We start from the raw sequence: 139208 nt of genomic DNA, 5'->3' as shown, positions 1-139208 counted from the left end.
CTTGAATGATATATATTTTTATTCACTTTATGCTTTACTGTACCAGCCATACAGCAGCAATTGCTGCTGGAAATAATGGAATCCCTGTGAGAATGCATGGCTATGAATTTGGTAAAGCAAGTGGGATGGCTCCCCGTGCTAGGTGAGGGAGATAGAAATGGCTCAATTTAAAGTAGCTGTATCGTTCTCCTTCTAAATGTTTCACTTGAATTTTCTATGCATAGAATTGCTGTATATAAAGCTCTCTACAGGATTTTTGGGGGATTTGTTGCTGATGTAGTTGCAGCTATTGATCAGGTGTGTACATCCAACTACTTCTGAAAATTTAGATACTGTATAAAATTAAGAGATTACACCTTTAATCGCAGCTTTCTTATTTGGTGTTCCGGGAGTCAACTTGTTGCTTATTAAAAAATTGTTTTATATTTCTCCTTATTTCACTGTCCAGCTCCTTCCTCAGGAAATGAACAGCTTGGTACATGAATATCTGCACTATTCACATCAGTATTGCTAAAATATGTGAACATTTTTACTGTAGTCACATTCCTTCGTTCTTTGTTTGTTTCATAGGATAACATAGCTGATAAAGAAAATTGTTTGTGTAATGAACACTAGGTTCAATCCCCTTCCCCAACTGTTTTTATTAATAAAGAAATTCTTCCTTTTCTATTAATGTGATTTGAGATAATTTCCCGTAATCGTAAAATTCTGTTCGGATGATTTAAAACAATGAACTCATGTGAACAGGCTGTACATGATGGGGTCGATATTCTCAGTCTTTCGGTGGGGCCAAATAGTCCTCCTGCAACTACCAAGATCACATATTTAAACCCTTTTGATGCGACCCTTCTTTCAGCTGTGAAGGCTGGTGTATTTGTCGCACAGGCTGCTGGAAATGGAGGTCCATTTCCGAAAACTTTGGTGTCATATAGTCCATGGATAGCAACTGTGGCAGCTGCAATTGACGACAGAAGATACAAAAACCATCTGACACTTGGTAATGGAAAAATTTTGGCTGGACTTGGTTTATCACGTAAGTTTCATCAACTTGACCTGGTATTGCAGCTTTCCAAAGAATCGTAGTTGTCTCACATATGCTAATTTTTCAATATTGGGCGCTCATGCTCACGGTTTTGCTGCTTTATTGAAATTATGATCAGGGAGAGTTTTTGTGTGACAGATTAGTGATGATACTATCCCGTTAACATCCCAAAACTTATTTTGCTTGTTTGTTCAGTGAATTTAAACCCCTAGCACTGTTGCTTAACCTAAAAATATTTAGCATTTAAGAAATTTTTAGGATGTTCAATATCTTTCATATAGATGACCTCATTAAATTTTGAATTCATGTTTCTTGGTTGAATCCAAAAGTTTTCTTACCACTATTCTCGACCCTTCAATTGACAAATGGTGGTATTATTCATTCATGTGCAATCACTGATAAACTCTGTTGGAAATATTTTGAATTGACAAAAATTCGTTGCTTTGTGCAGCTGCTACACATTTAAATCGGACATACACATTGGTCGCAGCTAATGACGTTCTGTTAGATTCTTCAGTATCGAAGTACAGTCCTTCAGACTGCCAAAGGCCTGACGTTCTAAACAAACGTTTGGTTGAAGGAAAAGTTCTTCTTTGTGGATATTCATTCAGTTTTGTTGTTGGTACCGCTTCAATCAAGAAGGTTTCTCAAACAGCAAGAGCCCTTGGGGCAGCTGGCTTTGTTCTTGCTGTTGAAAACATCTCTCCTGGATCTAAATTTGACCCTGTTCCTGTTGGCATTCCTGGAATTCTTATAACTGATGTCAGCAAGTCGATGGTAATTTTTAATGTATCTTGCTCTTCGAAAATACTTAGATTTGGTCTGCACATCATAATATCCATAGTAAAGAACACTGGAGCTACTCTTGAATTTGGATTTTTCCTTGTGCTTTCATGTTTCTTCTCTACCATTGTCCACTTACTATTTGGTGATTTCGCACTCTGGAATTTACTTTTAGGATCTTATAGACTACTACAACACCTCTACTCCCAGAGACTGGACCGGTCGTGTCAAGAGCTTTGATGCTGTGGGTAGCATTGGGGATGGTTTGATGCCTTTATTATACAAATCAGCTCCTGAGGTAGCATTGTTTTCCGCTCGTGGGCCGAATATTAGAGATTTTAGCTTTCAGGATGCAGACCTTCTCAAACCAGATATTCTAGCTCCTGGGTCTTTGATTTGGGCTGCTTGGTCTCCAAATGGAACCGACGAGCCGAACTATGTTGGTTAGTATTATCAAATCCATTTATCTCACTATTAATGTTCCTTTATATTGTAACCACCATGCTTATATCAAAGTTCAAAACTACGTGAAAAGTATCTCTTCGAAACTAAATAAATAAAAACAGAGAAAAGCAGAGTAACAAAGTCAAAACGTTTAATAGAGTGTGTTGTAATTTTTGCCCCATTTTTTATGAACAAAGGATTCCAAAAGAGTAGAAACTGTTTTAATTCTTACTCATCTTCTCCAGTATTATAGGAGCGCCAAACTTCAGTTTTGTGAGTTCTTGATTTTATTTTTGAAATTAAATACTTTATACTAACAGTTTAATTCTTCCAGGAGAGGGATTCGCTATGATTTCTGGAACCAGCATGGCAGCACCGCATATAGCTGGTATATCAGCTCTTGTAAAACAGAAGCATCCTAACTGGAGTCCTGCAGCCATCAAATCGGCTTTGATGACAACTTCAACAACAATGGACAGAGCAGGAAGACCTCTTAAAGCGCAACAGTTTTCTGAAACAGAAGCCATGAAACTGGTATCTGCAACACCTTTTGATTATGGGAGTGGTCATGTTAACCCAAGAGCTGCACTGGATCCGGGACTCATCTTTGATGCAGGTTCATTTTGCTTCCCCTATCTAAATTTGATGTTTGAATCATACATTTGCTTCTTATCTTATCATATCAATCATGTTGGTTAACTTTGAGCACCGATCTCTACCGGATCGAAGCCACTAAAAGGAGACTCAATTCATCCAAAAAGTAGGGAAAAAGAAAAAAAAGGAACTAAAAGGAGACAGCTTAATCCATCCTCTCTTGGGATAATCTAATTATTGGTTCATGGGTTATCCTCTCTTGAGATATAAATGATGCAAAAGAACAATGAGCATGATGAGAATGAACAGGTCCATATGAGAGTAAAAAGTTTCATGTCTTTTCCTCTGAATTTTTCTGCTGATGGCACTTAAAAGTCGTTTCCATGTCGAATTATTTACTGTACTTGAGTAGTTTTACGAATCTGTATGCAATGGCTCAGCTCATATAGAATCTTGTTTATTCTCAGGTTATGAAGATTACTTGGGATTTTTGTGCACGACAGCGGGTATCAATGTTCACGAGATACACAACTTCACAAACTCACCTTGCAACTTCACCATGGGCCATCCCTGGAACCTCAACACCCCATCAATTACCATCGCCCATCTTGTGGGAACTAAGACTGTTACTCGCACAGTAACAAATGTTGCCGAGGAAGAAACCTATACAATTACTGCAAGAATGGACCCTGCTGTTGCCATAGAAACAAGTCCTCCAGCAATGACGTTACGATCCGGTTCATCGAGAAAATTCTCAGTAACTCTAACAGCTCGATCACTGACCGGAACCTATAGTTTTGGCGAGGTTCTATTGAAGGGCAGTCGAGGACACAAGGTTAGAATACCTGTAGTAGCCATGGGATACCAACGATGAGTTGGGTTTTGGTTAATAATAATTCAGAAGAAAAGGTAAAAGTTTATGGGGCTGTAATATTCTTTGTATGTGTCGGAATAAGCTAAATAGGATGTCAGATGTAATTTGTCTGAAATATGTATGTGGGTGTAAAGATGATCAACTCAGAACAAGGGGGGAGGCTGCTGATTTCTTCCACTTAAGTTTTGATTACTAATTTGTTTAGTATTACAGTTAGATTTTGCATAATGAGGTTTCTTATCCCTTTACAGATATGCCTCATTCTCTGTTGGCTTTGTTGCAAACATTATATTTCAAGGAGCATTAGGGATGTAAAAATGGCATTGTGGCTTTTGACATAGATCCTTGAATGCAATCACCGGCGATTTTGCACCTGTTTTGATATGTAGTAGAGGCCATTTTGAAGCTTATAAATATAAATCAAGTTTTTCTTATAGGATGCGAGCGTTATCCTAGGCTATCAAGGTATAGAAATTATCGGTATGCAATTTAGAACATCGTACAAGATCATCACTAAAGTTTTTCTATTTGGAGTCACATAGGGTCTAATTCATATTACTTTCGTTGAATTATTTGTAATTGTATCTAAACATGGAGATCAGCTGAACTTTTGAAATGTCTTACGAGTAAATACTAGACGTAGCTGTTTAAAATGGTGAACCCCGCTAATTGAGGCGTGACCCACAACAAACAAAGGAGGAAAGGTGTGACTCATATAGTTTCAATTTAAATAATTAGATTGCAATTCTCATGCAAAATAGCTTGGTTCGCAGGTAGGGTTTGAATGAGAGAAAGAAATGAGGAATCTCATTTTTCATTTACTCTCCACTCCAATTGTTGCTTATGTTACTTGTTTCAGTTTCAACTACTCGAATATTTCTTTTTGTTTCTAATAAAGAGAATGACACATTCTTATGAAAATCCTAGCTCTTATTCGGATAATGTCGAGGAACCTCATTGCTACTACCAAAATAAGCATGAAACAGTGGAAGAATTCTTCACGGAACAAGAACAAGTTCTTGCCCCCATTTTTGGACTTTCGTGATCAAACCTATCACGATCCTGATGCAGTCTTTACTGATGATAACAACTTTGTAAGAAACATTTTTTTTTTTTTTTTTTTGCAAAACTGCTAATTGTACTGTTAAGTTTCGTTGCAAGTCTTTCAAAAACAAGCCAAAAGGTTAATCATAGGTTGAATGCCAACGTATTAAGCAAAACAAAGAAATATTTAATTGAGTTTTTCTAGTAGAGCTAAACACCCTACAATTTGAAGAATAAATTTTTTAACATACTTAACTTCCAATTAGATTGTTTTTCCACGTCCTCTCAATATTGCATGTGGGTCGTGTTGTCTTGAGATGACCATCTTCTATCTCTCTATCGATGAGAATCATATTGTAATTTAAGAGCGACATTTGGATAGATGGTGGCATTTGCTCGAGTGTCATCGTGTCCATAGAATGATAATATGGTAATTTATTATTGATTCAACATAGGAACTTTTTCTATCTTTTAATTATGTTTTATATACTTTATACAACCATGACAAAATTAAATAAATATTTGACCAACTATAAAAGTTTGATCAATTGGGATTTTTGGCTTTTATTCATCATCCCATCCCACCATGGTAGGCATCCTCATCCTCATCCTCATCCTCATCCTCTTAGGGTTTCATTGTATCTAAAACCGAACAAACTTTTATATATTCGAGTTCAAGAATTATGGAAGTGGAGAATCGAAGCTATAGATGTTCACATGTGGAGCGGGAACAGAGCAACGGGACTTTTCCATCTTGGTCCCCATCTCTTGAGAATATATATATATATATCTTTATAAAAGTGAGGCAAGACAAGAACTTGGATGGGTCGAGGACAAAGACTAAAATCTCTATCCTTGACACTGTTTAACTTAATTCATCTCTCATTCTTTGTTTAAACAGGAATTTCCCGCCCTTTCAAGTTGGAGTCCCATGGACCTCTCTAGATCGAACAATGAAGTTTAAGATAACAATTGACGTTTTATTTAAGCGGTAAATAAAGGTATAAATATAAATGTGTGTATATATTTAATAGAGTGGGTGTTAGGTGAGAGAGATGAAATAAGAGAGAGAAGAAGAATGGGATGAAAAGACAAAGAAGGGTTTGTTTAGATCATAGATAGCATTCATATCTTAATGTCTCCAAATTGTCCTTACTCCAACTCTTCAATGCATTTTGACCATCAACTCTTAACCTTTGCCCTATAAATTCTTTCATTCATTCATTCATTTCTTTCACTCATTCATTCCAACTTTCTTCTCAAAAAATGGTGATATCTCTCTCTCTTTCTATAACTTCATGGCTTTCTTTCCTAGCTTTCGCCTTTTCTTTCTCTTTTACTGTCTTTCTAGTTGATTAAATGGAGGAAGCTCGGAGTTTTTCTTCACTTACTCAAGAATTTTTTTGAAACTTTTACTGTTTATCATCTGATTATCTCCATCTCCTAACGAGCGTTGCAAAAAAGAAAATACGACAATTGGATAAAAACGTTATAATAGATTTTTAGGTCAATAAGAGAAACCTTCCTCAAATTCGGAAGAAGTTGCCCGAGTTTTCGACTCTTCTTCTTTTAATTTAGAATAAAATCTTTTAATTACTATATGCTAGGTAAGTTTATCATATATATAAAATATGATTTTTTTTTTTAATTTTATTATTGTAAATGTTAAATTGTTAGCATTTAAAAAGATTATTATAGAATAAGGTAATATTCTAAGGGGGTGAGAAATTATAGGATCCGGAAGGGAGCATTGGAACCAGACGCAACCCAATTGTAATAGCGAAGCCAATGTCTTTAGAGGAGGAATCAGATGCGGACAGAGTTTCAAATTTTCTACATCAGGCTATGACCATCATCAAAGATCTACGCCCAGGATTGGATCTCATTTCACTCAAATACAAGGTTTTCTTCATTTTAATATTTCATTTATTCCAACCTTTCGTAATCGTTCAAGCCTACCGTTAACCGATATTATCCTCTTTTATGGACTTTCCCTTCGTGACTTCCCTTTAAGATTTTTAAACGCATACATGTGTAGTGTATGCTAGTGAAAATGGTGAACCTCTAAAGGGTGGTTTGTGAGACCTCACATCGAGAAAAGAATGAACTATTGTTTATAAATGTGTGAAAATCTCACTCTAGTAAATACATTTTCTTTGTTGAGGATGGTTCGGAGTGAGTCCTACATTAGCTAATTTAGGAAATGATCATGGATTTATAGGTAAAGGAATACATCTACATTGGTACGAGGTATTTTGGGGAAGTCCAAAGCAAAGATACGAGAGCTTATGCTCAAAGTGGACAATATCATACCATTGTGGAGAGTCATAATTTCTAACATTGTATCAAAGTCATACCCTAAACTTAGCCATGACAATAGAATTCTCAAATATCGAACAAAAGGTGTACTTTGTTCGAGGGCTCCAAAGAAAGGAGTCGAGCGAGTGAGTCCCACATTAGCTAATTTAGGGAATGATCATACCATTGTGGAGAGTCGTGTTCATTTAACATGGTATCAGAGCCATGCCCTAAACTTAGTCGTGCTAATAAATTGGTAAATCCTCAAATGTCGAACAAAAGACTCCAAAAGAAAAGAAGTCAGGACTCCTCGAAGGCAGTAAAAAATGACTAAGACTCCAAAGGAGTCAAGCCTCGATTAAGGGGAGGCGTACTTTGTTCGAGGGGAGGTGTTGGATGATGTAAGTTCCACATCGGCTAATTTAGGGAATGATCATGGGTTTATAAACAAAGAATACTCTCTCCATTGGTATGAAACCTTTTGGGGAAGCCCAAAGCAAAACCATGAGAGCTTATACTCAAAATGGACAATATCATACCATTGTGGAGAGTCGTGTTCGTCTAACAAGCCTGAGTTGTAGATTTTAAATTTTGATATATATATATTTTTTGTTAGGCTCCACCAAACTTCAACATTCCAAAATCCCAACTCCAATGTTTTGGGGAATCAGTGTATTGTTGGGGTGAGGATATGCTGGAGAAGTGCAATCGTGGGGGAAGTGCTATGGAAAGATTAGCAGCCGTTGTGGGATGGAGCATTTCCACTACTCGCCCTCTCATCTTTGGTGCTTTCCCTTACAACCCTATTCTTGGGGAGACCCATCATGTTTCCAAGGGTACCCTTAATGTCCTACTCGAACAGGTACCCTTCTTACTCGTGTCATCTTTCGATCTTAGTTTTGTATCTATTTAGTCTCTATACATTATGAACGATCTAGCTTTAAAATGTAGGTTTCACATTACCCACCTGTATCTGCCCTTCATGCCACCGATGAAAAACATAACATCGAAATGATATGGTGTCATAATCTCTCTCCTAAATTCCGTGGTACGTATTTAACGTCACCCATTGCTTACCATTTTGTCTCGAACAAAGAAAAGATTATCGTAATGATGTTACTATTTTCTCTCGTTTTGAAATAGGTACAAGCGTGGAAACCGAGATATGTGGGAAGAGGCAGCTAAAGCTTCTAAACCATGGGGAAACTTATGTAATGAACTGTCCAAGTTTGGTGTTCAAATTCATTCCAACAAAGGCGTTTGAATGGAGTGGCAAAGTGAAGATCCAATGCCAAGAAAGTGGCCTCGCAGCTGAAATCTCTTACAAAGGCCTTAGCTTTTTAGGTCGCAAATCAAACAGCCGATCCATCAATGGCAAGATTTTTTCTCAATCTTTGTCCATCAAGAACTTATGTGACATTGATGGCCAATGGGACAGGTAAAAGTTCGACTTTGATTTGATAATCGAATAATGTTTTATTACTCGTTTGTTTGAGCTAACTTTTTTGTTGTCTCAGATCCGTTACACTGAAGTATCAAAATGGGAACGTTAGAACTATATACAATGCAAGTGAAGTGATTTCCAACTTAAGAACTCCGATTGTTCTTGACCTTAAGGTAAACAAATTTCTTTCATTAGCCAATTTGAGCATAGCTGAGTAGATAAGATATCAACACGAGATTATGGTTATGTATCAGGGTGTTAGGGCAACAGAATCAGCGAAGGTGTGGGGGGAAGTGAGCCAAGGGATATTGAGCAAAGATTGGAAGAAAGCAAAGAAAGCAAAGATGGCAGTGGAAGAAAGGCAAAGGGAGCTTGCAAAAGAGAGAGAGTCAAGAAAGGAGAGTTGGGTTCCTAAGCATTTCAAGCTCTCTTACTCCAAAGAAAATGGTTGGGATTGCTATCCAATTCAACCCACTGTCCCACCTGCCCCCATTGTTGTCCCAATTTGATACCTTTGGTCGTCCAAACTTCATATATATATATATATATATATATATATATATATATATATATATGTATATAGCTTTCATGGTGGAAAGAATAAAGCTTAAGGAATGATGGGTAAGTGTAGTAAATCCCAATTGTAAAATGTGAAGAACCCTTGTATGATTTCTCTTTAAATAATGAAGCTAGCTATCATAGACTTATATATATATATACATATCTCAAGAACTGAACTTTGTTAATTAGGGTTTGGAGGTGCATCAAATATATGAGTGCATATGTGAGATTGGAACAAAAAAATGTTGACTTAAACGTGGGTGATGTGCAAAAACTCACTAATCAAGTATACGACTTGGAGAATCGGTCGATGTTGAGGTGTTGGACGACTATGCTTGGGTCGATCACGAGCATATCCTCATAGCACAATGCAAAGATGTCTATTTTTTGTTAAAGGAAAGAAATTCGTGAAGTCTTTAGGTTGGTGCCCTTTCACTTATTCGAGGAAAGGGTGGTAAGCTCTGACTCTTCTTTTGTGGTTAGGTGGAGGCGTTTTAAGTCATCATGGAGTTATATTATGTTATGATATGATTATGTCATGTTATGGAGTTATATTATGTTATCAATGATGCATGATGCATGACACTTAAAAGATGTGATAAGAATAATGCATGCGTAATTCATATGCACGTTATGTCATAAATGAAAAGAAGTACGATTTGTATCTTAAAACATATGTCATGATTTAAATTTATGAGTATTTCATGCCTTTATATATCTCATGTGCATTGAGATACTTTCTTGTTATAATTAGTACAAACACGTACTTTACGATATTTATGTTCGCCATGATATCATGTGAGTCTTTTCCCTCTATAGTGTCTGGCAACGCAAGAGCGCACAAGCCCAACGAGTCAAGCCTAGGGGGTACGTATACGAATCCTCATGGTGGGTCCATGTGCGCATTCATTGTAATCTCAAATAATTCAATAGGTTTGATTTTTGATACTCCTTTAACTAATGATAGATGAAGAAACATTTGGGTACCTTTAATCTTAGAATAGTGATGGAATTGGGTAAGCCTTAATTAAGTGATAAATAAGTCAATAGAACTTAGGTATCACACTAAAAGCATTTATTAGTTCTAATCCTATTCGGGTTTTCGGGTTCTCGTGAATTGACTAAAAGATCAGATTTTAAAACCGATCTTGATTCACAAATATATATCATCGTTATGTTTTTTCTTTAATTAATAATAAAAAGCTTATAATAAATTATTTCTCCATTAAATTTTGACAAATGATACCCAATATTAATTAGTTTAGGAGAGGAGAAGCTTTCAAGGCACGTGCTTATGGAAACTTTGAGATATAATTGTCAAAATGTATCTAGAATGGTCTAATCAACCATGCAATCGCTTTCTTAGACATTAATAATTTTATGGCTTTTCAAACAAAATAAATAGTTTTAAAATCATATTTTCAATTATTATAATATTGCGTATCATATAGATTTAGGTACCATCTCAAAAGAAAAGAGTAGCACGAGTGAGTATAAAAATACCCGGTAACTGACTTCACTTATAAGCCTGCAATTATTTAAAGAGTTGCACGAGTGAGCCATGAACGCGCCTATTCATTACTTATCTTGGAACATAAACGCCATATTAATAGGATTAACTAATCTACGTCCCATCATAGTAACTTGATAACAACATAAACATGAGGGCAAAGACCACGTGCTTGAACCAACTAAAATAGACATGTGAACTAGTTATAATAAACGTGTAGCTACTAGAGGTTAGTTGACAACGCTTTAGTAACTTTACCATCATTAATTAGGGAGGAGCGAGGACGCTGGGCCCCGAAGGAGGGTGGATTGTGCGATCATACATCTATTAGGGGAGAACGAATCATTTTTTATAAAGGTGTAGAAACCTCTGCCCAGCAGACATGTTTATTCAAAATTCTTAGTCCCATATACAAACACGATTATTATTATGTTTATCTTGCAAATCCGACTCGCTCTTATTCACCGCCTTCTCTTGTATTGTGTCCAAGAACGGCTTCCACTGTCGTGATTTCGCAGCCGCCGGAGTTTTCCAATCATTGCCACCACCGACCGCAACACACGTCGGCCGAGGGGCGGACTTAGCGGCGGCGGTGAGCTTTCTGGCTATGGACGACAAGTCGGAGGGAGAAACGTCGGGATGAAGAGTAGAGAACGGGAGCAAAAAATAGACCTTGCCCGGCTGAAGTATGGCGTCGGGGTTAAGCGCTGGGCTGACGGCGACGGAGACCAGCTGCGCTGCCGTGCTGATGAAGTACTCCGCCGGCCGGGGTGAATTTCCAGTGACTTGGCGGGCAGTTATGGGGATGTGGAAGTGTTGGACGTGGCCATTCAAGTGGACGAGTTGGATTGTGTCGGCGGCAGCGACGGCGGAGGATGATCGGCGGGAGATACAGCCACCCATATCTGTTCCCTTTCTAGAAATTCAGAATCCCCTTTTGTTTTGGAGATGATAAGGAAGAAGAGTATAAGTAATGGAAGAAGCTTAAAGAAGTGGACTTTGGGAGACATAGATAGAGACATATAATTAAATTTAGGAACTTTTGTGGGAAATTTTGGAAGAGTCAATGGTTTTGCTTCTAATGGCGTAATCGAGGGGTAACGTATTAAAAAAATAAACTAAAACAAAAGAAACGCTCGTACAATTATAGCGGTGAAGTATCTCGATGCACGTGAACATATAATATGCATCAGATACCCATAGTCAAAGATCATGACATGTATCTGCGATGCTAGTTGTATATTCGTTCATTTCATACGTAACTTAATTATTTCATATCTTCTCATAACGTAGTGTATAACATGGTATAACACTAATTTCTTTTGGGTGATTCAATCATAAAAACTTTATAGTTAAGCATGCGCATGCTTTGGAGTCATGCAAGTGAGGACAAAGTATGCTGGAAGAACTCGTGTTGGTTTATGAGTATAGTTTTCACATTTTGTGACACTGGGTAAGGGAGGGGTACATGAATTAATTGAGACCACATCTGAATGAGAGTGATCCTAAGAATAGAATGCCTAAAAAGGCTTAAAAGAACAAAAAGTCAGTACTTATAGCAACAAGGTGAGTGGAACCTTCCTTCGGCTCCCCTAGAATGCATGTGAGTGAAGATAAAGCATATTGAAAGGACTCGTGTTAGTTTGTGGGGATAGTTTTCGCTCTTATGAGCAAAAGAGTAACATGACTATGTCACAAAAGATGCAGAGTCGGGGCCATCTAGATTCGAATCCTGATCCGAATCTTAAACAATTAAGACCGCCTAAACAAAATTAAGAAATATAAATTTAATAGAATAATATTAAAAAAATTAAATATACATGTAATGATAAAGTAATATATTACTATTTAATAGTCATTATTATTTTTTTAGAGATAATAATAAAAAGGAAGCTTACTATTTTAAATACGACTTAGAAGGGACGTTGATTTGATGTGATATTAATGTATAAATAATAAGTCAAGTTTGCAAATGACCGTAAGTCTTTATTCTAAATTAAATTTATTTTATCTATGGCTTAGGAATTCAATGAACAATTATTGTTCTCAAAATAACTCTTTTTTAATATATAGTTTTATTTTTAAAATTATCGAACAACGTTACAATCTAGTTCTCTAAACCTTTCAAAAGAACTTATCGACCATATAATATTTAGTTCCTATAAGTTTCCATGCCCTATTAAAGAAGCTTCGTAGAGGGAGAGGTTTCCACACCCTTATAAACAATGTTTCGTTTCCCTCTCAGTGTGGCATCTCACAATTCACCCCCTTCGAGACCACACCCTTATAAACAATGTTTCGTTTCTCTCTCAGTGTGGGATCTCACAATTCACCCCCTTCGAAACCCAACATCCTCGCTGGCACTCGTTCCCTTCTCTAGTCGATGTGGGATCTCACAACCACCCCCATTTGAAGCCCAATCGGGAACGAAGTATTCTTAATAAAGGGTGTGAAAACTTCCCTAACAAACATGTTTTAAAAACACTGACGGAAAACTGAGGAAAAAAAAAGCTAAAAAAAGACAATATCAGCTACCGATAGTCTAGGGTGATAAACTTTTTACTTTTAATTTAGCTATCAATCTTAATCATTATACAAGTGACCAAATTCCTAAGGCAATCCTAACGTGCGTGTAACCCACCCATCTCCTTCCACGAACATATAGAAACGTCGTGTCCTCTGATTCGAAAGCCTAACACGAAAGGAGGTTTGCGTACCTACCTGACCCTTCTAAAACCTTCAAAACTGGTCTAAAAGTGTGTAATAAGGCAAGAAAGTTCGGTAAACGACACGATGAGATTCAAGTTGGTGCTACACTCTATAATAATAATGCCTATTTTCTACTATAATACTGTCATATTGTACACAGTGGTGACCCACAAAATCCCCCAAAATGGATTAAATAAGAAACAAAATCACATCAATTCACTAACCTTAAAGGAACCAAACTCCACCCAGTTAGCCTATATCTTCACTGTCATCAAACAATGTCTGCTCTGTTTTACTATTCAAGATGTGGCGTTTTTCGTTCTAAGCTTTCGTCGTAAGAGCAGAGATGGGTGCGGTGTTCCGAGCAACGACTGATACGATCAAAGAATATCAGGTCAAAACTTTTAGTCTGAAATTGATGTGTAGTTGGAGAAGAGATTCAGAAGGTTATTTAGAGCCTCTGGATAGAACTTCCTTGCAAACAAGTAACATGGCCTGTGTACACCGTTCCATAAGCATGGCCATCTTTGCACTTCCTTCTGCATAACCTCAAATACAAAACGTTTCAATATTTGTCGTCGTAGATTTCATATAAAAACATATAACGAATCGAGATTAGTTTGGAATGAGCATACCCTCTCGTCGCTCGTAACGTGCACGCTGACATCGATTGACTGCAAACAGAAACATCCAACATCGTTATAGCTAAAGTGTTTAGGTGGCATCGATGTGTGCACGGATTAGATGGCGTTGGGAATCGTACCGTGATATTTTGTAGAAGTTCGTAGGTAACATCTTGAGCCCCGTACGACTTTGGATGCCACTTTCTTTCAGACCAATCAACATGAGTAATTGACCAGTTTGCAATGCCTCCGGGATCTGTCATCTAGACAACGAAAAACCCGAGATTCAGCTCGATATGCGCAAAATACACAAGACTGAGATATGATATTTAGGTATATTCTTACATGGAAAAAGGTGGGCAAGTAATGCTCATCTGCAATGCAATTGTGCCCCTCCAGACCTGGCTGAAATGACCAAGACAGGCTCATTACTATACACTCATCTCACTATCCTAGTTCTATTAATCAAAGATTTCCGAGCATAAAAATACAAATTCCATGCATATTTATTGTAACAGCCAAGCCCACCGCTAACAGATATTGTCCTATTTGATCATGAGATCCCACATCGGTTGGGGAGGAGAACAAAACATTCTTTACAAGGGTGTGGAAACCTCTCCCTAGCAGACGCGTTTTAAAAACCTTGAGGGGAAGCCCGAAAGGGAAAGCCCAAAGATGACAATATCTGATTGTGAGATTCTACGTCGGTTGGGGAGTAGAACAAAACATTTTTTTATAAGGGTGTGGACTGAATCCATAGCTCCCAACAATGATATGTAATCACTGAACTAAACGTACAATTTACCTTGCAATAATCTCGAAATTTTGAATAGTAAAGATTGTCAGCCACGACAATCAAAGCGTGTTGTCGCTTCATCGAGAACCACTGTATAGAAGATTCCAAATATTGAAATTATGAAGCCACAAGAAGAAGATCAGACTTACAAGGATATGCACTATGCCTCAGAAAAACATTAAATAGCTAGAAGTATTCCAGAAAGTGATGATGTTATTGGGATACCTGAGCACCCTTTCTGAAGTCTTTCATCTCAATTTCGGGTAACATGTGCTCCGAATACCTCCCGTTTCCGTGCGGACCAGGATCGTTAAAGCTGAAACAAGAACAATTATATATGTGTCATCCATATCTCTAAATCAATATTTGTGTAAAAAATACAACCGAGTTGGTATTACTCACCAATCTACATAGCTGACATTTGTATTAATCAAATACTGGTAGATATAATCAAAATTATGCAACGGTACACAACTGCGATTCCAGATATAACAAATCAGTATTGTAACTCGAAAAAATAATCATGGGTTCGAATGGAGATGTCGAACTGATTCACCTGTCAGAAAGTAAAATGAAGTGCTGATTATCAGGATCATGGAGAGCATTTGCTAACAATCGTCTCTCTGCATCAACCATGGAGATTTTACCCCAAACGACCTGAACATTCAGCAAGTTCACCAAACCAGTTACAGGGTATTTAGATCAGTGATTGATAGCAGTATAGTTAGAGTCCCACATTAGCGAATTTATAAGAAACACATCTCCATCGGTATGAGGCCTTTCGGGAAAACCAAAAGCAAAATCATGAGAGCTAGTGTTCAAAGTTGACAATATCATACCATTGTGGAGGTTCGTGATTCATAACATGGTATCAGAGCCATGCCTTTAACTTAGTCATGTCAATAGAATCCTCAGTTGAACAAAGAAGTTTTGAGCCTCGAAGGTGTAGTCAAAAGTGACTCAAGTGTCGTATAAAGGGTGTACTTTGTTTGAGGGCTCCAAGGAGCCGTGCCTCGATTAAGGAGAGGTTGTTCGAGGGCTCCATAGACCTCAGGGAAGGCTCTATGGTATACTTTGTTCGAGGGGAGGATTGTTGGGAGGTAGTCCCACATTGGCTAATTAAGGGAATGATCATGGGGTTTATAAGGAATAAATCTCCATTAGTATGAGGCCTTTTGGGAAAACCAAAAGCAAAGCCATGAGAGCTATACTCAAAGTGGACAATACCATATCATTGTGGAGGTTCGTGATTCAAAACCGTGACTACTGCTATACTCAAAGTGGACAATACCATATCATTGTGGAGGTTCGTGATTCAAAACCGTGACTACTTTGATAAACAAAACTGTAACTATAAGAAGAACAGTTCATGCAAATAAGGATACCAATCAAGGAGAAAGTTAAATATCGACCTCATTGCTATGAGTTTCACGACCAGCGAAGTAACGGCTAACGTGCACCGGCTTTTCCTTAGATGCATGGACATAAACAGAGAATTTCCCTTCATGGCCCTGACACAAGATTGGAGTAGTTTCAGCTGAAAACATAATAATATAGGCTTCGCTAGCATAGCATCATTAGACATTAGAGATTGATATATGAGATTCAGATATTCACTTCAACAGATTGCTCAGCCATGATTACCTAGAGGCTATAGCGACAACGAATGGAAATCATAGGCTAAACCCTCACGAGCATTCGAGAACAAGAGATCTCGACATATACCATCCAACAAAACTAGAGGCATTATAGTTTCAAACAACTCAACCCAACTTGCTATCAAACAGTAAACGAAACACGTGAGATTTTCCCACATTATCTAGGTTGTCTGTAATCTCGATTGCTTTGATTATGTTGTTTGCTAACTTATGCCCGGTTCAGGTATTAGAAACTAACGCAAGGCATATTTTTCATCATAAAACGAGTCAACTTTCGACGAAATATAAACATTGCTTGAAAATCTAAGAAAAGATAATGAAACCAAGTAACAGTATGCAAATACAGAAACTTACATGGAAAAACTTATCCCATAGCTTCTCAAAAGGCAGGGAACCAGGAGTCATGAACATGAATGCAATTTTAGGAGTTTTTAACGCGACGAATGGCATGTTCAAGATTTCTCTAATAACAATACGTGATGCGATCTCAGCATCAGTACATTCCCTTGCAGGTGCAGGTGGGAGCCAGTCAGTAATAACCTTGCAGCCCTTAGAAGAAAATATGTAACAGGCACCTGTGCCATTGGGTGGATAGATATAGGCACATATTAGGAACACACTAACCATAGAAACCAAGATAATAATCCATAACGGTCTCTTCGTGGTACGAGATCGAGGACCGGGCAGAATTTTCATATCGCCCATTTCTAATTGCCACTTTTGACCTGTCTTCATCTAGAGCAAATGCATCACTACTTCACATATAAACGGTGTCGATTGTGTTCACCATAAGGCAATGACCAATACTTTCTAGTGATGACTTGGACTCAAAACCTCCAATCAAATTTTCAATTTCAGTGATGATAAAGAACCTGCAAATGGAATACACACATTGATCCGTTAAGAGTTGAAGAAACCATTGAAATGGTCAAAACTCGAATCACACATGCTTCGATTAGATGATAAAAAATGACCCGAACTCTTTTCGAGGCGTATCTTTTATTCTCAATAGTATTACCACAATAACTTGTTTCTTACGAAAACAAAAGGCGAGGGTAAAAGAAAGTATTCGAAGAATCCTTTAGAACACACACACGCATATAAGAAACAATCATATCATGAAGGAATGAAATTTACAAAACCAGCTCACCGAAGGAGACGATAAAAAACTCTTTAGAGCGAGAACCTCGAAGAGAGGCTACAAAAACAACAGAATCTCAGATATAAGAAAGACTATTATAAACATTTGGGAAATTCTTTCAGCTTTGTTCCAACCAAACACTCCCAGGAAGAGCTGTAATAGCATTTAACCATATGACCCGATGTGGACACCAAAAATATATGTGATAGGTTACAAGGGCTTCTTCCGACAAGCTCGGGAAGACAAAACATTGTTTGTCAAAGTTCGAAAAAGTTTCCATCAAACGTTTCTGGAATGGATCTGATAATTTTAGCTGCAAACCACGGATTCCTACTTCATAGTTTACGAAGACCGGGCATATATAGGATTGATTTTGAACTCATTAAAATCACTTACGTCTTGTTCAAAATCACTTCAAAACACATCTATAAGTATTCCAAATTAATTTTTAATGGCATGAAAAATGGTTAAAAGTAAATGATATCTTTGAAAGTGATTTTGAACATGACTAAAGTGATTTTAACCATATAAAAATCACTCCCAACCATGTCCTAAACTTATATTGACAAGAAAACAAACAAAGACGATAACGAAAACCCTATTTATTTTCTTAACTCAAAGAACATATAAATGCAAGTCAACTTTCAAGAATTGAAATCACTAACTTAGAAAAACAATTGCATCATTAACAACCATGTAACATCAACACTTCATTGTAATCAATAAATCAAAACCTTCATTCATAATTGTGCTTTAATGTTGACATTCTCTCACAAGGGATGATATGAGAAACGCCTTTATCCTAAAAGCTGGCTCTAGACATTAAAATGCTACCAACACTTCTTTTTCTTAATGAAGTAACAACAAGATAGCTAGCCAATGATTCCCATCTCTTTCATATTGACACAAAACCTTGGATTTGAGTTTCAATCAACACTAGCTCACAGTGTCCTAAACCATTAGACAAAGAACTCAAACTACTCCAAAAAGTCAAAACCATTAAATTCAACAACGACCCTTCTAGGTTAAAAAATTAGGCCTAATCTAAATAGCCGATCAAAATCTCCGTCGATACCCACTAAATACAAATACAATGCGATAAACCCCAAAACCTTAATCCCGTGAGTTCATCCTCCATTAACTCGAAGCAGAACAGAGAGACCCAAAATAAGTAATTGAAGATTGGATTCAAAAGGGGACAGAAAATTACCTGAGTTACTGAGCTGACTGATCGGAATCCGACCGTCGAATCGAAGATCTGAAAACCCCTCAGCTCTAAAGAATTGGTAAATTCCGAGATCTAAGTTGAAGAAGACGACCATTCCATAAAGAACCCACAAAATCTAAGTCGGATTAAAGAAAATGAAGGCTCAAATTTGAAAAATCGAGACGACCCTTTTGCGTTCCTTGGTTCACAAATCGAAAGAAACTGATATCTCGAGCTCCTTCGATTTTAGTTTCTCCACTCTCTCTCTAAAACTTGTGTTTATAAAAACGGTGCTGCGAGAGAGAGAGAGAGACACAGAGAGAGAGAGTGGTGGACGCAGTCCTCGTTTTGGAGGGCCTGTGACACCTTCCAATTACAAACATTTCGGGGCCGGCGTTTCTCGTTAAATTTTGACTAAAAAGTTTTTTGGGTCTTTCTTCTTATGTCTAATTGGACAGAGTTGGTCGGAGCGTGTAATCCACGCGCTATATGAGCGAGTGGTGGGTGATTTATTATTCTAAATCGTTTGCTGAGTTCTTACGTTGACTTTTAACGATTATTTGAACGGAACGCGGCGGAATTAGCTTTCTATCTCCACGAGTTGCCTCATGGTCGCCGCCGTCGGCAGCCAGATTGTTTTTATCAATTTTCATTTTCTTAAAGAAGATAAACTTGTTTTTAGTAAAAGAAAAAATGAAGCCTATATATATATATATATATCCAATTATCTCTATTTATTTGGTAATTTTTAAATTTATCTTTTTAAACATTTTAATTTTATTTATTTTTTTATTATCTACCTGCGTAGTCTTTAGTCCTCTTTCAAAACTGGTTTACAGCATCGCGTGCGTCAATCCGAACCTGTTCTCACACTCAATAGAAGTACTCTCCTTTTCAACTATGTGTATAGTCCCTAGTCTCTGATCTTGACTCGTTTCTACACTCAATAAAAATATTTACTCTAAATCACCCACCCATAGAGTTCTTAAATGCAATATTAGCCTTGACTCATCTCTACACTCAATAAAAGTTATCATCTCGTATTGATCTTCAAGTTTCTTAACTATTAACCTGAAATACACGTTCAATATTAAGATTTTATTAAATAGTTGGTAAAAATATCAACATTATGTTTGAAATTTTAGGAATTAAAATAAGGAACGTACCTTTGTATTAATGATAATTGATAAGAACAGACTTTGGGAGTGACTAAGTTATTGGGCTCCATTCTTTGGGCTTCATTTGAAAGTCATGGACTTTAAAATAGCGGGCCTTTTAAAAGGTCCAACTTTATTATTAAAAAAGCTTAAAAAAAATGAGAGTTATTAACATGCGGTGTTATGGATACTTATATTTATTAACTTAACACGCCTGGTGGGATTCGAACCCACAGTCGTTTGATTAGAAGTCAAACGCCTTATCCATTAGGCCACAAGCGCTGTTGACATTTAACATATCTTAACATATTATTCATTCTATTATTAGTGGCTTCTCTTGCCTTTTCATTTTATACCTAATATCATATTATTAGTGGCAATAAAAATCTTTTCATTGGTTTGACATGAAGTTCATCAATACTTCAATCACTTTATGTGCCCGAACATGTCACAAGTACATAATTCAAACACTCCTCGTATTGTTTCCATAGTGATCTAGCTCGGTAAACATGTTTCTTATTTAGTTTTATGAAATAGAATCTTATCTGTAACTACCGAAAATCAATTGTGATTCTATAAATAACTTTTCTTACCTTGTAAACTATAGGTCTCTTCTCTTTTCTTTGCTAATCCGTGATGTCGAAACAGGAATGAACAAACTGGGTTTTGACTCCATGCAGACGTTGACCCCAAAAAGAAAGAAGATACCTCAAGAACACGAAGGGTGGAAAATGTACTCAACCAAAGAAAAGGATGATCCATTTTTGCATTTCGATGATTTCAATTATTTTCAGGTCTTATACTGAAGGTGAATAATATGATACCATTGTGAGGGTTCGTGATTCGTAACAAAATCATGAAGAAGTGATCCCTAATCATTATCGAGTGCATCCTGGTTGTGAACTATACAAATGTCAATATACTTTCACTTCCTGTTAAGTGGCACCATCGGACTGCCACTTCATGCAATCACAATGTGATAAAGTCTACTGCAAATGAAGGCCCCCACCATTGATTCCTTCTTCTACTTAAGCTATGTGAGGTTCGTTCTGTGTTGCATGCATCTAAAGCTCAACAACAACCCTTTTGCCTTCTTCTCTAAGGTTTGCTTCACCTTTCATTTCTTCTCCATTACTCTCTCTTATGTTTCCTTTTCATTCCCATTACCTTACTTTCCTTTTTTTAATACTATCAATTTTTCTCTCTTTCCATCCTCCGACATATTTGAGTGTGATTTTGAAACAGTTAAAATTGTTTTTGTCAAGTTTAATCTAACTTCAGAATGGTTTAAAACTCCTTTTATTAAGTTTAAACTCGCAATCCAAATAATATTTTTATTATGTAAAAATTCATGTTTAAATTGATTTGGAATAAAACCATTTTAAAATCACTCTCAAACGTACGAGAACATGTATATTTTCGAGCGTTCGAAGGGTATTAAAAGACGAACATGTATATTTTTTTGCAGGAAACATAGAGGAAATCTTGTTTGAGAAAGAAGAAGAAGACAATAATAATGGTGGGTGAGGTGGCAATGGAGAAGAACAAGAAAGTAAGGAGAGAGAACAAATTTGAAAGAAGCCATTTTGATGTGTTGGGAATTTGCTGTTCTTCAGAAGTTCCTCTCATTGAAAACATCCTCAAACCCCTCGAAGGAATCAAACAAATCTCTGTTATTGTCCCAACAAGAACTCTCATTGTCGTCCATGATTCCCTCCTCGTTTCTCAGCTTCAAATCGGTACTCTTCTCTCCTTTCACTTCTTAATCTATAGTATATGTCTTAATCAGTCGAACTATGTTTAAATTGGACGAACTATTAATAAGTTATTTTATAGAAATCTCTAACATAGAAAATGTTTAAAAAGTCGGATGGAAACCTATCATATCACTGATCGACATGGTTTGTTATGGAACTTGATAGCGAAAGCACTAAATGAAGCAAGATTGGAGGCAAATGTACAATTAAAAGGAAAGGGAATTAGCAAGAAGAAATGGCCAAGTCCTTTTGCAATAGCCAGTGGGTTGCTTCTAACAGCATCCTTTTTGAAGTATGTCTACCACCCATTGCGGTGGCTGGCCGTCGCAGCGGTGGCCGCCGGCATCTTCCCCATTCTCCTAAAAGCCATTTCCGCCGTTCGCCATCTCAGGATCGATGTCAACATTCTTGCCATTATTGCTGGTAAAGTTTCGTTCTTGGGCGTTCGTCAAAATTAAGATTGAAAAGTCGAGTTATATGTTTGATATGTGTATGGCAGTGGTGGGGACAATCAGTATGAATGACTACATGGAAGCTGGGAGCATAGTGTTTTTGTTTTCCATTGCTGAATGGCTCGAGTCAAGAGCAAGCCACAAGGTTAGCAAGACAATGGTTATGAATTGAAAATGGGTTTAGTTTAAAGTGAATTGTGTTGATGAAAAAGTTGAATTGAATTAGGCCAATGCTGCAAGCAAAAGAATGGTTATGAATTGAAAATGGGTTTAGTTTAAAGTGAATTGTGTTGATGAAAAAGTTGAATTGAATTAGGCCAATGCTGCAATGTGGTCGCTGATGAGCCTGGCCCCTCAGAAGGCCACCATAGCTGAAACAGGAGAGGTTGTGGAGGTAAAAGAGGTGAAATTGAAGAGTGTGTTGGCAGTGAAGGGTGGTGAAGTTATTCCCATTGATGGCATTGTTGTGGATGGAAAATGTGATGTTGATGAGAAATCTTTGACTGGAGAGACTTTCCCAGTTCCCAAACTTAAAGGTTCTCTCGTTTGGGCTGGTACCATCAACTTAAATGGTATTATATCTTCTTTACCTTTGTACTTTGAAATAGGTTAGAATTTTGAACTATATTTGAGACTTGAAATGGTGGGGGCAGTGACGTGGATTGGAAATTAAGATATGAACGGTAATAGTTCAAGCCCACCACCGGAAAATATTGTTCTCTCTGGGTTTTGTCTTTTGAACTTCCCCTCCAAATTTTAAAAACCTGTTTGCTAGGGAGATGTTTCTACACTCTTATAAAGAATATTTCATTCCTCTCTCCAACCCATATGAGATCTCATAATCCACCTCCCTTCGGGACCCAGCATCCTCGTTGGCACTTTCGTTCTCCTCCCCAACCGGTGTGAGATCTCACAATCCACCCCCTTCGAGGCCCAACGTTCATGCTGACACAAAGTTTGGGTATTGTTCTCTTTGGGATTTCCCTTTCGGATATCCCTCAAGGTTTTTAAAACGCGTCTACGGGTGAGAAGTTTCCACAGCCCTCTTCAACTGACGGGAAATCTCACAATTCTTCCCCAGAGTCCTTGCAAACACCCTTTTCTTGTCTTAGTTTCTATCAAAAATTCTAACTAATCTATACCTTAAAAGGGGTAGTTTGGAAAGAAGTTAATGATTATTCCTTCTCTTTTAGATGATCCATGGATTCTTTTGTAGGTTATATTAGTGTTCAAACCACTGTTGTTGCTGAGGACTGCGTGGTGGCAAAGATGGCTGAGTTTGTAGAAGAAGCTCAAAACAACAAATCAAAAACTCAGAGATTCATTGATGAATGTGCCAAATATTACACTCCAGGTACCCCTTACACATCTTATTTACACATCTTATTTACACATCTTATTTACACATCTTATTTACACATCTTATTTACACATCTTATTTACACATCTTATTTACACATCTTATTTACACATCTTATTTACACATCTTATTTACACATCTTATTTACACATCTTATTTACACATCTTATTTACACATCTTATTTACACATCTTATTTACACATCTTATTTACACATCTTATTTACACATCTTATTTACACATCTTATTTACACATCTTATTTACACATCTTATTTACACATCTTATTTACACATCTTATTTACACATCTTATCCCAAAACCATCACTTTGGGATTCAAGCTCAAAAACACAGCATGTTTTTTGTATGCAGCTGTAGTTGTCATATCAGCTTGTGTAGCAGCCATTCCAGCTGCACTGAGAGTTCACAATCTCACCCATTGGTTTCACTTAGCTCTGGTGGTCTTAGTGAGTGCCTGTCCCTGTGCCCTTATCCTCTCCACCCCGGTCGCCGCCTTCTGCGCCCTCACGAAGGCCGCCATGGCCGGTGTTCTCATCAAAGGCAGCGACCACCTTGAAGTTCTTGCAAAGATTAAGGTTGTAGCCTTCGACAAGACTGGCACAATCACTAGAGGTGAATTTGTGGTGACAAATTTTCAAGCTCTACGAGATGATATCAGCTTCCACACCTTACTTCATTGGTAAATATTGCACAAAAAACTTCTCACCCAATTCGTAATTCATTGAAATTTTCATTTGATTGATTCAAGTGTTTGTGTTGAAATCAGGGTTTCGAGCATTGAGAGCAAATCAAGCCATCCAATGGCAGCTGCCCTTGTCAACCATGCAAAGCTGCTTTCTATTGATATTAAACCTGAAAAAGTTGAGGAATTTGAGAACTTTCCTGGAGAAGGTGTTCGTGGGAAGATTGATGGGAAGGATATTTACATTGGAAGTACAAAAATTGCTGCCCGAGCTGGCTGCTCGTCAGGTTTATTATGATCAAACCCTCTTTTATCTCCAAACATGTTTTCGGTTAGGAATCACGGTACTCCATTTTGAACTTATCCTCTCCTGGAACAAAGTACACCATAGAGTCTCCCCTAAGGCCTATGGAGCCCTAGAACAGCCTCTCCTTAATTGAGACTCGACTCCTTCTCTGGAGTTCTCGAACAAAATACATTCTTTGTTCGACATTTGATACCATGTTAGTAGTTAGTAGTCACGGCCCTCCACAATGGTATGATATTGTTCACTTTGAACATATGCTTTCATGACTTTGTTCTGAGCTCCCTTAAAAGGTCTCATACCAATGTAGATGTATTCCTCGCTTATAAATCCATGATCATTCTCTAAATTAGTCAATGTGGGACTCCTTCCCAAAAAAGTACACTATAGAGTCTCCTCTGGAACTCTCGAACAACCTCCTCTTAATCGATGCTCGACTCCTTCTCTGGAGTCCTCGAACAAAATACATCATTTGTTCGACACTTGAGTTACTTTTGACAACACCTTCGAGGCTAGCAACTTTTTTGTTCGACACTTGAAAATTCTATTGACATGGCTAAGTTAAGGGCATAGCTATGAGAAATCACGACCCTCCATAATAATATGATATTGTCCACTTTAAGCATAAACTCTCGTGGCTTTGCTTACATAACCTTAATATAAACTTAATTTCTTCAGCTATGAAGTTAGAGGAGGAAATGAAACAAGGCCAAACCCTTGGATATGTATTTTGTGGGGAGATGGCTGTCGGATCCTTTGGTCTTTCGGATTCTTGTCGGTCAGGAGCTAAAGAAGGCATGGAGGAGCTCAAGAGTTTTGGCATTAAAACAGCTATGCTCACTGGGGACTGTAATGCAGCCGCCATGCACGCCCAACAACAGGTTTTTGTTCATGTTTTTGTTAAGTGAAATTAGAATCATTCAACATTCATAACGATGATGAGTTGTTTGCAGCTGGAGAACGCGGTTGATGTGATCCATTCAGAGCTTCTTCCAAAGGAGAAAGCAAATGTGATAAAAGAATTCAAAAGGGATTATGGAGCAACCGCCATGGTTGGCGATGGCTTAAATGATACCCCAGCATTAGCCACAGCTGATATTGGCATATCAATGGGCATTTCTGGTTCACCTCTCGCTACTCAAACTGGGAATGTCATCTTAATGTCAAATGACATCACAAAAATCCCACAAGCCATCAAATTAGCAAGGAAATCTCATGCAAAAGTTGTTCAAAATGTCATTTTGTCAATCACTACCAAGATTGCAATCCTTGGCTTGGCCATCGCCGGACATCCGCTCGTTTGGGCGGCCGTTCTCGCCGATGTCGGTACCTGCCTATTGGTCATCTTGAACAGCATGCTTCTCTTGAGAGGAAGTGATCATAAACATGGGAACAAATGTTGCAAATCTTCCAAGCTGTGTTCGACCAAACATGGACGATGTGATGGCAGTAACACTCGACCGTCTCATCATCATCATCACGATCATCATCACCATGATCATCGATGCCATGTCGTCGATGATAAATCGCCTAGTCGAGATAATCACAATCGAGATTGTGGGGATAAATTTCATCACAATCATTCAAATAATGGGAATTGTTCAAAGAAAGTGGGTGAACCCAATTGTAATTGCCACTCACATCATCACGTAGCGATTGACATTCATGAAGGTACGAGAGAGTAGAGAAGAAATAAGAAGTTTCTTATGAAGAAGTAATGATTGGTGGAGTATGATGGGAGAGAGAATATGATATGAAATAAGGCACCTTAGCCAACGATTTCGAGGTAGATGACGAGAGTGTACTCTATATGTTGTTCAAAGATGACAACTAAATAGAGTATTAATTCTTGAATTTAGAGATATTTTATTGTTTGAGTAGTTTTTTTTTAAGTTTTTAAGTTATAATTTAGTTAGTGGCTGTTATTATATTGATAGCAAAGAGAGTTACAACCTTTCATTTGATCATGAGCTTGTTCCTATGACTTTCTTGTCTTTAGATTTGCATGTTAGAGTCATTCAATTAGCGTCTATTTTATTTTGTCGTGTTTGCTTGTAATCACCCTTTCAATTTAAACCAATTTTCACTATAGTCTAAAGGTTGTTTTTAGCTTGGACAAAGCCACCAAGAATTTAGCCATATGTAAGACCAATTTCCCCTAATGGGCTAGAGTTAAAAGTTTCTCTTTACTATTGTTTCTTATCGGTAACTATGAAGAAGTCACACCACTCATTCTTCACTACTGTCACAACATGCACGATCGAGATAGAGGAAGAGTCACGGATGATTATGCTTCTGAAGGGAATCAACTATTCATGCACACATCTGTTTGATTTCATAAAGAATTAAAATAAAGCATTTGAATGAAAGCAAGAACTCTATTTTTTATAGAAAGCATTGTCGATACATTTCTCTATTATGTTCGATTGGTATGAAACTTTTTCCACAAGATCTTTCTTGCTATGACTTTAGCTTTGACAGAATATCTTATAATATATATTATTTAAATTATTTCAATAGATTCAAATTAGTTAAATATATATTTTATATTTTAATAATTAAAGTATCAAATATAATAAACATATTTTTTTTTTTTGAAATATTAATTCAACTAAATTTTTCTTTAGTGTTAAATATTAATTAATCAATAAAAAAAATAAAATATTTATCTCTTTTTAAATAAATTTAAATTTCTTGTTTTACAAATATTAGATCCATTAGTGAATTGTTTTTGATATTTTTGTGGACTAATATTTTGTAAGAGCCCATTAAGAGCCCATTGTCAAGCCCATCTCCATTATTCGATTTCAAAGCCTCCCTAGGGTTTCAACTACTTCAATGGTGCTTCTTCTTCCCCGACATTTCTACTTCTCTCTCTTTCCAATTACCTTGCCGCCATTGCAGAGCTGATTCAATTGCCGTTTCCATTTTTATTATTATTATGAACAAAGGCATTGGTGGTGGAACTGGCCCCACCGCTGCGGCTGCTGCGGCGGCAGCTCAGAAACAGAAACTGCTTCTTCAGAGAGTCGAAACCGATATAGCCAACATTGTCGACAATTTCACCCATCTTGTCAACGTCTCAAGGGTAACGCTCCTCTTTCCTTTTCTTTTTTGCTTTTGCTTCATTGTTTTCTCAACTCAATTCTTCTTCTACGACTTGGAATAGGAAATTTGTCATGTAATTCTCTTTGGTTGGTTGTTTTCCTGTTCTTGATTGAACGATCCCTTGTTTGGAATCCATAATTCGAACTTAGCGTTCTCGTTTCCTTAGGTGAACGATCCACCTGTTAGGAATTCACAGGAATCTTTCATGATGGAAATGCGTGCGTCCAGAATGGTAAGATAATGATTCTTCCTTTTTTTTGTTTACCTACTGTTTTTGCCAAGCTTATTTTAAGTTAATTTCTGGATAGATAGCTCTCTGTTTCCTTCCTCAATTGAATGATAATCATCTTATATGTTATTTGAAGCCTTGATTCCTAGGGAGTTACTGATTTTTCAATAAAATCAGATGCTTCTGCATCTCTTCTAGTATGTATTTCTTCTCCTTCACCAGCAATTCCGAGCAAATTCTCTTCTTTAATTAACGTCTATGGTCTTCAAATTCGTAACCCTCCGGCGCTACCAATTGGTTCTTCACATAAATTTACTTGAGTTACCTTTTTAGCTTGAGCAGTGAAAGTTATCTCGTGGAATACTAGAGACCTTGGGGATCGTTCTAAAAGAACAACATTGAAAAACTCATTCAATGTCACTGTCTTGATATGGTGTTAGTTCATGAGACAAAGATTGCTTTCTTTCTTTTTTTTTCTTTTTACTGAAAAGTTATCAAATCTTTATGGTGCTCCAAAGAAATTGGTTGGATTAATGTTGGATCTATTGAGACATCAGGTGGTTTACTGACTTTGCGGGATACTAGTAAGATAAATGTGAGATCCCACATCGGTTGGGGAGGAGAACGAAGCATTCTTTATAAGGGTGTGGAAACCTCTCCCTAGCAGATGTGTTTTAAAAACCATGAGGGAAATCTCGGAAGAGAAAGCCCAAAGAGGACAATATCTGCTAGTGTGGGCTTGGGCCGTTGCAACAAAAATCTTGGAGTTTCTTAAAGGAGGCTCCACCCTCTCAATTGAAATATTTTTCCAGAACAAGTGAATTTGTTGGGAAACACACATTTGTCTTCGGAATGAATGCGGTCTTTATTCTCTCATACTGTGAAGGAGCCTTGGTGCATTGGTGGCAATTTTTACATAACTCGTTGGGTTCATGAAAGATCACCATTAGGAAGAAAAGCCAAAAGTTGGGAGATAATTCATAGCACTCTTTGATCAATAGCTTTTTTTGTTTCGTAGGAATAAGAATAATTATTTGATGATTCAACAGTATAATGACAAGCTCAGATTTTTTTATTGAGCTCTATCCTTTACTCTCTGAAGCTGGACGTTTTGTTTGGGTCTTATCCCACTTTAGATTTTAAATCAGTTGGCTACAAATATCAGTTTGTGAGGTCATCATCAGGAAAGCTCTTTCCATAGATTTTTCGTGTTGATGCCTTTGTGGAATTCAGTTGTTTAGATCTTTTTTGGTGAAAGAATTTTGGCCAGCTTTTATTAGTATTGGCTCTTGTTGTCAGCTGTTGCTTTTCGAGGTTTCTCAGCAGTCGAATTTGGTTTGATGGGTCTTGTTTCGTTTCTTGACAATTCTCATTTGATTGTAATTGTTTTAAAATCTTGTTCAATTTTTTCTTTCATTCCCACATAAGATTTTAGGCAATAATAAATTTGGGATCTGTTCTTTTTTGTTCTTATCAGCTCGATATAGATGATAGCATTTCATTATAATCGTAATGGCTACTAATTTAGAGTTTTTTACTTGTTTCTAAACAGGTTCAGGCAGCTGATTCTCTGCTTAAGTTGGTTTCAGAACTTAAGCAGACAGCAATCTTTTCTGGATTTGCTTCACTAAACGACCACGTGGAGCAAAGAATCGTGGAATTCAATCAGCAGGCGGAGCAGACCGACCGTGTCCTATCTAAAATTGGTGAAGAAGCTGCCGTAGGGCTTAAGGAGCTTGAATCTCATTATTATTCTTCAACACAGAGGACTAGTCAGAACAGCCTGACATGATTTGTAAGTAGTGAATGTAAATAAGGATGTGATATTGTTGGCTTCTGAACTCAATTTCTCGCTAACATGGATAGTAAAACATAACCGAACTCTTCTAGCCTATGTTCTTAGCATTTTTCTTTGGCTTTTGTTGTTTTGGCATGCTAGATATGCAGGAACTAGCAGAAGGGTTTGGTGTCTTTTCTTACTCAGCTTTTTAGAAGAGTAATTAGGATGGGGAAGAAGGGCTTGACAAGGATGTAAAACATTATTTGGGAAATATGAACAATCAGAATATTATTGTTCAAACTAATGTTATTGCTGAGGACTATGGTGGCAAAAATGGCCGAGCTTGTAGAAGCTCAAAATAACAAATAAAAACTCATAGATTCATTGATGAATGTCCCAAATATTACTTAAACCTTGGGTACGTGAGGAAACATATTATTATTGTAACCGTCCAAGTCTACTACTTCTAGATATTGTTCGATTTAGTTTGTTACATGTCATTGTCAGCTTCACAATTTTAAAACGTGTCTACTAAGTAGAAGTTTTTATATTTTTATAAGGAGAAACTTCAATTGATTTTGGATTTCACAATCTACCCTCTTGGGGGTTCAATGTTCTTGTTTGCACATCGTCCAATGTCTGGCTTTGATGCCATTTGTAACTGCCTAAGCCCACTGCTAGTAGATATTGTTCGCTTTGGTTTCTTATGTATTATCATCAGCCTCACGGTTTTAAAACGTGTCTATTAGGTTGAGTTTTTCACATCTTTATAAAGAATATTTCATTCCCATTTTCAAGGTTGATCTCACAATTATACCTCTTTATAAATATAAGATTTCATAAGAAGAATCCTTCCTATTAGACTAAAATCGTTGGAAATGGTCTAGAATCAGGACTCTGATAACTATTACTTTTTTTTATTTTTTTTTGAACTTTATACGGTTAATTTTGTTTTCGTCATAACAGGTTGTCTAGCAGCCATTCCAGCTGCATTGCTAGTTCAGTCTCCACCAATGGTTTCATCACTTAGCTCTGGTGGTCTTAGTGAGGGCAATCTCCATGTGCCCTAATCTTCTCCATCCTCGTAGCATTAAAATGTGTTAATGTTGGAAATTTACACATATGTTGTGATATGATGAAGATATTGATGATGAAGAGAATTTTTTGAGAATAAATTTTTGGATTGACCGGACCCGTCTTCAAGTATGAACATTGTTAGACTGTGAAGTATGATGTTTAACTATTTAAGTTAAATGAGTAATGAGTTTTTGAAATATAATTTTATTTATTCTCTCATTTAGTTTTTAAGATAGAATCTTATATGAAGTCATATGTCATTTAGTTGAGAAGGTTTTTTTTTTTCCTTCATTTGATTTTGAAGCAACGCATTCGGCGAAAAACACTATAAACTAGAACTAAAGAACCGCATGTCCTATTAACAATGAGCATAAATAAACCTCATTTCTCATGGAGTTTTCCATTCCACTATCTTCACGCATATTTCTTCTTATATGTTCTCTCTTTTGTTCTTCATGTAGATCGGGTACATTGAAGACTAACATTTTCTAATTAAGGGGAAGGTTATGGGTCAATAGCTAATTAAGAGGACGATCATGAATTTATAAATAAGGAATATATTTTCATTGGTACGAGATCTTTTAGAAAAACCAAAAGCAAAGCCACGAGAGCTTATGATCAAAGTAGACAATATCATATCATTGTGGAGATCCGTGATTCCAATCGTATCATCAAGAAGGGCTCGCTAATTATCGAGTGTAACCTCCTCATAAACTCTACATGAGCTAGCAGAGATAAAAAGGCCTTAACCGAGCAAAATCAAAAAAAGAAACAAGAGCATAAAAGAAATGCTCTCACAATGAGATGAATCTGAATGGTAACGACATAAATGTATTTATATTATTCAAAGGGGGTGGTTTTTATTAGTTAAGTTTGGGATTAGTTTTGATTTATTGTAGTATGGGTGGTTTTTATAAGTTTGAATATTAGTTTAGTTTGTTTTAGAGGTGTCCGTGGATTGGGCTGCATCGGGTTCGGATATTTGTTAGACCCAACCTAACTGTTCGGATTGTCAATTTTTTCAATCTAAACCGTTCTTATTAAATAATAAACCCAACTCAACCTAACTCAAAATCCAACCAGATATTTATTGGGTTGGGTTGGATTGAGTTGATCAAATATTTTTGTTCATTATAAATTTTATTTTAGAATTACTTTATTCTCGTAAATTTTGTTAAAGAAAAAAAATACGAGCTCTTTAAGTGACAAGCCTAGGTTGGAACTCACATGGCCCAAGTCGAGACGCACACAACCTAGGCCCAAACACACGGTCCAACACAAACACGTGCATGACTAATCGAGCCCACATGGTTCATTTCTTAAACACCACTAGCTGATCACGTGTCATATGATTGATACATGCCTATCTTTACTTAAAAATTTTTAAAATAAGATATGAAGTACTCAAAATACTTCCAAGTAATTTCATTATTAGGATTAGGGTACGTAGTCATCTAGAACATGAGCGTCCATTTTTCTGAATGCTTGTTTATATATATATCAATTTCATGTTGAACTCTTTAGGGCATGCATTACTTTCATGCATACGAACGTTATACACATTACTAATATGTATTCAAAGCTTTTAAACATGCATCACTTTCATGCCGTCAGATTTTTTCAAAAAAAAAACGAGATCAACCTCTTTAAATTCATGACTTTTATGTAACATTCACATACTTGAGATCTCACAAAATCTAACAATAGTTTGATGCTAAAACAAAAAACGATATTTTTCATCTCCATTAATATATAAAACCAAACAATAAATTTCCAACCTCAAATAAATTATCCTTTCAACTTATAAAAAAATCATAAACTTAAATTAACACGGATGATGTGTTATAATCTAATCAATACTAACAAAGATTGTTTGCTCTAATTCGTTTTGACCCGTTACGTATCGTCTACAGCTTCACGAATTTCTAATCGGTTTCCACATTTTTATAAGGAATGTTTCACTCTCCTCTTTAATCGATGTAAGATCTCTCAATCCACTTTCTTGGGGCTAACATCCTCATTAGGACACCACCTAGTGTCGGACTCTGAGACCAAATTGTGAGATCCCACGTCAGTTAGAGAGCAAAACGAAGCATTTAAAAAAGTTTACCCAAAGTTATCATTTCCAAGCAATCCAAACACAACAAAACATGAGCCCAAAGGGATCAGCGTTGCACTACTCAAAATTAATCAAAATGTCCCTATTCTAGATTAACTTAAAATTTCAATTGGGATGAGTTAGTGACATAAACAACTTGAATAGAGTCCAATTCAATTCAATCAAATCTTCTAAAGATAGGTTGTGTTGGGTTGTCCCGTAATTTTTTCTTTTTTAATTTATAAAAATCCTACTTATCACTGTACATGTTACAATAGTAACTAAAAGCTCATAAAGTTCAAATATCAAACATTTATAAGTCACAACGCCTATCATTGACATTAGTTATAAATGTTAAATATTTTTAATTTTTTTTCAAAGTAGGGCAAAGTTAGGTTGGAATGGGATGTAACCCTATTTTTGGGTGGGTAATATTTACCCTATCAAAAAAATATCACCCAATAAACCAAACTGATAATAAATCTAACTTAGTCCAAACTTTATAGTTTGAGTTGATACTCTGGTTGGGATAAGTTATTGGATCATATGAACACCGTAACAAAATTTAGGTTCGAATGTTCCCTTAATTTCAATTTAAAAAACATGCTAGATACGATTAAATCGTCGGTCTAAAAATGTAAATATAAAAGGAAGAAAAATGGGAAGTAATCTTTGGTAAAACTTGGATGTTACACATTCACACCATTTATTCTGAAATGATATATGAGGAAAAGAATAGGTGCAATCCATAGGTGTGGTATTGTACTCTAATGTGACCCAAATACATCACATCCACACCCCTTGCTTCCCATGATGTCCTAACAAGTTTGATTCGCTGCAACTTGCTAAGGTTGACACTTCAGTTCAAATCATTTCATGCCAAGTACAAGAGTCTTGTCAACTCCCAACATAGCATACCCAACTTCCTTTTGTGTATTCATCAAACAAAACTACAAATTAATGTATAGTCTCCAACCACATCAATGAGTCGTTAGATGCTTATCGCTAGTAGATATTGTCCTCTTTTAGCCTTCTTTTTCTGACTTCCCTTTAAAGTTTTTAAAACACGTCTGCTAGGGAGAGGTTTTTATTCCCTCAAAGGAATGTTTCGTTCCCCTCTCTAACCGATTTGAGATCTCACAATCAACCCTCTTTCGGGGCCAGAGTTCCTCGTTGGCAATCGTTCCTCTCTCCAATCGATGTGGGATCTCATAATCCACTTCCCTTCATGGCCCAACATCCTCGTTGGCACACTGCCTGGTGTCCACCCCTCTTCGGGGGCCAGTGTCCTCTCTGGCACTTTTTCCTCTCTCCAATCGATGTGAGATCTCACAATCTACCTCCCTTCATGACCCAACGTTCTCGCTAGCACACCGCCTGGTGTCCACCCCCTTCGAGGCTCAGCGTCCTCGCTGGCACACCCCCCGATGTCTGGCTCTAATACCATTTGTAACAGTCCAGACCCACTACTAGTCGATATTGTCTTCTTTGGGCTTTCACTTTCAGACTTCCCTTCAAGGTTTTAAAACACGTCTGATAGGGAGAGATTTTTATACCCTTATAAAGAATATTTCGTTTTCCTCCGCAACCAGTGTGGGATCTCACACTCTGACCTAGTAAAAGCGTTAAAAGGGTGTTTGAAAAACTCCAACAATATCCCATCACTATATTTTCAGTTCAACTCAACACTTACGAATGAGAAGATTCAAACAGGTCAACAATAGCTCTCTCTATTTACTTACATATGATATAAGATAAACATCTCTAACCGTGCGATTTCACCTCGATCCAAAAAAAAAAAAAAAAAAAAAAAAAAAAAAAAAAAAAAAAAAAAAAATCATGCAAAACATAAATATTTAAAAAGCATATAAAAACCTCCATATATTTGGTAGAACAATCAGAATTATATCCATCACCACCAAGATGTTCATCATATTGGGCATGACATGAGAGAAAGAAAGGCACACTTAGCCAAGAATGGAACTGCCGGCCACAAAGAGGAAGTTGCTATCAACATTATCATAAAATAATATCAAAATCCATTGCCGGCCGGCAATTCATCCTTGGCTTAGTACTCCTCTCTTCCACTTCATGCAATGCCTTCAAATGATATACCACAACCAACAGCTGCTGAAGTTTTTGTACACAAACACACATATTTATAGTGATGATAAAGTGGAAGAAGCTAAGGCAGCTTATAAAAACTCATATATTATATGCTGATTCGATTTAGAGTATTGTGACCTCCAAAAGAAATAGCACTTTGGGCACTAATTAATAATCTTTTGGAGATTTGGTCAGCCCACACTTTTCGACCAAAATAAACAAAGATTCTGACTGAAGACAAAAAGGGGATGAAGAGAGTGGGAGGGGTGAGGGGAGAGGGTGCTTCATGTCTGGTATATTATAAGGCTATGGCTAACATTAACCCTCCAACCCTAACAAACAACACAACTAAGTTTGAGAATTTGACGTTGATTGAGAAGTAGAATGAAACATTCCTTACAAGGGTATGAAAATCTCTTCTTAGTAGACGCATCTTAAAACTGTGAGGCTGGTGACGATACGTAACGGGTCAAAACGGACAATATCTGTTAACTGTGGGTTTGAGCTGTTACAAATGGTATCAGAATCAGATAATTGAACAACGTGTCAACGAGGACGCTAGACCCCCTTGGTTGGAGGGGGGAACGAAACATTTATTATAAGGGTGTGGAAATCTCTCTTGAGCAAACACATTTTAAAGCCGTGAGGCTAATGACAATATCTACTAGCGGTGAGCTGTAAATAATTTTCTTTTTAGAAATATAGTGTCTTTCGAACTTTATCATTTATTTAAAAAATGTCCATGGTCTTTTAAGAAATTGCAATACTACTCTTGAATTTCGTAAACGTTTCAAAGCTATCATTGAAGTAGAATTCTATTAGAGCATGGTATGAAAATTTGAGACTCAAACATTGTCCTAAGTTTCAACCTCTACTCAACAATATAATCGAACTTCTACTCATATGTAGTTTTGAAACATTAGTGGACAAGATTTTAGAGTATTTTTAAAAACTGTTGTGATGTTGTCCTTTCGATTTTCAATCAGCCAAATACAGCCCACATTCCCAAAAACGGTAATGGAAAAAAAGTAGATATTCATATTCCACCAAAATGGGAATGTAATTCTTGAAAAGTTGAAAGATTTGGTAAGTATGGGTTGTGGTTGTATGCATTCAATTCAATATGTTTTTGTTGTCGTTTTTCTATGTCATTCATAACTAGTTGATAATTCAATCTCGAGAACCCGCTGATAAGCAAATTCTTAAAAAGATTCACTTCTACAAATAAAATTTCGAGTAGCTTAAAAGAAAAGCGAACCGAAGAATTCACAACACTTGAGTAACAAATAAAATCGAATAGTCCTTTTTGTTGTCCACAACAAAGGATGATTGAATATTATTTCTCTTCGAATTCTTTTGAGACATTGTGTTTGTGTTTATTCTTTTCCCATGTTTCCTTTGCAAACCGTTGAATCCTAAATCATTTCTTCCTCTTTATGAGATGTCTTGTCTTGTGAGCAAGAGTGTCTTGCCCTTAACTGAATAGTATAAGTAGCATATGACTTCAGTATTTTAAGTAAGACTCAGTATGTTACTCCATTACTAGAGTCACGAAATGCAATCACATGCAATCATGTTTAGGTCTATCATGAAACATCATTTTATGATCTTGATTTCAACTTTCAGTCTAGACAGTAATTTTTTCAACTATTTTAAGTTTTTCTTAACCATCATAGTTTCAAAATCACTCTGATTCAGATATCATTTCTATACTCGAGTGTGAAATAGATACGTTACGAGAAGAAAGGGAGATAAATCATAGGTTAATTAGAGGAGGCTTAAGAAAAAAAATTTACCATTTAAGGAAAGATTGGGAATGAAAAGGTTGATGGTGCTTCTAAGAATATGAAAGATGCTCAACTAAAGTAACAATATTTTAAAGAGATTTTAATAAAATTCTTATGCCCTCTTCAAATATTATTATTATTATTATTATTTTTAGTGTTCTTTTGACTTATTATCATAAAAAATAGAGAATAATGTTATAAAGCATTGTTGGCATAGGCCAATGTTAAATAAACTTTTTTTTAATTTAAAAAAAAAAAATACCATGACTAATTTATTAATAATTAAACATAATTAATTGTTACTAAATCCAGGATTAAGATAGTGAAAGTTAGATTATATTGGTTTATTTATTTATTTTCTTTTTTTTTTATTTTCTTTTTTTTTTTTAACTTTATAAAAGTTTTATTCTCACCTCACAGCGTTCAACCACTTGTGAAGTCTCAGACAATCAAAAGAGCACTAAAGTTCAACCCATTACTTATTTTAGTTTTAAATCAAAATAATACTTTTAAAACTCTTTTTTTTTTTTTTTTTTTTTTTTTAATTAAGGTGATTTATCCACTCCATGTTATAAAATAAAGTTTAAACTATATAAAAATATCATTTTTATTCTTCACATTCATATTTATTCAATAAAATATTATTCTTGAGTTTTTATTTTTTTAAATATAAAATGGGTAATGTGTCAAAATGTTCGACTGAGTATCTTCCTACTCAATTTTGACACTGTTGATACAACCCACTCTATAAATGTGGTTGGATGTCTTATCTTAGTATCGCCGTTGATACAACCCACTCTATAAATGTTCGACCGAGTATCTTCCTACTCTCAGCCTTGTATATTTCCAAGAGAGAAGCACCTACACTCACAGCGTTAGATATAAAGTAGATATATTGAGATATTCCTTTATCCTCAATAATTGGGCTACTAGATAGTTGATCTTTGCGGTCGTCTTATTTTAACTGATATTATCAAAATGATGGATCTAAGGTTGAATTAGATCTTCAAGGGAATATTTAGGCTACTACAAAAAATGATTAGTAAGTTCGACTTAAGCCAATCAAGTAACTGGTTTTAGTATTGGCTTGATTGAATGAATTGTATTATGTATGATGATTCGTGCCTTGTGGTTTTTGCATGTGTCATATATATGATTGATATGTTATGTTATGCTAAGTTATCTCATGTTATACTATGATACGTCATGTTATGTTATGTTATGTTATACCATGATATGCTATGTTATATCATGATAAGTTATGATATACTATGTTATGTTATGATAAGCTATATTATGTAATAAAGTTATGTTATTTTTGTGATCATGTCATGTTGTATAAAGTTGTTATGAAATCGTTAATTTATGGTGCATAAACCTCTTTAGATCACGCTATGAAAGTTATGCTATGTATTACAAAATATATGAGAATTATGTATGCATAATTCACAGACTCATTATGTTATAAATAAATCGAAGTTTGTCTTACATCATACATTATGTCATGATTATAAGTTATGGGGACTTCATGCATATTTGTGTGTCATGTGCACTAGGATATTCTTTTAACATGATGAGTATGGGTGCATACATTATGACTTATGATTTATGACATTATGTTCACCATGATGTTATGCAAAATATTTCCATCCATGGTATTTGATATAGAGCCCGTTGGTGAGTGCTAGTCTGATAAGCTAGGCCTAAGGAGTCATGCTCGATCATGTGTAGAGAAGTGTTACACATCCAACCTTGCCTGAACTGAAAAAATTGGCTAAAATCATGTTATGATATATTAAAAAGATAGATCTCACATTTGAGCGTCATCTATCCAATCTTGACGGATGGACTATTTCAAAGATTCTTCCAACACCATGTAAAACTATGAGGCTGATGGCGATACGTAATGGACCAGACGGACAATATTTACTAATGATAGACTTGAGCTATTACAAATGATATTAGAGCCAAATACCGAGCGGTGTGCTAATGAGAACGTTGGGCCCTCAAGAGGGCGAATTGTCAGATCTCACATTGTTGGAGAAGGGAACGAAACATTCGTTATAAACATTCCTTCCATAAGGGTGAGGATTGGGTCCTCAAAACGGGTAGATTTTGTGATCCCACGTATATGTTTTCACACATGTTTTCGACGATTCCAACAATCGAAGTTTGTGAACGAGGAAGAACTAAAAACTAATTTAATTCTTCTTGTGAGACTAATTTGAATATATAACTCAACAAATCAAAACATATACGTAATCAAGAAGTCAAAAGTTCGAATCATCCACGTTCCCATGGTGATGAACTCGAAAAGAAAAATGATTATCACAAGCCACTATAGCTAAAACAAATTGTGAACAACTTATTAAAAGTTTGGGGCCTAAGGAGAGAAAAGAAAAGCCTTTGAATGCTTTCTTTAAAAGTGAGGTATATTCGTGTAAGAGTGTCCAAAAACTTCAATGTTCTTCTATATTATTCTAATGTTCATCGTGGTGGAGCATTAGGTGGAAGATTAGACATAACCTAGTTAATAATAAATTTGTACAATCATATAATGCATTCCATCCTTAATATACTATTTAATAACGATAGTGGTTCAAAAAAACTCGATCAACCCAGCAACTCATACCGTTTGGGTTAGGTTATAAACTTATTTAGATTTGGTTCGATTCAAATAAATGAAAACTTTATAAGTTATGTTAGTTCATAGGTTCCGTTAAAATTACATTTTTAATTATTTGTTTACGATAAAATTATATATACATATATTTAATTTATTTTTGTTTAATTTTATAATTAATTTTTTAACGATGTATTCTCCGACAACTTTTAGAAAAGTGAGTATAATTCTATCGTAATTGAAATATACTCTTTTTTTATATTATACTAAAAATAAAAATGAAGTATATTATTGATGTGATTAGACGACTCAAATCTATATATCTTATAAAAAAAACGAGGATTTGACCATTTAAAAATATTTTAATGAAAGGTTAAGGATTTTCTTTTTTAATCACATATGCGAATAAGTATTATATTATGACATTAATCATAATTAGCACAATGAATTGGAATAAATTCGACTAAATTTTGCATTTTTATTTGACATTCTTTTGATAAGAGAACAATAAAAATAAAAGGGGAAAATGAAAAATGATAGGGACAAATATACATAAATATTTAATGCATCCAATAAGAATTTTATTCCAATTTTAAAATATTAAAAAGAAAAAAGTGAATCAAATTCGATTTTCTCTTGCATCCTTTTTAATTCTACATTAATGATTGCTCTTAATTTTCATATGTTATGTAACATTATCTCTATTATATTAATTAATAATGAGATTCTTTCAAAGTTTCCATTCTTTTAAATAACTCTTTTTGACGTAGTACTATTTGTTGACAAGTATATCACGCGTAATGGGAGGTACACGTTTAGAGTGACACTGTCTAGCAGATATGATCCTTTTTGGGCTTCCAGACTGGTTTCCACACCCTTATAAATGGTGGTGTGTTCTCCTCCCCAACCAATGTGGGACATCACAATCCACCCCCTTCGGATTCCAGCGTCTTCACTGGCACTTTTTCCTTCCTCCAATCGATGTGTGACCGCCCCCAAATCCACCTCCTTTGGGGCCAGCGTCCTTATTATTGGCACATCGCCTTGTGTCTACCCCCCCCCCCCTTCAGGGAATAGCGAGAAGGCTAGCACATCGTCCGATGTTTGGCTCTGATACCATTTGTACCGGCCCAGATCCACCGCTAACAGATATTGTCCCTTTTGGGCTTTCCATCAAGGCTTTAAAACGCGTCTACTAGGGGAAGGTTTCCACACCCTTATAAATGGTGGTTTGTTCTCCTCCTCAACCAATGTGGGACATCTCAGACACAATACCCCATAAACAGGTTTAGAGCAATGTTGTTACGTGTGTTAAACCGTGGAAAGGATTTCAGACAATTATTCCCTTTAGATGATCCAAGTTCTAGGGTAATTTATAACCAAAAATAAAAAAATAATAAATAAATAAATAAATGTATTTATTTATTTAAAGAAATTAATATGCAAACTTAAGAAATATATTTGAACATTAGCATGAGATGGTGGGTCAAAAAGATATCAGAGTAACTCATAACGGTCATGTCGAGCTTAGAGAAAATTGTTGTTTCTAGAAGAATACAGTTTGTTTATTCGTCACTACTTTGATCAACTTTTGATATTCAATATATCGTCACCGGATCAATTCTTTTTTCTTAACGATTAAAGCTAAGGCGTTCATTAGAAATTTGTCTCGACATTTGGACTCAAGTTCGTCTGAACTTAGGCCTAATGAAGGTTTGGAAAGTTAGAAATCCAAAATTCATTCTTTCTAGAGTTAGTCTCGACAAAGTGTTTGCTTTCTCCTATTACTCTTAGTTTGAAGATTTGTATCTTCTTATCTACATTCATATTTTCTCTTAGTTTGAAGATTCATTTATATCCTATGAGTTCAACCCCATCAAGAATATCCAGATAATCTTAGAACGAGAGTCCTAAGAGATAAATTACAAAGACCTCCTAAGAACCTAGGTACCTCCACTGTACTTATGAAAGACCAAGATAGTTTACGATATCTATTAGTAGTTGTGAACGGTATCACTCGTACTAGATCACTATGGAAATAATACGAAGAGTGGTTGAATTATGTACTAGAGACATGTTCAAGCATATGAGGTGATAGAAGTATTGATGAACCTGTTTTTCTCCATGTCAAACCAATGAAATGATTTTATTACTCGGAGTAACCTAATAATTGAAAAAAATGTTGCTGATATTGCTACACCAAAACTCGAATTGACCCTCGAGAAAAGGCACAAATTAAAACTATTTAAACACGGTTACCAAAAGCTTCTATTTCTCTTGTTAAGTTAATATGATATTAGGTAATAAAATGAAAAGGCAGGAGAAGCCACAAATAATAGAATCATAATGTGTTAGGATATGTTCAATATCAATAGCGGTTGTGATCTAATGGATAAGGCGTTCAATATCAATAGCGCTTGTGGCCTAATGGATAAGGCGTTTGACTTCTAATCAAACGATTGTGGGTTCGAGTCCCACCAGGCGTGTTTAGAGTTAATAAATGTCCGATGGACCACATATAACCTTTATTTTTTAAAGCTTTTTTAATAATAAAGTTGGGCCTTTTCAAATGAAGCCCAAAGAATGGAGCCCAATAATTTATTCACTCCTAAAGTCTGTTCTTATCAATTATCATTAATATAAAGTTACGTTCCTTATTTCGGGTTAATAGTTAAGAAACTTGAAGATCAAAAATTGCGCGAGATGATGACTTCTATTAAGTGTAGAGACGGGTCAAGGCTAACATTGCGCCCCATTAACTGGTCTTGAAAGAAATTAAGAACTCTATGGATAGGTGGTTTAGAGTGAATACTTCTATTGAATGTAGAAACGAGTCAAGGTCAATACTATGACTTTGTAAATCATTTTTTGGAAGAGACTAGGGACTATAGGGGTAGTTGACAAGGAGAATGCTTTTATTGAGTGTAAGAATAGGTTTGGATTGATGCGCGTGATGCTAGATGACTCATGATGAAACATTTGGAACATCGAGACCTCCATAGAAGCTTAGCTAGCTATAGGAATAGGCCCAAACTTCCTGGAGCATAGAGAAAAGCCTATGGAAACTTCATAGAGCATAATATGTCTTTTTGCACTTCACTTTAAATTATTGATTTATGTGCTTCCATAATGTTGCAGGATTCCTTGAAAGCTCTAATTGGCAAGCATCAACGAACAATTTATCAATTGAAATTGATAAAAGGGTGGAACATAGAAGATATTGATGCATTTTCGAATACCTTTAGGGTTGGTAGACTTGATTGTATAAAAATCAAAGATGTCACATGTTGTGGATTATGAGTTTTTGTTCTATTTATTTTGTATTTGGGTGGGGAGGAACTAATTTGAAAATTGTGGAAGTGTAACGAGTCTAGTAGTCTTATGTAAATCTAGTTGAATACTTTATTTTACAATGTGTTATTAGATTATGAAATTTCAATTATGAATAGAAGTCTCTTGATATTTAATATATTATGAAATATTATATCATGTGTGTTGATTTAGCCGAGAGTAAATTATATTTGAAAAATATCGTTGAGAAAATTTATGGCATACTATATTATAGCTTTGAAAAAATATTATTACAAGTTAATGATATCGTAATATTTTAGCTATATTTACATATAATAGCTTTAATAAAAATGTTATAAAAGGTTTTCATAGCATATTTGTATACTCTATTATAACATTTATTATAGCTATACCATTTATTATAGCTATACCAAAATGCTATAAAAGGTTCCAGACTTTTAATAATACGAGTTGTCACGACGTACGAAAAATGCTATCAAAAGTCTATGGTAACGTTTCTCATAAGCTATCGTATCCAATATTTCTTGTAGTGTCTGTTGGCTTTTATGTCCAAAAACTCATAGTTTGTAAACAAAAAGATATTCTATTTTCAATAAAGTTATTATTATTATTGTTATTGAATAAAGTGAACTTTACGATCATTAATCTAAATCCAATAAACTAAGAACACTCTGGCTATAGTATGATTACTTGAACTATATGTAGAGACATAAGAGTGGATCAAGTTCAAGTATATAGTCAAAATGATCTATAATATAAGGATAAGGGTGAGTACCTTATTCTGGGGACACTATGGATGCAGCCCACTTTTGTATATGATATAAACAATGTGATCACTAAATTGTACATGTGGAGACATGTGAGTGGGGGCGTCCTATGCAATGAGTATTGCATAAGATCAGACCATGAAGAAAACCACTCTCACTTTATAATGTCGTTTACTGTTGAGACTGATTTTCTTTTAATTCGATAACCTAGGTAACTCGGTTTTAATCCTGAGCTAACCATGAACTCCTGTTTATTCGGAATTATCCTTAGATTTGCATGGGTGAGAGTGGCTCTAGTTCGCCGACTCAATAGGCCTCCCATTTCTGGGGTAAGACTGGGTGAATGGCTGGGGATGTGGGATGCAAGATGGAATTCACTCCTACCCACTTTTAGAGATAGAAGAGAGGTAGTTCCCTTAAGCACTGACTCCAGGTCTTGAACAAGGGGCCCTACCCTCTCATTGGCCTGAGAGGGATTCGGTTTACTGGTTGGACCACAAACCAATTGTTCATTAGAGGATCTTCAGCTCGTCTCTTTTTTTTTTTCTTAAAAAAAGCGAGCGAGGAAGTGGGGGGAGAAATGACAAGAAGATATTGGAACATCCATTTGGAAGAGATGATGGAAGCAGGAGTTCATTTTGGTCATGGTACTAGGAAATGGAATCCTAGAATGGCACCTTATATCTCTGCAAAACGTAAAGGTATTCATATTATAAATCTTACTAGAACTGCTCGTTTTTTATCAGAAGCTTGTGATTTAGTTTTTGATGAGTGAGACATAAGGAACAAGAAGTAACTTCAGGGGTAAAACGGTAAATTGATCCAGCTCTAGTTACGAACAACCTGTGAAGGATCGACTTACTAATCATGGTTATATCAAATGGACAGAAATATATCTATAGTGAGGGGAGTACAACTATTAGGCTATAGTGGAGTGTCCTAGTAGTTAGCGAATGTTGGTTAACCAAGTTAATGAGTTTAACCTGTTAATCTTGGATCGTTGGAGCCCATGATCTATAGGTCCATTAGATCCCTCTGCTAGCTCATATCGGACTAAACCATAGAACAGTGTGACGAGTGAGTTCGAAGTGTTCGAAGTGTTCGAATTCAAATTAGGGAATATGTGCTACATATATACGATATATTTAACCGCATTTTTGTTTTATTTACAAATTAAACAAAAAGAGAGAATATGAAATATTTAAATAAGATTTAAATATCTTAATCAATTATGTGTCGGAATTGATTGGGATTGTCATTTGAATTAATATTAAATATTAATTAAATAGTTTAATTAATCATTTAATGTTACTTTAATTTGAAATTAATTATTCAAATTAATTGTTGAATTAAAATGAAGAAAGTCAAAATGTTACTTTCATTTAATGGAAAAATACATGTTAATGGAATTTTGAGATGTCAAAATTTGGTTTAACCAAACTTGCATGCTTACTAAATAAACCCCACAAGTTTGAGTGGAATTTTAAGTGTCAAAATTTGGTGAACTCAAATTTACATGAACATGCAAACATGACTTTTTAAATAGAGTGATCATGGTACATGAAATGTCTTCTTCTTCTTGGTGGAAAACCCTTGAGAAAAACCTCTCACAAACACTCTCTTTATATATATAAAATCCCTCCCAAGTTTAGTCACTCACCGAATTTCACAATCCCGTTCTAAGGCCGGAAGATAGTGGAGAAGACACTAGTGGTAGTTCGAAACCGGTTCGTGAGGAAAAAGAAGTTTGAACTACAAAAGGTTAGTATTCAAACTCATTAAGTTTTAATACTTATGAACATGCTAGTTATTTACTATAATTGATGTTCTAAAAGTGCCTAAGATCCAAATTGCTTCCGTATGTGTTATATTAACACCATCCATTGGTATCAGAGCAAGTTTTAGGCACTTTATTTACATTAATTTGATCATCGTGGGTACCATTTCATGAATGAAATTTGTGGTTGCTAAAGTGGATGGTTTTGGTTTTGGCATTTTTTTTATGCTTCCATTTAATACAATTATTGTAATAAGCCTAATGTGTATGAGCTTTAATGAATGAAGAAAGGTCTGTAATTTTTATGGAGTCTTTAGAGTCCATTTTAGGTTGTAATTGATCGAAAATGGAAGAGATAGCAAGCAAAACCGACGAAGATGGAAGAGGCGGTTCGGGTATTTTTTCTGTCGTTGGGGTCCGATTCAACGTTTTTAAGGGTTGGTTCGCCCAGTTCGTGATCCTCGGGAGCGGCTCAAGTTGTTTTTTAATTATTAATGTAATAATTTAGTTAATTGCTTGCTTTAAAATGCCAAAACCAACCCACTTTAGTGTGTTTAATTAATTATGCATTATGAATGTATGTTTTAATTAAATAGAAACTTTATATGCATAAAGTATGTCATATAGATTTAAAATCCCACCATAGGCTAAGCATGTTTCATTCTTCCAAGTATGTTATAAGTGTTATAATGTATAGTATGCATGTTTAGGGTTCCATGAGTGTTATAATGTATCTTCTGGCTTCAACATTATCTTTGTCCCTTGCTCTAGGTTTCCCCTTCTACTTCTTGGGTTGACATATTCTCACCGAAGCCAAGGCAGCATCGTCGTTGAGCGACGATCCCTCTCATGGGTTATACATATTCTCACCGAAGCTAAGGCAGCATCGCCGCTGAGCGTCGATCCCTCTGCAGTTTTCGATCGCCAAGAAAGTGTTTCTCTACACCTCCTCTGAACCAAGTTGTCGACATTTTCACGAAAAGTGTTTCTCGACCTCTATTTGAATTTTTCAAATCCAAGCTTCACGTTCGTTCAAATCCGACACTTAGCTTGCAGGGGAGTGTTAAGGATATCTAGTACTAAATTATAGTTTCCCATATATATCATATTTGATATTCTCTTATAAGCCAAATATCTAGATACGTGACTTCTTACCATAGGTATCTTTACATTTATTGTTCTTTCTATTTATTACTATTTCTTGTAATTTAGTTGATTATAAATAAAGAACTTTCACACACCATTTAGGTGTGGTGGATTATGCTATTGTTGTAATTTATTTGATTATAAATAGAGAACTTTCACACACCATTTTGGTGTAGTGGTGGATTATGCAAATATTCTACTATTGGTGTTGACAAGAAAAAACCAAAAAAGACAATATCTACTGGTACGGTTGAGAAAACCCAAAAAAAGACAATATCTACTATGGCGGAGAAAGAAGAGCTCACAGATTCTCACTTATTATTCCGGTCATAAATAACTCTTACGAATAAGCTCTTAATTTCTCATTTTTTCAGTTTTCAATATCTCCTAGTTGTTGACAAGAAAAAGCCAAAAAAGACAATATCTATGAGTGCAGTTGACAAGAGAAAACCCCAACATCTACTATCAGTGGAGAAGGAAGAGCCCACATATTCCCACTTATATTCCCGTCATCAAATAATTATTACCAACTAAGCTCTTAATTTCTCATTTTCAATTTTCAATATCTCATAATTGTTAGACAAATAAATAAATAAATAAATAAAAACAATATTTGTGGTTGAAGTTAACACAGAAAACACAAAAGAGACAACATCTACTATGGGTGGAGAAGAAGAGCCCACAAATTCCCACGGGTCATAAGATAACTATTACCAAATAAGCTCTTCATATCTCATTTTTCAGTTTTCAATATCTCCTAGCTGTTGAGAAGAGAAAACTAAAAAAAAGACAACATCTACCATGGTAGAGAAGAAGAGCCTACGGATTACCACTTATTATTCCGGTCATAAAATAACTATAATCAAATAAGCTCTTAATTTCTTATTTTCAGTTTTCAATATTTGCTAGCGGTTGACAAGAAAAAATCAAAGAGTTGAGAAAATAAAACCCAAAAAATGACAACATCTATTCCGGAGGAGAAAGAGTCCTACTTATTATTCTAGTCATAAAATAACCAATACCAAATAAGCTTTTAATTTCTCATTTTCACTATTCAAATATTTACTGTGGGTTAACCAGAAAAATCCAAAAAAGACAATATCATGACAAGAGAAAACCCAAAAACACAACAGCCACAATTCCCACTGGAATTTATTCAAGTCATAAATAACTATTACCAAATAAGCTTTTAATTTTTCCTTTTCAGTTTTCAATATTTCTTGACAAGAAAAAGTCAAAAAAGACAATATCTACTTACAACAAAAAACATAGAGAAGAAAACATTTATTATTGGTGGAGAAGGAAGAGCCCACACAAATTCTCACGTCATAAAATAACCGTTAACAAATAAACTCTTAATTTCTCATTTTCAATTTTCTAGCTGTTAACTAAAAAAATTGAAGTCGACTAACAAAACATAAAAATGACAATATCTATTATTGGTGGAGAAGGAAGAGTCATACTTATTTACCAAATAAGCTCTTAATTCTCATTTTTAGTTTTCAATATTTATCTGGCAACGAGAAAAATCCAAAAAAGACAATATCTAGTAGGAGAAAAATCCAAAAAAGACAATATCTAGTAGGACAGTTGACAAGAGAAAATCCAAAAAAAACACCTTTTGTCGGTGGAGAAGGAGCAGATTCCCACTTATTATTCCGGTCATAAAATAACAATTACGAAATGAGCTCTAAATTTCTCATTTTTCAATTTTCAATATCTCTAGTCCATTGACAAGAAAGAGTAAAAAAAAAAAAAAAAAAGACAATATCTACTGGTGCAGTTGACAAGAGAAAAACAAAAAAAGACAACATTTACAAGTGGAGAAGGGAGAAGGCACACAAATTCCCACTTATAATTCAAGTCATAAAGTAACTATTACCAAAAGACAATATCTACACAAGAAAAAAAAAACCAAAAAAGACAACATCTACTTTTGGTGGAGAAGGAAGAGCCCACACAAATTCTCACTTATTATTCCGGTCTTAAAATAACCATTACCAAATAAACTCTTAATTTCTCATTTTCATTTTCAACATTCGCTAAAAACACCAAAAGAGACAATATCTACACGTGAGTTGACAAAAGAAAAACAAAAAAAGACAACATCTACGAAGAAGAAAGAGTCCTACTCATTATTCTGGTCATAAAATACTAAATAAACTCTAAATTTCTCTTTTTCAGTTATCAATATTTCCTAGCTCTAAACAAGACAAATCTAAAATCCAAAATCCAAAAAAGCCATAGAGTGCACTTTATTAATGTCTTCGACGGGTCTGCCAATGGCATGAAGTTGGTCACAAATTTTTTTGAAGGCACGGGCATACTCAGCAACAGATTTGGTGCCACGTTTCATCAACTGCAAGTCATCCTTGAGTCTCAGTTCACGAGCTTTTGACTGATGGCTGAACGTAGTTTCCAACGCAAGCCAAACATCACGTGCAGTAGATAGACCAACGACAACAGTCATGACTTCCTCAGTGAGAGAGGAGAGCAGGAGACAGAGAAGTCGTTGATCTGCTGCTCTCCATGCCAAACATTTGGGGTTGAGTGTTGAGGAGGAAGAGGAGGTTTCTGATTCAAAGCAAGGTGGTGGAATCATAGTTCCATCGACATAACCCAACATGTCTTGACTCTCAAGGAGAGATAGAAGTTGGCATTTCCAGAGAAGATAATTGGAGGAAGAAAGTTTGATGGTGATCATATGGATTAGAGTATTGAAAGGAAGAAGATGATAAGAAGATTCGGAAGCCATAGAGAAGACAGGATCAGGGTTGTTAAACCGAAAGGGCTCTGATACCATGTGAATGTTTGCTGAATCCACCACACCTAAATGGTGGTGAGAGTTCTCTTATTTATAATCATTTACGGAATACAGAAATATGGTAAAATACAAATAATATGGAAATAGCGATAAAAGGAAAGAATAATAAATGAATACAATATATTTGTCTTTAATAAAATGGCAAATATGGTAACTCGTAATGTAAGGTAAATATCTAGATATTTACCTTATAATGAACGGTCAACTATTCATAACAAAGACCATCGTCGGTGGAGAAGAAGCACCCACAGATTCTCATTTATTATTCCCGTCATAAAATAATCATTACCAAATAAGCTTTTAACTTCTTATTTTCAATTTTTCAATATCTCCTAGTTGTTGACTAGAAAAAAAAAAAATCTAATTGGTGGAGAAGGAAGAGCCCACAAGAATTCCCACTTATTATTACCGTCATAAAATAACCATTAACAAATAAGCTCTTAATTTTCACTTTTAGTTTTCAATATTGGCGAGCCGTTGAAGAAAAAGCCAAAAAAGACAATATTACCCGTGGGGTTGACAAAAGAAAACCCAAAAAAAGATAACATCCACCGTGAATAAAGAAAAGCCCACAGATTCCCACTTATTATTTCGGTCAACCAAATAAGTTCTTAATTTCTCATTTTCAGTTTTCAATATCTGTCTCAAGAAATAATTTCTCATTTTTAGTTTTCAATATCTCAGAAAAAGTAAAATAAAATTAAAAACAAAAAAAAAAAACAATATAAGAGAAAATCCAAAAAAACACATCTACTTGGGGGAAGGGAGAGCTCACACAAATTCTCATTTATTATTGGCCATAAAATAACCATTACCAAATAAGCCCTTAATTTCTCATTTTCAGTTTACAATATCTCTTTGACAAGAAAAAGCCAAAAAAGTCAATATCGGAAAGAGAAAACCAACAAAGACAACATCTATCAATAAGGAAGAGTCATAGATTCCCACTTATTATTTCGATCATAAAAAACCATAACCAAAAAGCTCCTGATTTCTCATTTTCAATTTTCAATATTTACTAGCTGTCCGAGACAAAAAAACAATATTTACTCATGTAGTTGACAAGAGAAAAAAAAAAAAAAACAACAACATTAAAGGAAGAGTGGTCTTAAAATAACCCTTACAAATAAGCTTTTAATTTCTTATTTTTAGTTTTCAATATTTAGACAAAAAAAAAAAAAAAAAAAAATACTGGTACAGTTGACACGAGATAAAACCCAAAAAAAAGACAAGAGAAAAAAGAGCCCACAAATTCTCACTTATTATTCCGGTCATAAAATAACTATTACCAAATAAGCTATTAATTTCTTATTTTCAGAATCTACTAACGTTTGACCAGACAAAGTCAAGAAAGGCGCAATATCTACTAACAAAAGAAAACTCAAATAAGACAACATCTACTTAAAAGACAACTACTATTGGTGGAGAAGGTAGAGCCCACACAAATTGCTACTTACTATTCCTATTTCGGTCATAAAATAACCATTAACTCTTAATTTCTCATTTCTAGTTTTCTAGCCACTTTCAAGAAAAGGCCAATATAAATAAATAAATATATATATAATATATTTTGAAGTTGACAAAAGAAAACCAAAAAAGACGGTGGAGAACAAAAAGTCTACTTATTATTAAGATCATAAAACAACCTTTATCAAATAACCTCTTAATTCTATCTTAAGTTTTTAATATTTACTAGTGGTAAACGATAAAAATTCAAAAAAGATAATATCTACTAGTGCAGTTGACAAGAGAAAACCAAAAGAGGACAATATCCACTGTCGTACTAGTGCAGTTGGCAAGAGAAAACCAAAAAAGGACAACATCCACTGTCGTACTAGTGCAGTTGACAAGAGAAAACTAAAAAAGGACAACATCCACTATCGATAGAGAAGGAAGAGCCCACACATTCCTACTTATTAAAAACAATATTGAAGTTGACAAAAGAAAACCAAAAAAGACATCTATTATTGGTGGAGAACAAAGAGTCCTACTTATTATTCTGATCATAAAATAACCTCTTAATTCTCATCTTAAGTTTTTAATATTTACTAGCGGTAAACAATAAAAATCTAAAAAAGATAATATCTACTAGTGCAGTTGACAAGAGAAAACCAAAAAAAGGACAACATCCACTGTCGGTGGGGAAGGAAGAGCGGAGAGAAAGAGTAAAAAAAGACAATATCTACTAATGAAGTTGACAAGAGAAAACCCAAAAAATACAACATTAATGTTGGTGGAGAAAAAGAGTCATACTTATTATTCTATTAAATAACCCTTACCAAATAAGCTCTTAAATTTCTCATTTTCAGTTTTCAATATTTACTAGCTCTTAACAAGAAAAATCCAAACAAGATAACATCCGCTATAGTGGAAGAGCTCACATATTCCCACTTATTATTCCAGTCATAAAATAACCATTATCGAATAAGCTTTTAATTTCTCATTTTCAGTTTTCAATATCTCCTAGCTGCTGAGTAAAAAAAACACAATATCTACGGGTGTAGTTACAAGAAAAACCCCAAAAAAGAATCCTCTATTGTTGGTGGAGAAGGAAGAGTCAAGAATTCGCGATAACCATTACCAAATAGGCTCTTAATTTCTCATTTTCAGTTTTCAATATTTGGTAGCTGAAGGAGAGAAAAAAAGAGACAACATGGGTTGACAAAAGAAAATAAAAAAAAAACCACATCTACGGTGGAGAAGAAAGAATCTACTTATTATTGGGGTCATAAAATAACCCAAGAAAATTTTCAATAACATTTTCTAAGAAAATAGAGTTCTTTCTTCCATTCAAATGCTTTATTTTAATTTTTTATAAAATCAAACTATCATCCAATGTGTTTCGACGTGTACATGAATAGTTGATTCCCTTCCGTTACTAAAAAAATCTTATTAAGACATTAACACTGAAAAATCACAAATTTTAGCATTTTCTCTTTTAGTTGCATGCTCTAACTTTCCTCAGAGGAGACAAATTTACTCGACTTTAATTCTCTAACCACAACTTTTTCATTTTTGTACCATGTCACTAACATAAAGTGTTTGGTCAATTTCATCCTTGTTGATAATTGAATGACTCTAACATGCAAAGCTAAAGACAAGAAAGCCATAGGAACGGAAAAATACAATAAAATATCTCTAAATTCAAGAATTAATACTCTATTTAGTTGTCATCTTTGAACAACATATAGAGTACACTCTCGTCATCTACCTCGAAATCGTTGGCTAAGGTGCCTTATTTCATATCATATTCTCTCTCCCATCATACTCCACCAATCATTACTTCTTCATAAGAAACTTCTTATTTCTTCTCTACTCTCTCGTACCTTCATGAATGTCAATCGCTACGTGATGATGTGAGTGGCAATTACAATTGGGTTCACCCACTTTCTTTGAACAATTCCCATTATTTGAATGATTGTGATGAAATTTATCCCCACAATCTCGATTGTGATTATCTCGACTAGGCGATTTATCATCGACGACATGGCATCGATGATCATGGTGATGATGATCGTGATGATGATGATGAGACGGTCGAGTGTTACTGCCATCACATCGTCCATGTTTGGTCGAACACAGCTTGGAAGATTTGCAACATTTGTTCCCATGTTTATGATCACTTCCTCTCAAGAGAAGCATGCTGTTCAAGATGACCAATAGGCAGGTACCGACATCGGCGAGAACGGCCGCCCAAACGAGCGGATGTCCGGCGATGGCCAAGCCAAGGATTGCAATCTTGGTAGTGATTGACAAAATGACATTTTGAACAACTTTTGCATGAGATTTCCTTGCTAATTTGATGGCTTGTGGGATTTTTGTGATGTCATTTGACATTAAGATGACATTCCCAGTTTGAGTAGCGAGAGGTGAACCAGAAATGCCCATTGATATGCCAATATCAGCTGTGGCTAATGCTGGGGTATCATTTAAGCCATCGCCAACCATGGCGGTTGCTCCATAATCCCTTTTGAATTCTTTTATCACATTTGCTTTCTCCTTTGGAAGAAGCTCTGAATGGATCACATCAACCGCGTTCTCCAGCTGCAAACAACTCATCATCGTTATGAATGTTGAATGATTCTAATTTCACTTAACAAAAACATGAACAAAAACCTGTTGTTGGGCGTGCATGGCGGCTGCATTACAGTCCCCAGTGAGCATAGCTGTTTTAATGCCAAAACTCTTGAGCTCCTCCATGCCTTCTTTAGCTCCTGACCGACAAGAATCCGAAAGACCAAAGGATCCGACAGCCATCTCCCCACAAAATACATATCCAAGGGTTTGGCCTTGTTTCATTTCCTCCTCTAACTTCATAGCTGAAGAAATTAAGTTTATATTAAGGTTATGTAAGCAAAGCCACGAGAGTTTATGCTTAAAGTGGACAATATCATATTATTATGGAGGGTCGTGATTTCTCATAGCTATGCCCTTAACTTAGCCATGTCAATAGAATTTTCAAGTGTCGAACAAAAAAGTTGCTAGCCTCGAAGGTGTTGTCAAAAGTAACTCAAGTGTCGAACAAATGATGTATTTTGTTCGAGGACTCCAGAGAAGGAGTCGAGCATCGATTAAGAGGAGGTTGTTCGAGAGTTCCAGAGGAGACTCTATAGTGTACTTTTTTGGGAAGGAGTCCCACATTGACTAATTTAGAGAATGATCATGGATTTATAAGCGAGGAATACATCTACATTGGTATGAGACCTTTTAAGGGAGCTCAGAACAAAGTCATGAAAGCATATGTTCAAAGTGAACAATATCATACCATTGTGGAGGGCCGTGACTACTAACTACTAACATGGTATCAAATGTCGAACAAAGAATGTATTTTGTTCGAGAACTCCAGAGAAGGAGTCGAGTCTCAATTAAGGAGAGGCTGTTCTAGGGCTCCATAGGCCTTAGGGGAGACTCTATGGTGTACTTTGTTCCAGGAGAGGATAAGTTCAAAATGGAGTACCGTGATTCCTAACCGAAAACATGTTTGGAGATAAAAGAGGGTTTGATCATAATAAACCTGACGAGCAGCCAGCTCGGGCAGCAATTTTTGTACTTCCAATGTAAATATCCTTCCCATCAATCTTCCCACGAACACCTTCTCCAGGAAAGTTCTCAAATTCCTCAACTTTTTCAGGTTTAATATCAATAGAAAGCAGCTTTGCATGGTTGACAAGGGCAGCTGCCATTGGATGGCTTGATTTGCTCTCAATGCTCGAAACCCTGATTTCAACACAAACACTTGAATCAATCAAATGAAAATTTCAATGAATTACGAATTGGGTGAGAAGTTTTTTGTGCAATATTTACCAATGAAGTAAGGTGTGGAAGCTGATATCATCTCGTAGAGCTTGAAAATTTGTCACCACAAATTCACCTCTAGTGATTGTGCCAGTCTTGTCGAAGGCTACAACCTTAATCTTTGCAAGAACTTCAAGGTGGTCGCTGCCTTTGATGAGAACACCGGCCATGGCGGCCTTCGTGAGGGCGCAGAAGGCGGCGACCGGGGTGGAGAGGATAAGGGCACAGGGACAGGCACTCACTAAGACCACCAGAGCTAAGTGAAACCAATGGGTGAGATTGTGAACTCTCAGTGCAGCTGGAATGGCTGCTACACAAGCTGATATGACAACTACAGCTGCATACAAAAAACATGCTGTGTTTTTGAGCTTGAATCCCAAAGTGATGGTTTTGGGATAAGATGTGTAAATAAGATGTGTAAATAAGATGTGTAAATAAGATGTGTAAATAAGATGTGTAAATAAGATGTGTAAATAAGATGTGTAAATAAGATGTGTAAATAAGATGTGTAAATAAGATGTGTAAATAAGATGTGTAAATAAGATGTGTAAATAAGATGTGTAAATAAGATGTGTAAATAAGATGTGTAAATAAGATGTGTAAATAAGATGTGTAAATAAGATGTGTAAATAAGATGTGTAAATAAGATGTGTAAATAAGATGTGTAAGGGGTACCTGGAGTGTAATATTTGGCACATTCATCAATGAATCTCTGAGTTTTTGATTTGTTGTTTTGAGCTTCTTCTACAAACTCAGCCATCTTTGCCACCACGCAGTCCTCAGCAACAACAGTGGTTTGAACACTAATATAACCTACAAAAGAATCCATGGATCATCTAAAAGAGAAGGAATAATCATTAACTTCTTTCCAAACTACCCCTTTTAAGGTATAGATTAGTTAGAATTTTTGATAGAAACTAAGACAAGAAAAGGGTGTTTGCAAGGACTCTGGGGAAGAATTGTGAGATTTCCCGTCAGTTGAAGAGGGCTGTGGAAACTTCTCACCCGTAGACGCGTTTTAAAAACCTTGAGGGATATCCGAAAGGGAAATCCCAAAGAGAACAATACCCAAACTTTGTGTCAGCATGAACGTTGGGCCTCGAAGGAGGTGGATTGTGAGATCTCACACCGGTTGGGGAGGAGAACGAAAGTGCCAACGAGGATGCTGGGTCCCGAAGGGAGGTGGATTATGAGATCTCATATGGGTTGGAGAGAGGAATGAAATATTCTTTATAAGAGTGTAGAAACATCTCCCTAGCAAACAGGTTTTTAAAATTTGGAGGGGAAGTTCAAAAGACAAAACCCAGAGAGAACAATATTTTCCGGTGGTGGGCTTGAACTATTACCGTTCATATCTTAATTTCCAATCCACGTCACTGCCCCCACCATTTCAAGTCTCAAATATAGTTCAAAATTCTAACCTATTTCAAAGTACAAAGGTAAAGAAGATATAATACCATTTAAGTTGATGGTACCAGCCCAAACGAGAGAACCTTTAAGTTTGGGAACTGGGAAAGTCTCTCCAGTCAAAGATTTCTCATCAACATCACATTTTCCATCCACAACAATGCCATCAATGGGAATAACTTCACCACCCTTCACTGCCAACACACTCTTCAATTTCACCTCTTTTACCTCCACAACCTCTCCTGTTTCAGCTATGGTGGCCTTCTGAGGGGCCAGGCTCATCAGCGACCACATTGCAGCATTGGCCTAATTCAATTCAACTTTTTCATCAACACAATTCACTTTAAACTAAACCCATTTTCAATTCATAACCATTCTTTTGCTAACCTTGTGGCTTGCTCTTGACTCAAGCCATTCAGCAATGGAAAACAAAAACACTATGCTCCCAGCTTCCATGTAATCATTCATACTGATTGTCCCCACCACTGCCATACACATATCAAACATATAACTCGACTTTTCAATCTTAATTTTGACGAACGCCCAAGAACGAAACTTTACCAGCAATAATGGCAAGAATGTTGACATCGATCCTGAGATGGCGAATGGCGGAGATGGCTTTTAGGAGAATGGGGAAGATGCCGGCGGCCACCGCTGCGACGGCCAGCCACCGCAATGGGTGGTAGACATACTTCAAAAAGGATGCTGTTAGAAGCAACCCACTGGCTATTGCAAAAGGACTTGGCCATTTCTTCTTGCTAATTCCCTTTCCTTTTAATTGTACATTTGCCTCCAATCTTGCTTCATTTAGTGCTTTCGCTATCAAGTTCCATAACAAACCATGTCGATCAGTGATATGATAGGTTTCCATCCGACTTTTTAAACATTTTCTATGTTAGAGATTTCTATAAAATAACTTATTAATAGTTCGTCCAATTTAAACATAGTTCGACTGATTAAGACATATACTATAGATTAAGAAGTGAAAGGAGAGAAGAGTACCGATTTGAAGCTGAGAAACGAGGAGGGAATCATGGACGACAATGAGAGTTCTTGTTGGGACAATAACAGAGATTTGTTTGATTCCTTCGAGGGGTTTGAGGATGTTTTCAATGAGAGGAACTTCTGAAGAACAGCAAATTCCCAACACATCAAAATGGCTTCTTTCAAATTTGTTCTCTCTCCTTACTTTCTTGTTCTTCTCCATTGCCACCTCACCCACCATTATTATTGTCTTCTCCTTTTTCTTTCTTTCTCAAACAAATTTTCTCCAACTTTCCCTACAAAAATATACACGTACTTCTTTTTAATACCCTTCATATCCTTTGAAACCTCGAAAAAAAACGTTCTTTTTGCTTTACTTTTCGTACGTGTAACAGTGATTTTGAAATGGTATCATTCAAAACCAATTTAAACGTGATTTTCTACTCAATAAAAATAATATCCAGGTTGCAAATTTAAACCTGATAAAAGTAGTTTTAACCGTTCTGAAGTCACTTTCAAACATGTCGGTTCTACATTGACAAAAGTCGTTTCAACCATTACGAAATCACTCTCAAACATGTCGATAGATCATGATATATTTTAAAAGTATTACTGAGCCGGGCAAAACCAATAAAATAAAGAAACAAATCTATTCACTTATGGGAGAGAGAGATTCAAACCCTCGATAGTTCTTGTTTCGAACTATACTAGTTTTCAAAATTAGAGAGCTATCAACCACTCAGCCATCTCTCCGATTTTCTATTTGATATATCTATCATCCCATCGAATAGAACATCGACACATAAGTTGATACTCGAAGATGGAAAGAGAAAGAAAGACAAAAAGGGTTCGATAAACAAGAGTTGAAATCACCTTAAGAGAGAGAGATTGGTACTATTAAAAAAAGGAAAGTAAAAAGAAACTTATAGCTTATAGCAATTGAAAATTTGAAGGAAGATGAAGCAAACCTTAGAGAGGAAGGCAAAAGGGTTGTTGTTGAGCTTTAGGTGTATGCAAGAGAAGAACAAACCTCACACACCTTAAGTAGTAGAAGGAATCAATGGTGGGGGCATTCATGAGGGAATCATGAAAAAACAAAAACAATCATGAACAATAATAAACAACAATATGAAAGTATATTCAAAGGAATACAATTCCAAACAACATAACATAAACAAAGCTTAGGAGTTGGATGAGACATAGATTAGTGGGAAACCCACATCATCATCATCATCTCTCTCTACCTAAACCAATTTGGAAACCACATGTGATTCCACCTATCTTCTTGTTTTCTTACCCCTTTTCATTTCGCATATATTCTCTAACTCATCTACATTGATCATATCCATATGCATGTATGAATTTAATACCCAAACTAAAGTTTTATTTGATCCTTGCCAACGAAACTGGTAGGATATTCATGTGAGACTCGAATAAACGAGAAGTATATGAATGAACTAAGATTATATTTAAATGAGAGTGATTCTGAAGATGAGTTGACTTAGAAAGTTATTATCTATACCAATAAAACAAACATTCCTTTTACGGCTCAGTCATTGAAAATTTGAAATTGAATATTTGCATGTTGAAATGACTCTATGTGGGAATGAAAGGAGGAATCATGTTGCAGGAGATGCAAGGGAATGTTAGGGTCATTAAATGCTGAATCTAGATTCTGAATCTAGGGTATAAGTCGTTATTGTTAAATTTTAGATCGAGAATCACTAAATTTAGAGCTCGTTTTAAACCCTAAACCCCACGTAGAAACAAAATATTTACCCGATAAATAATAACTCCTTCAAACCCAAGGCTAATTCTTTACCTTTTGCTACATTGTCCTTTACAATGTTCTTATGAAAATTGGATATGTATTGACCTCTAATACTCATATTTATATCGTACTGTCTCGTTTTAATAATTTAATTTTTATATTTACGACACATACAATATATTTTCTTTTAAAAACAACATGTTCGAATTTCATTTATAAACTTTATTGTTGTTAGTGCTGAATCGATGAAGGTTTATCGAATAAATATGTCAAACTTTAAGAATTAAATAAATCCAAGTTGAGGATAGCCAATTATAAATGGTAATATTGTGGGTGACATTTGTTAAGGAAATGTGAAGGGACCCATGGAACATGGATTTATAAATAACATTTTAATTAAAAAGAAAATAAAATCATTTTGAAAAAATAGTCTACAAAATAATGTTTTAAAAATATATTCTAGAAAATACATCCAATAATAATTAATAAACTTGATATTCTTTAATTAGTTTATCTTAATTTTAATTATTCCTTAATTATTTTATTGTCTTTGTACTTGGTCTTTTAAAAATTAAAAATTTGATTTAGTTTGATTTACCTTTTTTCTTTTTCTTTTTCTTTTGATACGTCAACTTTTAAAATTCCCCAATTTAAAAATCTTCCGTTCATACCGAACAAGATTCAAAATGCATGCTTCCTAAAAAAAATTCATAACAGACGATCCAACAACAAAATACGCTTTATTTTGAAGTTCATATGACTAAGCCAGTAAAAAGAAAAATTAAAGTCTTTCTTAATCATTCTATCTTCAAAATCGTTCTCATTCAGATGTGGTCATAATGTATACGTGCTTATGACCATAATTTAGCGTACTTCTTGTTGTGAAGTCGTAAGTTAAAATTTTGATATTCGTCTAGTTGTACTAATTAAACGAATTGTTTAATTTCAATAATTTGGTATGAAAAGAAAACCCTAAAAAGCATTAAAAAAAAAAAAAAAAAGGGGGTTTTGATGAAAATGAAAGAAGTAAAGAAAACATGAAAAGACATTCAACAAAATTAAAGAAGGGCCCTTTCTTTTTTGTAGTGATGAGACAACATTATAATATGATTGGGATTTAAATTTAGTGGTTCAATCTTTTGATGAACGAATCTTCTTTTCCTTCCTCTATAGGTAATAAATGCAAGAATTATACACCATAGTCGGTGCCCAATTTAGCATCAAATTTCTCGTTGAATACTTATCCATCGTGATATGATCGAGTCTACTTGATATACTTACCATAAACATAATCCAGCATAGTCGGTATTTCTTTTACACCCTGCACGACAAACATTAGGTAGTTAAGTGCAGAGCAGATAACTGCTGAAAGCATCTAAGTAGTAGCATAGTTGAGACATCGATGGGTTCTCTGCTCTTGCGGGGATAGAGCAACATAAGTAATTTTGAGAATACAAGAGAAGGTCAGAGCGGGATGAGCTGTTTATCATCGTGATAGGTGTTAAGTGGAAATGCAGTGATGATGTATGAAACTGATGCATCCTAATAGACCGGTAGACTTGAACCTTGTTCCTACATGAACGCGTTCTCTATTTACATTGTTGAACTCTTTGACAATACGAAGAATCATTGTTCTAACTCGTTAACAATATGTAAAAATCAAAACAAGCTCTACCCTTGGTGTCCCGTTCACTCAAAAATTGGGACCTCATAATCACTAGCTTTCTCTCCGTGCATGATTTTCTTGTATAAAAAATTTTAAAATTCAAATAAAATTTTAGAATAGAAAAGATAAGGATATTTGAAAAGAATGGCAACTAAAATTAGTTTTTTTTTTATTTTTTTATTTTATAACTTTATTATTTTAGTCAATATCAACTTGTTTCCTTTTCTATGGTACAGAATAATTAATAAAATAATGTTTCCTTTTCATTCCTTATAATAATGACATTATTTTTTGTAATAAAGTTTTTTTTTGGGAATCTTAAAAAAAATTATATTTTCCTCCATAATCTTTTTAATATTAAATATATAATTATATTATATTATTGAAAACTTTGGGGCAGTTGGAAGTTTGGCCAATGATTTTGGGACCTTTTTGCAAATAAAAAAAATTATTCCACTCTCTTATAAAATTAAAATATTTTAAATCTATCCGAGGTTGACTTCATTCATATCTGATCCATCGCCTACTCTCCAAATTAGCACTTTTCAAAAGTGCTCTGATCTTTTTGTTCTCGTTTGATAACTATTTAAATTGTTTATTTATTTAACGACTCTTTCAAATTTATTTTTTTATTTTTATATATTTAAAAATATAACCAAAACAACGATATTTAGAAGCATTTACGAGTTGGATTGAATTGAATCGAGCTGAAATACTTTTTCACCCGTATTAAAAAAAGGAATAAGAGACAAAAAAATATTTATATATTTAAAGTTGGGATCGTTTAGATTTTTTTAATGTGACCAATAACGCTAAATCGTGACAAAGTTTTGAATTATTTTGGATCGAAAATGATTATAAATATAATCGTAGTGGCGAATTATTGAAAGAAATAATTGAGAAAGAACCAAAGATGGTAAGGCATTCCTAAAGGCATGGCTTTGTGTGATTATTATAAAGTTGTTTGCCTCCCTTCCCACTCTTAATGCATATTGATATTATTTCCACTATGCTTTTTATGATCATTTTCTCTACACATCTTTACATGTTCATTGGAGAATCCCACCCAACACTACTTTTCTAACTCCCTTTCTCATTTGTTCTTCCAATTATTATATTATATGCTTTAGTGCTCTCCACAAATTATTATTTTTTACCCGTTAAATTAAATAATAGCATGATACTAAAGATATCTCGAGATTTAAATCTGAATGAACTTTGTCTTCTTTAGTTTGTTACGTATCGCTGTCAGCTTCATAGTTTTAAAACGCGTCTGTTAGGGAGAGGTTTCCACATCCTTATAAGGAAATGCTTCATTCCCCTCTCCAACCGATGTAGAATCTCACAATTTGGATTGCCCGCCTGAACTTTACAATGGTGAATAGTTCGCTCACATCGGTTGGAGAGGAAAACGAAGCATTCCTTATAAGGGTATGCAAGCATCTCCCTAACATATACGTTTTAAAACCATGAGGCTGACTGCAATACGTAACAAGTCAAAACGGACAATATTTACTAGCAATAGACTTGAGGTGTTACAATTTTCTTATAAATTTTGGAGACCAAAACATGATGAGGATGAAAAGTTTAGAGACCCGATATGATAATATGATTTTAAACCTAAGAATTAAGTATATGTCCAATTGTTTTTTTTTTTAATTTATTTAAATTTGGCATTTTGAAAAGAAACTAATTTAAATTTATATTATATGTGGATAACTTACTTTAAACATAAATGGAACATTTTTCATTATTAAAATAGTTGTAATGTTGGTTATGAGGAAAAGTACACATTGAAGTTGATAGCACAATATTTCAATGGCAAAGGCTCCATGGTTTGTGTAATGGCAGGCAGTGGAACAAATTTGAACTTTTTAATAAATAAATCACATTCCTTTTTTAAATTATATATACAGATGCACAGATCGATAACTGTATATATATATAGATACATGTACTTAGTTAATAATTGAAGAATCACAAAATTTTACGCATATTAAATTATTCATATATCACCATAGTAATACTATGGAGATTCGTTATTTAATATTTAGTACACATCGGACAGGTAGGAAGTTAAAAAAAAAAAACCAATAAAAGACGTACGTAAATATCATCTAAGTAAGGATTTTAAGGAAGGGAATTAAGGCACTAACAATGCATAAATAAGATTAGATGCATAATTATATCATATTTAGCATCCCTAATCCGGATCTTAGTAATTTAATGTTGTACCAATAGATTTGCAAGTGGAATTGGGAGAAAAGAGAGGGGAATCTAATGGAAGTTGGATTCCAAGTCCAAATCCACTACCAATATTCTAATAATGTTGCAAACACATGCCCAAAAGCACTAATATTTTTATATTATCATCCCCCATATGAGTTCTTGGCCAACATTAAATTAAAAAATGTATATGCTAAAAGACACTGATTCATTTGTTGGGTTTTCATTGGATTGCTCAATTGAATCAACGTCGATATTGTTATTTATCGTGGCAAAGTTGATCTTCTAAGTGTTCGATAGCTAAATGTAATGCTTCAAGCCCCATATTTGAAATTTAGACTTGATTCTTGATGGTTTCGGTATTTTTCTATATCCTATGTGGCCTAACGGCACTACCTACATGTTTTAGAGAGTAAAGACGGACCCTATAGACCAACACAAGTTTTTTCAACATAAATTGCTCTTATGATTTTCTAGGAAAATTCAACCATTTAAGATGGTTGAATAAAATATTTATAGAAAAAAAAAAATCCTTTTTGACCTAAAGTTTAAGGGTAGGACATAATCAATTACATAAAATGCCCCTACTACACTTTGGACGTCCAGAAAATCAGAGAAAATGTACCCGACTTCATACAAATTTTGGATCTATATTTCAAAAAAACATAAAATGATTATCTACTAAGGGACAAGACAGGCACAGCTTTTCTTCACCACAATCAAATATTGATATTGTATATTGTATCTACTGCTTTCCTTTTTTAAAAGGCACATGTTAGAGAGAGATTTTCACACCCTTATAAATCTCATATCAGGGAAGAGAACGAAACATTTTATAAGGGTGTGGAACCTTTACACGCATTTTAAAAACCTTGAGGAAAAGGCTGAAAGAAAAAGCCCAAAGATGACAATATTTATTGATGGTGGACTTGGGCTATTACCAATATTTATTGATGGTAGACTTGGGCTATTACAAATTGTATCAAAGCCAGATAACGAACGATGTGTCAGCGAGGAGGCTGAACCCCAAAAGAGGGTGGACACGAGACAATGGGCCAACAAGGACATTGGGCCCTGAAGGAGGGTGGATTGGGGGTCTCACATCGATTGGAGAAAGGAACAAGTGCCAACAAGAACGCTGGGAACCAGAGGGAGGTAGATTAGATTGTGAGATCTCACATCAGTTGAGAAGGAGAACAAAGCATTCTTTATTAGGGTGTGGAAACCTCTTTCCAGCAGCGTGTTTTAAAAATCTTGAGGTAAAGCCCAAAAAAAAAAAACAATATCTACTCGCGGCGGATTTGAGCGGTTACATATAAAGAAACGGCTCATTATGCATTCATGTTAGTCCAACATCCTCAACGAGTATGTATGATATAAGTTACAACTGCATGCATATAGGTGCATAAGGATATCGAGCATCAGCAGAACGAAGATTTGTGGAGCATCTTACAGAATTTTTCGGCCTCGAACCAAATTCTTTTGGCTTCGACAGGTATAAATATGATGCCCGAGCAGCTCTAGGTCGCAAATGTCGATGTCTTGATGTAAAATTTGTGTTTGAACTTCATCTTACAGAACAAAACAATGAGCATGAATGAAAGTTGTCTAGCTAAAGAAGAGTGGTATTAGGAATATAACCTTCCCTCCTCAGATCATCAATCAACAGGTCTAGGATTTGTTGGATTTCAATCCACTCTTGATGCAGAACATCACCAGCATGAAACTCATGAAGTTGTGAATTGATATCAATCCAGCTGCAACCAGGAGTCTTAGAAACACCCTTTTGTTTCATTAACATTCTCATCCTAGCTGAGTCGTCCCATCTTCTCAAATTTGCATATAATCTCGACGATATTACGTAATTTCCAGAATTTGAAGGCTCCAATTCAAGGAGTAGCTCCATTACACGCTCGCTAATCTCGACATTCTTGCGCTTCTGACAAGCACCAAGCAATGCTCCGAGAATAACTTCATCTGGTTTTTCGGGCATCTTCTTGACAAAGTCCCAAGCTTCTTCCAAATGTCCTGCTCGTGACAAAAGGTCGACCATACACGAGTAATGCTCAATTTTCGGTACCAATCCAAATGATGAACTCATCATGTGAAAGAACCGACGTCCTTCGTCAACTAATCCTGCATGCACACAAGCAGAAAGTACTCCTACAAATGTGATGTCATTGGGGGAAGCATCTCCACCTTCATTGATCATGGATTTGAACAATGCCAAGGCTTTTTGAGCTTGACCATGGAAAGCAAGAGCAGATATCATAGCATTCCAGGAGACCTCATTTTTTCGAGGCATGATATCGAAAACTCTAAATGCATTGTCCAAGCTTCCACATTTTGCGTACATGTCAACTAATGCAGTAGAAACATAAATGTTGTCTTGCAAGCCTCTTTCCGATGCATAGATCTCGACTTGCTTCCCCAAGTCAAGGGCTCCAATGGAGGCACAGGCAGAAAGCGTTCCTACCAATGTGATTTGATCTGGAGCTGTGCTGCTTATTCTCATGTCCTGGAACAATTTAATAGCTTCCTCTGACATCCCATTCTGCGCATATCTGCATTGGTTGATTGGAGGAAAAGAAAAATGTAAGATTCCATAAACTTAAGAACAGAGAAGGACATTATTATCTAAACTAAGTACATGACTTAGTCACTAATATCTGAGCCGAGTGGGTGAATTCCTCCTCCAAGTTCTTGTGCAAATTCACTTAGTATCATACTACATAAGTTAATCATGAGCCATATCTAACATCACTAACAAAAATGGTTTTGTTGAAAGTTTTTTAATATAAGAGCCTAAATTGAAACCTTTTATACTAGAGAGAGTATAACATAAAGTATAGATTCAAAGCGAAGGTGGGTGATTGATTCACTTGCCCAGTAATCATGGCATTCCAGGTAACTTTATCTTTCTTCTTCATAGAGTCAAAAATCCTCCTTGCTGACACTAAATCGCCACATTTCCCATACATATGGATCAATGCAGAACCCATATAAGAATTCAACACCATCCGATTATCCACCACAAACTCCTCCACCCAAGTGCCAAGTTTCAAATCCCCCAGCTCTCCACAAGCCCCCAAAACACTAACTAAAGTCATCTCATTGGGATCAAACCCAGCTTGCATCATATCTCTAAACAGACCCACGGCCTCAACAGCATGCCTCATCTTCGAGTAACCCGAAATCATAGAGTTCCACGAAACCAAATCCTTCTCAGGAATTTCATCAAACACCTTCCGTGCATCACCCACTTCCCCACACCTCGCATACATCGTAATCAAAGAATGACTCACATGACCATCCTCATCCAACCCACGCTTAATCACAGAAGAATGACCCACCCGTCCATTTTCAACAGCCAAAAGATTCGAACACGCAATAAACAGAAATGGGTACGTGAGCTTATTGGGTTTCAAACCCAGAAATTTCATTCGAGAATAGAATTCAAGGGCAAGAGAAGACTTATTCCAAGTCGTCGAGAGACCACGAATCATGACATTGAAAGTGTACTCGGTGGGCTCGAGAATCTTGGAGAAGAAATCCGACGCATAAGCGAAATCTTTGAGGTCGACAACCTTGTAGAGAAACGAATTGGGTTTGTGAATTGAGTTCGTGAGCATCTGGTTGTGGATTTGCTTCAATTGTTTGATGCTTACACATTGTTGCAAGAAAGTGACAAGCTTTTCGGAAAGAGCTTGACGATTGGGATTTGGTTTTGAATGTGTTTTGTCGAAGTTGAGATAGCGGGAAATGAGATGTGGAGAAGATTTTATTCTCAGCATTCCTTTTGAGCTTTAAAACGAGAGGAGGAAATTGGAATTATATAACAGAAATTGACTCTTGAAAATTTGGGCCTTCCTTATTTGAGGCCCAATGGGCCTGTTGCGATCTTTTAAGGCCCAACTTTCACAAATATTTTTAAATATTCATCAAACACAAGAGTCTGTCTCAGGTTAGATAACGGTGTCTATTGAAAAGGTGATATAATGATGATGATATTTTTTATTTTTCAATGTTACGAGATGATTAATCCGTTTTTCATTCGTGATTGCAAGCATATAAATATTCCCGTTCATGACAAATTTTAATATAAAATACATATAATAATGATCTTATACACTTTTTATTTTTAAAAAAATTCTCAATCCAACGATATTTCTCGCCACAAAATCCTTAAAATAAAGTGAAAATAAATAAATAGTTTACTAATGCTAGCAAACAAATTTCGAGCTCAACAGTAGTATTTGACAGTGTGACATCACTGTAATATCCTAAGAATAAAATATGTGAATATTACCAAACATTAATGTCGTTTGTCTTATTATATATATAGGATAAGATAAATATGCGTGGAAAAGTTAACATTGAATTATAAGATTGATTTCGCATTTTCAAATATTTAATTTGAATAATATATATGTCGCTTTTAATTGCTAATTATCTCTAAAACATCTTCGATCAAGACAAATATTCATCTATAATCGAAATTTGCTGCATGAACTTTACTGAACTAAAAAATTAATGAAATTGTCACTTCATATAATGAGCACTATAAGTCATTAAATTGACCGTTAAATCTTTGTTATATTATATAGAATCATTTTACAAACGTCAGAGATTAAAGGGTATATAATATCATATTGCATTGGTTGATCTACAATTTTTTTTTTTTTAATAATTTCACCCCAAAATTTCTATGGTAAAAAGTATTTTTTTTTTAAATGAAAAAAAATAGGATTTTGCTAACTTGAGCGGCAAGATTTAGCAATTAAAAATATTTAAGATTTAAATAATTAATGATGACGATAATTTTTGGACGTCTTCCTATTTTATTTTAAATTTTATTCAATTAACACAAAGAAATTAATTTTTAAAAAATTCAATTCATAAAGCGAGGGAGAGGTGGGAGTTTGGTGACCAACTTGTTCCAAATCTATTATTTTCAAAAGTTATTTTTTAAAAATAAAAATGGTATAAATTAATTAGACCCTACTATCAAACGTCAATCATGACTATATTTTATTTCTTAGTAATCATATATCGTAATATTTTTTAATAATGCAAATGTTCTAAACATTTTAAATAGATAATCAAATTTTAATATAAATATAAATAACCAACGTGCATACCTCAATTTACATATATCAATTAAACTACGAAAATTCATTTTGAATAGGGTGAAAAATCTCTGTTTAAATATAAAATTGGGAATGGTCCGTGAACTAAACGGGGCCGAAGACATGGATTATATTCTTTGTTCCTATTGTCCCCGCTTCTAACCTCACCTAAATTTCACTTTATTGCACTCACTTTTTACATATTAATATAAATATATCTATATTATATTAAAACTAAGGTATAAATATTTTTTTTTTTGTCGATAAAATTGAAATATTATTGAAATTTTTATGATATTTTATATTTTTCAAATATAAATTATATTAAAAATAAAAATTATTCATTACAAAAATTTTTGGTCTCGATCCTTTAAAAAAATAAATGAATTTTTTTATTTTTTTTTATTTTGCTCGAATGCAAACTAAAATAAGAGTCTGGGCGGAGGATAGAAAGGCTTCCTCGTCCCTGCCCCGAATATCTCTAACTCAATTGCATAAATATATGTATCATAGATCAATACATGAGTCTGAATCCGGATAGAGTTAAAAATAAATAAATAAATAAAAAGAGGATAATAAACTATTAATATTTATACAAAATTGTGGTTTGACCGTAAATATAGAATATAAATAATAGTTTTATAATGGTATGAAAAGAAAAGGAAAACAAAAGGATTTAATTAAAGATCCATAAAAAGCCCTTCCAAATTATAATTAGCATGAAAGGACAAAACCGTAAATTCAAATTTTTAATTAAAAAAAACCGAAAATAAATTGATTATCATAGCTTTGACCAAAGTGTAGCACCTTTGACCAAACAAATTGTACACAAAAATCATATACATTTGATATAAACGGTTTAAAGCAATTATAATGATAAATTTCTATTTATTTTGGGAAAAATAATTTATTTTATGGAATAGTTATTCAAAAAAAGTTAGATAATAGGATTAAAAATTAAATTAATTATTGATAAAATAATAAGAACTAATTTGTAAGGAAAATGTTATTATATTTTAAAATTCTCATTTACATGGAAATTATAAATTAAAAAAAATTATTATAAATTTTCCAGAGGGGCATATTCGATATTTAAGAATGAAAATAGGGGCATTTTTCTATTTACGAAAATCGATAAGGCTGAGGGCTCCTCTTTTTGTGTGGGACCGGATTTTATTTATTTTTTACTTTTTCTGTCTTCACTTTATTTTGCTTTTTTCTTTTTTATAATTCTTCTTAATAATAATTATTCCCCTTGGATCTCTCGCCGTACACGTGTCCTGATTAGAATCGGACAGATGGGTGTTGTTTGACCTGGCCAATCGCAGTGCCCATCACCATTTGAACTGATCTGACGGCTCAGGATCACTTCCGACTGTAACTGGCACCACCCCCGTTCCCTCAGACATCGTACATAATCTTAGCTGATTTGTTATGTCGTCAGCAATAATGTCACACAAAATTAAAAATATTACTATTTTATTCTTAAAATATATTACCTATCTATCTATATATATAATTGTTGGAAGTGGAAATAGCATGAACATTAATTATTGAATTATTTGCTACATTATGTTAACTCAATCACGCCCATGTCTCGGTTGATGGCATACCGTACCATATTTTGTCGAACACTCACAAAAGTCGTGATCTTCCGCTATGTTGGACCCTCTTTAAGAAGTAAAATGGTGGGTCTCTTCGAAATTAATAATGTAATGACCTATACCTAGGATTCGGAATTCAGATTTTGCACCTGATAACCCCCGATATTCCTCTGCGACATTGTCACATTACCAACTTTTCGCTTCTTAAAAATGAAGACAATTCTGATATACTAACACGAGTCTGTCCTAATTCACATGTATCTTAAAAAAAAATCAAGAGGTCACCCAATACAGAATTACTCAAGGCAAAACACATTTAGCTACAAAGTTACTATGATTGAGTCTTAAAAAAGGAAGGTTTTTTTTTTTTGGTATAGGTAGTAACTTTCTATTGCATTTTTTATTTGTCAATTTCTAACCGAATGCCCTAAGTTAGTCTTAACGAAGAAAATTCTAGCTTAAAACAAAGGAAACTTATATATATTGACCTTAAAAACCAAACTAAATTTGTTGAACCAAATCGATCTTGTTGAACTAGATCGAACTAAGTCATGTCAGCCTAACTAAACCAATCCAACCTTCAACACAATGCGTGTAAACCATATGTAAAATCCTAGTGCCTCTTGTGATATGAAATCAGGTGTCTTAATCATGCAACAAAAACTTCACTGTGGATGAAAAGATTGTATTATCAATTTTAGAATCTTATTTTAAAGATTTTGTTAGTGATAATTATGGTATTGATGAGCATGTAAGTTACAATCCTTCAATTGATCATGAGTTACCTTAAGTCTATTTTCAAGGCTACAAAAACTCATTCATATAGTTGCTCTAGCGGGAAGATTTTGGATATTATAATGAAAGTTGCATATTATGAAGCCATAAGTTTGTTCCTATACATTTCTTGTGTTTAGATTTGCATGCTAGAGTCATTCAAGTAGCCTCAACAGGACGCAACGTGTAACTTGATCCCCCGCAAAGAATGCTACTCAAACTACGATGTTGAGTGCCCTAGCTATGGAGAACCAACGCCAGCCAGACATCGTTAATGGTAATGAGAGTTCAAGAATGGCGATAGGAGTTCGGGGTTCAATGGAAATTTAGAAATTTAAGAATGGCAATGGGAGTTCAAGCTTTCAACAGGGGTAATGAGAATTCCGGAGTTCAAATGTTTTATCCTCACTCATATGCATCCTAGGAAAATTTTCAAGAGATCAACTAACATCGAATTGCTTCACGAAAACACGTTTACTTATGAAGTTCCTATTATTGAGCCATAAAACAGGAAGGTGTTTTTTGTAGTTATAGGTAGTGACGTTCAAGTATTTCTTAGTCATTCTATCTTAAGGATCGTTTTCACTAGGATGTGGTCTTGGTTTATTCATGTACCCCTCCTTTCCTCTGTTGTCATAAATAATTGTCGAAAGACTTTCAAGGAGCCTTGTTCAACAGATGCACTACAAGTATTCTTTCACAAATTTCAAAGAGCCTTCTACTTGTAATAACAAACTTGAGCATGACAACGAGAGTTCGAGAGTTCAAGAATGGCAACGGGAGGCTGGGAGTTCATGAATGGCAACAGGAGGTCGAGAGTTCAAGAATGGCAATGGGAGGCCGGGAGTTCAAGAATGGCAACGAGAGTTCAGGAGTTCAAGAATGGGAACGGAAGTTCAGGAGTTCAAGACTTGCAACGGGAGTTCAAGAATGGCAACGGGAGGTCAGGAGTTTAAGAATGGAAACGGAAGTTCAGGCGTTTAAGACTTGCAACGGAAGGTCGGAAGTTCAAGAATGGCAACGAGAGTTCGGGAGTTCAAAAATGACAACGGGAGTTCGAGAGTTAAAAAATGGCGACGGGAGTTTGAAGTTCAAGAATGGTAATAGGATTTTGGAGTTCAAGAATGGCAACGAAAGGTTGGGAGTTCAAGAATGGAATAGAGAGTTCGAGAGTTCAAGAATGGCAACGGGAGTTCGGGAGTTTAAGAATGGCAACAGGAGTTTGGAGTTCAAGAATGATAACGAGATTTCATAAGTTCAAGAATGGCAACGGGAGTTCGGGATTTCAAGAACGGCAATGAAAGGTCGGGAGTTCAAGAATGCAACGGGAGTTCGTGAGTTCAAAAATTGCAACGGGAGTTCAAGAATGGCAATGGGAGTTTGGAGTTCACAGGAGTTTCGGAGTTCAAGAATGGCAACAGGAGTTTGGAGTTCAAGAATTGCAAAGGGAGGTCGGGAGTTCAAGAATGGCAATGGGAATGGCAACAGGAGTTCGGGAGTTAAAGAATAGCAACGGTAGTTTGGAGTTCAAGAATTGCAATGGGAGTTCGAGAGTTCAAAAATTTCAACGGAAGGTTGGGAAATTGCAAGGGGAGTTCGGGAGTTCAAAAGTTTCAACGGAAGGTTAGGAGTTCAAGAATGGCAACCGGAGTTTGGAGTGGAAGTTTAGGAGTTGAAGAAATGGTAGAATACAAATTACAAACTAAATCCTAAAAATAAGAGAAAATATTATGCGGAACCAAATTCTAAAAATAAGATCAACCCTTATATAAAATATATTTAGATACTCTCATCGAGGAGTGTGTAGGTCAATAACACTCAACTTGTCTTTATCAGACGAGTTCTCTTTAATCTTGATCATCAAGGTAATCTTTTCCAAAAAAATTTCCTTTAGTTAATTTCTTATGGTTTTAGTAGTTCTCTAATAATTTAGATCTAGAGATCTCTTTAACAAAGTTTTTAGATCAAAATCCAAGAGTTCCATAACATCTTGCATTCAACATACGTTCCTCTAGTGACGTTAAATTCACCTTTCTCTCGCTTGCACGTGTTACTGGCAATGGCAACCACTAGGCTAAGCAATGTGTGACAACGATACTCTATAGTAGCCTACACACAATAACTACGAAAAGTACGACTACAATGCAGCCTCCCAAGTAGAATTGAAACCCTATCCAACCTAATATAATATATATCAATGAGATCGAGCATACTATCAATCAAATCTCGATGCTATTGAAATTAATTTGAACTTAGAGACAAATATGCACAAAGATAAGAATATTAAAGAGAATAATTTTCTATTTTCCCATCATTCAACTTGAAATAAACTAAAAATGAATGATAACTTACAAAATATTCGTAAATTGACTAAAAGAATTTCAATTCACTGTATAATCTAAAATATATTTACGATCACAACCCAACAGGAAATAAGTCTATATTAATTGAGTCACAAACCAATCCGAGTTTTTCGCGAATTGTTCCATTGTTTGAACCACCAAAGAATACGCATCTTATTGGTATAAATAACGACTCACAATTCTTTAAAGTCTTTCTTAATTATCCTATTTTTATTATCACTCTCGTGTAGTCTCGATTCATTCATATACCTCTTGAATATAAAATTATTTAAATTTTTATTAAACAAGGATTGGAATTTGGAATATATTCACTAAGATAAAGAATGACGTCATAAAAACAAAAATCTCTTGTTTTTTTTTTCCCCACTTTCGGTTATGATGAGCATATTCCTTTTCCAATTTCAAATTAAAATTGAGAATTTGCATTTCCACTCACTCAATAATATATTTTTATTAAAAAAAAATTATAAGAAAAAGACTGAGCTTTTGACATTCTTTTTTTTTTTTTTTAACATAATTCCAAAATTAAATAATTTGGAAAATTTTGGAGAAATAAAAGAGATTTAAATCAAAATTCCCATTAATGTAAAAATAAAATTATTTTATTTATCTAATTTCAAAAGCACTATCAACTACATAATTTTCTTTTTTCAAAATAAATTCAAGTATTTCAATTTAAAATCGAAAAATAATATTTAATACTAAAAAAAATTATGAAAATAAAATTATAAAATTGATATAAACTGAAGTATTAAGTTATTAAAAAAAATTATGTAGATTGAAATTATATTAAATTAGTATTATTAGAATAATATATTTTGGTCTAAATATTTTAAAATGGACTTAAAAATTTAATAACCAATTTAATGCCACGTGGGAATGGCATTATTGAAATAAAAGGGAGAAAGAAGGGTAGTATTGGAGGGCTCATATTCTCTCCTTTATTTCTCTCTTCTACCTGAGTTTTGTTTAATGAGCTAGTTCGACGTGAATGAATCGTTTTGTTTGTGTTCTTCCGTGATTTTCTTCTTCTCCATTCTGGGTTTTTTGACCGTTGATTTTCTTCTAAAACCCCCATTTCTCTCTTTACCTTCATGATCGTCTCTGTCAGTGGCAGTGTGTGATCAAGCATTCTTACACTATTCTCTGTTACTTCCCGCCGGCCGTGATTCATTCATCCCACCAGGTACTTCAATGATTTTGTGTTTTTTTTCTCTAATTCTTCTTCTGGGTTTCCATTGTTTTCTGTGAATATATTAAGATCGATGAAGTATTTGTTGTTGAACTATGAATTCTTAGGGATTTTGTGCCTTTTATCATCATTTGTTCTTCTGGGTTGCTATTGTTTTCTGTTGAAATCATAACATTGCTCCAGTATTTGTTCTTGAACTATGAATTCTTAGGGATTTTGTGCTTTTTCTCATCATTTGTTCCTCTGGGTTGTCATAGTTTTCCGTGGGGATAACGATATTTCTTCTGTGTTGCTTGATGAACTGTAATCTTTCAGGGATCATGTGATTTTATCTCAACATTTCCTTCTAGGTTGCTTTAACATTGCTGAAATATTTGTTGTTGAACTGTAAATTTTCAGGGATTAAGTGTTTTTTCCTGTTCTGGATTGCTATGTTTTCTGTGGGGATCACAATTTTGGAAGGATTATGTGCTTTTTCTCTACATTTCCTCTTCTGGGTTGCTATTGTTTTCTTGAGGAAATAGGAACAACATGGTTTCTATATTTCTTGTGAAACTATAAATTTTTGTTCACTCTCTCGCTCTCTTCTCCTTCTCAATGAATGCCTCAGACCACTTTGTAGAGAGAGAGAGAGAGAGAGAGAGAGAAACAGAGAGGGGTTTATTTGTAATTTGATATTTGATCGGTTTCTCCATGTGAAGTCTGCAAATGGGTCCTTTACTTTGAGCCCTTTATCTTCTTTTCTTGTGTTTTGCTAAGCTCGAAATATGACAGTCATCATTCTTCATTCTGCCTGTTTTTGACTTTCTTTTCATTATTTTGTAATTTTATATTGCTATCCTTTTGTTTTTTGGTTCATAATATAATATATCTCATCAGTTTCCTTTTGAATTTCGAACTGGCAAGTTAAGGATTAGAGGTTCCTGTTGTTTCAGCTGAAATCTTTGACAACTCTTCAATGGAATCTTTTGTTCTTTTTTTGTGTTCTTTAACTTCTAAATCAAGAAAAGCATTAATCCTCTAAACCCTCCTCTCTGTATACTCAAATATGTTGTAGAATCCTCCATCTCTGTTGGTTTTGATTTGAAATAGGATCTTGATTCCCTGTTGTTCTTCCTGGTTCTTGTTCTGTGTGTGAATTTGGCATTGCTTTTGCCTGAACAGCCCAGAGAAACCTTATGAATCTGGCAAGAAACACACAGCAATATCCTTGTGATTTTGGTTTCGATTCGAGCTTGACGAATTCGTAGTGTACGAAAAGTTTGAAGAAAGGGTAGAAATTGAGATATGGGATGTTCCATGTCAAAGCTGGAAGATGAAGAGGCAGTTAAACTTTGTAAAGATCGGAAGAGTTTTATCAAACAAGCTGTTGAGCAGAGGAGATTATTTGCTTGTGGACATCTAGCCTACATTCAGTCATTGAAACGAGTATCTGCCGCTCTTCGTGAGTATGTCGATGGATACGAGCCTCGTGAGCAGTTGTTAGATTCATTCATTACACCTCCTTACACATCTGTAAAGAAAACAAGTCCTGGTTTTATATCCATAACGCCGAATTCGTTCTCGACGCTTCCTATCGAATCTAAACCGAATAGAGTGGTGAGAGTAAATTACCTTAGATCAGGAGGGAATGGGGCAGTTTCTGTAGAAGAGAGACCTCAATCACCTGAAACTGTGAGAGTTCAATCTTATTCACCAATGAATCAGTATGGATTTGATGGCTTCTTCCCAATGCAATCCTCACCAATGAATTCCTCATTCTTCTCTTATTCTCCTAACAACAGACCAAATATCCCTCCCCCATCACCCGAACATTCGCAATGGGACTTTTTCTGGAACCCGTTTTCGTCTTTGGATAACTATGGCTACCCCTCGAACATTGGTCTCAATCATATGGCAATCGACGATGAGATACGAGGGCTAAGACAAGTTAGAGAAGAAGAAGGGATTCCTGAACTGGAAGAAGATGAAACCGAGCAGGAAGACAATAGCAATAGAGTAAACGTCACTGAAGAAAGAACACGAGGGAGCCAAAGTTGTTGTAGAGAGGAAGTTGTTGTTGAGGACGTGGATGAGGACGAAGAAGACGAGGATGACGATGAGGACGAGGATGAGGACGAGGAGGAAACAAACAATGGAAGTGAGATGGATCTTGAACCGGAAGGGAAGATTGATGTATCAAGGCTCCAGAATGCTGGACCTATTGCAAGTACAAGCCAAGAATCGGGGGTAGCCGATCCCGAATCCAAGGAAGAAACACCGGGTTTTACTGTTTATGTGAACCGAAAACCGACGAGCATGGCAGAGGTAATCAAAGAACTGGAAGCTCAGTTTATAGCAGTTTGCAATTCAGCAAATGAGGTCTCAGCACTTTTAGAGGCTAGAAAAGCTCCATATATGGCCACTTCAAATGAACCTTCAGGTTGGATACATAAACACTTCAATCTAATTCCCTCAAGTCATTTGACCATAATCCAATTCATGAAGTCTTATTTCTCCTTGCAGCAATGAAAATGTTGAACCCAGTAGCTCTATTCCGCTCGACTTCATCTCGTTCTTCCTCATCGAGATTTCTAATCAGCTCTTCAGCAACTAAGGACGAAAGTGCTTACGAGAGCAATGGCAACGTATCGGAAGAATCCAGCTCATTTTCACACAGTCATCAATCGACATTGGATCGATTATATGCTTGGGAGAAAAAGCTCTACCAGGAAGTGAGGGTGTGTAGCTCAAATCCTCTCCTGACTTCTAATTTCTACTTTCATTGAATCCCGTGGATGTTTCTGTTCTTCCATCATGATACGCTGACGATTGTTTGGCTTCGACACGAGTTGATCTTTATAGTTTCCTTCTTATTAAACAGTCTGGAGAAAAGATTCGAATCGCGTACGAGAAGAAATGTAATCAACTCAGGAACCAAGATGTAAAAGGCGACGATCCATCTTCAGTGGAAAAAACAAGATCTGCCATGAGAGGTCTCCATACTCAGATAAAGGTTTCGATTCACTCAGTTGAAGCTGTGGCGAAAAGAATCGAAACTTTAAGAGATGAAGAGTTGCAGCCTCAACTTCTAGAATTGGTTCAAGGGTAAGTCTCCATTGTTGGACATCTCTATAGTTATATTGAGATAATCAACGACCATACTTCTTATGATTACACAGGTTAGCAAGGATGTGGAAAGTAATGGCAAAATGCCATCAATTACAGAAGCGAGCTTTAGATGAAGCAAAGCTTCTACTCGCCGGTATACCGTCGAAGTCAGACAGTAGAAAGCTCTCTTCAGCTCCGGTCATTGAGCCAACTTGGTTAGCGCGTGCATCAGCCAATCTCGAGATAGAGCTCAGGAACTGGCGAAGCTGTTTCGAGTCATGGATCACTTCTCAGCGATCCTATGTGCACGCAATAACTGGATGGCTCCTCCGGTGTGTAAATTCGGATTCCTCCGACACTACGAAGCCTCCATTTTCACCTCGTAGATCGAATGCATCTGCACTTCCAATATTTGGACTTTGCATCCAATGGAAGAGGTTCTTGGATGACGTTCAAGAGAAGGCAGTGCTAGACGGGCTCGACTTCTTTGCTGCTGGAATGGGGTCGCTCCATGCACAACAACAGCAAAGAGACGACCCTCACCGCGTTCGAGTTGGGTCGAAGAGATTCGAAGAATCAGGGGGGAACATGGAGATGGTAGAGTTTGGGAAGGTTGAAGAGGTGATGAGTGGAGAAAAAATGGCGGAAGTAGCCATAAGGGTGCTGTGTGCTGGGCTGTCATTTGCTATGAGCTCACTGACTGAATTTGCTATCAGTTCTGCGGATGGATATAGTGATCTTCTTAAGAAAATGCCAAAAGGAGACAGCAGCCAAATGGCACAATAGGCTCATCAAGTAGGATTGGAATGTAATTACAAATGCTTTATTTGTAGCTTAGTATTCTTTATTTGGCTTCATAGTTTAAATCTAACTTAGCTTCATGTAATTTTTGCTACTCCCTCTCTTATTTTTTTTAGGGTGCGAGTTAGTTTGATCTTTGTCAAAGTTGATATCAATAAAAATCGAGTTAGTTGTATAGATATGTTCAAATGAAGGTGATCAACTATTTTTTGGTGAAAAAAATTATGCTTTCGACAGTTGAAATTGGTCAAAATTTGAATTTTGTAACATGTTAGTCACTCATTTTTCAAATCCGTTATTTAAACCATCAGGAAATTGTGTTTGATAGCATTGTCACATCACCTTCCAAAATGCTATCAAACTCAAGCTCTAAAGATCCAAAAATGCTATCAAATTCAAGCTCTAAAGATTCTAAAGATGCAATTCTAAAGATCCAAAAATGCTATCGAGTCCAAAAATGCTATCAAACTCAAAAGATCCAAAAATGCTATCGCTAAATAATGACTTAGTGATGAAGATCACAAATATTATTTCATAAGCTTTTATATTATAGCTCACTTGCATTTCCATTTGTAACTTCCATTTGTAACTTCTCTAATTAATACTGAACCAAAGGCTAAACCATAAAAATAGGTATGTCTTCATGATGTTAACGATGATTGAAATCTCTCAGTAACTAATTAAGAAGATCATTGATATATAAGGGACACTATCTCCATAAGTACTCTCCCAGTAACTAATTAAGAAGATCATTGATATATAAGGGACACTATCTCCATAAGTACTCTCTCAGTAACTAATTAAGAAGATCATTGATATATAAGGGACACTATCTCCATAAGTACGAGGTTTTTTGGCAAAACAAAGAGAGTTTATACTCAAAATAAACAATATCATACAATAGTAGAGGTATGTTGTTCATATCTCTACTTTCAAAGTCACGAGCTATGTCGATAAGCGCTATGTCGATAGAATTCTAAACGGACATGATAGAAAAGTAGGTAATTTACTTATGGTTTATGAGAGTTCCTAATATTACTTGAGTTTGGATATTAATCTATAAACAAGGGTAATATATCTTATCATAGCATAAAATCTGAACCCTAAAACCATTTTAAAACCTCAACCTATTCTTGAAAAGGCACCATTCAAGTCAAATAATAGATGTGCTACAACCAACCACACCAAATTGGTATTCCTTTTGAAAAACAATGCCCAAAAGAACACCCCAACCATTTGACAAAGGTCAGTAACAAAATTTTACGTCCTTAACAAGAACAGCAATTGAACTTGCAAAATTCAACTAAATGCATAGCCATAATTTGCTGAATATAAAAGTTGAATGCTAAAGATTCTGAGTTTGATAAACAATAACGAGTAATTATACCAATTAATCAAAAAGTGAAAAGCCAAGGTCGTCGTCATCACTCTCCTCCTTCACCTCTTCCTTCTTCTCAGCTGGGGCTTCTGCAGCAGCTGGTGCATCTCCTCCAGCAGGGGCGGCTGCAGCTCCTCCACCGCCAATGAAACCGCCACCACTACTGCCGCCAATGATCACCTGAAATGCTAATGTTTAAACAAGGCATGCACAACGAGTAACAACAGGCAAGCAGGGAGGAAGCTACTTGAGATATTGAAGAGATATCATAAATCATAAATACTCTCAAACCAACTTCTTCCAAATACCTCTGCAAATTCAGACAACCTCTAACAAGGAATTACACAAATATATATTTTTATAAATCCATGTTTATCCAGAAAATGTAAAATTCAATGAGAGAATGCAGATAAGTTATACTAATCAAGGAACTCACCAATGAACATACTAAAAATATAATAACCAACATTGCTTTAGTTCATTATAAAACCATATATTTGGAAAATTCCCTCAATTAATAGTTGCTTAATCGATCATGTACCCATAAACACATAATCGCAATTGTTAAACGCCAACCTATAGATCAAATAGACCAAAAAAAGGATCGACCCTCATCGCACAGGAAAGGTAAAAGATAACTATTCATATTGACAAAAACATTAGTAACCAGATTAAACAATCAAATAAACATTGATTACATTTAGAAGGGGAGCATTTTTTGAACATTAGATCGAGAACAATGAGTAATAAAATCAGAAGTATTCGAAGAATCCACAAGACAAACTGGAATAGAGGAGAGAACAATGAATACCTGGAAAACGGCGGAGGTGGGAGTGACATAAGAGAAAGAGGACTGAACACCACCGGAGCAATCGACGGAGAGAACATTCTGAACGAGCGTCCTCTGGAGATCGTAGGTGGAATCGGCAGAGCCTTCAAGGTCACCCGAATACTGATTGGCAGTCCACTTGCCACCGGAGCTCCGACAGATGAAGGTGAAAACTCCCATTGTTTGATCTTCGAACTGGGATTCTGCTTGAAGCGAATTACGAAGAATAAAAACGAGAGCGTTGGAGTGGACGGCTCTTCAGTGGATTGTGTTTGGTTTTTATGTCGAGAGACGAAACCCTAGCGAGAGAGGAAAACGAGGGTTTGGCTTCGTCAAATGACGGATTTACCCTCACAATTTCATCATTGATTTGATTGAACTCTTAAACCCTTTTGGGAAATAAAACTTTTATTATTTTTTTTAGCATAATTAAAAAAAACAAAATGTTGAAATCTCGTATCTAAAATTTTCAAATTTTAAATTACTTTTTGTTATTTATTAGATAAATTTTTTTAAACATATTGTTAATTTGACCTTTATAATTTATAATTTTTCTTTTAATATATATTTTGGTCATTAATTTTTTTTTATTTTAATATTACGACACACGTAATAAATATGTTTATTTAACATGCTGAGATTCACACAGATTTGAGATAGAGATTATATTCTCTGTCTTTGTCTCCATTACTGCCCATTTCACACGATCTCACTTTATATATATAACTGTTGAAAATTATATTGTAATATTAAATTTTAATTTTTTTTTATAGAATTTTAATTTTTTTTGTCACGATGTAATAATTTTTTAATTTAGAGATAGAAAATAAATATGGTTCAAATTCAACGTATCTAATGATTATTTAAATATTTTTTAATTTTAATTATTAAAGGAGAATTATATTTTAATAGTGAGAAAATAAAATAAAAGGTCTAAAATTGAGATTTTGGGTTTTAATTATGAATGTAAATAATAATGGATAAAATATAAGTCAACTACAAATAATTATTATAAATATGTTTTAATTACTCTCACAGTAGGCCATTAATCATGGCACTTTAGCCCAATTTTATATTTTTTGAGTTATTTTGGATCAATTTTAAAAAATTATGTTAAATTAATTTATTCAATATATTCAACGATCGATATTGTGGAACGTTATAGGTGGAATAAAACCGAACAAGATTACTATCGACTAAGGAAAGTTAGTAACATTGGCTGAAGCCAACACTGTAAGTGAACTTACTGTTGGAACGCCTATGAGCTAGATTGGATGAACCGAAAGAAGTATGAATATCATTTAGTGAATTTATGCGACGCATGTTGTTTGCTTTTGTAACAACCTACGCCTACCGCTAGCAGATATTGTCCTCTTTGGGGTTTCCCTTTCTGACTTCCCCTTAAGGCTTTAAAACGCGCTAAGGGAAGGTTTCTACACCCTTGTGGTTTGTTCTCCCCTAATCAATGTGGGACATCACAACTATATTGCTATGGTTACGTTTATGCCTTATGAAATACCATGATACATCATACATTACAAGCATGTATGAAAGATTATGAACATGTAAGCATGTCTCGTTGGGAATTCGTATCATGAAATGTCTGGAAGTATTATGAACATCATTACATTGTACCATGATTTTAAATACAAGATATCGTGTATGTTGTATGTCACAAACATGAAATACTTACCTAATATGCTACACAAGGACATGTACATCACGATATTATACTCCTTTTTTTTTTTCTATTAGTTTTTGGTAGTGTTAATGTACGCTAGCCCTTAGTCAGGTCTATATTGTACTTATACGAGCACATTTAGTAGGTTCATTTCGTTTATTACTTAAATTATTGAATATATAAACAAGATAATAACGTCTCAAATTAGCTTATTTAAAAGAATTAGACTTTTTTCTTAAATCAATCTATAATTTTATAATTATAGGTTCATATTAATATTAAAAATTATAATTGGCTTAATATTAATGGCATGTTTAATTATTTATTTTTTTGAATTGAACAATGGCACAAATGGGAGTCGAAGTATCAAATTTCAACAATCAAGTTCTTTCTTATTTGTGCCAGGTGGGTGAAAGTCGTACGTCGAGAGAATGATCATGAGTTTATAATAAAAGAATACTATCTTTGTGACGCCTTTTGTGGAATCCCAAAGCAAAGCTACAAAAGCTTATACTCAAATCTGGAACAAAGTATTGTGAGCCTCAAAGACATAGTAAAAAATGAACCAAATCGACTCCAAAAGAAAAAGGAGTCGAACTTCGATTACCAAATTGAACCAAAAAAGAAAGCGACTTTGGACTTTAAATTGAATTACACAAAAAGGTTGTCTAAAATTGATCCAAAAACAATGGAAACAAGTTGTTGTTGGCCGAAAGTTTCTGAATGATTGATTTGAAGAATGTTTTTGGATTAAATTTCTTTGAAGAATCAATCTATCTGTCACATACTGAAACCCCAAAAACAAAAGAAGAAGAAATTCAATTTAATTGATTGATTATTAAGATTCCAGTTCATTTGTGCTTGCGTGGGTTCGTTCTTGTGTTGGGGTTAGTGATTAGCACGCCTTGCCCTTCATCATTCTCTTCTCTCTCTCACTACAAAATACAAATACTTCTTTGGGTTTCTCTCTCTCTACATTTCTACTCCCTTTTCTCTCTTCTTCACCTCTAACACTTTACTCTCTCTCTCTCTTGTGCGCTGTGGAATTGGAAAACACTATTGTTTGTATGATTCTGATCCTTGGTGGATCTGGGTGCTTCTCCGCTTCAATTTTCAATACCTGATTGTCTTCATCGGCCTTGGGTACTCGCAACTTTCTGCCGTTTAATCCTTTTTCTTTGTTTGGTTTTGAATTCCGCTTGCTTAGCTAGTTTCTGAAACAGGGTTGTTCTTCGTTTTTATTAGGGATTCTTGTTTGAGGCGTTGTTATTGGAAATTTGTGAAGCTGCTGATTTCTGTTCTTTGTTTTGGTTTGAATCGTTTTTGATATAATCGAGTAATGGGTCTTCTGGGATTGGTGATTATGAACATGTTCTATGGCCTCCTGGTTTAGCCGAGTTTTGTTGAAAAACTAGATTTGATTCGATTCATTCGTAGAAGTTTGTATTGTTGTAGTTAGTTCATAATTTCTCTATCAAGGGAGGGTTTAAGCTGTTTACTGATATACATACATTTATAGGATTGTTCTTCTGTTTGTTTGATGTTCTAATTCACCAAGTGGACTTATAGATGATTCTTCCCATAACTCGAGTGTTGCGCTTGTCTTTGATTTTACGTACAGTTCTCCTGTAGCTGATTTTGCCACCCGTTCTAGTAACGAAAACCCTCCTACTGCAACGCTGTGTCCGTAGGACTATTCGCGAGGTGAGCTTCTCTACCCGTTTATTTGTTTTCAAGCTAAAGTCAAGATATGTAATACATTCGAATCTTTTGTCCTGGATTTCTTGAACTCGGTAAAGCTTACTAGTGAATCATATAAAGACAATTGCTATTTAGTATAGCGATTTGGGCAAGTATTTTACGATTAAGAAGTGACTTGCCACTTGTACAGATTGTGTATGAATCTACTATAACTGTAGTCTACCTTATTATAGCGAGTTACTGCATTTATTCGAGTGATCCAGAATTGTCGAAAATTTCCTTTTTACCTACCTCTATCCCGATAACCTGAAGCCAAAGCTCTTATTTTCTGTTGAGTAATAGTTCGAGTAAGTCTTGAATGAGCCCCTCAAAAGCTTGATGCAAATAAACGAATCTACGTTGTATGTTGATTTGTTCTTATTTTCTGCGTAAAGGGTCTGTTCGAAATGACTTTCTAAGTGCCTAAAAACGCTTTCTTAGACACTAGAACATCATTCCAGTCTCGAGATCAATCTTCTTCATTTCGTAGTTACTTGTTTTGTTCTTCAGGTTGGAAGTGCTGTATTTCTACAGAGGAGTGGTAAACAATATAGAACTAGAGGTGCAAGAACAATATGGCTGTCTCCATGAGAGATTTGGACCCAGCCTTCCAAGGGGCAGGTCAAAAGGCGTATCCTTTATGCATAAGATTTTGAAATTTTCTGGTTTGATATCCATTTTGTGTACAAAACATCCGATCAACCTTATTCCCATGAAACTAATGAGTTCATATTTTGTTCCTTGACACTTAAAAGTGGGCTTGAAATATGGCGGATTGAAAATTTTAATCCTGTTCCTGTTCCAAAGGCTTCTTATGGAAAGTTCTTTACTGGTGACTCCTATATCATTCTCAAGGTAAAGGATTCATTTTAATTCCCTAAATTGCAACATATACATACATATATGCATATTTTCTCCCTTAAGAAGCACTATATGTATCTAAGTATTGGAATTATTTGTGACACAGATAAGGTTATATGCTCAACTTGTGGAAAGTGGCTATCTTTTGGTTTAGAATGATTAGACATGAAACGATAGATGAATTTTGGGTTCATGGGTTGTGCATGAAATGGGGAGATCCTACGTCGGTTGGAGAGGGGAATGAAATATTCCTTATATGGGTGTAGACTTCTGTTAAAGTGAACAATAGTGGTGGACTTCTGTTACAAATGGTTTCAGAGCCAGACACTGTGCCAAGCTGGCCCCCAAAGGGGTGGATTGTGAGATCCTACATTTGTTGGAGAGGGGAACAAATCATCCCTTAAGGATATGAAAATCTCTCCCTAGTAGACGCGTTTACGTAACAAGTCAAAGCGGACAATATCTACTAGCGGTGGACTTGAATTGTTGCACGTATAAAGTGTCTCGTTGTAATTTATAAACCATTTATTAGAGGAGTTGAAAAGTAATGACTATGAAACCAAAATGAAATTCAACATTTAATACAAACTTTGGAGTGGGTTATTTATTATATGGTTTAGTTGGAGTGGGTTATTTATTATATGGTTTAGTTAGATGCTTTAGGGTTTATCTTTTCATTGAGTTCAACAAATGGGGTGGGAAGATTCAAACCTCTTACTTTTTAGTCGAGCTCGCGCATGTCTTAATCAATTAAGCTATGCTCAAATTGATTTTAGAGAGTTTTTAGTTGATAGGTTGGATTTGTGTGGCATAGGGTTAGATACCGAGATGTATGGGGCTTTGTGTCCAAAGCGTTCAATTTGTCAGTTCTATAAGTATTAAACTATATCTCTTACAAACAAATTGTTGGCTACACAAACTCAAAGTTCATGTGTTCTAGAAACATATCATCAATCAAACTAAAAAAAAAAAAAAAGGAAAAGATTTCAGTCATTGTGTTTGTAGTGTTCTTCTTTGGCATGAAGACTATGCCCTGAATGACTGTCTTCATGTCTTAAAACCTTTTTTGTGCAGACAACCTCCCTAAAAAGTGGCACCTTGCGACATGATATTCATTACTGGCTTGGTAGAGATACCACTCAGGTAAAATACCTCTGGCAAACAAGTAATACCATTGAAGTACTCTTCAACATCAATTTTTTCCACGGAGTTTTGATTCAGAGACTTATTTATACACAGGATGAAGCTGGTACTGCTGCCATCAAGACAATTGAACTAGACGCAGCACTAGGTGGACGTGCTGTACAATACCGTGAGGTTCAAGGTCACGAAACAGAGAAGTTCCTGTCCTGTTTCAAACCATGTATTATACCTCAGGAAGGTGGATTTGCATCCGGGTTCAAACATGCTGAGGCTGAGGAACATAAGACTCGGTTGTTTGTGTGTAAAGGAAAACGTGTCGTCCATGTCAAGGAGGCAAGTTCTTGTTTTTGGTTGGGTATCACTGATATCTCTAGCTTTTTATGAATGCTTGCTGAGTTTTCTGGAATTGTGATGATAGGTTCCTTTCAGTCGATCTTCACTCAACCACGATGACATTTTTATTCTCGATACCAAGTCCAAAATTTTCCAATTCAACGGTTCGAACTCGTCTATTCAAGAGAGAGCAAAAGCATTGGAAGTTGTTCAATATGTTAAGGATACATATCACAATGGAAAATGTGAGATGGCTGCCATTGGTAAGTTACGATTGATCTGTGAGTTAGAAGTGAAAGATGAACGTTGAGGAATATCAGTTTGTGAGTTACCTTTTTGTAGAGGATGGAAAGTTGATGGCCGATCCTGAAACTGGAGAATTTTGGAGCTTTTTTGGTGGCTTTGCTCCACTTCCAAGGAAAACAACTAGTGATGAGGATAAGCATGTTGATTCTCATCCAACTAAGCTTTTTCGGTAATATATTATCTCCTTTTCGGGTTCTTCTCATGTGATATTTATGAGAATGTTTGCTTCAGCCAGATAAGGAGACGACCCTGCAACGTAAAAAAACGAGATATTATGTAATTGAACGTCTTTATAAACACGCACGCACATATATTTCTCCCCTCCCTTTAAAAGGTTTCAAGGGTTTTGAATAGAAGATTATTGAGCTAATAGAGTAATAACCTGACATTAACAAATCCTAAAACTAAATACATTGGACTTTCATGTGAGATGGTAAATTGGTAACCGTTATTATGTAGTTCTGAAGCAATATGTCTGCTTTTAAAGAATTGAGAAGGGGGAGCTGGAACCACTTGGTGCTGATTCTTTGACAAGGGACCTGCTAGACACACAAAAATGCTATATTCTAGATTCTGGATTTGAAGTATTTGCATGGATGGGAAGAAATACCTCACTCGATGACCGAAAGAAGGCGACTGGAGCTGCCGAGGTCAGCTCACCCTATACCTGCAAATCCATTTTACTTGGGTAACATGACATCATAGAATTTCTTATTAATTTGTGTCGTTAAGTGAACAGAAACTGGTGCATGGACCTGAAAGACCAAGATCACAAATAACTAGTGTGATTGAAGGTTTCGAGACAGCAACATTCCGATCTAAATTTGATTCGTGGCCTCAAGTTACTAATGTAGTTGTGTCAGAGGATGGTAGAGGAAAGGTCGCAGGTTAGGAAGTAAAAAATTTAAAGATATTTTTCCATTGTTACAATTTTATCTATATTGCTACACTGACTTCATTCCTTGTGTGTTGATTTTTGGTGTTTCTTTTAGCTCTTCTGAAGCGTCAAGGGGTTAATGTTAAGGGTCTTCTAAAAGCTGATCCTATAAAAGAAGAACCTCAACCATACATTGATTGCACTGGGAATTTGCAGGTGTGGCTTCTGAAGCTCTTGCAATTGTTTTATGAAATGAGTCTGTCAACTATATTGACTGGAAATTGCTAGTCTACCCAGGACTAGTCAATTATATCTTAGGTTTTCTGGAACTTCTTTTTTAATGAATCCTCATTGTTTGCTCTTCTATATAGAACAAGACATGGTTCTCAACGACTGCTCTTCTTTGTCGTTAACGATTCCTGTTCCTCCCTGACACAGGTTTGGCGAGTCAGTGGCAATGAAAAGATTCTCATTCCTACCTCTGATCAGTCAAAATTTTACAGTGGGGATTGCTATATCTTTCAATACTCGTATCCTGGAGACGATAAAGATGAATATCTTATAGGAACGTGGTTTGGGAAGCAAAGCGTTGAGGTAATAAATGCTCAAAAAGCTTCTAGATGCCCTCAACTTGGAGAAAAAAAAATCACACCAAAATTTAAAGTTACTTATCGTTCATTTACGCATTCAATACCTCACTTTAACATGATGGTTGATGGTTATGGGAGAAGTTAAAGTCGTAAATTATTGATATGTTAAAATATTTTTTGGAAACTATGAATTAGGAAGGAAAGCTTCAACTGTAATTTGTTGTGTTGGGATAAATCCATAACATCAATTTAAATATTCCTTTATGCTTCTTTCTGTTAGGTTTATAGTTTACCTTGACCAAGAATTTGGGACATGGTTTAACATTTGCTAGTTTGATTATAGGACTTCGAACATGATCTATTACTCATTAACAGATCTTGCATCTTAGATTTCAGTTGTCCTTGTATGCTCTCTCTTTATGAGAGAAATTTTGGCTAATAGTATTGAAATTAGAATAGGAGGCTCAAAAGTAGGACTTCTTCACATAATGGACACTCTGATGGGAATAAGAGTTTTAGTTTCTTTGTGTATCTAATGTTTCCCCCCTCATACTCTTTGTACTACATGAATACATTCTAATCCGAGGCCTTATTATTGTTGGGATTCGTTTTTGCTCATCTCCTCCAGGAAGAAAGAGCTACAGCATTATCACTGGTAAACAAGATGGTTGAGTCATTAAAGTTTCTCCCAGTCCAGGTAGGTTCATCACTTGGGGTTGTGATTTCCAATTGATGTACATTCATTTCTTTGGTATCTTCTTGTTTCTGATTCATTTCATTGTATTATAGGCTCGCCTTTACGAAGGGAATGAACCGATTCAATTTTATTCAATTTTCCAGAGCTTTGTTGTCTTCAAGGTTTGTTAGATATAATCTGCAGTTAAAGAAAGTTGTGGGAGAATATTTTTTTCTTCTTATTCCATACATGAATTTTGATTTCCTTAAAGATAATGTGATGAAATACATACTTCAGGGAGGCCTAAGTAAGGGATACAAGAATTATGTTGCGGAGAAGGAAATTCAAGATGAAACTTACCAAGAGGATGGGATTGCATTATTTAGAGTCCAGGGCTCTGGACCCGAAAATATGCAAGCAATACAAGTAGACCCGGTACTTGTACTATAGCATTTCGTTAGTTCTTTAATCATGCACACATATGACAAAGATGTCTTTAGTTAACATGATTGCAAAAGGTATAGTAGAAAGATTAAAGTTTATTTAATCTTTTCTACAGTCTTATCACTCTCCTCCATATGAGAAAAGGTACGTGTGAACTATTGGTATCAATTAGAGAGAAAATTTCACAAGAGCTCCTGAAATTGATATCATAATAAGTCAATACTAAACATAGCATAACTAGCTTAGCTCAAAGACTACATTGACATCATTTTGATCACTAATAAACTTGAAAGGTTAAATTGATAGATTATGATGTATTTAAATCTTTATGTATATATTCTTACCTTTCCCCATCTTTTTTCTCCCTCGGCAGGTTGCATCGTCTTTAAATTCCTCCTACTGCTACATATTGAATAGCAGCTCCTCTGTCTTTACATGGTCTGGAAGCCTCACAAACTCAGATAATCAAGAACTTGTCGAGCGATTGCTGGATTTGATAAAGGTTGTGAAGTTCTCTCAGCTTGGACACAAGAGTTTGATTTCTAAACAGAGCTTCTTGACAAATGTGTTCTGTATGAAATAACCATACGCCTTTCACTTTGCCAAAGCTTATCTGAGTTTGAGTTTTGTTTAACAAGATAGGCCATTTTGTTATCTCGTTACATTTCTTTTTGTTGATTTCTCACTTGTGTTTCAATTGCCAGCAGCCCAATGTACAATCTAGATCACAAAAAGAAGGTACAGAATCTGAACAATTTTGGAATTTGCTGGGAGGCAAATCTGAATATCCTAGCCAAAAAGTCAGTCGAGAGGCTGAAAGTGATCCACACCTATTTTCTTGTACCTTCTCTGGAGGTTAGTATAATTCTTCCTGCTAGTGAAAAATTTATGCTTTGTCCTGTACTCTTCCATTCCGCTATACTTCTAAATATGACCCCTTTTCCTGTGAACTTGTGATGGCCATGATGAACTTGCAGGAAATTTGAAGGTACATTCTTTTCTCGTTCTGATCCATAAATTTCCTATAATTTATACTATCATGTTCTTTCATTTCTTCTCAATACAAGCTTAGTTTCCCCAAAAAGAACAAAAAAAGAGTAGAAACAAAAGAAACAAAAACATTAAGAAGCTACTGTAAATGACCGTCTTTCCCGAGAAGGTTAGTTAATGTGAAGTTTCGCAGGTGGTGGAGGTATATAACTTTGATCAAGATGATTTGATGACCGAAGACATACACATTCTGGATAATCACTCAGAGATATATGTATGGATCGGCCAACAAGTCGACTCCAAGAGTAGATTGCATGCTTTAACTATTGGTGAGGTACGAATAACGTATTTCCTAGCCAACTTCACGTGTTACTTTTCGCCAATGTTCCGTTATATCATCTGGCTATTCAACTGGGAAGAAATTTTTTGACATTCAGTCTGCCCCTTTCTTTTCCCCACCAATGTTATATCTAAGTTCCTGATATATCAATGTCATCGGTTCTATGTTATTTTCATATCTTGGGAGTCTGATACTAAAAGTTTTCCAGGTTGTTCATTCATCATTGTCTTTTTGACAAACTATGATATTCTCATTATTGGTAATTTTCTTTCTTATTGCAACAGAAATTTCTAAAACATGATTTTCTTCTGGAAAATCTATCTTCTGAAGCTCCGGTGTACATTATCGCGGAAGGTAGTGAACCCCCTTTCTTTACTCGCTTCTTTAAATGGGACTCTGCAAAATCTTTGGTAAGCATTCGACATTTATTCTAGTATGTATGCCTATAAATTATCTGCAAGCAATTAAGATTTTCGATCTTAAACAGATGCACGGAAACTCGTTCCAAAGAAAACTTACAATAGTCAAAAGCGGAGGCACTCCTGCTCGAGATGTAAGGCTTCTTTATATAGTTTCAATTCTTAACCCCCACCCACAAACACAGTCCATTGATTTTCTTAATCTGCATTATGTTCCTTTTATTTCTTCACATTATCATCAACCACCCTCTTCTTCTCTTCACATTCTTTTCCTAGTTTCCTGGTCTTTATTGATGCCCCCATTAATAAGTGACTTCACTATTACTCAGAAACCAAAGCGAAGAACACCGGTATCATATGGTGGGAGGTCTGCAGTCCCAGACAAATCACAACGCTCTAGGAGCATGTCTTTTAGTCCTGAAAGGGTCCGTGTAAGGGGGAGGTCTCCTGCTTTCAATGCCTTGGCTGCTACTTTTGAGAACCCCAATACAAGGAACCTTTCTACTCCACCCCCAGTTAGAAAGATCTACCCGAAATCAGTGAGCCCAGATTCAGCAAAATTAGCTGCCGCAAAATCTACCATAGCAGCTCTTGGTGCTAGCTTTGAACAGCCACCACCTGCTCGAGAAGCTATTATACCACATTCAATAAAAGGTAGCCTTCAATTTATAAATCCATGGCAGCTATTTCATGGCTTCATACCTGACATAATTACCTTGTATTGGGTGAACTGACTCCTCCAGAGCCTCCCAAACCTAAGCCGGAGACTAATAATAATGGTGAGGTTAATGATAAGGAGAAGCAAAACTCAAAGACGGTCGGAATTGAAACTCTCACCATACAGGAAGATGTGAAAGAAGGTGAGGCTGAAGATGATGAAGGCCTCGCAATATATCCATATGACCGTCTAAAAACTACATCTACCGACCCCATTTCAGACATTGATGTGACAAGACGAGAGGTAATATTAAAAAAGTAATGCTTCAACTTGAGTCTATAGATTCTTAATATGATATTTTCTAAGATGCTTAAATTTGCAACTCTGCAGACTTACCTCTCATCAGAAGAGTTCAGGGCAAAGTTTGGAATGACCAAGGATGCATTTTATAAGTTGCCAAAATGGAAACAGAATAAGCATAAAATGGCCCTTCAACTATTCTAACTCCTGTATGGTTTCCTCTGATCATTTCACTCAGTTTCCTGCAGTTCTATGTTACCAGTGGAAGAGGCTTGGTTTTCAAATCTATTTGTTGTTAGATGTAAGAAGCCTTCTGAACTGGCTGGACTCAACTGGTAAGGAGTGGAAGGGCCAGCTTCAGTGCATTTTTAGCTGCTTCTGTTGCCCAGAGACTTGTGTTCATGATTGATGGACAAATTCAAGTTCTGGTTTTTGCTTGCGTCCTTGCAAACATCTTTACCTTATTTATTTCTTTACTAAGCATTTGGTATTCATTTTAATGTTAAACCTATGTTGTGAGCTTGCAATTTTCCCCACCTTTTTGAGCATATGTTTAGTTTTCAGTTTTATTTTTTCATTCAATTTTTTTCAGGAGAGCAGTTAGGTGGTCTGCAATTTAGTTTTCCTTTTATTTGCATTTCCCGAGGAAGAACAACCGTGTGTACAGCAGAGTGTAATACTTCAGATGACAATAAACTTATAAAAAGTGTGATTTTCATTATATCTTTCCCTCCAAGTTTTCCTGCGCTCACTCTTTCAATTTTGACATTTCTGTTCGGGATGTTTGATATTCCAAGGTTGTCATCTTTCAACAACTGTTGTAAAGAACGAGTTGTCAAACAGATCTAAAGTGCGTGAATAGTGTGTCACATACCTTCAGACATTGTGAAGCATTCAAACTTGTGACCTGTAGGTGCTATTTTGAGTAAGGATTGAATCTACAACAAAGCTTTCTTAATTTTATTGCTCAAACAACAATATAACCTAATTTTACTCCAGAGATAAGTATTTTCTTAAAATGGTAATAAATTCATATTCACTCATATGAAGAACACGTAATCCCAACTTAAAAGCAGATTCAGATTTGTAACAACCTAATTCATTCAGTTTCCCCAAGCCAATTCAAGATTTAAAACCAGACCTTCGATGAAATTCTAAACTAACAAACATAGAACATTCCACTAGGCGCCATGGAAATTAAACTTATCTGAAGGCGCAGCCGTAGGGAAGACGTTGCTCCTGCGTCGAATTCAAGAAATCGTTCGAACTCCTTGGATTGTGAAGTAAAGTTCGAGCAAAATGATGATCTTGAGCCTACGGAATAAAGAAAGAATTAAGGTCAGAAGAAATCTCCGGAATGAATTTGAATTACCGGTGGCGTGAGATCAAATTAAACAGCTAAATCGTTGTTGATCAAAGATGAGATCTGGAAGGAGTTTGAATTGAAGACAGATTCCTCGCGTTTTCTTTTTTTATTGCCAAAGAAAATGGAAACTTCCGGAACCTAATTTCGTCGTCTTCTATAAATGGAAGATCCTAACTTCATTTTCCCATTCTCACGCTTTTAATTAAGCAAAAATTAGCATAAATCACCTATAAGGATGTGCTGCATTATTTACATGTAATCAGGGATAGAGAAGTCTTTTCCATATTGGTCTCGTGTTTATTAATTTTTGTAGGGATCAGGTAGTGTAACCAGATGTAGGGATCAGGTAGTGTAACCAGATCCACTGGTAGCGAGGGTTTCCACACCCTTACAAAGGTGGATGCGTCTGTTAGGGGAGGATTTCCACACCCTTATAAACGTGGATTTGTTATCCTCTTTAACCAATGTGGGACACTTTAACCAATGTGGGACACTTTAACCAATGTGGGACACTTTAACCAATGTGGGACATTACAGGCAATGATTCTTGGTTCGATGGAAAATTTTTAAGATGGTACGACGAAGATTTTATTTTTCCATATGTTATATACTTTTTAAATATTTATTTTAAAAACTATTCTATTTATTTAAAGTGCATATATATAATAAGTTATTATATATTTATATCGTATATATAAATATTGATATAAATATATTTATATATAAATATTGATATAAATATATTTATATATAAATATGTAGTAGGATAGGGTGGGGATGGGCGGAGCCGGAGTCAAGGTTGGAGATAAGGACGAAAATGAGAAATGCAATTACTTATAACGTATAACATGCCAGGTAAATGGAAATAAATAAACATAATTTAAGTAGCTTAACATAGCAGTAACGAGGCAAGTAAATTCTAAATAATATTGAAGGAGAAAATAAAAATCAATTTAAGTATTAATTAAAATTAAAATAACGACAAAATAAAATAAAAGTACTTTTGAGTATTTATGGTGTGTAATCTTTTAAATTAAATTTTTGGTAATTATTGAATTATATTTATATCTATAAAATAAATACATATCAATAAGTTATAATAAATATAAACATTTATGTTAAAATTTTGCTAAGGGAAAAGTAACATTTTATTTATTTTGCTTATATTATATATATATATATATATATATATATATATATAATATATATTAATAAAAGTAGAATTAAAACCTTAATAGTATTTAATATTAGTATTATTAATTTAAAAAAGTTTTACGGAGTTTAATGTGAAGACAAAAGACAAAAGGAAATCCAGAGAAAGGAGTTTCACGAGATTCCGAGATTTGCAGTGACTTGATGGTGACTGTTCTGCTTTCCAGTTTCTGATCAAAATGCCAACAACAATATAAACCAAAATTCGAGTACACGGCTATGGATTAACAGCGCTACGATTCCCGATCTGAATCAGGAACAAGGACGAACACTACACCACCGACGGCGAAGATTTCCAACAACGAAATCATAAAGGGCTTCTAAATGAGCGGCGAAAAGGTTGTGGCATCTTCTGGAGCTTCTTCGGGTTCTGTGGACGTCGTTAAGGGCATCAATGGCCTTGATAAAGTCGTCCTTCGCGATCCGCGTGGTAGTTCTGCTGAGGTATTGTGGGGGATTTGAGTAATTGAGAAATGAGATCATTGCTGGAATTTTCTAGGCTTTGTTATTTGAATGTTTTGCTTGATTTATTTGTGAATTTGTTTTTGTGAGCTCTTTTGAGATGTGGAATTGATCTGATTTTGAACTAAGGTGTTCGCGTTCGCCTTCTTCCGATTTTAATCGGGGGAGTGGAGTTGGGATCTTAATTTCTGTGGCTTGCGTTTCTTTCTTTGTTGCTTTGATTCTATTGGATTCCTGGATTGATTTGCATGATCTCTCGGGTTAAAATTTGGTTGATCTGTTCTTGTATTTATATTTGTGCACGTCGTTAGGATCTTGGGCTCGGCCATTTTCGGGCTGTGTATGTGTGCATGACATTTCTGATCTCTTATTTTCACGTGCATCAAATATTTTAGTTACTGTAATGAATTCTTGGAAGGAACTGTAGCTGGACAAAATTTCTACCTTCAGAAGGGGGACGGTGGCTGTAGGGAAAACAACCCTGTGACAAGACTATTATCTTCTCTTGATTCTAAAACCTATGTTATTTATTACTCGATGAGTTCATGCTTATCATTCTACTCAACTCCTGGATTTCATTTTTCTGTAGTGTTGTTCAGATTTGAGCAGACAGGTTTTGTTTCTTTATGTGGCAACTGATTAATGTTTGTTCTCTCCAGGTATATTTATATGGGGCCCACGTGACATCTTGGAAGAATGATCATGGGGAAGAGATGCTTTTTGTTAGTAACAAGGTGCTATTGAATTTTCATTTTACATATTTTTAACCAATTGAATCATTCTAATTTCTTTTATATACTCTCTTACTTTCGACTATTCTAACCTTGGTTAGAATAGTAGAAATAATGAAACAGTTCTTGAGTTGTTCTTATCTTCAATTTCCTGACCATACTTTTTTTTTTTTTTTTTTTGGTTCTAGAAATGAGGTTGCGTTCTTAATCATGAATAATTTCTCGGTGTTTTTAGAAGATTTTTTTGGGCCTAGGATTAACACGAGTAAATGTCAGATTATTGGACTCATTGCGATGCAGAGAAGCTCAAGAGTTGAGGCAAAAATGATGGGTCTCCCTTTGGGAAGTAATCCCAAATCCATCTCCTTTTAGAATCTGGTGGTGGGCAAAGTTAGGAAAAGATTAGCCTCTTGAAAGAAAAGTTTCTAAAGCTGGTAGACTAACTTTGATTTGCTTTGTCTCGAGTGGTATCCTGTTTATTATTTCTCCTTCTTTAGAGCTCCATATGCAGTTTGTAAGAACATTGAGAAGCTTATACCCAATTTTCTTTGGGAAGGGATGGAATGAGGAAACTTGTCGTACTTGGTTTGGTGGGAGGTATTGAGAGGCTGGTTTATTAGCCAAATGGCTTTGGCATTTCACCCTTGAACCCAACTCTCTCTGTCACAGGGTCATTGAAAGCAAGTTTGGTCCTCATCCTTTTGAGTGGCTATTGGGTAGGGTTAAAGGCACTTACCATAATTTGTGGAATGATATCTATTTTGAGCTCCCTGCTTTCTCTCACTTGGTTCATTGTGTGACGGTCAGGGGTAGGAAACGTATTATTGGGAAGATCAGTAGGCGGGAGATAGATCCCTTTGCTTTGCATTCCCTTGTCTCTATCATTTGTCTTCTTTAAAAATCGTGTGATGTCTGATTTTTTGGTCTGGTTGGGAAGATCAGTTTGCTTTTTGTTTTGGTTTTGTTGCTCTTTGACTGATAATGACACAATAAATGTTGTCTCTCTGCCTTGCTTGTGGAGGTCATTTTTAGGCTTGGGAGAAGGGATGTTTGAGTGTAGAGTCCCAACTCTTTGGAGGATTTTTAGGATTGAGTGCCCTTCATAATAAATTATTTTTAATTGAGCTTTCTTGGGTAACTCGTTGGTTTGGTGGCAATGTTTCCTCCCTCCTGGTGAGGAGTTCAATCCCCATTTTCCCCTGCCCCTGTTTATGGTGTAATGTAATATTTCCAAAAAGACTAAACTTTTGTAATCACTATGTAAGTTTGATTAACCTTGATCGAAGGTGTTACTTGGTGGTGGTCATCTCTACCCCAACCATTAGTTTCTGACTCGTTTGGGTTGTCCTTGACATTGTTATGCTTCTTATTAAAAAAAATTTAGAAGGATTCAGAGAACGTTCAATTATTGATATACTTTTTCCATTCTAACATTCTTAAGATCATAATTAACATTGGCCTACGCTATTATTTTCTTGTTAAATCTTATATACTTGATACCATTTCCATGTATTTGTACTCTTATTTCTTATGATGGACAATTTAGTCTTCTAAATTCATAAATCCTGTTAAGAATGAATTTGAGATTTTCTGTTAACTGAAACGTGATTGTTTCTTTGACACTGATATTTTTATCCTTGGTAACCGCAAGAGCTTAAGGTTGTTGCTGTCATTAATTTATCCTTGAACTTTGAGTTTCTTGTAATTTCAGGTACTTTATCAGAATGATTAATAATTTTTTGTTGCGGTGCAGGCCATTTTCAAGCCTCCAAAACCAATTCGTGGAGGGATTCCGATATGTTTTCCTCAAGTATGTGCTTCTTTGCAAGTTAATGCATGGAACGGACCTTATGTTTGTTCTTATTCTGTTGCATAATAATTATGCATTCGTGCAGTTTTCAAATCTTGGTCCTCTTGAGGCTCATGGATTTGCTAGAATAAGACTTTGGAGCATTGATAATAATCCACCTCCTCTTCAGTGCAGTTTTCAAATCTTGGTCCTCTTGAGGCACATGGATTTGCTAGAATAAGACTTTGGAACATTGATAACAATCCACCTCCTCTTCAAACGAATACCTCCAGTAAGACTTTTGTTGATCTAATCCTAAAGCCCTCTGAAGAAGATGCTAGGGTTTGGCCTCATAGGTAAAATGTTACATGTTTACTTGGGAATTATTCTTAAAATTCCATATAGGGTTCATGCAGCGTTATCATTCCTATCACTACAAAAATTTCCATTCAGTCAATAATATCGTTCTTTTACTAAATTGTAGTTATGAGTACCGTCTGAGGGTATCTCTAGGACCTTCTGGAGAGCTATCGTTGACATCACGTGTTAGGAATACCAATGCAGATGGAAAGCCTTTCTCGTTCACATTTGCTTATCACACTTACTTCTCAGTATCAGACATAAGGTACTAGCAACTTCACCTAATACTTGTCTGTGTTTTTCAAATATTTACAAATTGTTGATGAGGTTCTCAGCTCTTATCTAAAACAGTCAAAAGGAGGTAGAGTTATGGTATAAGACATACTAGACAGAGCTTAGAACTGGTTTCTACCATCAATTTTGAAAATGTTTACTTTCACCTCATTTTTTCAAGCAAGTTGAAGCTTAATTCTCTTCCCCAGCCATCAGTGTGGGTTTTATCATCACAATTATGCAATTTTTGTTGTACTATAGTTCGATTGCTTTTGAAATTGAAGCAGGGACATGTTGATGGATCGTCATTTTGTTTTCCATGCACATGGAAAACATTTCTCTGGTATTCTTGGGAACTCTTGGTTTTTCGGTGTGTGAGCAATATTTGGTTAGAGAGAAATTGGAAACCATTTTGAGGATTCCTTTGCTAGGAACAGTCTTTTTACAAAGCTATGTTTTGGATGAGTAGATGGTTTATGCTTTCAAAGTCTTTGCGTAGTTATTCTTCTTTTCATATACTAGTCAATTGGAGGGTTTTTGTAGCTATGTTGGCTAGTTTGGAGGTTTCATCTTCCTCCACTTCTTACAAGAAGAGAGAGAGGGGGAAAAAAAAAAAAGGAAAAGGAAAAAGAGAATAACATGACGTTGTGAAATTGGACACGTATCTTAGCAATAAACTTGATTGTGTGTAGCTGAGAAAGATGTTCTCAATATATTGAAGATTGTTTCGTCAGTACTTTTTAGGAATCTTCCTTTGGTTGCTTCTCTAGTGCTTTTCAGTTTCCATTTGCACCGTAGTGAGGAAAAACATCTCTGAGGTATTTTTTTCTCAAAGCTACAAATAAAAAAATAAAAAAAATAAAATCCTTCACTACAGCTGTGCTATCTCTTTCCTTCTTTATCAAACAAATTGAAATAAGCTGACAGAATTAGATTTACCACTGAGTATTGGTGTAATATCAAGGAAGTAATGAGTCTACATTTTCTGTAATTTAAACGTGACTACTAATATGAGGTCCTGATTTTCCAGCATTTTCAAATTGAAACGGTTGAGCAAGCCCCTTTTAGCTAAATAGTTTTTGCATTTTTATCTCGAGTGCAATACCTTGTTGCATAAGGTTATTGTGATCAAATTTTGGGCCATATCCGTCTGAATGGATCTCTATTGGGTTAGAAGCACTTACAAAATCCTTTGGAACGCATCATTGAGGAGCTTCTAGTCTTCATTCCTTTTCCTTGACAGTCAGTTGGGCATGGGACACTTTTTTTGGGAGGGTAAGTGGTTGAAAGATAGAACCCTCTGCTCTTTGTTTCCTCATTTATTCCATTTATCCTTAATGAGGAGTCGGTAGGTGCCGTTCTATCTCATTCCTTGTCCTCTCCTTTGCTTCAAGAGATCTCAGTGCAAGGTTTAGTCATCTTTTAGATTCTAGTTTTCTCTATGGGCTTGTATGGTGAAACCTTTCTGTGTGTTCTTATTTTTTCTCAATGAAAGTTTAGTTACTTATCCAAAGGAAAAAAAGTTAAATTTGTACTGTGAGTAATGTGTTAGTTGTGTACCACCTAATTTTTTAAAGATAAATTAACATTGATTATCCTGCGAGAGGAGAAAATTCTATTGAAGGGAAAATTTGAAGATCTTGATAGGAAGGAGGCTTTATGAGAGTTAAATCTAAGGTGAAGTGGGCCAAAGAGGGGGTCTACGATATGTCTTTTTTCCATAATAAATTAGCAAAGGGGAGGAGGAATAAGAATCTCATTGATTCTTTAGTTGGTGAGAATGGTGAAATTCATTAGAGGAACAGTGCGGTGAAGAATGGGATTGTCTATTTTCTCAGCCCTCGTTTTCCTTAAAGTTAGGAAAGAATTGAAGGCTCCTGTCTCTTTGGAAGAAATTTGTAAGGTAGTCTTTGGTTTTGAGAGGGACAAGGTGACAAGCTCGAATGACTTCATGATGGCTTTCTTTCAAGATAATTGAGAGAGCTTGAAGGGTGTTTTTTGGAAGGTCTTTAGTGAGTTCTATGAGAGGAGAGAGGTATAATTGCATCATGAATGAAACTTATATTTGTCTAATTTCTAAGAAGGGCAGAAGAAAGGTAATAGGCTTTTGGCCAATTAGCTCAGTTACGAGTATATATAATTGGGAACTACTTTGTCTAGATGGTTGTGGTGTTTTCTTTTGGAGTTGAGTGCCTGATTGACATTGGTTTATTGTGATTAATTATGGTTTCTGATTTGTGTGTATCTTCCTCTTCTGTTAATACATTCCAGTGGAGGTTTCCGTGTAAAGAATTAGCTAATTAGGAGAAATAACATTTTCAAATAAATTGAATTCTGACCATCTTACAAATCTTATACGGAAAGAAAAAGTTTTTTTCCTCTGTTTCTTTACGGTAAACCATCCATTTTTGCAGTTCATTTTCGCTTATTGGCACAAAATTTGAAAAATTGTTAAGGGTAATTCAAGGCTTGTTTATCTTGTATCTAAAAAGAGATAGTTGCCTATGGTCAGTGAAGTTCGGGTGGAAGGTTTGGAGACCTTGGACTATCTTGACAACTTGCAGGGTAGAGCGCGTTTTACTGAACAGGGGGATGCTTTAACTTTTGAATCAGAAGTGAGTTCAGGTATTCTATTTCTTCTCGTTCTTTTAGTCATTACATTGTACTCAAGACATTCTCTTTTGTGTTTTGGTTGAATAGGTGGACAAGATATTTCTTAGCTCTCCATCTAAGATTGCAATTCTGGATCATGAGAAGAAAAGGACTTTTGTAGTTCGAAAAGAAGGACTTCCAGATGCTGGTAAGAAATGTTTTTCTTTTTATTTTCCTGTTTAATTTCAAGGAACGGGGGTCGTCCTTGAGGCTTCGAGTTCTTTTAGTTGTAGTTCCCTCATTCAGGATCTTTACTCTCACACAAGGGTTCTGGATCAAAATCTTTGTTGTTTAATTTGGGAGGATAAATATCCTAGAAAAGTTAAAATTTTCACCTGGGGAGCTTATTTTAAGAACAAATCATCCGCTTCAGATAAGATCCTAGGAACCCTTCAATTCATAACTCTTTCTCCAAGTGTAGCTTAATCTCAAAATCACATACATCAATCACAGTAACAAGGCAACCTCGTTTTGGAACATGCTTTTCTCTCCCTTCGGCTGGTGCTTTTCTTTGAACTCAGAATTCAGCAAATATTTACTCTCTCCTTTCAAGAAAAGACATTTTTTTTGCCTTAATCTCATCAGTGCACATAGATCGAGAGAAACCATATGATTCCTTTAGCCAAAGACAGAAGTCCTTTCTTTTTAATAGTGTCTTTTTTGTGCTTATTGGAATGGTAGTTTTGTAACCTTCATTTTCCTTGGATGCTTCAGTCTCTTTTGAATATTTTACTGTTTTTTTTTTAGTTCTGTTTCTTAAAAAAAAAACAAAAGATATCTGGACAATTGAAGCTCTGCATCTCTAGTTTTCACCAAAACCTTTTCCATAAAATACCACCTGAAAGAAATCCTACAACAAGTGAATGGGACAGGAATTACAAGACGGATTCTCAACTGGTATAAATGTGCCACAAATCAAAATTACAAAACACTTGAGAAAACCTGAGTACTGAGTAAAAGCAAAGAGTTTGACTAGATCTGGAAAAGTCCCGATAAGATTCATTGTCATCGGATGAAGCACCCGTTTGTCCCTTCCATTCCAAAGCCTCCGTAGAAGAGGCCCCACAGCGTAGGACCAAATAAGTCTAGCACTACCATTAAAGAAGGTAATGGAAAAGAGTTGCTGATGCTGAACTATTCTTAGGAGCACCATTTGATGTTGAGAATTTTGAGCAAGTGACCCCAGCAAGCTGCAGCAAACAGGCAAGTGAAGAGAAAGTGATCTTGATCCTCCATATCATTTTTTCTCATAAACACCAGCAGGGGCATAGCATAGCATTAGGTACCTTCTAAAGAACTTTGTAGGAAAAATTCTGACCTTCAACATTTTGGGGAATTTGGCTTTCCTAATAAGGTTCGTGAAATGTTGGTTGAGGATGGGTTGCTACTCAAAAAGGTTGGCACTAAGGATCCAACAGAGAAGGCTCCACTGCCTTCGAGGGACCAAATCTCCTTACCCTAATGGTTTCTTAGGGGCTCAATATTATTAAACTTACTAATTAATATGAGTATTATAACCAAGGATAAGACCCACATGATCAGTGTGAATTAATGGCTTTTATTCTGCTTTCGCGTCCCCCAAATGTTCCTTATTTGAATCTCAATACAATTTTATTTTATTGGCTCAGTGGTCTGGAATCCTTGGGATAAGAAAGCAAAGGCAATATCTGATTTCGGAGATGAAGAGTACAAGTACATGCTGTGTGTGGAGGCTGCAGCTATCGAAAAACCAATCGCTCTGAAACCTGGCGAGGAATGGAGAGGAAGACTGGAGCTTTCTGCTGTTCCTTCAAGTTACTGTAGTGGCCAACTTGATCCTCAGAAAGTCCTCCACGGCATCTAAAAAGTTCATCATTCTGTTCACTTCACATGTATCAGGTACATGAGTTTCTTGTTCGCAATAGATATTTTACTTTTCTTGGCAGTATCATGGCTGCTAATATTTTCAGAATCAGAAAAACTAGAAAAATGGGTATTTCCATCTTTGAACATCTAGTGCAAAAGATTGAAGAACAACTGGGACAGAATTTTCTCAATTCCAATCGACCAGGCGTATTGTGTTGATTCTTTTGAGTAATATATCTAGAAATCCTCACGGATTCCTTATTAACACCGTTTCGAACGCATCGAGTACATTCCAAAATAACTATTACTCGGGCATCTTTACCCTTGGCCATGAACCTCCCTTGTATTTTTTATTCACGCAGCTCTTCTATTTTCCGATCCAAAATGAAGAAAAATAGAGAAGTTGATAACTCAAAATAAAATTATAAAAGATTTCGTTGCAATCAAATATAGTAATCCTTCATCATACTTGGTCCTCATATCAATACTTTTCATCCACAATGACCTAATCATAATCTGTTGATACTCATTTTATGCACTGAAGATCTATCCCGACTTCTCTGTTCTTTAAGCGTGTCAATACTGATATTTATGTATTCATTATTTTGAACAGCAAGTTTTCTTTTTAACGATATTAATGGCTTTTATTCTTCTCAGTTGCAGGTAATTGTTTTAAATAACCAGTGGATCTAGGCAAGACAATCTGCCCTCTCTTTTTCTTGTTTATTTTCCATATTTTGGATTGGAAGATAGATTTTGGAGAAGAGAGTAAAATGAACAGTAAGTGTTCCTGTGGATGGCTATGGCTTCATGAGTTGAGTGTCTGAAACTTGGTATATTTTCCGGCAAATGGTTATTTACAGTTTCCATTTTGTCACCAATTCAGTGTTTATCTGATGAACACTTTATTTTGATGGTCTGGTTGTTCAGTGATAACTTGTGTTTTACTAGTTTTGTTCTCTACATTCAGATGATTTAAATAAAGAAAAAAGGACCCATTTTATAGGGAGTTCCTTTTTGAAATTTGCCACTTTAGGGCGAGTTTATGATTATTGGACTAAATTAGCTCGATGGATTTTGTTTGAGTTCAATAATTACGGGATCAAAGATTGAACCATCGACCTTTAAAATGATAGTTAGTGCTATATTTCTCGGATTGGCATAACGATGATTCTAGTTTGAACTAATTATTCTTTGGATTCTAATTATTTCAAAGTTTGATAATTATTCGATTAGAGTGGAATCTAATTATTCTTTGGAAAAATACAATTTTTGATCTTTAAAGTTTGAACTCAGACAATGTTCAAAACCAAGTCGAGAAAGCAGTTTTCTTTTGAATTTGATATTGAATAATGTCTCGTATTAAGGAAGAAGATTTATGATATATATAATTAGAACACTATCATATTAGTGTGAGGTAAAAATTATATATATTTTTTCCACGGAAGTCTAATGAGGTACAAATTAAATAATATCGCGTCAGAGAAATACCACTTGCCACAATTATATTCTTGCGGTAATGGTATAACGATTGTGCAACATTTATTCTAAGTGAGTGTATGTAGCAACCTCTAATACGTGGGCTGGGGCGCAATACCGGCACGGCATCTGTAAATGACACGGCATGGGCACGGGAAGGCCAATGCCTCGATAGAACCTGGATAGATGGATGTTTGGGAAGTCCCGATGAGATGAGCGATATGCGGGCTCGTTTTCGATGGCATGACCAAACGAATTGTGATGGCTGACAACATCCCGAGACTCGGGGTGGCGTCAAAGACATATGGACCATATCGACAGGGATTGAGATGACAAGATGAGATGCGACATTGCATTGAGAGACCTTGGCCCGAGCAAAGGCAAGGTCGAGCCGAATGACTTGGCCTAGTGTAGAGGCAAGTCGAATGTGTTGTAGACGATTGAACATGCACGTGCAGGCGGTGTGTGTGGTTGAACAACCTTGAATGCGGTGTGTGTGGTTGAACAACCTTGAATTCGGCACCAGCAATGTTTGATTGACGAAAACAAACCTCACTTAAGGTCCCACAAAGCCACAAAGCTGGGGCGAATCCCACAAAGCCACAAAGCTGGGGGCGAAAAATATATATGGGGCTTAATTCGTTAAGGCTGGTCGTGAGGTGAGAGGTGAATAAATACATTTGGAAATAAATTTAAAAAAAATGGAAGAAAATAGTGTTATATGAGTGTGAGCAAGAGAAAGAAAGGTTTAAATAACATATAAGTTCAAATCGAACGTGTGGCTCCCTTTATCCACATTCTTCCTTTTCTCCTTCCCAATTTCCATCCACAAAATTTGGCCACACCAATGACGATCTTCATCTTTATCACCCAATCACTGCGTTTCCCTTCTGCAAAATTCATAACCCAAACACAATGCCCTAACTCAGCACCGCATTCCACTGTTTATGAGTCTCCATAGCTCGCATTCCAATGGTAGCCGCTTTCTCAACTCGAGCTCAAGCTCTTAAACCAACTCCAACCACTGCACCTCTGTATCGGTCACCGTCTGAGCGAACTTCGGCTTCCCATTTGTCATTCTTCAAGGTTGGTTTCTTGATTCTGTTTTTGATCTTCTGCAATTCCTTTGTTTTGTTTGTGCAAATTTTTTGTTAGGCAACTGATTGGGCGGTATTATTTGAATCAGAGTTCGTTCTTTAGAGGTCAATTTTGTAGCAGGCGCTTTCTTGGATTCAACTCAAGTTGTACTCGGAGGCGTCATTTAGGTAGCATTTCTGGATTTTGCTTTTACGATGATCCATAACGAATATGAAAATTTGGTTATTCTTGGAGTGATGGGATGATAGATTCAAGATCATGTAACAGTGTTGGATGCCATTTCTCTCCCAAATTCCAATTTCCTGCTTCTTTTCTCTACTAAATGCTTATAACTGAAGCCATTAGGTTTGTAACCTTCTGATTGAGCTTATCCTGTATCTGTGAGATCTCACGTCGGTTGGGGAGGAGAACGAAATTTTTTTTAGAAGGGCGTGGAAACCTCCCCCCACGCATTTTAAAACCTAGAGAAACCCAAAAGAGAAAACCCGAAAAGGACAATATCTACTAGCGTTGGGCTTGAGCCGTTACAAATGGTATTAGAGCCAGACACCGGGCGATGTGTTAGCGAGGAGGTGTGCCAGCAACGACGCTAGGCTTCGAAGGAGGTTGGATTGGGGAGTCCCATATCAATTGGAGAAGGGAACGAGTGCCCGCGAGAACACTGGATTCTGAAGGGGGGGTAGATTATGAGATCCCACATCGGTTGAGTTGGAGAATGAAGCATTCTTTATATGAGTGTGGAAACCTCTCCTAGTAGACACGTTTTAAAAGCCATGAGGAGAAACCCGAAAGAGAAAACCCAAAGAGGACAATATCTGCTAGGGGTGGGCTTGAGACGTTACAAATGGTATCAGAGTCAGACACTGGGCGATGTGTCAATGAAGAGGCTGAGCCTTGAAGGGGGTGGATACAATGCGGTGTGCCAGCAAGGACGCCAGACTTCGAAAGGGGATGGATTAGGGGGTCCCACATCGATTGGAGAAGGGAACGAGTGCCAGTGAGGACGCTGGACCCCGAATGGGGGTGGATTGTGAGATCCCACATCGGATGAGGAGGAGAACGAAACGTTCTTTTATAAGGGTCAGGAAACCTCTCCTTAGCAAACGCGTTTTAAAAGCCTTGTGCTTGTTCATCCTAGTTCATAGTCTCTAGTCGGTCCACTAACTATAGTAGGTAAGAAACTATTAAAAACAAATCCACTAACTATAGCAAGTAAGAAACTATCAAGAACAAACTAGCTACTAAAACTAATTATCAAATTTTGACTTGAATTTGATTGGATTTGATGGGTTTTGGTGTTGGTAAGGAAACGTGGTGTCACCCAGTTGTGTTCTTCCATTGACTGAGGAAAATGTGGAGAAAGTGTTGGACGAAGTAAGGCCAAGCTTGATGGCTGATGGAGGGAATGTTGCTTTGCATGAGATAGATGGGCTTGTTGTGATATTGAAGCTTCAAGGAGCATGTGGCTCTTGCCCAAGCTCAACCATGACACTGAAAATGGGAATCGAGACCAGACTCAGAGACAAAATTCCTGAAATTTTGGAAGTTGAGCAGATCATAGACACTGAAACAGGACTTGAACTCAACCACGACAATGTTGAAAAGGTCAGATTCTCTGTTCACTTTTCTGCTATGTTACGAATTTAATAACACTTGCATAGATGATCATAGAATTTCTTTGCAAGAACTTAACTGATACAAGAAGCATGCTAATTTGGTTTGTTATGAGTTCTAGCTTTATATGTTGAGATACTGCTCGTAGATATCATCTTCTTTGGGCCTTTCCTTCTAAACTTCCCCTCATAATTTTAAAACGCGTCTATTGGGGAGGTTTCCACACAAGGAATGTTTCGTTCTTCTCTCCAACCGATGTGGGATTTCACAATCCACCCTCCTTGGGGACCTAGCATCCTCGCTAGCACAAAACTCAGGCTCTGATACCATTTGTAATGGCTCAAGCCTACCATTAGCAAATACTGTCCTCTTTATGCTTTCTCTTTCGGACTTCCCCTCAAGGTTTTTAAAATGTGTTTGCTAGGGAGAAGTTTTCATGTTTCGTTCTTCTCTCCAACTGACGTGGGATTTCACAAATCTACCCATTTGAGGCCCAGCATTCTCGCTGGTACTCGTTTTTCTCTCTAATCGAAGTGGGATCTCACGCATTGGTATATATAGACTAAAAAGATTAGAGGTTTGAAAGTGGGGTATGTTTTTCAGTTACTTGCAGAGATTAGGCCATACTTGGCTGGCACAGGGGGTGGAATTCTGGAGCTGATAGAGATAAAAGATTACGTTGTTAAAGTGCGGCTAAGTGGACCAGCGGCTGGAGTTATGACAGTTCGAGTTGCTCTCACACAGAAGTTGAGGGAGAAAATACCAGCCATTGCAGCTGTGCAGCTTATAGAATAGAACCAGCTTTGATTCATACATGCTCACCTCATTTTCTCTTTTCATTTCATTATTTTCTCTTCATTGATTTCTGAACTATAAGAGTGACAGACAAAAAGAATGAAAATCAATATTTATATAAATCAGAGATAGAGTAAGGATAATCAAAAATGTTGACGGGAATTAAATCATTGCCGGGATGGTTATACAGATATCCGAAGAAGAGATGGATTAAGAATAATCAATATTTAAGAAAATCAAATATCTTTTTCAAAATGAAATAATGTTTTCCATTGCCAGGAATTGAACCCGGGTCTCCTGGGTGAAAGCCAGATATCTTAACCGCTGGACGACAATGGATGTTCCTTTGTCTTAAGTACCTCTAAACTTCTCGATGGTTATACAGATATCCAAAAGAAAGATGGATTAAGGATAATCAATATTTATGAAAATCAAATATCTTTTTCAAAATGAAATAATGTTTTCCATTGCCGGGAGTTGAACCCGAGTCTCCTGGGTGAAAGCCAGATATCCCAACCGCTGGACGACAATGGATGTTCCTTTGTCTTAAGTGCCTCTAAACTTCTCGATGGTTATACAGATATCCAAAAGAAAAATGAATTAAGGATAATCAATATTTATGAAAATCAAATATCTTTCAAAATGAAATAATGTTTTGCATTGCCGGGAATTGAACCCGGGTCTCCTGGGTGAAAGCCAAATATCCTAACCTAGGATGAATGAACTTGTCCATAGTTATACAGATATCCAAAATAAATAATCCTGCCCTCCTTGGTGAAAACTAAATATCCTAACTTGCTACGACAATAAATGTTTCTATGTCCTAAGCGCACCCGAAATTGAACTTCAAGGTCTCTTGAGTGAAAGTCAAATATACTAACCACTGGGCGCTGGACAACAATAGATGTTTCTTTATTTTGAGCGCCTCTAAACTTCTCGACCGTTATACAAATATTAAAAATTAAAAATGAATTAAGGATAATCAATATTTATGTAAATCAAATATCTTTCCAAATGAAAAGAAGGAATTGAACTTCAGTGTCTTGGGTGGAAGCCAAATATCCGGTGACAATGAATGCTTCTATGTCCTAAGTGCCTCTAAACTTCTTCACAGTTATGCAGATATCCAAAATAAAAAATGGATTAAAGATAATCAATATCTATGTAAATCAAATATCTTTTAAAATGAAACAAAATTTTTCGTTGCTTGGAATTAAACCGAGATCTTCGGGGTGAAAGCAAGATATCTTAACTACTGGACGAGAATATAATCTTTTGCATTTGAAAACTATCTTAAAAAATCTTATTTGGTAAAAAATTTATACCCGTTTCATAACAATGTATTTTTTTTATTTTTTAAAATTAAATTTCTTCTTTGACAAATAATTTATTTCCTCTCACCTTCTACAAATATTTTTGAAATTCAAGTTTTCAAATCTAAACAATAAACGATAGTCATTTGAATTTGTTTATAATCACTAATTCTATTTATTAATTTTTTTTATATTTTAAAATAGGTTAAATTTAGAATTGATTGAAAAATACAAAATACAAATGAATATTTTTATTACTTAATATATTGGTATATTAATTAATTAATGAATTAATCAATAAAAATACAAATGAATAAAAATTTCTACATGAATTAAATTTTTTTAGTTTAATTTACTAAAAAATAATAAAATAAACGATAGATATTAAATGTTTATCTGGAGACTAAAAAAGGGCGGGTATTTCAGTTAATCACCGATTAAGATTAGAAATATTTATTTTAATAATTAAATAGAAATTTCCTTAAACCCTAAGACTATTTTTCATCCCTCTCCGTCTCGTTAAACCCAGCCGCAACCCCTTACGTTTTCTTCTTCAGCCCGCGCTGCCACTGGCCTCCCCGACAAGCGACGGCGAGCTTCTCCCAGCGACGGCAGCGTCCCAAGGACTGTTCAGAGTCTTTCTCTCGGCGATTCGTTAGCAACCAACGAACTTCCGCGAGCGGCGGCGGGTGCGTTTTCCTTCTGTCGTTCCTTTTCTGTTCTCCGGCGATGCTTCATCTTCTGCTTCAGAAACCATTTTCATGAACAAAAACTATCTTCCCAAGAACATGAACGGCGGCGGCGCTTTTCTCTCGAGTTGCCGTTAACTATTGCTTTTGTTATGGCTGTTTTCTCTGTCAGTGCAAATAATTAATCGTAATCAGCTTGAGGAATTTGCGTCTCTTTGTACCTTCTCTGTTTTGTAGTGAAGATGGCGAAGAAGAAAACTTTGGCTCCTCCCAAAGGGGCAAAGAAGGGGAAGAATTTTCCACTTAGTAAAGACCCTTTCTTTAGCTCTGAATCAAGGAAACGAAGGAAGATTGTAGATGATGAGATTGAGAGCGGCGAGTCAGACGAGGACAATGGGTTCGTGAGCGCTGAGGATGTGGAGTTTGAGGAAGAAACTGCTGACGAGAAAAGGAAGAGAGTAGCTAGCGAGTACTTGGAGAAAATTCGGGAAATTGCGAGGAGAGAAAAGGAGAGGGAGGATAAAGAGAAGGATGAGGATGAGAGTAACGACGAAGGCGAAAAAGATTCACTTGTTGCTCAGATTCTTCAGCAGGAGCAGCTCGAAGATAGTGGAAGGGTTCGGAGAGAAATTGCTTCACGGTATTGGTTTCTGTTGGTTTAATTTTCGTTGGAATCTCTTATTTGTCTTTCTGCTGATTACATTTTGTTTATTGTTCTTGTTTTTTCCAAGTTCATAGCACGTTAAAAATCTATATGCTTTTTGACATTAACAATCACTGTGATGTTTACAAAGAAGCTTGGAGAGCATGTTCCTATGATATGCTTGTTTCTTAGATCCTGTATGTGAGGGAAAAAACAGAGGCAAAGAAAAAATGTGTAAAAAAAATTTCAAATATTTTTCAAGAGGTGCATGGTGGCTTTAAATTGTTAATGATTATACATCTTTCAGGGTTCAGAATCCAGTAGCTAGCGATGAATTTCAACTCTTGGTTAAGCACAGACAGTCCGTTACAGCTGTGGCTCTATCCGAGGATGATTTGAAGGGGTTTTCATCATCTAAGGATGGTACCATCTTACACTGGGATGTAGATAGTGGTAAATGGGAAAAGTACCAATGGCCCAGTGATGAAGCATTGAGATTGCATGGTGCTAAGGACCCCCAAGGTCGAGCTACTAGGCATAGTAAAGTCACTTTGTCGTTAGCAGTCAGTTCTGATGGTCGATATTTGGCAAGTGGAGGCTTAGACCGCCATGTGCATATATGGGATACTCGGACAAGAGAGCATATTCAGGTAATTGCTATTTATTGCTATAACTTATTGCTTACTGTTACTTTACATGGCATGGTTAAAAACTCTTGAGATCAATTCTAAACCAAAACTAATTTGGGTTGGGTTTGTGGCATAAATATATGAGGCTTTTATGAAATTATCCTTCTTTTGTTGTGCTTTTCAATTGGGGCTTTAAGTTCTTTATTTTAAATTTAACAACCATTTTCATTGATATAAAGAAAGAGGTAAAAATCCCACATAAACCAAAGAAGCTGCAAAAGGATCCTCCAAATGACCCAAATATAGGATATGTAGTTACAAAAATGAATATCAAGAAAGTATGGACAATGTTATGCCAAATTCAGTGTCTATCTTTTCTTAACTACTTTGATTGGAAGCTTCCCTCTTCCTCCCTTTGGAGACCTATCAGGAAAAAAAGGAGGGGGAAGTAGGATAGAAAATGAAGTATGATAGCTGTCGAAGGCTTTTCTCAGTCATTTTGTTGTGGCTTCTTATAGGCATTTCCTGGTCATAGAGGACCTGTTTCGTGTTTGACTTTCAGGCAAGGGACCTCAGAACTTTTTTCTGGTTCACATGATCGAACTGTCAAAATATGGAATGTGGAGGACAGAGCTTATATAAATACATTATTTGGTCACCAAAGCGAAGTATTGACTATCGATTGCCTACGGAAAGAAAGATTACTTACTGTTGGACGTGATCGGAGTATGCAATTATGGAAGGTAGACCCCCGTTTTTTTAGTACTTTCAGTTTTTAATGATTCTCTTAGTGGACTTGCCATTTTTTTTTTCTCTTTTTGCTAATGTAAGTTCGGGCAGCATGCTTGTGTACCTGCAGTAGTTCTATTTTCCTTTCAATATTTTGACTAGTTATTGCTTTGGATGCTTGAAACAGGTTCCAGAGGAGTCCCGTTTAGTATTTCGTGCGCCTGCATCATCCTTGGAATGTTGCTGTTTTATTAGCAATGACGAGTTCTTATCTGGATCATCCGACGGCAGTATTGAGCAATGGACTGCATTAAAAAAGAAGCCTGTTTATATTGTACGAAATGCTCATCCTTCTTCATTGTCTTGCTCAAATTTGGAGCTAAAGGAAAATGGAGCCATCCCCAATGGTTGTATGGGTATGAGTTTCTTCAAGGATCTTATATGTTTTTCTCTTCAATCATTCTGCAAATTATCACTGGACTGGAGAGGGATTGGTGGTTATTTCTAGTTTTAATGTTGCCACTAATGCACAAACCAGTTCATAATCTTCACTTGGTCAGTTGGTCTTTCTGTGTTCTTACAATCCTACATGCAAGATGGATCTTACATCTTCTAATTTCTTTCATTCTTTCTTTTAGTTCACTTTAATAGCCTTTCTTTTGCCCATTATTAGTCAAATTATTATCAAATCGTAACTTTTGTTTACTTTGCAGGAAATGGGGATGCGAATCATAATACCTCTCACAGTTCGTCGGCATACTCTTGGGTAAGTTCAGTCTCAGTATGTAGAAACAGTGACCTTGCTGCATCGGGTGCTGGCAATGGTTGTGTTCGTTTATGGACTCTCACAAGTGATAAGAAAGATGTTCGACCATTATATGACCTCCCTCTGGTATGCAATATCCTTCTCTTTTACTTTACATCAATAACTTGAATGTGGCTTATATTACTCAAGAACTTGCTTGAATTTGTAATCTTGTATACCCCCACCCCAAGAAGAGCTTTCGGGCACCTTCTGAATTTGACTTCTGCTTGAAATAACTCTGTTTCTATTTTCCATATCTTTTGCTTTTGGAAATACCCCGTTTCTGAATTCGACTTCCGCTTTATGCATCATTGCTATTATTTATTTTTGGAGTTGCCTCAACCTCAATTATGCTGAAGGTGTAGTAGTCTAGTGTATATTGCTTACATATGGCTTAATCTTTTTGATTCCAGGTTGGGTTTGTGAACTCCTTGACTTTTGCCAAATCTGGAAAGTTTGTGGTAGCTGGAGTTGGGCAGGTAATCATGATGCAAATTTAACTTCAGTCCTGTTTTACGGTAGATTCCGGTGTGCTTGCTAGCCTTCTTTGAAGTTCGCAAAAATAAATAGAAAAGTTTGCGGAGATGGGAAATGAAATAGGTGGCGGGGAGGCTTCCCCTGCCCGCTCTGTGGACATTATGATGAATTTGATTCATATCGCTTCCATTATTGTTTTCTCTTATTGAATATATTTGTCTTCTATTTTCTTGGATTTTGTTTACTTGGCAAGATAATTGTCAGTCAGTTGTCTTCGCCCTTGGTAAGTTTTGTCTACACGCTATGCCAAGAGCGTAACGGGTTGCTCAGTGCTTGACATTATATGAACTTCATGACAGGAACCTCGACTAGGAAGGTGGGGGAGAATCCCAGCTGCTTGGAACGGAGTTGCAGTTCATCCCCTTAAGCTCTCGTGAGATTGAACTGAAGAGTTCTATCCACATCAAATTTTGACTTCTCAGAGTTCTAAGTAGAATTGAAAAAGGTCGCCTCTTCTCCTCCCTCCATTCCTCTCTGTATTTTATTTATTTATGTGTTTTTTTTTTTTCACTTGCCTTTAACTTCTTACCACATTTTGGCCATGGTAGCAATAGTCAAATTAGAACATTCATATTTCTTAGTGAGACAAATTAGAGCATTCATATTTCTTAGTGAGAAGGGTGAGTTGGCAAGCCATTTAGAGCATTCATATTTCTTAGTGAGAAGGGTGAGTTGGCAAGCCATTGTGGGCTTTAAAAGGCTTCCCAAATTGTATTGCAAAGATAGATCCTGTTCATAATTACATGAGCTAAGTTGGGTTTTTCCAGCATTTTCCTGTTGTGATGCTCCTTTTGGCATTTCATTATTCAACTGTTTTCAAGTTGGTCGCATTCATCACTTTGAACATCACAAACTGTAAGAAACTGACAAATAATTGGATCATTTCAGTGAATATTGGTATCATGAATGATGATAAAGGCTTTGGAATGCTGCCTAGAATTCATTTCTGCATCTATTTAAATTAGTATATAGATTTACTTCAAAAGGAAGATGTTGCTAAGAAAAAGTAAAAAATAATTTTTAGACATTGAAATTTTTGGATAGAAGGGTTATACAAATATGAAAAACCTTTGAGCTTTGAATAAATCATAATAATCTTGTAGAAGCATAAAAAAAAAATTCATTTTTTATATTTTTCCACACAAAAAATTCAGAAGTTGATATGCTACCGATGAGCTTGAGCTGGTATCAAAGTATGAATCACTAATGGGAGTAGGGCTGGAAAGCCATTGAAGAGAAAGCCCAAAAATGGTATCAAAGTATGAATCACTGGGCTAACTTTGAGGGAAGCCACTAAAGAAAAAGCTCAAATAGAATAATATATGTTAATGGTGGGTTTAGGCTCTTACAAATAGTATGAGGTAAACACCACAAGATGTGCCTGTGAGAATGTTGGGCCCTCAAGGGGGTCGATCATGAGATCCCACATCGGTTGAAGAGGGGAATGAGTCATTCCTTCTGATAAACATGTTTTAAAATCATAATAGACAAATTTAATGTCAAAGCCCGTCAGCAGATGGCACGAGACACTAGTCAAAGTAAGGCTAGATCTTCTTCATAGTAGACAAATTTAGTATCAGAGCCAGTCAACAGATGGTACGAGACACTAGTCAAAGTAAGACTAGACCTTAGACCTTCTTCATAGTAGACAAATTTTAGAACCTTCCGAGGAAGTCTTGAAGGGAACACGTTTTAGTTTATTTTATTTCTCAATTATTCATTCTCTAATAACTTAAAAAATATATATTTTATGTTTTTGTAATATAATTTTTAAAAAATATATTGAAATTGAGTTGGAATGTTTTATCTATCAACATTTTACTATAAATAAAAACAAAAAATTAAGCAAACGTCCCCAAACAATTATAACGGACACAAACATTTTATTGTTAGATTGAGTTAATTATTTAATAAAGATTGTTTAGGTAGAGTTAATTATTTAATAAAGATTGTTTAGGTTAAAAAAATTGACAATCTAAATAATAGAGCTACGTCTAAAAAAAATGTTATAATAACCAAACCGAACTCGTAAACACTCCTAACTAAAATAAATGGAGAAAATTCGTTAAAAAAAATACCGCTTATTTCATGTTCGGAGACATCCTCACATGATATCTATATAAAGTAAGCACACAGGCATGCAAATGTCTAATCATCGATCGAGATTCTTAGATAGATCTATAATTTTCGCATCGTAATTCCGTACAAACGAAACGGCGTCCAAACAAAATGATGCAATAAATGGATGAAATAACAGTTCAAAAGTGAGAAACCCCACATTCAAATATATAGATGATCCAAATCATAGCCATATCTAAAATAGGGTTAAAATTGAATGCAGCTGGTGAGATGTAGCATTATTGCAATGAATTGTGGCCACCACTGCCCACATGCATTTCTCTGCTAACCCTAAATCATTCAAAGATTGTGTTTCCATCCTTTCATTTTGATCGTCAAATGTTTGCGACCCACACTTGTTTGCTCATCCTTGCCCTACCTCTCGCTAATGTGGGTCGTGGCCGACTTTGTCATATCACCTTCGTCCGTTTTGGGTTGGGTTGAGTTCAAATAAATGACAATTTTATAGATTGAGTCGGTTCATGGGTTCTCTTGAAATTTCAAGTAAAAATCTATTTTATTGAAGAGAATCTATAGTTAATAAAATCAAACCCGAATGAATTTTGAAAGACTGTCATAACATGCATGAAGTAGAGATTTCAGTGTAAACAAAGACTGAAATCGAACAAACCCGAATTATGATCAAACCTTTCACAAAAAGAGTCGACGAGTACAAACAAATAAATCCACAAAATGGGAAAAGAACCAAACCAAATTTAGTGAAAAAAGAGCTATGAAATGGCATAAATGAGCTGTTTTGATTTGAAATGGGAGGAGAGAGAGAGAGAGAGAGAGTATACAAAAAGTTTGATATTGATGATATAGAGAGATCCATGTGATGGCATTTAAAGTGGGGTTTTGGTGTTTTTGTTTGCATAACCACATGCCCAAAGGGTCCATCTTCAGGTAGGTTTATAAACCCTAAGGAAAACCCATGCATGTGAACCCATGTGACCTCTTTCCCATATTAAATCGTACCATTAGAGTAACTAAACTAATTTACCGTGCATATGTAACCGTTCAGGCTCACTACGAGCAGATATTGTCTTCTTTAGACTTTACTTCTCAAGTTTTCTCTCATAGTTTTTAAAACGGGTATGCTAGAGAGAGGTTTCCACACCCTTATAAAAAATGATTCATTTTTCCATTTTTCTCAGATTCGTAACTTTGTGAACGAGTGAGGTCCAAGGACTAAAATGTAATTTAACCAAAAGAATTCTTTCTTTAATTTTGAAATTCTCTCTCCAAGTCTCTCCATCATGATTGATCATTCCATTGCTACATAAACATAGACTCCTCCTTTGCCCTCTCTTCTCCAAAACCCATCAATTTTTTTCTCTTCCAACTTCAATTTGTTGTTCAAGTTCCAATCTTTTTCATTCCCACATCGTTAAATTTTGAGTGAATGGGAAGGCAAATTGTGAGAAAAAGAAGGGTATTTTCCATAGATCCAAACAAATTTGCAACAAAGTATGCCAAATATTTGATGAAATCTTTAGTAAAAATTTCATCAAATAATCTTTCTCCACAAAAATTTCATAAACTTGTGAAGTTTGAAGTTGATATGGCAATGGCTGAATCAGCTACTCAATTTGCGTGGGGCAATGCTCTAAAGAAGAAGCTTCTTCAAACAAAAGTTGCCAATGGCTTTGATTTCTCTCTCCAAACACTGAAATTTTCTCGAGAACATTTAGAAAGAGAAGAAGAAGAGGAAGAGAAGATGGAAAATGGGTTGAAGAAGCTGAGGAAGATCATACCAGGCGGCGGTGGAGGCGGCGGCGGCGATGGTGGTGGTGGTTTTAATGGAGGTTTGGAAGAGGAAGAATTGTTGAAACAAACTGAAAGTTACATAAAATGTCTTGAGTTGCAGGTGAATGTTCTTAGATGTTTGGTTGAAACAAACACAATTTAATCCTTTTTTTTTTTTTTGGAAATTTCTATGTGGAAAAGAAGATTTAGCAATGTATGAAATTTTTACGTGTTAAGTAACGAGGAGAGTGGATAATATCTATTAGCAATGGGCTTGGGCTATTATAGGGCGAGTTACATTTATTGAAATATCATCACTAGCCCAATAGAGTCAAGCCCAATAATTGTACTAGCCCAATAGAGTCAAGCCCAATTATTGTACCAGCCAGTATATTTATTTTAGTAGAGATTTTAGGAGTAAGAGATCTAGATATTTTAGGAGAAAGATTCAGATTTGTTAGGTCTAGATACAAATCTGGTAGGTCTAGATTTAGATTGGTTAAATATAGATTGTTTAGGCTCGGTATAAATACCCCTCCACCCTACCTAGATTATTCATCCAAGAAATCCAAAAACAATAAAAAGCAGAAGTATTCTACAGAGTGTCCTGTATTCTCTTCTCGATCGGTGTTAATAAAGAGTGCGAGTGTTTTTCACAGTGAATTGTGTTCAACATTACCATGAGAGCTTATGCTCAAAGTGGACAATATCATACCATTGTGGAGAGTCGTGATTCCTAACATGGTATCAGAGCCATGCCCTAAACTTAACCATGTCACTAGAATCCTCAAATATCGAACAAAGAATTGTGAGCCTCGAAGGTGTAGTCAAAAAGTGACTAAAGTGTCGAACAAAGGGTGTACTTTGTTCGAGGGCTCCAGAGAAAGGAGTCGAGCCTCGATTAAGGGGAGAGGCTATTCGAGAGCTCCATAAGCCTCAGGGGAGGCTTCTAGTGTACTTTGTTCGAGGGGAGGATTGTTGAGGTTTACTGGGAGTGAGTGTCCCACCTTGGTTAATTTAGTGGAAGATCATGGGTTTATAAGTGAAGAATACTAACTTCATTGGTATGAGGCCTTTTAGGGAAGCCCAAAGCAAAGCCATGAGAGCTTATGCTCAAAGTGGACAATATCATACCATTGTGGAGAGTCGTGATTCCTAACAACATTTTGGGTCGGTTCAAAATACTATTCTTCATTAATACTTAAAACGCTACATAGGGCATTCATAATCAGACTAACTTGACTACCCCACATTTTTTTTTATGAAAATTAAGAATATTTAACGTCTGTTACATTTTAGGACGGTTTAAAAGATTTCTCCAAACCAACCCGTGTACGCCTATAATTAAATTTCTTTTTTCATGTTAGATGAACACGACTCTCCACAATGGTATGATATTGTCCACTTTGAGCATAAACTCTCATGTTTTGCTATGTGCTTATCCAAATGACCTCATACAAATGAAGATAGTATTGTTTGATTATAAACCCATGATCATTTCTTAAATTAGTCGAAGTGGGACTTTTATCATTCAACGAGTAGAATTTTTAGTCGAAGTGGGACTTTTATCATTCAACGAGTAGAATTTTTAAATTGTTCTCTAAAAGTATAAAACAACTAGAGGAAGTAGACTAAATTTGTCAATTAAAATAAAAATATTGTTGGATTTCGTTGACTTTTCAACCACAATTTTGGAGAGATAAGTCAACCCGTTGACAAACTCTATAAAGAATGTGTGGTTGGATTCTCTTGTTCCTATGTCAATGAGTGGCCAACTACATCAAAGTCAAAATAAACAAAACATTCTACTCATTTTCTTTTAATATATTCAGATTTTTTAAGAATGCCAAAATAGTACAAATCTAATATTATAAAAATAATATAAAAAAAAGAGCAAGAACGAAGTTTTTTTTTTTTAAAGAAAATTTTAAACAAATACCAAAAAATAATATTTAAAAGTCCCGTGAAATAATATTTATTAAAAATTGAAATCTCACCATGTTACCGTGTAGGTTGGTTTCCATTTACCGATGTGTCTGAGCTAGTTTAATAAGGTTTGGTTCAACCAATTTGGTTATAGCATGACACGAGAATTACTATGGGGATGCTAGAGGGTCGTAAACTAACCACTACTTGGTATAGCAGGGAATTGTTTCCCTCGTATTTATGGTGCTATTAGGTTACTATGATGGGGTTGTTGGAGGGTTAACAACTAAAGTATAATAGCGAGGAGTTGGTTACATCCAACACACATATGTATCTTAGTTGGTCCATACACAAGGTCGCTTCTCTTATGCCTATGATGTTAGCATATTACTATGTTGGAGCTCTAAATGATTGTTAACTAACCTCTAGTAGTGATGGGTCTTTTATGGCTGGCTCACACACGTATGTTAGTCGGTCAAGCAGGGAACTAACTAGTTGCATACCTAGTCTTTTATGACAGGCCATATAGAACTTTTTTTTTAATTATAATTCAAATTTGTGAGCTATTCAAATTCAAAGGAAAGGTGTCCATTCGTCTTAGTTTTCTCGAAGCATACAAATTTTAAAAGTTTAAGAACGAAATCGGATATAGAAATTTGATTTAATGCTTAAAATTGCATTATGGTGATGAGTTTATGAAGCCAAACAGAATTATTTTATGTTACTAATATTGGAAATACATATGGAAGAAAAATAGTAAGCAAAAAAACTAGAAAAATTACAAGGCAAGGCAGCCAAGACAGACAGACAAGCTCCCTATATGTTGGAAAGGTTTGTCAAGATTAGGATCTTTTTTTTTGTTTGTTTGTTGTCTCTCTCTCTTTCTCAAACATTGTCTCTTTCTTTCCTTGGCACAGCAAAGTGAATCAAACTCATTACTTCATTGGAGGAACCAATACTTTTCACACTGTGTAGTGTTGCTGGATCGTGTCGATGTCGAGTCCCTTCAACTTCACGACCGACTCGACATGACCCTTGAGCGTGTTCAGCTCCCGGAGCCTGAAACCAAAGCAGAAAAACATTTCAGAATACTAATGGTTTTCCAATATGAATGTGAATGTGAATGGTGTTGTTATATCTTATACCTTGCAATCTCGGCACGTCTCTTAGCTTGCTCTGCGATCTCCGAGAGTTCTCTGTAGCTACTTTTTTCGGAGAAGATGTTTGTCGACTCGGGAGGTTGAAGTCCGTGTAATGTCCTTTGAGCAAGGGCCCATTGAGCTTCTCGTTCCTCTTTTCCGTAGTCTTTCTTGGTGGTAAAAGCAGTCTATTGCGCGATAACAACAATGTAGTAGTATGAATAAGAGTTCACCAAATCGTTCGTTCACTATAAGAAACTACAAAGAAAGATGTACCTTGTTTTCTAACAAGTTGAGCCATGCCTTTCCGCTCAATATATATCGAATAGCAAACTTCATGAGATCGAGCGGAATATAGAAAATGATGCTGTACAACCAGATGACACCGGCCCATCCCCATCCGATTCCCTTAATCTTTGCGAAACGCCAGTCCGCGTACACGGCGATCACCGTTGCAACCTGAGACACCAACAACGTCGTTTTAGCTTTTCACCCTTCCTTTGGTTTGAATCATTTAGTCTAAACCATTCTACTTCATTCTTACCATCTGTGCAATGAAGAACGCGCCGACTAATAGAAGTCCAGGTCTCTCGATGTACGACCAGCTCCGCGATCGAGTCACAAAAATCAAAGCCTGGCTCACAATACTCACTTGCAGGTACAAAGCAGCCATCATTTCATATTCACTATGACGAATCGATCTTACACCAAATGTATTCTACATTAACAAACAAGAACGTAACTCATTGGATCAAAGTATTTTTCAAATGATTCTAAGGCTATAGTAGCACGAAACATACCGAAAAGAAGTTCGTTCCCTCCATTAACCAAAAGAATATAACCGTCATCAACGCTAAGTACCCTCCGAGTACTACCCCGGTCGCAAAAATCTCTTTCAGTTTCCAACTGTCAGGTAATGGTGATGGCTTCACCCTGTCCTTTGAAATTGTCATAATGGTACCTTCAACAAAAACAGGCCTATCAATATTGATAGCTTTGATTCTATGGAGATATCAAAGGGACAAGAACTCACCATCATTCAATATAGCAATAATCAAAACCATGAACGGTGAAAAATCAAACTTCCAAATGAGAGCAATCAACATGAAACCAAACTGCAAAAGAAAAAACGGAATATATCGAATAAGATCAAAGAAAATCGGATCGAAACGATTGAATCGAGTTTAAGCAAGGACTGCACACGTACCACAATACGAATAGTGATCGAAACTGCATAAATCTGTCAAAGAGAAAACAGAGGAGGAGAAACGGTTAAGCGCTTTCCCGAAAACATATAACTCGAGTCGAGTATGTCGACTTACGGTATAGTTCTTCATCCTCTGAAAGATTGCTCTGCTGGTCAACACGGCGCTGATGATAACACTCAATCCAGGCTCGGTAAGAACAATGTCGGAAGCGCCTCGTGCTGCATCGGTAGCATCAGCAACAGCTATACCAATGTCTGCCTTCTTTAAAGCAGGAGCATCATTCACACCATCTCCTGTCATTCCACAAATGTGCTTTCTCTCTTGCAACTTCTTTACGATTTCGTATTTGTGCTCTAAACGTTGCATTAAAATCGAAAACGTTAGGAGGATTGTAAACAAAAATGTCGCATCGACGTCTCGTGATATAGTCAACTGTCATCACCTGGAAATACTCCAGCAAATCCATCAGCTTTCTCGATCAACTCTTCAACCGGGAGGCCAGCGATGCTTTCGTCCTTGTGTTGGCCGAGTAACGAAGAAGATGGATACATATTCGTTCCCATTCCAAGTCGTCGGCCAGTTTCCTTAGCAATAGCAAGTTGATCACCTGGTATACGGGTTCGACCGAGTCAGGTGTTTGCATAACGAACACGATGAGAAGAATTTCCATGAAACTTAAGTGAATTACCAGTAATCATCTTGACATTCACACCCAAGTTGAGAGCTCTTCGGATGGTTTCTGCACTGTCGTGCCTCGGAGGGTCGAAAAGGGGCAACAGACCGACGAATTGCCATGGAGCACCGGGACTCTCCTTGTTTTTCTCAGGCACTTCCTGTGAACGTATTACAAAAAGAACAGTTCAAGGATCAAAGTTTACGTACAAACTATTTTATCGAGCATCGAGATTCAAACCTGTCTAGAAACAGCCAACGATCGAAGCCCGCGCTCGGCGAACTTGTCGATCACAGAAAACACCTTCCTCTTGAAGTCCTCTTTACAGTTGCAAAGTGTCAAGATCTGTTCACAAAGATCATATGGTTATACGGCATGATAAACAACAACCACGACAGTATCGAACGGGATGTTACCTGCTCGGGAGCGCCTTTGCTAGCACGGTGCCAGTTTCCATTAGAATCAATGTAAGTCAAAGCAGTTCTCTTATCAACAGGGTTGAATGGGAAGAAGTGAATTTCTCTAATTCCAGCTCTTGCCTAAAACATGTCAGCACTTTGATTCAGAGTTGTCTCAGCATAATGAAAAGGGAACTAACAATCGAAGATAATCGTACCTCTTTCGGGTCAGCAAGCATTCCGACCATGGCAGCATCGATCGCATCCTGGTTTTCAGTCCTAGAAGCTCTTGCAGCAAGAAGAATGACATGTTCCTTGTCGATGCCCTTAACGAATACCTCGATCAAGTTCTTATCGACACTCAACTTGTTAAGAGTTAGCGTTCCGGTTTTGTCGCTGCAGAGGACGTCCATACCGGCCATTTCTTCGATAGCAGTCATTCTCTTAGTGATAGCACCCTGTTGGGACAGCTTGTGAGACCCAATAGCCATAGTGACAGACAAGACAGTAGGCATAGCAATTGGAATGCCTCCAATCAAAAGAACCAAAAGATTGTCGATTCCATCTCGGTAGGCACGGCGTTGGATCGGGTACATGACGATGATCTCGATCAGCATACCAATGGCAATGGAGCAAATACAGAAGTTCCCAATGGCAGTAAGAACCTTTTGGAAGTGTCCAACTTGGTTGGTGCTATCAACAAGATGAGCTGCCTTTCCAAAGAAGGTGTGGACACCAGTGGCAATAACAACAGCTTCAATTTCTCCTTGTTTGCAAGTTGAGCCAGAGAAAACTTCATCCCCTGGATTCTTCGTCACGGGAAGTGATTCTCCGGTCAACGCAGACTGATCAACCTTTAACGGATCACCCTCGAGAAGACGAGCATCAGCCGGGATGATGTCTCCTAGTTTCACACTAATCACGTCTCCTGGAACCAGAATTGATGCATCTTGTTCACACCATTTTCCATCCCTTAGAACCTAACACCATAACACAACCAACAAAAACCATTACTTCAAGCCACACGCGCCACTTACGTATAACCTCGAATATCTACGACAATGACTACTAATCTCGTACCTTCACAACTCACAGTCGGCTAAGCATCTACTTCGAATAAATTTCTAAGTACTTAAAAACACTTAAACGCCTTTTTAAACGACCGCAAATTGAAGATCCAAAAAGCAATTTTAGGCAATGAATATGAGTATCTGTGTAGTTACCTTAGTTTTAGGAGCAAGACCAGCCATGAGAGCAGCTGCAGCATTACCAGCATTGTTCTCTTCAATGAAACTAATGGTGGAGTTGATAACCAACAAACAGACGATACCGACGAAGTCCTGCCAATCGGGGCCCCTACCGCCGCCGTTGGCCAAGGCAATGGCCATGACAGCTGCAGCTTCCATGACCCAAGACAGGGGATTCCACATAAACCCAAGAAACTTCAGAATCTTGCTTTCCTGATCATATCAATACAAAAACACATCAGAAAACAGAGCAATTATCAAACAAAAACTCCTCGTTTCTCTATGATAAACCAAAAAAAAAATCAAACCTTTTTCTCTTCTAGCTTGTTGGGTCCAAAGATTTGAAGACGATTCTCCCCTTCTTGGGAAGTTAAACCTTCTCTTGTACATTTCAGCTGCTCAAACACTTCTTCAATAGGAATTTTCTCCTGATATAATCAAAAATCGAAGTTGTTCATGAATAATTCATAGAACATGATCACTGATTCATGTTTAAGAATAAACCCAAATCAAAGATTTCCTTAAAACGAGTCACCGCCGAGTTACCGAGTGAGACTCGGGAAAACCAGACAAGAGAATTTAATGGGAAAATGGAAATTCAACGATCAGGAAGATGTCAAATCCGTAATCACAGGCACGTTGACTAAAAATTCACAAAGTGAGCTCCACCACCGAAAAACAAACCATGTGCTCAGCGCGTGTGGAACACGCGCTGAGTACTCCGGCGGTGGTGGCGGCGTAAATACCGACAACAGGGAAGGGTAAAACAGGAAAAAAATGAAAATAATATCCGAAACTATTGTTGAATTCAAGGATGGTCGGTTAAGTGACAGGTGGGGACAGAACCGTTGAAACGTGAAAAGCTCTTTTTTAGGAAAAAAAAAATTAAAAAATTAAAAAAAAAAAAAGATTTTTGTTATTAGGTGAAAAGTCGAAAGTACCACGGAGAAGTACCAAAAATTCCCAGTTTTTCTTCTTCACTTATTTTATATCCAAACGATTTTTTTTTTTTTTTTTTTTTTTTAATAAAAAAATAAAAAAGAAACGGAAAAAGGAATAAATTTATGTGAATTAAAAACAGCCCCCGAATTCCTTGTCTGTATTGCACATGCCCAGATCCAGTGAAGGAGCCAACCATGGAAGAGGAAAGATCTGTTTGGCTGGCGAGAAAAGGTGAGAAAATGAAAAGGAAAATAAAGAAAATAGAGTCGATTCGTTGGTTACAAAAACCCCTCAATTGAATTCCAAACCAAAATTAAATCAATGGGAAACTAAATCTATGATTAAACTCATCAGAATCAGAAACAGGGGTGTTTGGGAGCCGGGAAAATTTGAAAATAATTTTCCCGAGAAAATAACAGGGGTGGTGGTGGAAGAAGGGAATACCAGATCAACTGTCTCGTTCTTGATCTCCTCGAGAGTTAAAGCCGCCATCTTGATTGGTCTTGTTGTTCTTCAGAGGGATATGAAAACAGAGGAACAAAGGGGGGTTTGTGGGTTTTGTTGTTCTAGAGAAGAACCATTAGAGGGGTTATTTTCCCGAGAAAATAATAAGATTCCCGGGAAAATTAGTGTTTGGGAGGTGAGAAAATGAGCAAAGGAAGGGAAAAACCTTGGAGGGGTGAGGAAATGGCGTCCAAATCCACTTGCCCTTTTATATAAACTCTTAGCCTCCCTCCTCCCTCCTCCCTCCTCCCCACTCTATTGTGACTACCACGCAGTCCAAGTGGGCTCCACTCTCTTCATATTCTTCTCTCTCTCTCTCTCTAAGTTTACTATTCAACTAACCAAATTACAATTTTGTGTTCGATAATTTTGCACCGTTGGATGTAGTGATCGAGAATAAAACTATTCTACGTAGCCGTCACATTCGTGGCTCTTTGGATGTAAAGTGCAATAATGGTTTTCAATTTCTCGACCTCTTGAAATAATTATAGAAATTTCGGATTGATTGGGTTAGTGACTAGATAACCTGAATAGAACTCACAACTCAACCCAACACTCTATTTTCCAGATGGGTGAGATTGAGTTGGATTAGATTGTCTGGATGTTTTTTTTTTAAAAAAAAATCTTACTTGTTCAGTTACAAATCGACTCAAGTTTTCAATTTTTTTTAAATCAACCCAATTCATATCGAAAAAAATCAAACTCAACCCAACTTTTATAATTTTGAGTTAGATAGTCTGAGTTAGTTTGATAACACTCTTATTTATTTTGTCTTTCAATTTTTAAAATTATAAATTTAATTTGTAAAATAAAATTTTATAAAATTTACTATTATATAATTCAAATTTATATTAATTCATTTTAAAAAAATTTAATTTGTCGCGATTATCACTTTTAAAATTAAAAAAACTAAACACAAATTAATTTTAACTTTTGAGTATAAGACAATTTCTTCCACTTAGAAATGGTGAGGTACAATCACCATCCACGTGGCAGACATCAAGTGGTGAGTTTCATAATTAATTTGTATTTTTTATTTTCTTTTTGTTTCTATTTGAAAATTAAGTTGAAATAATTATTGTGATATAACCAATGAATGATATGTATAAAGTTTTATTTATTTATTTATTTATTTATTATTATATATATATATATATATTGAAATTGCCCCTTTTTTCCATAAGCAAGACAAAATCTTTTTACCTCTCTTTCTATGTAGCAACAAAATTATTATTATTATAATTATTATTGGAGTTATTAAAATTTCAATTAAATACTAATATAATACGATGTAATTATATATTTGTCCAGATTCATTTCCACGTTTAAAATAATACGATGTATCAAAATCGAAAAAATAAATTGTGAAATATTCGAAAGGTTAAAATCTAAAGTTTCTGCCTCTATTCAACGAACGTTTCCTTCCACCCCTACTTAGGGCAGAAAATAATTCAATTTTTATTAAATAAGTCAATTGGACAGAGGAGGCGAACTAGTATTGGCCCCTTCGACTAGTGATAACACAAATTCATTAAAAAAAATTAGGCATAACATGAAGCTGACGTTCTGATAGATAAGATATAAATAATATAAAATAAAAAAAATAAAAAAAATTATGTCGTTGTACTGTGTATATAATTGAGTAATTAATAGAATCTAATATTTAAAAAATGATCTCTACAAACAAGATTAGAGCACATGGAGATCAAATTATTTGGGGTTTTAAAAAAATATTTTAGTTTTAATAGAGAGAAAATAAATAAAATTAAGTAATAATGGAACATAAATATTAGTTTAAGAACAAAAATAAAAAATATTAGGGGATTTGACTTTTTTATTTTTTTTATTTTTATTTTTATTTTTTTGGCTTGTGGACCCCTCAATAATAGTATACAAAGTCTTCTCAATTGTGATGTCTCTTAAAAACAAATGGGCTTTATAAATATTATTTATTTATTAGAAAAAAAAGAGAAAAATTAAAAATGAAAATAGGAGAGGGAGAGCATTATTGGAATATTAGTGGAGGCGAAATATATAAATAAATAAATAAATAAATAAATAAAAAGTCGTTGAAATTAAAGAGACAAAAAAAAAAGGGTAAATCCATCATGACCGTTGGATTGCTTTAAACGGTGGTCAACTCTTAACGGCTTCTGTGAAAAAGTGATCCTTAATTAAATTTTTTTAATTCTTTTCTTTTTTTAATTTAGACTTTTGAAATTTATTTTTTGTTTTTTTTTTTTTTAAATTCTTGTTGAATTAATCAAATTATTTTTTGTACTTTCATGCCTATCTTCTAATTAAGTTCTCAAAAAAAAAAAAAAAAAAAAAAAGGAAATTTTGTCTAATTCGATTTTTTTTTCTCGAGTTGATTTTAATCATAATAATATTTAATATAATTTTAGCACTCAATTAGGAGAATTTAAAAATTTTGGAATTTGTCTCGACTAACAACTACTCATATAGTATCTTAGTAGTCAATCATGCCTTATATATTGTAAACGAATACTGAAAAAATTATAACACATTGTTATTTGATCATATTATAGTCTCGAAATTTTCATGTTTATTTAGCTTTAGTTCTTTAAAGTTTTTGAATTTTATTTTAAATTCTTCGACTTTTAATTATTACATTAATTCACGTATAAAATAAAATTGTTATCGACAATCATTTGTTTTGAAAGTTACCAGTAACATGCACATAAATATTTAAAAATAAGTAAAGCGGTCCAATTTAAACATAATTCAATATATAATAACAAAAAAAAGGTTAAATTATATCAAAATTTTACATTAAGTTTAATTTTATATTAAATGGGTCCTAACTTTTAATAATATTTTTTTAATATTAAAAATATTAAATTACTATTTTAATTCCTAAACGTTTAATTTTATATTAAATAGGTTCCTAATTTTAACATGTTTCTAAAACGTCCCGAAATTTTTAATTTTTATATTTATCAAATTTTATAACCTTCAATTTATTTGAGTGTTCTAAAATTCATAGTATCTATTTCAAGGCAGGAGATATTATTATTGTTATTATTTATAATTTTTACTTTTTTTTTTTCAAATTAATTTTTGTCTTGGTACGGAGGGTCCTTTTGGTTGGTCAACTTTGTTGAATATTCAAAACTCCCCATTAATGGTTAAAAATGCAAACAAAATAAATGTAAACATTATGTGTCCAATTGAGTCAATAGGACAACAAGACTGCAAACAAAGTAAGGACTACTCTTCTTTCTTCACCACAAAAATCAAACATAATCACCAAACACCTTTGTTTCTCGCTATTATTTCTCATGGGTTCGGATCCTTCTTTTCCACTTGTAATTTGAAATTGAATTACGACAGGTGTAAACCGAAATTGAAAAGTATCGGGTCTTCAATTTTTGTCGTGTTCATATGACCCGATAACTCGGCCAACCTAGACTACCCAATCAGGTTGGGTTGAATATTTGGAAAATTGAAAATTTTCGGTTTGACTGGTTTACAAGTTAACAGTTTTTTGGTCCGATCAACCCAACCGTACCCTACTTTTCAAAAAATTAAGAATATCTAACGTTTGTAATTAACATTTATTTATTTATTATTTATTTATTTTTGTAATTATTGATAAGTTGGTTGGAAAATTATTTTGTTGACATTTATTTGGATTAGAAGAGTCTCCCAAAATTCTAGACTTTCATTAATGATCAATTTTTTCTCAATTAATTTTAGGAAATATTATAATAATAAAAAATACCTTAATTTTTCACTTTATTTATAATAATAAATTTTACTTTCAACAAAAAAAAAAAAATAATAATAATAAAAGGAAAATTAATTCTTGTAAAAGTTATGTACCCATTAAATATTGTCGTCATCCCCGTTTTAAAACACATTTATTAGGGAGAGAATCCGTTTTCGCTTATCGTCATAGCCTCATAATTTTAAAACATGCACCAAATTTCTAATATTTATTCAATTAAATTTAATATTTAATCATCATTCATTTTTCTCTTAATCAAAATGAATGAACCGAGACTAAATCCGAATGAGAGAAATCCTAACATTAAGATGACTAAGAAAAACGTAAAAGAAATGAAAGTTATTAAGTATACCAGGAAGGTGCATCTCCTTTTTCGGTGGCTCATTCATTGAAACTTCATGGTTAATCGTAGTTTACTTGAAACAATTCATGTTGGATGACCTTCTAAGAATTTCTTGGGATGCATGTGAGTGAAGACAAAACATGATAAAAGAACTCAAGTTGGTCTGTGAAGATAGTTTTCACTCTTAAGAAGTCATGTTACAGGGAGTGTAGATAAATGTCAGGGCTATTAGGTGCCACATTTGGATTTTGAATCTTGATTTAAATCACGAACATGGGTCGTTAAATCGAGAAATACTTGACATCGAATTAATTACATTTACTTGTATGAAAGGGATGAAAGAAAAAGAAAAGAAAAGAAAATGACCCATTTTATTAATACTTTGGAATTCCATGAAAATAAAAAAATTTAAAAAAAAAAAAAAAAAAAAAAAATCCCAATTATTGATTCCATATTTTCCACCCATTGCTTCATATATTTTCCACCACTCAAAATTCCTATTTATTCTTTTAACCTTAATTTCCACTATACTTTTCTTACATTTAAAAATTCCCAATTATTTTCACATTTTGGAGAAGAAAATGATTGAAATTTTGTAGTTTTCTAAGATTCATATGATCTTAGATGGAACGTCGGAGAGGTTCAACAACGTTTCATTGTCGCTGAAGTATAAACTGTCAAACGATCATTTTGTTCGGATTTATACACTAAATCTTGTATTTATTGATTTAATAATTTTGATTGTTTTCACTTTAACATTATCTACTGCATAAAAAATTCAAGGATATTAGTGTAATTGTGACACTCGAATAATTGAGAGGTAAATGAATGAATCGAGATCACATTTGAATGAAAACAATCCTGAGAATAGGAACTCGAAAATTGAGTGTGGTTTGTTTTGAGTAATTTTATGTTGGATGACCTTGTGAGAATTTTACTAAGATATATGTGAGTGAGGATAAAATATGCCGGAATGATTTGCTGGTATGTGGAGATAGTTTTCACTCTTAGAACCGATGAATAAATAACGTAACCATGTTGTAAGGGATGCAGAGGAATGTTGAAGCACACAAGTGCAGAATCCGAATTCCAAATCTTGGGCATGAGAACGTTACAATAATTTTGAATAGTATTTGGTGACATACTGGACGATCATATGAAGTTCACTTTCTTCCCGTATAAAGTAATTATGAGTAATATATGTGTAAGATCTCACATTAGTTGGGAGGAGAACGAAACATCCTTTATAAAGGAAAGTCCAAAGAAGACAATATCTGTTAGTGGTGGGCTTGAGCCGTTACAAGTGATATCAAAGCTATATACGAGGCGATATGCCAATGAAGAGCCTGAGCCCTGAAAGGGGATGGACACGAAGTGGTGTGCAAGCAAGGACGCTGAGCCCGAAGGGGGGTGAATTGAGAGTCCCCCATCGATGGGAGAAGGGAATAGTGCCAACGACGAACCGTTACAATATACCTATTTGTATTACAAAAATTCAGATCTTTAATAGCCTTTTTATTGATTTAGTTAGTCCAACATTGTTAAGTAAATTTAAGAAATATTAATGAACCTCTAGTAAAAGGACAACTAAAATTAAGCATTAATGAGTAATTAAGGTATCTATCTTTAGCCATCTATGCTTATTTATGAGTCTTTTCTTTAGTTACGCCATTGTAGATATCCTTCATTGTTTTTCAATTAAGGCATTAAATTACTACTACACACAGTCACCAAATGTTAGAATAGGATCGTCTAACTCAACCCTAACCAACACATAAAGACTTTGACCGAGCAGCTCGTATGCTTGTGATCATGTCTCAAAAGGCACGGACCATGATATGGCCAAAAAAAAAAAAAAAAAAAAAAAAAAAAAAAAAAAAACTCACATGCCCTTTATGGGATCAAGAAATAAAAATAGGCTCGCCCTGTACGATGACCTTCGTGACTATTTAGCTAATCACATAATATGTAGTTACAATAAAATCATTTCAATCACTCCTTTGTTGATATTAATAGCTAATTACTCGATCCCACTACGTGTCATTACCACAAACATTTATTACCCAACATTTATTATCCAACAATTTAATCGATCTCTAATATCATAAATTAAAAATTAGACAAATCCCTTGATATTTGATGAACATAGATTAAAAAAAAAAAAGACAACAAATATAAATAAATAAATATAAATATATGGTTAAAATAATTTTTATAATTTGACTAATTTTTCAATGTGGTAGGTTTTTTGGTCAAACAAATATAGGTTTCTTGAATAACATTATTTTCAAGGCCAATTTTCCAAACCCAAGGAAATTAGGGCAAATGCTTCTTAAATAGATTGAAAATGTAATTTTAAGAAAGACCACATTTTTCCGTTTATTTGAAAGTAAACGTTGAAAGTAAACATATGAACATTGTAACGATCAAACTTTACTAAATTTAAACCAACGAGAATCATTACGTTACTTTAGAAAAAGAGTTTTGAAAAATTGAGTATCGAAAATACTCCGTAAGTAATTCCTTGTGTAATTTAGATATGCATACATACAAACTAAAATATAATGTAAATTGAGGAACCTAAAATCGTTCAAAACTGGTATATCTAGTGTGTGACATGCCCGGAAAACAGAATCATCACGTATGTTACCCTAATCGTACTTGAAGCTATTCATTTATACACAATCGTAGAATAATCAAAATTATACCTATCTAACTGTCATCAAATACATCCAATAGAAAAGTCACTTACCTCAATCCAAATAGTTGTATACAGTTCACTATCCTTCAAATCCTACTTTTTCTGTTCAACACTTAGTTAATTTTTAAAGACAACCTAAGTCAGCTTTATCCATGTCTAACTTAAAACGAAAAAAAAAAAAAAAAAAAAAAAAAAAACCAAAACACGCTGAGCTTAAAATCAAACAAAACAAAAGTGGTTGAACTAAGCCAGTCTAACTAAATCGTGACTAGACTAAACCAAGTGAATCAGACCATTGAACCTGTCCAAACTAGCCAAAACCACATGAACCAAACCTATCGAACTAGCAGCGTTCTCCAAGTGCACGAACACCCAACAATGCAAATATTTTTACGCTGCGTGTGACTTAAATAAGAAATGTTTTGGGTTTTTTTTTTCTCGATATAGTCGTATTTTTTTTCTTTAGATTAATATATTAATTACATAAAACATAATGTCTAATGTGGTGTTAGTGGGGAGCTAGGCATGTTAGTGAACATGATTGATCAAAAAGGAAGTGGATAATGTTTTTTATTATTATTATTCTTATTATTCCTACAAATTATTAAAGCTAAATTATTTGGAAAACATTGATTCTTAGGTTTATTCCTAAATTAAAAAATAAATAACATTTAAAGCATTTAATTTTGATTTGTATCACAATTTTTACCCAAATATTAATATTATCCACTAATATTTAATATAATTAAAAAATATATATATATGCTAAATTGGTATTATTGAGGGGCGTGCCAAAGTGGATTGTCAGTGACAGCGCCACGCCAGGTATCCCACATTTGCCGGCAAAGGGACCCTAATCTCCGTACCGTACACGCGCTTTAAACACACAGCGCTGTCTCCTAACCTTTTCGTGACAGTTCCCTTAACATCTCTTCCTCCTATCAAATATTGACACGTGTTTCCTTACGACACAGTCGGTTGCCCTAGGCATTTATTTCTTTGTTTTTTTAAAAAAAAATTGAAACTAATTTAATATTTTCCCGATAATTCTAATTTCTAAAAAAGTCTACTCTTCCTCCTTTATTTTCAATTATTATTATATTAGTCTTTTCATCAATTGTAATTTTCATTTTTTTTAAATAATTCCACTTTTCATTTATTAATACTTAACATGCAGTTAACTTCTAGTGATGAATAGATTAATGAACTATTTTTATAATTAAAATAAAATTATAATTTAAGAGTTTACAGTTTTATTTATTTTTTTAAAAATAATTATACACTAGGTATTATTATTATTATTTTAAATTAAAGTATATTTGAATGCTCTAAAATTAAAAACAGCAGGTAAAACACAAAATTAAAAATTTATTAGTTACTTAATATTTAATGTTCGGGAAACACAATCAAATGGTTATAGACGAAATTTGTGATTAAACCGGTTTGAATTACATATAAACTTTGATATATCTCGAGTTTTAGCATAAATAAACGCACCCGATAAAAAAATATGAGACAATGAAATTGTGAACGTCGTAAAGGGTAAAGAAGGAATAAGAGTCATTTTCGTCTTTGCAAATTGACCCCTCAAAATTTGAGTAAAGCCAATTTGCTAAATGAACTCTTTAATTGTCGGGTTTTTTATATCATTTTTTTCCCTTTTTTTTAATTCTAATTTTTTTAATAAATGTACAAATTTAAGCTTAGGTTGGAATGATTAGGACAGCAAATATGGGGGAGAATAGAATAGTGTTTTCCCTTTTTAATTATTCTATTTTGTTATGATTTAACTAATAATCAAATAAAAAATACGAGTAAAATCAACCATTTGTTCGTATAAAATATTAAAACAAGAATCAACGGATTCTACCTAATCACTTCAGTCGGTCAAAAACGTCTTTTCCTCTCTTTTTAGGTAAATCGAACTTGATATTTATCGAACTATATTCTTGATGAAATAAAACTTTTATAGACGGGATGTTTTCTTTGAACCGACTTCCATATTTCATTTGTAGGAATGCCCTTTATCCACAACGAGAAAAAAGGACGAAAAAGGGAGGAAAAAAAAGGCGTTTAAAGTTGGAAAGTTTTTTAGGGTTCGTTTTTTAGCTAACAATACACATTTGAATAGCAACTTTTTCAACATTGTGTCACGGGTAGTCTACCATATAATTAGTGAAATGATCGATATATTATTTTTATACATACTAGTTGGGATATATGCTAAATGTTAGAAATCTCAAATAATCAACTAACTTTTTAGGCATTCAACGACTATGTAACGCCCTTACTCCTCCAAAATACGATTCATACCTCTCATAAAGAAAACAACATGACTTTAAGTTTTTATACGTCATATTTTCTTATATAAACTACACAAATTCAGGTTTACGACCTTTAAGAACTACAAAAGTCTAATCTTTTGAACTTATGAACGAAAAAAATTAAGCATCAAAGTTCAAGAGAATTGATCTGATATGGAATTAACTTAAGGGGAGGCTTTTGATACCAAATGATATGGAAATTACTACAAGGAAAGTAAGATTCAGATTACTACAAAGAGAATTGATCCGATATGGAATTAACTTAAGGGGAGGCAAGAACACTTGTTTGAGATTCGAATCACTCCACAAGCAAAATTGATCATGTCGAGCTTGAATGATTCTACTTGCAACCTAAACTATGTAGAATTGCAAAGAAACTTAACTATTGGCTAAAGAAAGCACAAATGCTTCATTTACTGTATTTTCCAAGTCTATGTACAAATACAACGTACATGGCTTTATATAGCATCAAAATCAAACTATTAAAGGCATTTCAAGAGTTGTAACATTCATACTTTATAACCATAATTAACTCTGACGTAGAGGTAACCTAAAATAATTAATCAAATACAGTAACTCTAAGTTATTCTAAATTGTAATCCACCCAAAATTTATAACAATGGAACTTAATTCTTTTTCAATGTGGCAGGAATCGAAAATCTTTTGATAATTTCAACAACATTTTCTTCACATCTTCATCGAAGTATATTGTATGATTGATGTTTCTTGGTTCATATCATGATCGAATAAAATCTTTACGAAAAGTTAGCCACGTAGGTTTGTACATTGTCCTACCATCTTCCTTTGAGGTAATTGGAGCATGGGAGCATCCACTATGTGATAATAACTTAAAAACAATTAATCTCTCTTTATCACAATTATTAAAAATAAAAATAATAAAAAGGGAATTATTCCCACCAAAGAAACCTTAGCTCCTCCACCACCTTTTGTCCACCATTTTTGTGTTTGATGTTATGGCTTTACACATCTTTTTCCTTCTTAGTGGAGATTCTTGTATTGTTATGGGTTGGATTGTTTGGAGATAACATGACACTCCAACCAAATCCTATCTCCATCTATGGATTTTGTTTCAATAAATAAATTAAAGAAAAAGTGAAAGTCTTTCGTCAATCACGAAACAACATGTAGATTTTGATCGAGTTGTAAGAAAAAGCACAAAAAGTTTTATTAAACGAGTCATCGATCTCCATATTTACTTAGTGTGTGTTTTATGTTTGTATGATCGACGTCTTATCAGTGTTTTCTTATCAATACCACTTTCCCACAATGTAAATAGAGAGACGTCCACTTGGTGGGACGGAGACGAGGAATGTTGTAACGGCTCAAGCCCATTGCTAGCAGATACTGTTCTCTTTGAACTTTTCCTTAAAAAGCGTCTGCTAGAGAGAAGTTTCTACACCCTTGTAAAGAATACTTGGTTCTCCTCCCCAACCGATGTAAGATCTCAGTAGTGAGGACGTTGGGCCCTCGAAAGACCGTGAGGGGAAACCCGAAAGGGAAAGTCCAAAAAGGACATTATTTGCTAGAGGTGGACTTGGGTCATTATAAATGTTATTCTCATTCCTGTCTTTGTGGAAATGGGGATGAGAAATCTCTCCCTATTTCTCCCTCCATTCCCTGTTTAAACAGGGATTCTCCGCCTTGTTCAAGGTCTCGACCCTACAAGTTAAATAGATATCTCTGAATATAAGATCAAAAAGAAAATTGATACCGTTCTCAACTTTGTCTCGTATATTCATGTTATATCGATATCGTCCATTTCTTTCGATAGATACGCACTTTTGAATACTTGGAATGAGGGAGAGAGTTTGAAGAAGAGGGGAATAACATGGAAGGTACATAAGTCCCACTAATAAAGGTTGGCCCTTTTGGGTGTTGAATGTCTTTTCCATAAAAGTCCTCTTGTAGTGCCACTCAAAGTGAACTATGCAAGCAAAGCTTTTCAATGCCCATCATCAATGTCTTCTCGATGATCGCTTCGTGAAGTTCATCGAAAAGAATTTCGTGTCAAATCATCTATAGTTATCTCACATCATTTTGTTTCTTTTAACTAATACGTCGTCTGGTTGAGAGATCATCTTTTAATTTTTGAAACTTGTTTGTTGAACGGCTAGAGTGACCAACGAGATTCCATCCAAGAATCTGTTCATTACCGATAGGTTCAGGCAATGAAATTGCTCATCTGTAAAGTAAGGGAGACGAACCGTAAAATCATGTTATTTTAGTGAAAAAGATTAGTAAAATATTTGAAAAGAATAGAAAGAATAAATATAAATTAAAAAAAAAAAAAAAAAAAAAATGATTTATGATTTTTATTAATAGCACCGGCATGGGAATATTCACACAAAAGCATGTGGAGAAGTTTGTTGTTCATTTTGCTATCAATTAAAAACCCCACAGTATTCCAGTTGCAGCTACCCACATAAATTATTAACCACACATTTCTTTTCGATAACAATTAATTAAATGCTTCTAAAAATTAATATTATTATTAAATAATTAAATAATTAAATAATTAAATAATTAAATAATTTAAGACATTAGCCAAATGTTGACCAAAATGTAGAGAGGATCATAATAATGATTGCAAGAGGCATGTGATAAGATTTTCCACTTCACCACTCACATCTTCGAATCTTTCGAACATAAATAGACTTTTTTTTTTTTTTTTTTTTTTTTTTTTTTTTTTTTTTTTTTTTTTTTATATTTAGTTCTATGGTTAACTACTCGTCTCCGAGATGTTTGTGGATTATGTTGGGTCCACTTGAGACATTTTTTAGATTCAATTCAATTGTTCGAATTATAAAATTTTCAATCTAAATAATTCTTATTAAATAATGAACCTAGCCTAACTCTAATCTTTTTTTGTTTGGGTTGATCCCACTTATTTATGTCTTTTTTTTTTTTAATTTTTATTTTAATAAAAGTAAGACGTGAATTTGTATTAAAATATTTCATTAAAATTTACCGTTTTAGTATATGTTTTGAAAGGTAAAAATGTTTAAAGAATAAATAAGCAAAAAAAAAAATTATGAAATTAAATATAAATAAAATAAATATATGTATATATATAATTCTATCTAGAATATATATATTTTTAAAAAAAATTAATAATAAATTCGAGTTAGTTCTATTCTATCCGATCTAATTCAAAGAAAGCTTACGAACCAACTCAATTTATAAGATTCTCAAATTTTTGAAGGACGGGTATTTCCAGTCTTTTTTCTTCGTTTTTTACTCTATCTTCGATTCTATCAAATCTTTCCAAGAAGGAAAAAGAAAAACACAACATGAAATTGAAGGTAAAGATTAGACCAATGATCTGTTCATTAATAAACCATATCCAAACGTGACACATTAAAGTAAGAATCAACCAAATTTGAATAAAACTCTAAATCGGGAAAAAAACAAAAACAAAAACAATATATATATATATATTTTTTTTAAGACGAGGGTATTCTCAGTCTTTTTCCTTCATTTTTGGCTGACCGTGATTCTATGAAATCTTTCTAAGGAGAAAAACACACAGTAGATGAAATTGAGCGTAAAGATTAGACCGACGATCTTATTCGTTAATAATCAACCATAATCGAACGCATATAAACATACGAAAGTAAAAAGAAACCCTAATCGAGAAGAAAAAAAAAAAGTCAGAAAAATGAGGCAATATGGGAAGTGAAGATAGCCTCCACGGCAAAGCTATTGACTTAATTTGGGGAATAAAACAAACATATGATGACTTAACTCTCAATAATTGTTTTTTTTATTATTATTTTTAAGAAAATTTTGAAATTTAGTTCAATAATTCATCCAAGTTGAGAGTTGATTTTGTTGAAATTTTGGTTTTTTTTTTTTTTTTTTGAGAAATGGGACTTATTCTTATGACGTCATCCGTTGACTTTTTTTTTTTTAATTTTAATTTTTGTCTATTTAAAAATTTATTGTAATTCCTTTCCCATTCACACGTGTAGAAAATAGAAAAAAATTGAGATTTTGAGATTTAATTATAGTAATTAAAAGAACATGCCAAACCGAAATCAATTTGATTTTTTAATGGGTTTTTTTATTTATTTTTATGTTTTATTATTGTGGGTTGACTTGTAATAAAATTTTTGAGTTAAATCACCTACTTATAATTGTAATAAAATATATTATTTAAATTATATAATCGAAAATGGTAGAAAAAATTGAATCTAACTGAAAATTATAATTTAATTTTAAATTAACTGTCAATAATTAAATAAAAAAACGCCAAAAGGGGTGGCCTAACCATGAAATTGCAATTAATTAATTATAATGTAAATTAAGAATTAATAATTAAAGTCAAATGCGTTAGTAAAATAAAAATATAATACCAATGAAAGAGGTAAAAGGAAAAATTACAATATCTTAGGCTACAAATAACATAAAATTATGGGTTCGAGTACAAATTTGTATGATTTTATTTTATTAGAAAATTCATAATTATTTAAGCTAGGTAAAAAAAAAGGCTTAAAAAAATTGGAAATGTAAGAGTCCAAGCTCACCGCTAGCAAATATGTCTTTGGATTTTCCCTTTCGGGTTTCCCATCAAGATTTTTAAAACGCGTTGCTAGGAAGATATTTCCACAACTTACAAAGAATGTTCTAGATTCCTCTCCAACCGATATAGGATCTCACAATTCACCCTCCTTTGGGTCCAGTGTCCTAGCTGACATTCGTCCTCATCTCCAATCGACATGGGATCTCACAGAAAATTACTACTTATACCATTAAGATACACCTTTTTTTTTAGTGGCTTAATTATAAAAACTACAAAACTAAATATTTTTTGTTGTGAGTAATTCTATATTTGATGACCTGTCGAGATTTTTTCGGACAAAACATGTTGAAATTACTCTTGTTCATCTATGAAGATAGTCTTCACTCTCAGAAGCAAGAAATACGTAACATGACCATGTTGTAGAGAAATGTTGGGACACACAAGTATTCAATCCAAATTTCAAATCTTGATTTGAATCTTAACCATGGACCGTTAGAATTTTCAACACAATTTTTTTGAGTTTTGATTTATATTATCATTCGAAGAGTTGTAATTCCGAAACAAGCCAAACCGCCCATGTGAAAAAGTTATTCTATTTTTTTTTTTTTTTACTTTTCAAATGGAAATGATATTTTAGAGAAAAAGTGAAGAAAAAAGAGATATCCATATCCATTTGCCACATCTATGAATTATTAAGAAAAAAAAAAACACACACACCAATCACATTCACAATTCCTAGGATTCACCACTTTTTCACTTTAATTCATTCAAAAGTAGAATGAAAGCAAATCCAAAAACAAGCATTCAACCCTTGTGTTTCATTACTTTGCTTTTGATTTCTTATTTGGAAGAAAAAGAAATCAACTCTCTAGAACAAATTTATATAACATTACTTTTATCAAATGGAAGAAATAATTTTATATTTAGGCTGCTTCTCCATCTTTGAAAAATTCCGATTTAACTTTACCTCCTTTTATATGTAATTACTATTCATAGACGTGACAATGTGAAAAATTGAAAACGATCATTTTTAATGTGGTGGGTGGTAGCTAGTTATTATCACAATAACTTTCAATTTGTCAACTTTGTACAACACATTATTCATCGTAAACTTACGTTATAATGAGTCAAAGGTAATCGATAAATGGGACTTTCTACTAGATGAGATGAAATGGAGATTGATTCATTCCTAACAACATTTGTGATCATTTTGTTTTTCTTTTAAGATTAATGGGAACAAAAGAATCCTTTTGTGATACAAATTATAAAAACTCAAGAACAGTCCCAATTAGTTATCATTCTTCAACCCAATTGGAGAAGGTCCACAAACATCGCTCTTGGTGGGAAAAAAAATACCCTTCATTCTCCACAAATGAGAGGTGAATGTCAATTTGGTTGGATTCAAGTCAGATTTTTGACCGATTTAACGCCACAATTCAAGATTGCTTTCTACATGATTTTTAGAATGGAAAAGTGGTTTAGAAATTTCGTGTGGAAAGACGTGTAATTAGATGGAAGGTCATGTTCGAGGTGGGAGATTCGACCAATCACAATATGCATACCTTTTATCCTCTCCTTACAATCTCTTATACTCACCCTAGTTCGTTCACCTTTGTATCCTTTTCCCATAGCTCTTTCTTCCACTTGTATGGATCCTTAT

At 35.2% G+C, this 139208-nt stretch overlaps 16 protein-coding genes, 1 long non-coding RNA gene and 3 other non-coding genes across 32 annotated transcripts in view; 11 read left to right on the top strand and 9 right to left on the bottom strand.

Moving 5' to 3' along the window:
• Positions 1-4121, top strand: part of LOC111805472 (subtilisin-like protease SBT2.5) — a 7102-nt gene extending 2981 nt beyond the window's left edge. Inside the window, exons 5-11 of the mRNA XM_023690577.2 lie at positions 47-142; positions 225-297; positions 748-1033; positions 1494-1819; positions 2001-2268; positions 2604-2885; positions 3331-4121. Coding sequence (XP_023546345.1) covers positions 47-142; positions 225-297; positions 748-1033; positions 1494-1819; positions 2001-2268; positions 2604-2885; positions 3331-3737 — 1738 coding nt within the window. The 3' untranslated portion in view covers positions 3738-4121. The remainder of the gene's footprint in view (positions 1-46; positions 143-224; positions 298-747; positions 1034-1493; positions 1820-2000; positions 2269-2603; positions 2886-3330) is intronic.
• Positions 4122-5950: 1829 nt separating this feature from the next.
• On the top strand, positions 5951-9234 carry LOC111805785 (oxysterol-binding protein-related protein 4C). Its single transcript, XM_023691017.2, has 7 exons — positions 5951-6050; positions 6516-6683; positions 7696-7941; positions 8031-8127; positions 8223-8517; positions 8597-8696; positions 8778-9234. The coding sequence occupies exons 1-7, from the start codon at positions 6048-6050 to the stop codon at positions 9030-9032; spliced, it is 1164 nt and encodes a 387-aa protein (XP_023546785.2). The 5' UTR covers positions 5951-6047; the 3' UTR covers positions 9033-9234.
• Positions 9235-10641: 1407 nt separating this feature from the next.
• On the bottom strand, positions 10642-11611 carry LOC111806092 (uncharacterized). Its single transcript, XM_023691447.2, has one exon. It carries the CDS (start codon positions 11495-11497, stop codon positions 10994-10996), a length of 504 nt encoding a protein of 167 aa, XP_023547215.2. The 5' UTR covers positions 11498-11611; the 3' UTR covers positions 10642-10993.
• A 1779-nt stretch (positions 11612-13390) lies between these two features.
• LOC111805976 (glycosyltransferase BC10) lies at positions 13391-19132 on the bottom strand. Its single transcript, XM_023691288.2, has 11 exons — positions 18732-19132; positions 16735-17252; positions 16135-16233; positions 15279-15379; positions 15125-15196; positions 14948-15038; positions 14732-14812; positions 14272-14331; positions 14067-14189; positions 13939-13977; positions 13391-13842 (listed from the first exon to the last, which is right to left on the bottom strand). The coding sequence occupies exons 2-11, from the start codon at positions 17113-17115 to the stop codon at positions 13708-13710; spliced, it is 1182 nt and encodes a 393-aa protein (XP_023547056.1). The 5' UTR covers positions 17116-17252; positions 18732-19132; the 3' UTR covers positions 13391-13707.
• Positions 19133-20094: 962 nt separating this feature from the next.
• On the bottom strand, positions 20095-20167 carry TRNAR-UCU (transfer RNA arginine (anticodon UCU)). The gene has a single exon. It is a non-coding gene; the product is annotated as a tRNA-Arg (tRNA).
• Positions 20168-20907: 740 nt separating this feature from the next.
• On the top strand, positions 20908-26419 carry LOC111804974 (putative inactive cadmium/zinc-transporting ATPase HMA3). The gene is made up of 10 exons (XM_087128475.1): positions 20908-20988; positions 21354-21624; positions 21808-22065; positions 22142-22239; positions 22411-22666; positions 23311-23448; positions 23826-24153; positions 24241-24443; positions 25139-25341; positions 25414-26419. Exons 2-10 carry the CDS (start codon positions 21402-21404, stop codon positions 26143-26145), a joined length of 2439 nt encoding a protein of 812 aa, XP_086984601.1. The 5' UTR covers positions 20908-20988; positions 21354-21401; the 3' UTR covers positions 26146-26419.
• Positions 26420-27281: 862 nt separating this feature from the next.
• LOC111804948 (mediator of RNA polymerase II transcription subunit 22b) lies at positions 27282-30771 on the top strand. 5 transcript variants are annotated; one of them, XM_087128476.1, is made up of 4 exons: positions 27292-27548; positions 27735-27800; positions 29350-29592; positions 29745-29980. In XM_087128476.1, exons 1-3 carry the CDS (start codon positions 27402-27404, stop codon positions 29587-29589), a joined length of 453 nt encoding a protein of 150 aa, XP_086984602.1. In that variant the 5' UTR covers positions 27292-27401; the 3' UTR covers positions 29590-29592; positions 29745-29980. The 5 variants fall into 5 exon arrangements, with proteins under 5 accessions (XP_086984603.1, XP_023545556.1, XP_086984602.1 ...); XM_023689787.2 differs by having other exon boundaries at positions 29737-29980; XM_023689786.2 differs by lacking the exon at positions 29745-29980 and adding an exon at positions 30544-30771 and having other exon boundaries at positions 27294-27548.
• Positions 30772-41681: 10910 nt separating this feature from the next.
• TRNAR-UCU (transfer RNA arginine (anticodon UCU)) lies at positions 41682-41754 on the top strand. The gene has a single exon. It is a non-coding gene; the product is annotated as a tRNA-Arg (tRNA).
• Positions 41755-52001: 10247 nt separating this feature from the next.
• LOC111805503 (putative inactive cadmium/zinc-transporting ATPase HMA3) lies at positions 52002-57906 on the bottom strand. Its single transcript, XM_087128745.1, has 10 exons — positions 57749-57906; positions 56799-57076; positions 56358-56615; positions 56184-56281; positions 55847-56102; positions 55065-55202; positions 54399-54726; positions 54109-54311; positions 53211-53413; positions 52002-53138 (listed from the first exon to the last, which is right to left on the bottom strand). The coding sequence occupies exons 2-10, from the start codon at positions 57019-57021 to the stop codon at positions 52407-52409; spliced, it is 2439 nt and encodes an 812-aa protein (XP_086984871.1). The 5' UTR covers positions 57022-57076; positions 57749-57906; the 3' UTR covers positions 52002-52406.
• A 5853-nt stretch (positions 57907-63759) lies between these two features.
• LOC111785128 (Pentatricopeptide repeat (PPR-like) superfamily protein) lies at positions 63760-66238 on the bottom strand. The gene is made up of 2 exons (XM_023689900.2): positions 65330-66238; positions 63760-65007 (listed from the first exon to the last, which is right to left on the bottom strand). Exons 1-2 carry the CDS (start codon positions 66235-66237, stop codon positions 64056-64058), a joined length of 1860 nt encoding a protein of 619 aa, XP_023545668.1. The 5' UTR covers position 66238; the 3' UTR covers positions 63760-64055.
• Positions 66239-73276: 7038 nt separating this feature from the next.
• Positions 73277-77573, top strand: LOC111785134 (uncharacterized). Its single transcript, XM_023665598.2, has 5 exons — positions 73277-73499; positions 74670-75927; positions 76011-76225; positions 76369-76592; positions 76667-77573. Exons 2-5 carry the CDS (start codon positions 74793-74795, stop codon positions 77379-77381), a joined length of 2289 nt encoding a protein of 762 aa, XP_023521366.2. The 5' UTR covers positions 73277-73499; positions 74670-74792; the 3' UTR covers positions 77382-77573.
• Positions 77574-78563: 990 nt separating this feature from the next.
• LOC111805042 (large ribosomal subunit protein P3z-like) lies at positions 78564-79896 on the bottom strand. The gene is made up of 2 exons (XM_023689906.2): positions 79586-79896; positions 78564-78954 (listed from the first exon to the last, which is right to left on the bottom strand). Exons 1-2 carry the CDS (start codon positions 79781-79783, stop codon positions 78787-78789), a joined length of 366 nt encoding a protein of 121 aa, XP_023545674.1. The 5' UTR covers positions 79784-79896; the 3' UTR covers positions 78564-78786.
• A 2260-nt stretch (positions 79897-82156) lies between these two features.
• LOC111785129 (villin-4-like) lies at positions 82157-91682 on the top strand. Of its 5 annotated transcripts, none has more exons than XM_023665596.2 (24): positions 82157-82427; positions 82906-82988; positions 83535-83655; positions 83780-83879; positions 84960-85028; positions 85125-85361; positions 85447-85624; positions 85704-85836; positions 86155-86317; positions 86407-86554; positions 86660-86760; positions 86983-87138; positions 87763-87831; positions 87924-87992; positions 88108-88245; positions 88628-88756; positions 88962-89109; positions 89232-89242; positions 89438-89578; positions 89869-89994; positions 90072-90137; positions 90333-90657; positions 90747-90964; positions 91052-91682. In XM_023665596.2, the coding sequence occupies exons 3-24, from the start codon at positions 83600-83602 to the stop codon at positions 91163-91165; spliced, it is 2895 nt and encodes a 964-aa protein (XP_023521364.1). In that variant the 5' UTR covers positions 82157-82427; positions 82906-82988; positions 83535-83599; the 3' UTR covers positions 91166-91682. The 5 variants fall into 5 exon arrangements, with proteins under 5 accessions (XP_023521364.1, XP_086984306.1, XP_086984304.1 ...); XM_023665595.2 differs by having other exon boundaries at positions 82158-82427; positions 88959-89109; XM_087128180.1 differs by having other exon boundaries at positions 84960-85361.
• LOC111785131 (uncharacterized) lies at positions 84717-92516 on the bottom strand. Of its 2 annotated transcripts, none has more exons than XR_015422858.1 (5): positions 91836-92516; positions 88599-88824; positions 86278-86334; positions 85694-85916; positions 84717-85537 (listed from the first exon to the last, which is right to left on the bottom strand). It is a non-coding gene; the product is annotated as an uncharacterized LOC111785131 (long non-coding RNA). The 2 variants fall into 2 exon arrangements; XR_002813623.2 differs by lacking the exon at positions 91836-92516 and adding an exon at positions 90104-90339.
• A 1110-nt stretch (positions 92517-93626) lies between these two features.
• Positions 93627-102674, top strand: LOC111805039 (putative glucose-6-phosphate 1-epimerase). 2 transcript variants are annotated; one of them, XM_023689903.2, is made up of 9 exons: positions 93627-93983; positions 94661-94735; positions 96486-96542; positions 96717-96877; positions 97006-97146; positions 99667-99769; positions 99855-99954; positions 101435-101684; positions 102315-102674. In XM_023689903.2, exons 1-8 carry the CDS (start codon positions 93864-93866, stop codon positions 101647-101649), a joined length of 972 nt encoding a protein of 323 aa, XP_023545671.1. In that variant the 5' UTR covers positions 93627-93863; the 3' UTR covers positions 101650-101684; positions 102315-102674. The 2 variants fall into 2 exon arrangements, with proteins under 2 accessions (XP_023545671.1, XP_086984600.1); XM_087128474.1 differs by having other exon boundaries at positions 93629-93983; positions 102309-102674.
• A 1234-nt stretch (positions 102675-103908) lies between these two features.
• On the top strand, positions 103909-106751 carry LOC111805040 (nifU-like protein 3, chloroplastic). The gene is made up of 4 exons (XM_023689904.2): positions 103909-104216; positions 104317-104395; positions 105535-105833; positions 106446-106751. Exons 1-4 carry the CDS (start codon positions 104103-104105, stop codon positions 106635-106637), a joined length of 684 nt encoding a protein of 227 aa, XP_023545672.1. The 5' UTR covers positions 103909-104102; the 3' UTR covers positions 106638-106751.
• Positions 106752-106904: 153 nt separating this feature from the next.
• TRNAE-UUC (transfer RNA glutamic acid (anticodon UUC)) lies at positions 106905-106976 on the bottom strand. The gene has a single exon. It is a non-coding gene; the product is annotated as a tRNA-Glu (tRNA).
• Positions 106977-108433: 1457 nt separating this feature from the next.
• Positions 108434-112812, top strand: LOC111805038 (U3 snoRNP-associated protein-like EMB2271). Of its 3 annotated transcripts, none has more exons than XM_087128089.1 (8): positions 108434-108639; positions 108882-109279; positions 109590-109932; positions 110430-110654; positions 110828-111056; positions 111354-111532; positions 111859-111924; positions 112282-112812. In XM_087128089.1, the coding sequence occupies exons 2-8, from the start codon at positions 108882-108884 to the stop codon at positions 112357-112359; spliced, it is 1518 nt and encodes a 505-aa protein (XP_086984215.1). In that variant the 5' UTR covers positions 108434-108639; the 3' UTR covers positions 112360-112812. The 3 variants fall into 3 exon arrangements, with proteins under 3 accessions (XP_086984215.1, XP_023545670.1, XP_086984214.1); XM_023689902.2 differs by having other exon boundaries at positions 108877-109279; XM_087128088.1 differs by having other exon boundaries at positions 108434-108788; positions 108877-109279.
• A 2544-nt stretch (positions 112813-115356) lies between these two features.
• Positions 115357-116114, top strand: LOC111805041 (uncharacterized). Its single transcript, XM_023689905.2, has one exon. It carries the CDS (start codon positions 115506-115508, stop codon positions 116010-116012), a length of 507 nt encoding a protein of 168 aa, XP_023545673.1. The 5' UTR covers positions 115357-115505; the 3' UTR covers positions 116013-116114.
• Positions 116115-118430: 2316 nt separating this feature from the next.
• Positions 118431-124077, bottom strand: LOC111805035 (plasma membrane ATPase 4). Its single transcript, XM_023689897.2, has 16 exons — positions 123827-124077; positions 122749-122868; positions 122417-122653; positions 121412-122173; positions 121212-121334; positions 121036-121140; positions 120811-120955; positions 120565-120729; positions 120237-120475; positions 120122-120154; positions 119948-120029; positions 119715-119875; positions 119459-119632; positions 119191-119373; positions 118921-119102; positions 118431-118834 (listed from the first exon to the last, which is right to left on the bottom strand). Exons 1-16 carry the CDS (start codon positions 123872-123874, stop codon positions 118738-118740), a joined length of 2856 nt encoding a protein of 951 aa, XP_023545665.1. The 5' UTR covers positions 123875-124077; the 3' UTR covers positions 118431-118737.
• Positions 124078-139208: the final 15131 nt, after the last annotated feature.

Source organism: Cucurbita pepo, chromosome 11 (genome assembly GCF_057944985.1).
Source record: "Cucurbita pepo subsp. pepo isolate OVF chromosome 11, ASM5794498v1, whole genome shotgun sequence".
Taxonomy (NCBI): domain Eukaryota; kingdom Viridiplantae; phylum Streptophyta; class Magnoliopsida; order Cucurbitales; family Cucurbitaceae; genus Cucurbita; species Cucurbita pepo.
Note: the sequence above shows the minus strand (reverse complement) of the source record. Positions and strands in the feature narration are given on the sequence as shown.

Excerpts from the sequence above, each read along its gene's own strand:
- LOC111805785 (XM_023691017.2), top strand. Across the intron at positions 6,684-7,695 it reads TCATTTCACTCAAATACAAG|GCTCCACCAAACTTCAACAT; the intron begins GTTTTCTTCATT and ends ATTTTTTGTTAG. Across the intron at positions 7,942-8,030 it reads TTAATGTCCTACTCGAACAG|GTTTCACATTACCCACCTGT; the intron begins GTACCCTTCTTA and ends TTTAAAATGTAG.
- LOC111806092 (XM_023691447.2), bottom strand. The coding sequence starts at position 11,497 with ATGGGTGGCTGTATCTCCCGCCGATCATCCTCCGCCGTCGCTGCCGCC.
- LOC111805976 (XM_023691288.2), bottom strand. The coding sequence starts at position 17,115 with ATGAAGACAGGTCAAAAGTGGCAATTAGAAATGGGCGATATGAAAATT. Across the intron at positions 15,380-16,134 it reads GTGAAACTCATAGCAATGAG|GTCGTTTGGGGTAAAATCTC; the intron begins GTCGATATTTAA and ends CTGAATGTTCAG. Across the intron at positions 14,813-14,947 it reads ACTTCAGAAAGGGTGCTCAG|TGGTTCTCGATGAAGCGACA; the intron begins GTATCCCAATAA and ends TCTTCTATACAG.
- LOC111804974 (XM_087128475.1), top strand. The coding sequence starts at position 21,402 with ATGGTGGGTGAGGTGGCAATGGAGAAGAACAAGAAAGTAAGGAGAGAG. Across the intron at positions 23,449-23,825 it reads TGCCAAATATTACACTCCAG|CTGTAGTTGTCATATCAGCT; the intron begins GTACCCCTTACA and ends TTTTGTATGCAG. Across the intron at positions 25,342-25,413 it reads CCATGCACGCCCAACAACAG|CTGGAGAACGCGGTTGATGT; the intron begins GTTTTTGTTCAT and ends AGTTGTTTGCAG.
- LOC111804948 (XM_023689786.2), top strand. The coding sequence starts at position 27,402 with ATGAACAAAGGCATTGGTGGTGGAACTGGCCCCACCGCTGCGGCTGCT. Across the intron at positions 27,549-27,734 it reads ATCTTGTCAACGTCTCAAGG|GTGAACGATCCACCTGTTAG; the intron begins GTAACGCTCCTC and ends TCGTTTCCTTAG. Across the intron at positions 27,801-29,349 it reads AAATGCGTGCGTCCAGAATG|GTTCAGGCAGCTGATTCTCT; the intron begins GTAAGATAATGA and ends GTTTCTAAACAG.
- LOC111805503 (XM_087128745.1), bottom strand. The coding sequence starts at position 57,021 with ATGGTGGGTGAGGTGGCAATGGAGAAGAACAAGAAAGTAAGGAGAGAG. Across the intron at positions 55,203-55,846 it reads TGGTACCATCAACTTAAATG|GTTATATTAGTGTTCAAACC; the intron begins GTATTATATCTT and ends ATTCTTTTGTAG. Across the intron at positions 53,139-53,210 it reads CCATGCACGCCCAACAACAG|CTGGAGAACGCGGTTGATGT; the intron begins GTTTTTGTTCAT and ends AGTTGTTTGCAG.
- LOC111785128 (XM_023689900.2), bottom strand. The coding sequence starts at position 66,237 with ATGCTGAGAATAAAATCTTCTCCACATCTCATTTCCCGCTATCTCAAC. Across the intron at positions 65,008-65,329 it reads TGGAATGCCATGATTACTGG|ATATGCGCAGAATGGGATGT; the intron begins GCAAGTGAATCA and ends CAACCAATGCAG.
- LOC111785134 (XM_023665598.2), top strand. The coding sequence starts at position 74,793 with ATGGGATGTTCCATGTCAAAGCTGGAAGATGAAGAGGCAGTTAAACTT. Across the intron at positions 75,928-76,010 it reads CACTTCAAATGAACCTTCAG|CAATGAAAATGTTGAACCCA; the intron begins GTTGGATACATA and ends TTCTCCTTGCAG. Across the intron at positions 76,226-76,368 it reads AGCTCTACCAGGAAGTGAGG|TCTGGAGAAAAGATTCGAAT; the intron begins GTGTGTAGCTCA and ends CTTATTAAACAG.
- LOC111805042 (XM_023689906.2), bottom strand. The coding sequence starts at position 79,783 with ATGGGAGTTTTCACCTTCATCTGTCGGAGCTCCGGTGGCAAGTGGACT. Across the intron at positions 78,955-79,585 it reads CCACCTCCGCCGTTTTCCAG|GTGATCATTGGCGGCAGTAG; the intron begins GTATTCATTGTT and ends TTAGCATTTCAG.
- LOC111785129 (XM_087128179.1), top strand. The coding sequence starts at position 83,600 with ATGGCTGTCTCCATGAGAGATTTGGACCCAGCCTTCCAAGGGGCAGGT. Across the intron at positions 83,880-84,959 it reads ACTCCTATATCATTCTCAAG|ACAACCTCCCTAAAAAGTGG; the intron begins GTAAAGGATTCA and ends TTTTTTGTGCAG. Across the intron at positions 86,318-86,406 it reads AGGCGACTGGAGCTGCCGAG|AAACTGGTGCATGGACCTGA; the intron begins GTCAGCTCACCC and ends TTAAGTGAACAG.
- LOC111805039 (XM_023689903.2), top strand. The coding sequence starts at position 93,864 with ATGAGCGGCGAAAAGGTTGTGGCATCTTCTGGAGCTTCTTCGGGTTCT. Across the intron at positions 93,984-94,660 it reads CGCGTGGTAGTTCTGCTGAG|GTATATTTATATGGGGCCCA; the intron begins GTATTGTGGGGG and ends TGTTCTCTCCAG. Across the intron at positions 99,955-101,434 it reads AGAAGGACTTCCAGATGCTG|TGGTCTGGAATCCTTGGGAT; the intron begins GTAAGAAATGTT and ends TTATTGGCTCAG.
- LOC111805040 (XM_023689904.2), top strand. The coding sequence starts at position 104,103 with ATGGTAGCCGCTTTCTCAACTCGAGCTCAAGCTCTTAAACCAACTCCA. Across the intron at positions 104,396-105,534 it reads TACTCGGAGGCGTCATTTAG|GAAACGTGGTGTCACCCAGT; the intron begins GTAGCATTTCTG and ends GGTGTTGGTAAG. Across the intron at positions 105,834-106,445 it reads ACCACGACAATGTTGAAAAG|TTACTTGCAGAGATTAGGCC; the intron begins GTCAGATTCTCT and ends TATGTTTTTCAG.
- LOC111805038 (XM_087128089.1), top strand. The coding sequence starts at position 108,882 with ATGGCGAAGAAGAAAACTTTGGCTCCTCCCAAAGGGGCAAAGAAGGGG. Across the intron at positions 111,057-111,353 it reads CATCCCCAATGGTTGTATGG|GAAATGGGGATGCGAATCAT; the intron begins GTATGAGTTTCT and ends TTTACTTTGCAG. Across the intron at positions 111,533-111,858 it reads CATTATATGACCTCCCTCTG|GTTGGGTTTGTGAACTCCTT; the intron begins GTATGCAATATC and ends TTTTGATTCCAG.
- LOC111805041 (XM_023689905.2), top strand. The coding sequence starts at position 115,506 with ATGGGAAGGCAAATTGTGAGAAAAAGAAGGGTATTTTCCATAGATCCA.
- LOC111805035 (XM_023689897.2), bottom strand. The coding sequence starts at position 123,874 with ATGGCGGCTTTAACTCTCGAGGAGATCAAGAACGAGACAGTTGATCTG. Across the intron at positions 120,956-121,035 it reads CGTTGGCTGTTTCTAGACAG|GAAGTGCCTGAGAAAAACAA; the intron begins GTTTGAATCTCG and ends ATACGTTCACAG. Across the intron at positions 120,476-120,564 it reads ATTTGCTGGAGTATTTCCAG|AGCACAAATACGAAATCGTA; the intron begins GTGATGACAGTT and ends TGCAACGTTTAG.